Source organism: Urocitellus parryii, chromosome 1, assembly GCF_045843805.1.
Source record: "Urocitellus parryii isolate mUroPar1 chromosome 1, mUroPar1.hap1, whole genome shotgun sequence".
NCBI lineage: Eukaryota > Metazoa > Chordata > Mammalia > Rodentia > Sciuridae > Urocitellus > Urocitellus parryii.
Genome location: NC_135531.1, coordinates 188,971,671 through 189,115,849, shown reverse-complemented (window position 1 = coordinate 189,115,849; position 144,179 = coordinate 188,971,671). Strand labels below are relative to the sequence as shown.

The following is a 144,179-nucleotide window of genomic DNA, read 5'->3' as shown; positions in this document are numbered from 1 at the left end:
TTTTTATATACTATTATTGTTAAACTAGCAAAAATCCAAATTGCAGTATTACAACTTTAGGATGACCTGTGTAAGCCCCATGGTAGTTACAAACAATAAAGCTATAGAATACTCAAAAGAAAATGAGAAGGTGACCCCCCTGCCCCACACCACAGCAGCCCAGAGTTCCAGGGCAGAGCCACCCTGCACCCAAGGGATAGCCAACCTGAACCAAAGCCTGGCTCCACAGCCCAACATCAGGAAACTTGCAGGCTTGAGGCTACCACCACCATGAAACTGGGATATCAACGCTTCTATCAAGAGACAACAATAAGGTCCCGGTAAGATGTCACCAAGGTCCCTGTGGTCTGGCTGCACCAGAGGTTTGTCTACCAGGGATGCTAACAGCTATCCCGTTGCTGAGGTGACAGGGAATCTTGCATAAGGTTGCTTATCTCTCGTTTCTCCTAATGGTCAACTTCCTATGATTACCATCTCACTAGTCATATAATCTAATACCTCCATATTCTCACAGCCTACCTCATAAACACCTCACCCAACCTCCAGGTCCCCTTCCACCATCAGAAACTGTAAACCATTATGCAAACTTATTGATTATATGGTTGAAGATAACCAAACTCATTATTTCTGTGTATAGTGACAAAACTGTAAATGTAAAAATAGAAGCTAACTGATATATGGCTGCAGATTGGGTATATTGAGTGCTATAATATTGATTTCTCCCTTAAAAGTGAAGTTTTGGTAACCTGTAAGCACACTATAAGACAATAGGGCAGAAGTGTAATACATCAGATCTAGTCTGCAAGAGAGGAAGACATATAGTCATCATGAAAAAACAAGGGAGGAAAGTGCCCCAAACAAACTAAAACAATAAAACAATAAAATCCATGGATAGTGAAGTAGGTGAAATATCAGAGAAGGAGTTCAGAATATACATGACTAAAATGATTTGGGAATTTAAAAAATGACCTAAGTGAGCAGATACAGGCAAAAATCTATCACTCCAACAAAGAGATAAGAGAGAAGATTCAGGACACCATCCATCACACCAACAAAGAGATAAAAGAGTAAATACAGGTTTTAAGAGATTACTTCAAGATATTGAAATCTTTGGGACACTATAAAGGCAGTGCTAAGAGAAAAGTTCATTGCATGGAGTTCATTCCTTCAAAGAAGAGAAAGTTAACAAATAATGACCTAATATTACATCTCAAAGCCCTAGAAAGAAAAGAACAAATCAACCCCTAAAGACAGAAAATAATTAAAATTAATTAAAATTTAAATTTAATTAAAATTAATTAAAATTTAAATTAAGTTAAAATTAGAACTGAAATCAATGAAATTGAAACAATTGAAAACACAAAAAGTTGGTTCTTTGAAAAAATAAATAAAATTGATAAACCATTAGCCATGCTAATAAAGAGGAGATAAAATTCAAATTACTAACATCCATGATAAAAAATGAAATATTGGGGCTGGGAATGTGGCTCAAGCAGTATCGAGCTCACCTGGCATGCGTGCGGCCCAGGTTCGATCCTCAGCACCACATACACACAAAGATGTTGTGTCCGCCGGTAACTAAAAAAATAAAATTAAAATTCTCTCTCTCTCTTAAAAAAAAAAAAAAGAAAAATGAAATATTACAACAGACACTATAGAAACACAGAAGATAATTCGAAATTATTTTGAAAATTTGAACTTCAAAATAGAAAATATCAAAGACATCAACAAATTTCTAGGGGCATATGATATGCATAAACTAAATCAGGATGATATAGACAATTTAAGTAAATCAATTTCAAGTAAGAAAATAGAGGTCTCCATCAGAAGTTTACCAATCAAGAAAATCCCAGGACCAGATGTGTCACGACCCCTCGCCGGCAAGGGAAAAAACGACACAGGATTCTTCTTTCAGCAGTTTACTCAGGACCTTTGAATCATGATGAGAAAACAGGAACAAGAGAAGAAAGCTCTCGAGCGCGCGAGCGGTCGGTCTGCCCTAGCTTAAGTACCCAGCCTCGCCAATGAACCAGCACTACGTGGAAGAGTCTAATAGGTGCAGCGCAGGGGAAGCAGGCCAGAGCCCAGCCCACAGCCTTACAAGTAGTTGTTTACTTCTAACTCCAACCACTAAGTCATCAGAAGCAGGAAGCCAGCGCCATTTTCAGGGTGCAGTCGCCGGCTCCCAACACAGATGGATATACAACTGAGTTCTAAAAGACCTTTAAAGAAGAACTGACACCAATACTTCTAAAACAATTTCATGAAATAGAAAAAGAGGGGACACTTCCAAACACATTCTATGAGGCCAATGTCACCCTGATTCCAAAACCAGACAAAGACACGTCAAAGAAAGAAAACTTCAGACTAATATCTCTAATGAATATAGGTGCAAAAATTCTCAATAAAATTTTCATAAATCAAATATAAAAACTTATCAAAAAGATAGTGCACCACGATCAAGTAGGGGTCATCCCAGGAATGGTTGGTTCAACATACAAATATCAATAAATGTAATTCATCACATCAATAGACTCAAAGGTAAAAATAATATGATCATCTCAATAGAGGCTGAGAAAACATTTGATAAAATGCAGCACCCCTTCATGTTCAAAATGCTTGAAAAACTAGGAATAACAGGAACATACCTCAACATTGTAAAGGCTACCTATGCTAAGCCCCAGGCCAACATCATTCTAAATGGAGAAAAATTGAAAGCATTCTCTCTAAAAACTGGAAGAAGACAAGGATGTCTTCTGTCACCACTTCTACTTAACATAGTTCTTGAAACTCTAGCCAGAGCAATCAGACAGACGAAAGAAATTAAAGGGATATTGATGGAAAAGAAGAACTCAAATTACCACTATTTGCAGATGATATGAAGACCCAAAACTTTCCATCAGAAATCTCCTAGAACTAATAAATGATTTCAGCAAAATATCTGAATATAAAATCAACACCCGTAAATCAAAGGCATTTCTGTACATCAGTGACAAATCTGCTGAAAGTAAAATTAGAAAAACCACCCCATTTATAATAGCCTCAAAAGATAAAATAAAATACTAGGGAATCAACTCAACAAAACAGGTGAAAGACCTCTACAATGAAAACTACAACACACTAAAGAAAGAAATTAAAGAAGACCTTAGAAGATGAAAAGATTTACCTAGTTCTTTGATAGGCAGAATTAATATTGTCAAAATGACCATACTACCAAGAGCACTATACAGATTCAATGCAATCTCAATCAAAATCCCAGTGGCATTCCTTGTAGAAATAGAGAAAGCAATCATGAAATTCATCTGGAAAAATAAGAGACCCAGAATAGCCAAAGCAATCCTTATCAAGAAGAATGAAACTGCTGGCTTTACTATTCCAGACCTACAACTATACTACAGAGCAATAGTAACTAAAACAGCATGGTATTGCCACCAAAATAGACCTGTAGACCAATGGTACAGAATAGAGGACACAGAGTCTACCCCACATAACTTCAGTTATCTTAAATTAGACAAAGGCACCAAAAACATACTTTTGGAGAAAACATAGCCTCTTCAACAAATGGTGCTGGGAAAACTGGAAATCCACATGTAACAAAATGAAATTAAACCTCTATCTCTCACCATACACAAAACTGAAAGTGGATCAAGGACGTAGGAATTAAACCAGAAACCTCACGCCTAATGGAGGAAAAAGTAGGCCAAAATCACCATCACGTCAGTTTAGGGCCCATCTTTCTTAGTAAAACTTCTGTAGTGCAAGAATTAAAACCAAGAATTAATAAATGGGATGGATTCAAACTAAAAAGCTTCTTCCCAGCAAAAGAAACAATCAATAAAGAGAATAGAGAGCCTACAGAATGGGAGCAAATCTTTACCACAAGCACATCAGATAGAGCACTAATCTCTAGGATATATAAAACACTCAAAAACCTTAACACCAAAAAAAGCAAATAACCCAATCAATAAATGGGCCAAGGAACCGAACAGACACTTCTCAGAAGATGATGTACAATCAATCAACAAACATATGAAAAAGTGTTCAACATCTCTAGCAATTAGAAAAATGCAAATCAAAACTACTCTTAAGATTTCATCTCTGGGGCTGGGGATGTGGCTCAAGCGGTAGCGCGCTCGCCTGGCATGCGTGCGGCCCGGGTTCGATCCTCAGCACCACATACCAACAAAGATGTTGTGTCCGCCGAGACTAAAAAATAAATATTAAAAATTCTCAAAAAAAAAAAAAAAAAAAAAGATTTCATCTCACTCCAGTCAGAATGACAGCTATCAAGAATACAGACAAAAATAAGTGTTGGCAAGGATATGGGGGAAAAGGCATACTTAAACATTGCTGATAAAAGACAAATAAATAAATAGGGGATGTGAACAACACAATAAGCAACAAATATACATATACTGAACACTCTACACAACAACATACACTTTTGTTGTTGTTGTTTTGTTTTGGTTTTGTGGGGTTTGTTTTTTTGTTTGTTTTTTGGTATCAAGGATTTTGAACCCAGGGACCCAGGGATGCTTAACAACTGAGCCACATCCCCTGCTCTTTTTATTTTTTATTTTGAAACATGATCTCACTAAGTTGCTCAGGGCCTTGCTAAGTTACTGAGGCTTTTGTTTGTTTGTTTGTTTATTTGTAGATAGACAGTATGACTTCATTTTATTTGTTTATTTTTATGTGGTGCCAAGGATCAAACCCAGTGCTTCACATGTGCTAGGCAAGTACTCTGCCACAGCCCCAATCCCTGAGGATGGCTTTGAACTCAAGATCCTCCTGTGTCAGCCTCCTGAGCCACTGGGATTACAGGCGTGCACCACTGAACCCAGCACAACATACACATTCTTAAGTGCACTCTGAACATTCTCAAGGATAGACCATAAGTTATCCCACAGATCAATTCTTAGCAAACTATGACAGTGATCATAGATACATTTCTCCAAACACAAGGGAATGAAGCTCAAGTTATTCTTAGCAATTCTCCTTTCTTCCTTTATTACTTTTTTCTTTCACTATCTATCACGCTACACCTGTGAATTATTTTGTTTCTTTTCTGTCTCCACTCATTTATTCTAAGAATTTAAACTTCTGAGCCTAAGGATTTTGTTTATTTTGTTTATACTTGCATTCCCTATGCCTGGAACACCCCTTGGCTTAAAGTAGACAGAATAAAATAGTTGTTGAATAAATAAACTATTTTAAATATACTTCACTAGAAAGGTTTCTAGCAAAGCAATTGCTTCATTTGAAGCAATAATATGGTTCTTGTCTTTATTCCTCTTGTATTTGTTTTAGAAGTTCTCTTTTCTTCTTTCTCTGAAATTTGATAATGTAATTAATGTCTTTATTGAGTTCATCTTTCCCCTCCTCTGTTCTTTTCTGATCAGATTAACTTGTCAATTGAACCTTTGTCTTTTACCGTGCACAGTAATAATTATTTAGTTCAATTGAATTTCCCTGACTTTTATTTTTCTCTCTCCGGGAGTCTTAAGTTTGTGGTATATTTTATTGTACTCTAATGCAATAAGAGTCATTACCTATTAAAATTTTGTTTCCTACATAAAAAATATACATGTACCAGGCCTGATCAGTGGTTCCCTACCATTGCACAATAGAAGATAGTAGAGACATACTTCAGGGTTTTGTTTGTTTGTTTGTTTGTTTTTGTTTTTTTAGCTGTAGATGGACACAATACCTTTATTTAATTAATTTATTTTTTATGTGGTGCTGAGGATCAAACCCAGTGCTTCACACATGCTAGGCAAATGCTCTGCCACTGAGCCACAACCTCAGCCCACTTCAGGGTGTTTTTAATGGTAAGAAGTTTCATTAACATCAGATACCATCAACTTTCTATTTCAGTGGTGGTTATGTGAGGTTGTCAGACTGGCCCTGAGCATCCCATCTCTTTGCTGCTCTTCCAGAGCAATGGGGCTGAAGCTGCAGGAGCATCCCACAAGTCACCATGTCCTTTGTGGGTGGCTCTGCTGGCATGTATTCTCTTGTCCCTCTGGTCCCATGGGAACCCACAGCTGTGTTAGTTATTATTCAACCTAGCCATGTGCTGGCTTCTCAGACCTGCAACCATGAGACCTCAAGCAGAACTTCAGCAGTTTTCATCAAGAATAAAAAAGACCTTTGTCTCTTCCTTTGTAGTCGCTACCTCTTCTCAATTTTTTTCCCATTAGGTGCTATGCCTCTACCTCATTCGTGTGGTTTATATGGTTGTTAGAAAATACACTGGGATATACATAGTGTGGACATCCAGCCTCCCTTGCAAGATGTCAATAACTCACAAATCCTTACATAAGAAGACTTAGGAGAAGAGTTCCTCTCATTCACACTCTGCTCAGGGGTGTGTGTTGAAACTGGCCCCAGGGAAGGCCTGGGTCAAATCCTATAACACCACTTGAAGTTGAAGAATGTCAAGGTAGGGTAGTTGCAGTACAGGGCTTAAATTCAAGCAGCCTGGTCTGCTGTGGAAGGCTATTTGGGTGCATAATACAGAAGCCACAAGGTTTTACAATAGCCACAGTTTCGACTAGGCCAGAGAGTGAATTCCTAGTTCACAGAAGGGATACAGCTGCACCCTGACAGGGTGGCTGGGTCAATCAGAATTCCACCAGGAAAGCAGAAGCCATCTAAATAGTCCACAAAAAAAGTTAAGTCAAGTAGAGTAGGCACAGTAATATGGCCCCAGAAATGCCCATCTCCAGGTGTTCACATCACATGCAACCCCCTTTTCATGAATGTGGACCACCCTAGCAATTTGCTTCTAACCAACAGAATATAACAAAGACATGTCATTTTCTAGTGACATTAAAAAAAATGTTACCTTGATGAGTAGGTTATAAAAGATTGAGACTCCTTTCTTGTTAGCAAACTCCCTCTATTGTCTTCTTTCTTTGCATATGTGGATTAAACAAGTGGCCATATTGGAAAGATTTACAAGGCACAGAACAGAGAGTGGCCCTCCAGCCCAGCACCAGCTGGAACTTGGGGCCCTAAGTCAATAGACCACAAGGACCTAAATTATGACAATAACTTAACACTGAAAATAGGTCCTTTCCCAATCAAAGCTTCAGAAGAAACTGAAGCCCTGACCAACTACTTAATTGCAGTCTGGTGACAGACTGTAAACAGAGGTCCAGCCAAGCCATGACCAGACTCCTGACCCATAGAAACTGTGAGATAATTTAAGCTATACGTTTGTGGTCCTTTTTTTTTTTTTTAAGAATTAGAAAACTAATACAACAATTATTCGAAGGCTCAAAGAGTGAATGTCTAGGAGGCTGTTACTGACTATCTTAGCCATTTGCAGTACCACAGTGGTTAAGAACTTACTATCTCCCCTTTATCTGCCAGAAATTGCTACTGTAGATTCACTTCTGCCTTCAATACTTTTTCATGTGTGTGCTGCTAGGGATCAAAACCAGGCCTCAGTCATGGTAAGCAAAGGCTCCACTACTGAGCACCCATCTTCCACCTTCAAAATATTATGCAAGGCCAGGCACTGTGGTATATGCCCGTAATCCCAGTCACTTCAGAGGCTGAGGCAGGAGGATCGCGAGTTCAGTGCTAGCATCAGCAAAAGCGAGATGCCAATCAACAGTGAGACCCTGTGTCTAAATAAAATACAAAATAGGGTTGGGGATGTGCCCCTGAGTTCAATCTCTGGTACTCAAAAAAAAAAAATTATGCAAGGGAAATACAAGATGAGTGTGAAATATCTTGTGATATCATAAAATACAGACATGCTTAAATAAATACAGGGGAATATCAAAAAGAACCAGAGCCAATCAGAGAAGTTCTTAACATCCAAAGCTGGAACAATTTGAAAAACAAAGGAATAGGGGTATAACTCAGTGGTAGAGCACTTGCTTAGCATGCATAAGGCCCTGGGTTCAATCCCCAGCACAGCAAATAAAGAAAAAAAAAAAAGTAAAAGAAAGTAAAAAATGTTAGTAGTAAATAATAGCTCATAGAATAAAAACAAGTATCCATATTGATATAAATAAATAACTGAAAACATAACTAATCACAGAGAGGGAACATTTCTTCCTTAATGTATTATATCAATTATAAATGAAGAAGAGGGCTGGGGATGTGGCTCAAGCGGTAGCACGCTCGCCTGGCATGCGTGCGGCCCAGGTTCGATTCTCAGCACCACATACAAACAAAGATGTTGTGTCCGCCAATAACTAAAAAATAAATATTAAAAAAATAAATAAATAAAAAATAAAAAAAATAAATGAAGAAGAAATAAGAGAAGTGTACAATAACAACTAGGCAAACATCATGGCAAAATTCACCAAGGGATACCAAAATAAGTGGGCAAAACAGAATATTACTATAAATTCTCTCACAAGATAGGTTACCAATTGTGAAAAAGAAAAATAGTAATTTTACATTGGAGGCCTTCAGGTAATACTATCCACTGTATTTTATATCTGGAATATTCTGGAAAGGCCGGTGTCTTAGGGCTGGTCTCCAGCTTGGTGCTATTGGGATATGGTGGAAACTTTAAGAAGTGGAATTTTGTGAGAGGTCTTCAGGTCCATTGGGGGTGCCCTCCTTGAAGGGGATGATGGAAACTTAGGCCCTCCCTATCCTCTTTTGTTATGTCCTGGACCGCAAATATGCTTTTTTTTTTTTTTTTGGTTGTTGTTATAGATAGACACAATATCTTTTTTAAATATACTTTTAATTTTGTTTATTTGGTTTAGTTTTTTGTTTTGTTTTGTTTTAATGTGGTGCTTGGGATTGAACCTGTGCCTCACACATGTTAGGCAAGCACTCTACTATTGAGCCACAACCCCAGCCCCTAAGCAAATTTGCTTTGCCATATACTCCCCACTATGATGACCTGTCCCCCGCTGCCACACACACACATACACACACACATAAAAGGCAATGGAGCTGGGCTGGGGATGTGGCTCAAGCGGTAGCGCGCTCGCCTGGCATGCGTGCAGCCCGGGTTCAATCCTCAGCACCACATACAAACAAAGATGTTGTGTCCGCAGAGAACTAAAATAAATAAATAAATTCTCTCTCTCTCTCTCTCTCTCTCTCTCTCTCTCTCTCTCTCTCTCTCTCTCTCCCCCCCCCCTTCTCAAAAAAAAAAAAAGGCAATGGAGCTAACCAACTGGGGACTAAAATGTGCAAAACTGTGAAATACAATAAACCTTTTTTTCTATATAAGTTGATTATCTCAGATATTTGTTATAGTAACATGAAACTGACTAACACACCATTTTAACCAAGTGGTGATGAAATGCACTGAGAAGAAAAAAAAATGCATGCATGACTTCAATCTAATAAAAAGGAAACATCAGACAAAACCAAATAGGAGAGAGACTCTCCCAAATACCTGACTGTCTTACAATGGCCACTATACAATAATGTTGATCACTCTGGAGTGTGGACAGTAGGTGGGTCAGTCCATTTAATTAAATGGTACAACCACCCACTGGGATGATGCATCCCATGTATATAACTAACTAACTCCGAATCCATGGACTCTGCCCTGAGGCATGTGGTCAAAATGACCTTGCTGAGGTCAGGTCCAAGGTTGATGTGTGGTATCAAGAGATGAAAAATCCAATAATAGGCCAGGAAGGACCAGCAGAGCAGTCATACTTATAGCACCATTAGTGCATGTATTTAAACCCTGGGTTCCTTCTCACCCACCCATCCAGGGTTAAATTCTTCAGAACAGCAGGTCTCAGCCATTATATCCCAACATGTTTATTTGTCCTAATCTATATATTTCTTGCTCAGTTACTATAAAAAAACACAAATTTGCAAATAATTTGTTTAAAAATTTAATATGAAGTAAAAAAAAAAAACAGCCTCAGCAATTTAGGGAGACCCTAAGCAACTTAGCAATACCGTGTCTTGGAATAAAAAATAAAATGGGCTTAGTGGTTAAATGCCCCTGGGTTCAATCTCCAGTAACATAAAACAAAACAAAACGAAACCAAACCTGACCATTACTCATCAAAAGTCAAGGTCATGAAAGATAAGGAAATAAATAATAAATTAAAATAGAATCAAGAAACACAAGTTAGAGAACAAGGACATACAAAAACTAAACCCAATGTGGGATTCTGGATTGGATCCTGGAACATTCAAAGGACATCAAGGAAAAACCTTGAGCAATGTTTAGGTCTGTGGTTTAATTAATAGCATTGTGCCAGAATTAATTCCTGAGTTTGAGTATTATGTTATAATTATATTTAATCTTAGGGAAAGTTGGGCAAAGAGTATATGTGAGCTCTTTACTATATTCACAATTTTTTTAAGTCTAAACTTTTTAAAATAAAAAGTTTTTTGAGGGCTGGAGATGTGGCTCAAGCAGTAGCGCGCTCGCCTGGCATGTGTGCAGCCTGGGTTCGATCCTCAGCACCACATACCAACAAAGATGTTGTGTCCGCCGAAAACTAAAAAATAAATATTAAAACTAACTCTCTCTCTCTCTCTCTCTCTCTCTCTCTCTCTCTCTCTCTTTAAAAAAAAAAGTTTTTTGAAACAATGTACACTGGCAGAGTCTAACGTGGAACAATATGGGGAAAGGGATGCTGGTCACATAATTCCAGACTTTTCCTCTGTGATTGAGAGGGTACTGTAGGAGGGGGCAATAGTGATGACAAGCTTACAACAGACCATCTAGCACGTTCCCCGCTTTGAAAACTCAGCATGCACACCTACACTTCCACTCACATTTAGAAATGCCAACAATCAACAGCAATTCCATCATACAGGTTCTGCCTAACATCATGCTACTAGCCCTACCCATCAAAGATGCTCCCAGGTTCCCTAAAAAGGTAAGAGCCCCCCAGGTCTCATAAATCACTCTAAATCTAGGTTCCTTTCCTAGTTCACATACATTCATTTATTTATTCATCTTTTGGGGGTTGCCAGGGATTGAAACCTGGACATCAAGCATGCTAAGCACATATTCTACCACCAAACTACACCCTCACCCTACTTCTGATATATAGTCATCTAAAGCCCAAATTATAAGTTAATAATTAACAAATTTGATTTAAGGTAAGTAATAGCTTCTCATGCAGAACCATCTATAAACTAGGCCTGAGAAAGAGACAAGTATTTTTCAGCCAATTAGTCTATAGGCAGTTTTCCATGAAGCTATATATGGGTTGAGAGGAGTATTCATACAGCAGGAGTAGCAACCATGGAAGGCTATTTGTTCCTTCAACTCACCTGTGCCATCAGGACATGTTCAGGCATAATTTCATATATACTGTTTCTACCTGATGTTGAATTACTGGTATGCATGATCAACTTTATAGCTTCATGGATCCAAAAACACTCAATTAATTATCACTGGGTGATAATTAAACTCGGGAGATCTATTTCAAAAATAAAGAATAGCTCATTTCAAAAGTTGGTTTGACTTTGCTCCAAAATCCTACAAGTTTGAACTGCCTTTCTATGTGTAAAGAGCGTGTCAGTACTATAATGCTTAGGAATATGTTTGGAACTAGACGGGATTGTCTTTCACATTAAACAGGGTTTGATTTCTGTCAACAGTGCTTGACAGGACTCTCTTGTGGAATCCCCTTTGTAAGAAATGAAACTCCCTGGGCAAACAAATGCCATCTTCTGTGACCAATAGACGGTCTACAGTAGTAGAAACCTCTCACCTTTGGATATAATGCTAGCTGTGGAAGCTTGATTAAGTTTCACAACAGAGCAATTTGGAAGTCAAATACCAGAGTGTGTTTGTCTTTTAGTTATAAATTTTAAGATTGGCTTCCACCAGGCATAATGGCACATACCTGTAATCTCAGTGTCTCTCGAGGCTGGGGCAGGAGGATTGCATGTTCAAAGCCAGCCCCAGCAACTTGGCAAGGCCCTAAGCAACTTAGCAAGAACTTGTCTTAAAATAAAAAATAAAATGGGCTGGGGATGTGGCTCAGTGGTTAAGCATCCCTGGATTCAACCCCTGGTACAAAACAAAACAAAACAAAACAAAAAAAACTGGTTTCCTCCAGGGAGGGGAACTGAGGAGTTGAGAGATGGGAGCTACGGGACTTTGCCTGTATGTACCTTTATAGTGGGTTATTTATGCCTGGACAATCAAGACCCCAAATACCTGGCCTCTTAATCAGAATCAGGATAAGGCCCAGCTAAACCATTATAAGAGAGGCCCAGTGCCTGACCCTTGCTAGACTGCTAGACACAACAATTTGGCACCTAGTACTTGGGAAGGCTACTCCAACTTCTGAGAAGAGGCCTGGGTGACTGCATAATGACCCAGGTACTTTGGAGACCCTGGCATTCATCATAGCAACTTAATGGTATTAAACCTTTGTGTGGTTCCTCCTTAAACTGTGTGTCCTATTAATAGGTACTGTACTGTGCTCCATGTAAGTATCCTTGGGGTAAGGATCTATATTTTAATACTGTTACTGACACTTCATTTTACTAGCAAGAAATCTTTGATTTCATTTTATTCTTTGTAATTCTAGGCATTAGATTGTAATTATCCACATTTTAAAAAAGAGATTGTTAGATTTGCATCACTGTGACAAAACACCTGAGACAATCAACATAAGAAGAAAGGTTTATTTTGGCTCACAGTTCCAGAGGTCTCAGTACATGGTTGTTTGGATTGGTTGTCTATGGGCTCATATCAGTTCAGTACATCATGGTGTGACACAACGTGGTCTCCTCAGGGTGGTTGGCAAGCAGAGAGTCAGAAAGCGGTCAGGGCCCCAATATCCCCTTCATTGGGCCCCACTGAACTAATTTCTTTCATTAATCCCCATTTTCTAAAGGCCCCACCAACTCCCAACAGGGTAGAGACCAAGCCTTCAACACATGGACCTGTGTAGAACATTCCAGATCCAAATTATAAGATGGGTGCAGTGGTGCACCCTTGTAGTCCCAGCTAATCTGGAGACTGAGGCAAAAGAATCAATTGATTTCAGGAGTTTGAGGCCAGCCTGGCAACATAATAAGACTCTGTTTGGAAAAATAAAAAATATATAGCAAGGATATATTTTCTTGCACAATTTTCAAAAACAGAGACAAGTTTCAGTCCCAATGCTACCCATTCTTTTACAGCTGTAAGTTTTCTATTGCAGAGACTAAAAAACTATAGACTATTCTTGCCAGGCATGGTAGCACACTCTCCTAATCTCAGCAACTTGGGAGACCTAGAAGGAGGATCACAAGTTCAAAGCCAGCCAGCAATTTAGCAAGGTCTTAAGCAACTTAGTGAGACTGTTGGGAGGAACAGATGAGGCAAGGCATCAAAGATAGCAGGAAACAGTTTTATTTGGCTGCAGTCAGGATTAGAGGGTACAGTTTTCTCTGTAATCAATTAATCACCTGAACCCCAAGTTCAGGTAGTTTCAAAACTTCATACCCAGTGTAAGGGGAGGAGCTCAGAAGTTCACAGTCTGCAGAAGTTCACATAAAAGCAGCTTTTTCTTTCACTGTTCTGGGCAAGTCAACCCTTCAAGGATAACACCTGAAAAGGTGAGAGCTTCTTCTCCCCTTTCTTCCCTCCCCCTGCCAGCTGGTACCATGGAGCCCAATTAGTAACTTCTTCTATCTCGGAAATGTAGACATCTTTGTGAAGCTTCTTCAGCTTAAGGCCACAGGCCTTGCTAAAGGATATGTCTATTTTTTTTTAATATTTATTTTTCAGTTATTGGCGGGCACAACATCTTTGTTGGTATGTGGTGCTGAGGATCGAACCCGGGCCGCACGCATGCCAGGTGAGCGCGCTACCGCTTGAGCCACATCCCTAGCCCTGAGGATTTGTCTTTTTAAAAATTTTTTAATCACATTTGGTATTTGCAAACACACTTCTACTATACTGAATACTATGTGTGTGTGTGTGTGTGTGTGTGTATGTGTATATATATATATATATATATATATATATATATATATATATATATATATATATACACATACACACACATACATACACACTGGATACTATGTATATACTATTCTATACTGTATAAACATTTGTGAAAAACTACTAAAGGGGTGTTCAGCACCTGGAGCTGTGATTTCTTCCAGGCCAGGGGCCAAGCAAGATAGAGAAACGGGAAAACAGGAAGTTTAAGCACATTGTAGAGACTCTTTTGCTGATAGTCCTAAAATCAATTATGGTGGAGATTTCTAGAGAAGTTTAATTAAGATTTTCTGTGGAGGAGGGGGTGCTACTACAAGACCCTGTCTCAAAACAAAAAATAAAAAGGATCAGAGATGAGGCTTAGTGTTTAGATGTTCCTGGGTTCAATCCCTGGTACCAAAAGAAAAAACCTTTCACGCATCTCCACACTTAAAAAAAAAAATTAAAAACTGTCGACTATTATTGAACATTCCTTGAATACCTCTGCATCAGGGAATCTTTTTTTTTGTACTAGATTTTAAACCCAGGAGTGTTCTATCTTGGAATCATATCCCCATTTCTTTTTATTTTGAGACAGGGTCCTGCTAAATTGCTAAGGCTGGCTTTGAACTTGTGATCCTCCTGCCTCAGCCTCCCAAGTAACTGGGATTACAGGCGTGTATCACTGGCTCTGGGACTATTTTTCTAAATTGAAGACAGAATTGGATTGTGACTGGTATAGATGTGACAGACTGGGATGCTCTATGTTGCTTTAGAAAATGTTACTTTATAGCAAAAGTCAAACAGATTAAAGTACTAAAGAGTACAACAAATCAAGGTCAATTTTTTGTAAATAAATTTTGTAGGATAAAATTCTCATTCTTAGGGAATGGCTAATGCAGTATTTTGTTCTATTTATTTATTTATTGGGAATACTGAAGATTGAGACCAGGGACTCTCTACTACTCAGTGGCACCCCCAGCCCTTTTTATTTTTTTATTTTGAGACAGTGTCCTGCTAAGTTGCTTAGTGCCTTGCTAAATTGCTGATGTTAACCTTGAACTTGTGATCCTCCAGCCTCAGCCTCCTGAGCCACTGGGATTACATAGAATAGTATGTTAGAATGAAACAACTTTATGCTGCACTTACTTTCCAATGCTCCAGAAAAAAAGAGGGGGGAGGAATCTAATAGCACACACAAGCACACACAATCACACATACACATATTGAGGAACAGGTGAGGGCACAAGGAAAGCAGATGTGCAAAATGTTAAAAATTATTGAATCTAAGAGGAGGAGATATAGCTGTTCATTATATGATACCTTCAATTTTTGTGATGTTTGAAATTTTTCAAAAAAAGTTGGGAAAAAATAATGCAAGTGCTTCTTATAGTCAGTTTAAAGCGGAAAATTAAAACTAAGCCACACAGAGCATTGTTTCTTTCTAGACAGGAGACTTGATGAAACTGAAGGTATGTCTTTGCCCCCAACTGGTCGCTCTTTGTACGTGTGGTCGCACTCAGGGCCTCCTGCATGCTAGGTTAGTACTGTATCACTAAGCCACTTTTTTTTTTTAAAGAGAGAGAATTTTAATATTTATTTATTTATTTTTAGTTTTCGGCAGACACAACATCTTTTGTTTGTATGTGGTGCTGAGGATTGAACCCCGGGCCACACGCATGCCAGGTGAGCGCGCTACCGCTTGAGCCACATCCCCAGCCCACTAAGCCACTTCTTACCCTTTAGTTTGAGACAGGGATGGGTTTGAACTTGCAATCCTCTGCCTCAGCTTCCCAAATAGCTGGGATTACCCCAGCCAATTGATTGCTTTCTAGATACACCCCCCTGCTCTGTTTGCCAAAATATGGAGCTTCCATTAAGGGGGCACTTACTGATAGGCCAGGCTCAGCCTCTGCAATCAAGAATCTATCTGCATTGTCACCATCAGAAAGATTAAAGTGTGTGGGGCGGGGTTGTGGCTCAGTGGTAAAGCCTAGCACGTGTGAGGCCCTGGGTTTAATCCTCAGAACCACGTTAAAAAAAAATGAATAAATAAAATAAAGATGAGGGGCTGGGGATGTGGCTCAAGCAGTAGCGCGCTCGCCCGGGTTCCATCCTCAGCACCACATACCAACAAAGATGTTGTGTCCGCCAAGAACTAAAAAGAAATATTAAAAATTCTCTCTCTCTCTCTCTCTCTCTCTCTCTCTCTCTCTCTCTCTCCTCTCTCACTCTCTCAAAAAAATAAAAAAATAAAATAAATAAAATAAAGATGAGAGAAAGAAAGAGAGAGAGAGAGAGAAAGAGAGAGAGAGAAAGATTGATTAAAGTGGTGCTAAGTGAAGACTGGTGAGAAAACAGAGCAGACAGGGCACATCACAGTGGGCATTCCTGCCCAAAAAATAGCAAAGGATATCAGTACATTTAGGGTGAGTGGCCAAGAGCTGAGCTCTATTCTCAAGAATAGCTGGTGATTCAAGTTTCTGGACCCCATTCAGTCCCTCAGGCTGCTGGGCCGCTCTTCTCCTCTTCCCCATTCCTGGGGATCCCTCTAGAGGCCAATGTGAGCCACTGACTCATGGGTGGTGCAGGGGCCGCTGCTGCACATGGCTCTCTTCCATGTGACCTCTCCCACTTGGGGAGTTGGTTGGAGATTTAGTAGGGTCCTTACCCATGACAGAAAGGAATATTCTATTCTGTGGAAGCGTGAAATGCCTTCAAATGTTTGCCTGGTGCCAGGATGGGAGTTCTGTGTACATGAGGACACTAAGGGAGTGACAATCCTAACCACTCTGGGCTGGCAAAGGTGGTATGCATGGACATACTGGGAGTAGTAGAGATATTCTATTTGACCATTGGTGGGGCAAAGTGGGCAATGGAAAGGATGCCTTTGGTGGGTAGGACCTTGTGTAATGCTACAAATTCAGATTATGAACTGGGGGGGGGGGCAGTCAGGGACGCCAAAAAAAGCCAACACTTTTCCATAGGACCTAGAACGGAAGGAGTACCCATTTCATACTGCTGATGACATTAGCTGGTTTTCTAAGGGTCATCAGTTACTTAGGTGGCCCAGAGTGGCTAACATACTTTCTTTTGGATGGTCTTCGACTGTCCTGAACTCAGACCCTGAGGGTAATTTCCTGGACCTACCAGCACAGGGCCTCTATCCTTGGGCTACACTGCCAGCGCAGAGGTGGTAAACGGAGATGTCAAAATTAAGACCAAAGAAGTCCTCAGTTAGAAGAGACTGATCAAAAGAGTAGTTAAAAGGACAGAAGCTAGAAAAAGTAGATAAGAAAAGATTGAGCTTCAAATACAAAGGAGGCAAGGCCTGAGTCTATAAGAAGTTAGCAATAGGGAAGATGTTCTCAAATTTTTATCTGCCACAGACTACCTTTGACACTCTCATGAAGCTATTGGAGCCTTCTCAAAAAAAAAATGCTGTTTTTCCTTTTCCTTCCTTTTTTTTTTCTTTTTTTTTTCCCTTCAGGATTGAACCCAGGGCCTCATGCATGCTAGGTAAGGGCACTACTGCTGAGTTTCATCCCTAGACCCCCAAAAATGTTTTTGAGTGCATAAGATAATATACCTAGGGCTCCAAATGGAACAATTTGAATACCTATGTGGTTTTATCAAAATATATTTTAAAAATAACTCAGTGCATAGTATACCTATGTTTCTTTATTAACTCATTGAATACCAACCCTTATCAGTAAATTTAATAACCAATATAACTTTGATCCAGTGGTGCTCTTTATATTTGAGGTACAGTTTCTGTAATGTGACTTGAAAACATGTGATTTCTATTGAGACAAAGTTGCAGATACTGCTAATATGACTGAAATCTGTTGCTTCCATTTGTCATTTACAGAAATGGCAATTTCAGGGCTGGGGATGCGGCACAAGCCGTAGCGCGCTTGCCTGGCATGTGTGCAGCCTGGGTTCGATCCTCAGCACCACATACAAACAAAAATGTTGTGTCTGCCGAAAACTAAAAAATAATATTAAAAAATTATCTCTCTCTCTTAAAAAAAAAAAGAAAACAAGTAGCAATTTCATACAGATATTAATGAAAGTTTCTAATTTCTTCCCATCCAAGATCACAATCCCCCTGAATTCTAAAAGATGATTTTCTCTAAATTCTATACCCAAAGTCCACTTTAGAACACTGCTGTAGGGCTGGGGCTATAGCTCAGTGGTAGAGCACTTGCCTCGCATGTGTAAAGCACTGGGTTCAATCCTCAGCACCATGTCAAAATAAATATATCGTGTCCATCTACAACTAAAAAAAATATTTTAAAAAATAACACTGTTCTAAAGTCTTTTTCATATAGAATCCAAGTCATACAGGCCATATCTTTTCCTTCATTCCTCCCCCAGATAATGTGTGCCCAGAATATCTCTAGGTTTACCTTGTGAAAGCTTCTCGTCAATTGACTTATTTCAGAGTGAAAGGCAAAATCCTTCATTTCTTCTACTCAGTGTTTTTCACATATTTTAACCTGTGGTCCATAATAGGAAATTCATCTTACATTGAGACCCATGTTTTAATATACGTACATATAACTGAAACCACAAATTCTTAAGGTGAAACTCTACTCCATATCATATATTAATTTGCCAGGACTGCCATAACCAAATACACAGCCTATACATCTTAAATAACAGAAATTTATTCTCATGGTCCAAAGTTCAAGATCTGAGCAGAACTGGTTTCTCCCAAGGGGCCTTTCCTTGGCTTGCAGGTGGCTACCTCCTTCATGTGTCCTAATGCATTCTATCCTCTGTGACCAGCATGCCAATGGAGTCTGTGTATTCAAGTTTCCTCTTCTAAGAAGGGTGCTAGAGGGCTGGGGATGTGGCTCAAGCGGTAGCGCGTTTGTCTGGCATGCGTGCGGCCCGGGTTCGATCCTCAGCACCACATACAAACAAAGATGTTGTGTCCGCCGATAACTAAAAAAAAATAAATATCAAAAATTTTTTTAAAAAAGAAGGATGCTAGATATTTGGAGCAGTGGTGTCTGCTTGTAATTCCAGTGATTCAAGAGGCTGAGGCAGGAGGATCCCAAGTTCAAAGCCAGCCTCAGCAAAGGATATCAATTAATAGGATTAGGGTGTGCCCTGGAAGTTTCATTTTATCACCAAATATAGTTACATTCTGAAGTACTAGAATTCTGTAATTAGGACTTCAACATGCAAATTTAAGAAGAAAACAATCCATCCCATAACATAAAATAAAAGCAATGACACATAAAATATGATTTACTAGAGTAAATACAACAGTGTCGGCTGGGGAAGTAGGCATGCCTGTAATATTAGTGACTCGGGAGGTTGAGGCAGAAGGATCACTAATTCAAGGCCAGCCTCAGAAATCTAACTACACTGTCTCAAAAAATACTTAATACATACATACATACATACATACATACATACATACATACATACATAAAAGGGCTGGGGATGTAGTTCAATGGTACAGCACCCCTGGGTTCAATCTTCAGTGCCACAACTATAATAATAACAATTAATGAATGTATACCTTCTACATACAAAGTGTCCCCATTTGGGCTGCTGTAACAGTCACCTTAGGGTGACTTAAACAAGACATTTATTCTAGTAACTGGAAGACTGAGATTAGAGGCCCTGATAGCTCTAGTGTCTGGCAAAGTTCCTCTTCCTGTTTTAACCAATTTTCATTGGATCCTCAGATAGGAGGGAGAGGGGGAGGGGGAGGTGGGGGAGAATGAGCATGAACCATTTCTCCTGTGTCTGTTTTTATGATGGCACAAATACGATTATGAGAGCCTCTCCCTCATAACCTAAGTATGTCCCAAAGTTTCCACATCCTAACACCATCATGCTGGGGAGTCAGGCTTCAACATAGAAATTTGGATAGCAGTACACAAATATTCAGTGCTGGAGATGTGGCTCAGGGACAAAGTAGCCCTAGGTTCAACCCTCAGTATGGTGAAATAACAACAGTCATACTAGACAGTTGATATTTTTTCATTTTGCTTAATGTTTTATAACCATCCTTAAATGTAAATAAAAAATCACCTTCCGTATAATGCCATGATCAACATATAAATATTTTATCTAAATATGTTTCTTTAGCTGGGTATGGTGGTATATGCCTATAATGCCAGTGATTTGGGAGGCTGAGGCAGGAGGATTGCAGGTTTGAGACCCTCAGCAAAACCCTGTCTCAAAATAAAAAATAAAAAGGACAGGAGATGTGGCTCAATGGTAAAGCACCTCTAAGTTCAATCCCCAGTACCAAATAAATAAATAAACATGTTTCTTTAATGTTGCAAATATTCTTATGGAAGTTTATTAGCAAATGTTTCAGACAGATGTACGATGCAACAATATTTCTAATTTTGTTTGTTCAAACTACCTTTATTGTAATATTTTTTTATATTGTAGCTGGGGCAATATTTTTTTTAACTTGCTGTAATAGTAATGTCTTTTGAGCCCTTATATAGCCTGACTGTGTTGAAATTATGCTTCCCCTGTGACTGCAAGTTTAGTTTAAAAATGTCTGAAAATTTTTTATTTAAAGAGGCCAATTTTGTTGCACAAATATAATCTTTAAAATATTTGCCAGATGAGATTGCTTTCCAACTGGAAAAATGTGACGCTCATCCTTACATTCATATCTACATTTAGGGATATTCCTAGCACGAACATCAGTAGGATACAGAAAGTGGATCTGATTTGCCCTAGCCATTGAACAGTACATGTCTAGAATGTGGCTATTTGGCAAATTAACTTTACCAAAATAGAACGAACAACTTTCATTAAATTTTTCAGTAACTTTCATGAGAATTAGCAAAATTTCTCTGGACATCATAATTTCAAGACGAATAAAAAGTAATGATTCTAATCAGGACTGCTATTGGCAGCATGCATATATTAATGCTCTGTGCTATTTTCTGGTCAGATTTACTACTTTGTCTCTTCGAATTCTTCACTTACATATTAGACTTACATTGTTGAACATTGTATTTTTCCAATTCTATAAATGTCTATTTGTATTGGAGTCTAATTTTAGAGCCACCAATGATAAGTGCCACAAATAGAGGTCAGTTTTGTTCATCTTATGTTTCTACCACTGTTATAATGCCTAGTCCATATTAGGCACTAAATAAATATGTGATAAGTAAAAGAACAAATACTGTATCTGATAGTGTTAGTATACATATCAGAATTAAAGGGTTGCAAGACTTACACCATTCAAGGTGAACAGCAAATTCTATAAATATTCCTGTCAGTGTTTGTTTTTTTTTTTTTTAAGAGAGAGTGAGAGAGGAAGAGAGAGAGAGAGAGAGAGAGAGAGAGAGAGAGAGAGAGAGAGAGAGAATTTTTAATATTTATTTTCTAGTTCTCGGCGGACACAACATCTTTGTTGGTATGTGGTGCTGAGGATCGAACCCAGGCTGCACGCTTGCCAGGCAAGCACGCTACCGCCTGAGCCATATCCCCAGCCCCCTGTCAATGTTTGTTAATGGCATAGATTAGATCAAATATATTGTCACTTGAAAGTAATTTTTAAAAATCTTTATAATTTATTTATTTATTTTTATGTGATGCTGGGAATCGAACCCAGTGCCTCACACGGGTAGGCAAGTGCTCTACCACTGAGCTACTAATGCAGCCCACTTGAAAGTATTTTAAATTTATCACTTATCAAAAGTCAAATGCATGATAGAAGACATTTTTTAAAATTTATTTACATAGTTTTATTTTGGAAAAATCATTTTTTTTTTCAGTACTGGGAATTGAATCCAGGGTGACTTTATCCATGAGCTACATGCCCAGCCTTGTTTATTTTATTTATTTATTTTTTAAATTTTGAGGCAGGGTCTCACTAAGTTGCTGAGGCTGGCTTCTAACTCATGATCCTCTTGCCTCCAAGCCTCCTGAGTCACTAGGACTACAGGTGTACAACAGCACACCTGGCTGGAGCTATATGCCATACTTTATGTCATCATATATGACACTTATAAGGTATTTTGTTAATTTTGGGAAGTACTTGAGATTGAACCCAGGTGCTTTACTATGGAGATACATCCCCTGCCTTTTTAATTTTTTGAGACAGGGTCTCTTCATGTTGGTTAGGGTCTTGCTAAGTTGTTGAGGTTGGTCTCTAACTGTTATCCTCCTGCCTCAGCCTCCTGAGTTTCTTGGATTTCAGGCATGCACCAGCAGTATTTTGTTAATATTCACACAACAAGATATTGGAAAGACAAATTTCTCTTTCCTTGAACATATTTGAAGGGTTTATCCACAAATTCAGCATGAGTTAATTTCTGCAAATAATTTGAGGTAGAGGTCAAGGTTTTTGTTTTTCTCTCCACACAAATGCTTAGTTGTTCCAGCAACAGTTATCAAAAAGATGGTTATATCTTCATTAAATTATCTTTGTGCCACTTTGAAAATCAACCATATATATGGAGGGGTGCATTTTTAAGTTCTCTATTCCATGGATCAATATGCCTAATTTTGTTTGTTGTGGTGCTGAGTTTGGAACCCAGAGCCTCATGCATGCTAGGTAAGGGCTCTACCATTGAGCTACACTACTAACCCAACATCTTTTTTTAAAGAGGTTTTTTTAAATATCTTCACTTTTATTTTTATGTGGTGCTGAGGATGGAACCCAGGGCCTCACACATGCGAGGCAAGCGCTCTACCGCTGAGCCACAACCCCAGCCCTAGCCCAACATCTTTACTGCAAGAATATCACACTGGGGCTGGGGATGTGGCTCAAGCGGTAGCACGCTCGCCTGGCATGCGTGCGGCCCAGGTTCGATCCCCAGCACCACATACAAAACAAAGATGTTGTGTCGGCCGATAACTAAAAAATAAATATTAAAAATTCTCTCTCCCTCTCTCACTCTCTCTTTAAAAAAAAAAAAGAATATCACACTGTTGTGATTATTGTAGCTCTGAAGTAAGTCTTAAAGACTTGAAATCAGATAGTGTGTGTCCTCAGATTTTATTCTCCTTTATGAAGATGTTTTGGCTCTTTTAAGTATATTACATTTACATGTACATTTTAGAACTTTTTTTTTGAGACAGGGTCATTGTTCTCTGGTTCTCCAGCTCTCCAGCACATAGGCCCAGTTGGTTTTCCAAACATATTTGAAGGAGGCAGCTTCTTTCATCCCATGTGAACTAATTTTGCAAACCTGCAGTGACCAAGTGAGTGCAATGGTGGAATAGAGGTCAAGTCCTGTATTGTCATTTTAACTAAAGACAGGAGCACCAGAGCTAGAAATGGCATTGTATTTTGAGTGTACAGAATTCCTAAGATGAGAAAATAAATTGTTTCAAATACAAACATTTGTAAATATTACAAAATGTTTCCCTGGTCTTTCCACACTTTGATGCTTCCTTTACCTTCTATTCCTCCACCCAAGAGACTCCTGGGAGTGCTACTTCTGGTGTCCTGGGTGGCTTCTCCTCCACCTTTTTGCTATATAGTGCTTCCCCCAGTGCAGGGTTTTGAAGCACTATCTCTGGGCAGCAAGTCCAGTCTAGTTGGGACTATACTGCAATCATTTCCCTTTCTCTCTCACCAAGCTGGGACATAGTCCGGCTTTTGAAATATTCTGGCAACACCCCTTCCCCCAGAGGACTCCTCTGTTGGGTCCCTATTTAGGACCCTGTTTTTTTTTTTTTTTATGAATAATAGTGGAGGTGGTGGTGGGTTCCAGGGAGGAGGCTGGGAAATTGTCAAAGTTGGAGGACACCAAGGAAGTAGAAGAGCATTAGGGATGATTAGGTGAGTGGCAGAGAGATTGGAGACTGAGTTAAGAGATAAAAAAGAGGCTGACCAATGTCTAAATTAATGACATTACACTCACAAAAACATGTGTCTCGGGGTAGATAAAAGTTTCATTGATTTTAAAAAGGAAATGTCAAAGTATACCTTTTGAGAGAAGTTGTTGCGTGACTTGGAGGTATGTGGATCAAAGCAGGGGCAAACAGCCTGGACTTGTCTAACCAGCCATCTATACTTTTCCTATCTCGGGTCCTGAGACTATTAGGTCTATTTTTGAACTGTTTTTCTCCTGAAGAGGTGGAATTTGTGGCATTCCTTACCAAAGGTATGATCAGTAGATGTGGCTAGCCATCAGGGAGCCCCAGGGAGTTTGCCAAGCAATGGCTTATAGGAAAGGAGACAGACCAGAAGCATCCACTGGGGTTTTATAGGGACAAATGGTCTGCATGTCCAGGAATCGATCACATCCAACTGTTCTGAGGGCCTGAGTCCATGAGATAACTACAAATCAAAAGGGGCCAGCCTGGGTACCTCAAAAGACTCCTAGAGTTTGCAGGGGAATCAGGGCCCAGAGTGTGAGCGTGAGACTCTGTCCTGCTGACTGAGTTGTCACTCACAGTGTGGTTGCCTCAACATGGTGAGCTCTGATAGCCCAGCTTCTTTTGGCCTTTGTGGAAATCCCCCAGCTCCAGTGCTCCTACTCTACCTCTTTAGGCTTAGCCCTACCATATAATAGTGATGTAGTTTGGATCTAGAAATGTCCCCCCAAAATCTCACGATAATTAATGTAGGAATATTCAGAGTGAGACAATTAGAGTGCTATAACCTCATCAGTGGAATAATCCATTTCAATAAATGGATTATTTGAATAAATTACTGGGTGGTAACTGTAAGCAGGTAAGACATGGCTGGTAAAAGTAGGTCACTAGGGGTATGTCCTTGGTGGTTATATATTATCTCTGGCCCCTTGAATATATATACTCTCTTTCTCTCTCCTTTTCCCCTACTTCCATGAGTTAAGAAGCTTTCCTCCATCATTCCCTTCCACAATGATATTCTGTCTCATCTCAGGCTCAGAGCAATGAAGTCAGCCAACCATGAACTGAACCTCTGAAACCATGAGCCCAAGATAAACTTTTCCTTCTCTAAGTTGTTCTTGTCAGGTATTTGGGTCACAGTATTAAAAAAGTTAGCTAACATAAACAGCTAATAGGCTTCTCCAGTTTGCCCTATGGTTCCCTTTACAGGAACAACTTGGCTTTCATACTCCGGCTCAACCTATCCTGATCCCTCTAGGTAGCTGACCTATTCCATCTACCCTGGACCCATAAGTCCTATCTCACTATCAATCTGTATTGCAGGCAGTGTCAACGTGGCTTCCCAGGACATGAACTCCTTTTGTGACCTACTAGCATAAAGATAGAAGTATTTGACAAGTGTCAGAAAGCTAACTAGTAGCAGAGTTGAAAGAGAAATCAGGTCCCATGAATCCCAGGAATGAATCAGACATACAGTGTGACAGAATAATACCCTCTCCCCAAAATGCATATATCCCAATCCTGTAAACTGTTATTGAATCACCTTCCATGGAAAACGAGAGTCTATAGATTGATGAAGAGAATGGTAGTTGAGATAAATTAGGGAGATGATCCTAATTTATATAGGTGGGTCCAGTTTAATCACATGAGTCCTTAAAATCAGAGAACCTTTCCTGGGTGGGTCAGAGATGAGACAGAAAATATGGCTGTCTGGAATGAAAGTTTGACCCAAAGTGGGAGAAATGTAATTAGCTAAGCTTCTCGACTTTTCCCCAAATTTGAAAATGATGTGGAGAGACTTGAAGGAACCGATCTGAGAAGCCTGAACTCCATGAAAGCCATAAGAAAGCTGAAACCTTAAAAGAGAAAAGGGCAGCATGGAGTTTTCAGAGACAACTGTCAGTCAAAGGCAGTTTCTAAAAGCAGAAACAGGGGCTGGGGATGTGGCTCAGCGGTAGCGCGCTCGCCTGGCGTGCGTGCGGCCCGGGTTCCATCCTCAGCACCACATACCAACAAAGATGTTGTGTCCGCCGAGAACTAAAAAATAAATATTAAAAATTCTCTCTCTCTCTCTCTCTCTCTCTCTCTCCTCTCTCACTCTCTCTTTAAAAAAAAATAAAAATAAAAGCAGAAACAGAGAGAGGTCAAGTCACAGGCAGTAGGTAGGAGATGATAAAATACCCATTAGTAAGCCAGAAGGACCCCCTCATCACATGGGAGCCTTGTGGGTCTTGAGGATCAGATGTGATTCTATACTTGCTGTATTAGCCATATTTTGTGGAGCAAAGTACCACAAATTTGGCTTAAAACAACATTTATTATGGCATAGCTCCTGTGGGTCAGGAATCCAGGTGTGCTAGATGTCTGCTCAGGATCCCATGAAGTTGCAAGGTATCCACTGGGTTGTGTTGTCATCTGCAGGGTTGACTAAGGAAGAAACAACTTTGAATCTCACTTGACTGTTGGCGGAATTCATTTCCTTGTTGTAGAACTGAGAGTCCTAGTTTCTTGCAGGTATTTGGTGGGAGGATGCTCTGACTCCTACATGTTGCTGCACTTCCTACAGGCCACTTGCCATGTGGGCTTTATCACTGCTTCATCAAGCTAGTAAGGAGAGTCTCTATAATGATCTGGGTAGCAAGACAGAGCTTTCAGTAAACAAGGGAAAGAAAGGACATCTCAGCATCTCTGTCATATGCTATTAGGTAGAAGAAAGTCACAGGCCTTACCCTCACTCAAGGGAAAGGAATGATTCAAGGATATGAATACCAGAAAGGGATCTTGAGAGACCATTCTAGAGTTTTCCCATCACATCTAGCAAAGCTGCACTTGGGGTGGGGATAGTGTTAGAATGTGGTACTTGTTCTGGGGATGTAGCTCAGTAGTAGAGTACTTGCCTATCATCCACAGGCGCTGGGATTGCCTCTCCCCCACATTACAAAAACAACAGGAGATCTAAGCAAGGACCACTGGATTCGAAGCTAAGTAGGGACTGGAATTTGGGGGGAACAGTTTGAGAAGGGTGGTGAGAGTGGAATTCAACAAGGAGTAGAGACTGCCAAACAGGTTAAAATATATTAAGGTCAGTAACTTGTAGAAGTTTGAGAATGAAGGGATAAAGTGAGGAAGGAAAGTGGCTTGAGAGAGGAGAAACGGTATTTGAGACTCATTGTTGTAGTCCTGAGATACTCTTTTCTTTCCAAGCTATTGACTTATACCACTGTGCAAGACAGAAAGGATTTTGAGCCCCATTTCTTTCTTTTTTTTTTTTTAAGTTGTTAATGAACCTTTATTTTATTTATTTGTATGTGGTGCTGAGAATTGAATCCAGTGCCTCAAGCATGCTTGGCAAGCGCTCTACCACTGAGCCACAATCCTAGCCCCTGCATTTATTTCTTAACTAATCACAAAACTCCAGGCCTAAAAGACCATCTGGGAAGGGAAGAGGAGATCGTAATCTCTCATCAGACCCAAATTTCGTCTCAGTAGCTTTGGTTAAGGCTTCTACAGGTGCATAAACTCTCAACTCTCCACCCCAAACCAAACACATCACCCCTCTTGAGCAGGTGCATAACTGCCTTCCCGAGTTGTGTGCCCTGAGTCCCTCTCCGGATGGCCAGCTTTAACACCCAGAGCGCTCCAGTGCTGCGCGCCCGATCTTCTCACGATGCCTAGGCTTCACAGGCCACGGCTTTCGGTGCTGACTTTAAGACCTGCACGGCGGAGGGAAAAGGGAAACCCGCAGTCTGGACACCCTCGACCCCGCCTGCGGCCCCTCCGGCCGCCGGAATCGTCCTCCATTGCCCTTCCCACGTCGCAGCTCCCCACCTCGGAAAAATGAAACCCAACAGAGTCAGGCTTAGACCAAGGGGTAGGATCCACTGTCTTCTCACTCCGCAAAGAGAAAAGGCAGAACCGACTTCACACAGCAAAGGGGTGTGTTGCCCCACAGGGTCGCAGGAGGCTCCGCCCCGGCTAACCACCTCCTTTTCGGCCCCGCCCTCCTGGAGCCGGGGACTACAGTTCCCGGAGGTCTCCTCGGCCCTGGGGGGCAGGACCGTCCGCTCTCCCGCTCACGCAGAGCGGTGACTGGCTTTCCGTGAGTGGGGCGGGGCCTACCTCAGCCAATAGATGGAAAGCTCGTTACGGCGGCGGAAGCAGCGGCGCTGGAGTGAGGGGTGGGGGGCAGAGTGCTAGCGCCCCGGCGGCGGCTGCGGGTCCGGAGCCCGAGGACGTCGGCTCCACAGTCGGAGAGCGCACGGGAGCGAGCTCGAGGCGGCGCGGCGGCCACTCTTCGCAGCACTCAGGTAATGGCGGGACGGGTGCCCGAGAGGGCAGGGGAGGAGGCGAGGGGGCGGGGCGGCTGAGCCGGGCTGCAGCGTCCGTCCCGCTGCGCGTCCCCGGGGAAGGGCAGAGGTACCCCAGCTTCTGTGTCTCGGACTTCAGCTCTTTCGCGAGCTAGGCACGGCGGTTGAGCCGGCGGCAAGGGCTGGATGTCTAGTGGCGGGGAAGGGAGAAGAACCGGGAGGGTGGGCCAACCTGGGAGTGGGGGCGTGGCAGACGTGAGCCTTGGCGGGGGAGCGGGGTGGCCGGGGGAACGCGGGCGGGCGGGCGGGCGGCCCAGGGAGTTTGGCTCCTGAAGCAGTTTAAAGTGACTCTCCACATCCGGGCCCTGCGCCCGCCGCTTTCAGACCCCGACTGAGGCGGGGCCTCCCCACTCCCCGCCCCCCTCTCCGGGAGTGCCTGTCTTCCTCTGCCATTGGCCCAGCCTCGAGGGGTTTGGGCTGCCCCGGCGAGGTTCGCTTTTGATTGGCTGTCGGTCGGCGGGAGGGTGGGGCGGGCTCAGAGCGTGCAGGCCTCTGTAGATTGGTGCCGGGCCTCCAGTGACGCGTCGGGCATGGGGCCAATGGGCGGGCGGGGGAGGTAGGGGCAGGTTCGGGGGAAGAGGACTGGGAGCCGACCGGCGGCCGGGTGGCGGGGGTGAGTGGGGTTGGCGGGGCTGGACAGCGGCGGGCTCGGGCGCGCTTCGGCACGAGTCCTCTTGTTGTCCCTTGAGCCCAGCGCTGCCGCCAAGACGGGCCCTCCGCGGCACCCCCAGGCCGGAGAGGTGGAAGCGGGAGGTGCGGGCGGCGGGCGGCGGCTACAGGTAAAGAGGCACACTGCTTGTCTTGTTGAGGTACTCCCCAGAACGTTTGGTTCCTTCCCCTGGGAGACGGAGTCTTGGACACCCGAAGTATCTGGAAACAAATCTGTCCTCTGATCTCAGGGAGGGGGGGTTCGGGATGGGGTGGGGTTAGGGTCGAATCAGGGGAGCTTGACCCCTGAGGGAAAAGTAGGGGACGATTTGAGAAGGTGCAGAAGGTGTCTGCCGGATCCTTCTGGCTCAATGGGATGTCTTTGAAAGAGAAAAAAAGGAAATCTGTAAATGGAGGCCTTTGCAGAAAAGCGTTTGAGAATTCCTTGTACTTCAAGTCTTAATGTAAGATTTCTAATGCTTTCTTGGGGCTGGGCATTTCCCCTCTTGCATCTTTTTATGACATACTAATTACTGTTCTTTTTACTTTGGCGTGAGGTTTGTCTTTCAAAGAGACATGCTATTTTCCATAAAACTTTACACAAAAGGTAGATATGCCTTGTGGTATTACCTGTCATGTGGCTGTTGTACAGGATTTAATGTCCTTTTTTTTTTTTTTTCCACATCGCAATCCACAAGTATTTATGGAGGGTCATGGTATCCCCCAGTGATGTATAAATGATGTTATTTAAATTTAACCTATGTGCATTAAAAAACTTTCATAATTTAGCTAATGTCTGCATTCATATTATCATTGATTATTGTTCTAGATAAATGATTCTGCATTTGCTTTTCCAAGGAAACATTAAGGATACCAAAGATTAAAGCCATTATTAACTTTAATCTCAGAATCTTGTAACAACTTATATGACTATGTACTTGCAGGTGGAAATGAGTTCTCAACAGTTTCCTCGGTTGGGAACCCCCTCCACTGGACTGAGCCAGGCACCTTCACAGATTGCAAACAGTGGTTCTGCAGGATTGATAAACCCAGCGGCTACAGGTGAGATGTGTACTATTCTTCTATATGGCTTCCTATTTCAAGACTAATGCCAGTTTTGTAACTTAAAAATTAGCAGATTCCTTCTAGGATTTAAATACTAGGTTATTGAATTTAAAGAAAGGGTATGTTACTGTAGTGATTGAAATACGAAATTTTTTATTACTCTTTTAGCCATTTCATTCACACGTACTGAGTATTCATGTGACTTATAGTAAAGCATGCCTATAAGAACTATTTTTTAATGCATGGATATAGTCTCATCTTATTAACACCCATATGTATAGTAGTGCATAAAGGGAGCACAACAGTGTGTAAAGATAGGCCACCTCTTAGGAACTAGCTAAATAGAAAAAAGAAGAATATATATAATATATATATACACACACACAAATATAAGCAATATGGTTAGTTAGTGTATTCTTTGAGTGGTATAGATGAGTGGTTGTCAGTGGGGGTTGATTTTGTCATGAGGAGAATATTTGGCTGGAGACATTTTTGGTCATCACAACTAGGTGGTGCTTTCAGCATTTGTTAGGTTAGAGGCCAGGGATGTTGCTGAATATATTAAAATGCACTGGACAATCTCTTCCCCACTCAAAGAATTATCCAGTCCAGTCAACATTGCTGAAGTTAAGGAATTCCTTCAAGTACCATTTTTTTCTGTATATTAAGGAAAAACATGATATTGCAAAGTGAAATATATTACTTTTTCTACTATTTTCTTCTTTACCACCCAGTGGTTCTATTCCTTATGGTAAATTGTACCATTGTTGACTCATTGCTCAAATGAGGATCTGAGGCATCTTTAATTGCTCTGTCATTGTCTCTTACCTGTGAGCCTTGACCCTTGTCTAATGTTCAGTCTCATTTCAAATTGCTTTACCGCCATCCTGCCAACTCCATCTTTTGTTACAAATTTATTTTAGTTCTTTTTAGTCTCAAAATTACTTTAAGCTGTGTTCTGCCTCCTGCTGGATGGGATCTACTCATGTTTTCTCAGTGAATAATTTCAGGTTCTTAGTTTTCATGACCTTGGAACTTTGCACATTCTTTTCCTAAGCCACAAACCTAAAACCTTTCTTTCCATACACAGTTATTTGGTTAATCCTTGTTCTTCCTTAAGGTTTCATCTTAGATGTCATTTAGATGTCATATCTTCCACAGCAATCAGGTTGTGACCTCCCCTAGAGTGAAGCTCAAAGGAGAGCCAAGGCCATCTGTTTCTCTTACATCTTTGCATATGCTGTACTTGCTATAGTGGAGGGCACAAAGTTATGGTCAATGACTTCTCATAAACCCTCCTAAAGTTTTTTATTCCTTAACAAATATTTTTGATAATATTTTGTCTGTGGCATAAATTCACAATAGGATAATTGAAAGGAGCACAGTTAAGCAGAACATTTTTTAACGTCTTTTCCTTGCAAGGAATTATACTGCTCACTTAAAAAGGTGTTACTTAGCGATTATTGTCCTCAAGTTTTGCTGACAAACAAATTATTAGAACAAAAGTGTCTGAAATTTTACTTCTCAAGGGTGCTTATATGTATATTCTTTCAATAGTTTTAAAGAAATAAAATAGAAATTTTCTCTTAGTAGTTAGATGTCTCTGTTTCCTATGGCTGTGTCACAAGAGACGATTTGAAGTTCTGAGCATGTCAGGATCTGAATGAAGTACATATTCAAAGTTAAGAAATATACATAACTAATGCTTCAAGATTTTTTTCCTAATAGAAATAAACTGAAATAAATCCAAATATCTGGAAGGAAATGATAAATGAACCTCAAAAGAGTCTAATAGGAAATGATCAATGCATTCTATTTTAATGAAGTTGTTAAAAATTGGTCTTCTTGGACAAACAGATTATGGGAAATGGTGTGGAATTGTTCTTTTTCTTAATTTTATTTAGGGACAATTTGGGAAAAAAGGGAAAGAATAGACATTATGATTGCTGTATGTATATAGGCGACTATGACCAGTGTGATTCTGCAATCTGTACAATCAGAAAAATGAGAATTTATACCCTAATTGATTCAAATGTATGAATTGCCAAAATCATTGTAATGTCATGTGTAGCTAATAAAAAAAACTGAAAAAAATAAAACAAACAAAATATGATTTAAAAAATCAGTAGAGGGCTGGAGATGTGGCTCAGCGGTAGCGCGCTCGCCTGGCATGCGTGCGGCCCGGGTTCGATCCTCAGCACCACATACCAACAAAGATGTTGTGTCTGCCGAGAACTAAAAAATAAATATTAAAAAAAAAAAAAATCAGTAGAAAATGGAGAGAAGTAAAACTGTCCTTATTAATAAACAACATGATACTATATGCAGAAATCCAAAAGAATCTTTTGAAAGTGTTTCAACTAATAAGTGAAATAGATAAAGTTGTAGAATACAAGATCAGTGCACAAAAATGAATTATGTCTGGACATTGCAATAGAAAAGAAACTTTTAAAACATCATTTACAGTGGCATGTGAAAAAAAATTACGGAGGAATAAATTTAACAAAATTAAGACCTAGTCTTCCAGGGTTAGGAGACTAAAGCTTTACTGAGAGAAATTAAAGAACTAGGTAAATGAAAAAAAAAATCTATCATATTCTTGAGTGGAAAACCCCAATATTTTAGGATATTGGTCCATTCAAAGACATCCTAATTAAAATCTCATCAGGCTTTTTTTGTAAAATTTAACAACATAATTTTAAAATTATGTGGAAATCCAAAGAACTTAGAATAGCTAAAGCAGTTTTGACCCCCCCCCCAAAAAAAAAAAGTTGGAGGACACTGTTGCCTTATTTCAAAACTTGCTACAAAACTACACTAATCAATATAATGAAGTCTGGCCCAATCATGCACATCTTTAATCCCAGCTACTCTGGAGGCTGAGGAAGGAGGATCACAGGTTAAAGGCCAATCTGGGCTACTTTGTGTGACCCTATTTGAAAACAAAAATTTTTAAAGGAGTGGGGATGTAAATCAGTGGGACAGTGCTTGCCTAGTATGCAGAAAGCTCTGGGTTCAATCCTCAGTACCACCCCCAGAGAAGAAAATAATGTGGTATTGGCATAAAGAGACAAATTATAGATTTGTAAAATAAAGTGGAGGATCTAGAAATGGACCTAGACGTGTGATAATTGATTTTTTAAAATTTTTATTTATTTATTTATTTAGGTACTGGGGATTGAACTACATTCGACCACTGAGCCACATCCCTAGCCCTGTTTTGTATTTTATTTAGAGGCAGGGTCTCACTGAGTTGCTTAGTGCCTCACTTTTGCTGAGCTTGGCTTTGAACGTGCAATCCTCCTGCCTCAGCCTCTCTAGCTGCTGGGATTACAGGCATGCACCACAGCACCTGGGTTGATCAATTGATTTTTGCAAAGGTTTCTAAGTAATTTGATAGGAAAATGATAGACTCTTCAAAGTATTGTGGAAATTCTGGAATATCCATTTGGGCGGTAAAAATGAATCTGGATCCATACTTTCTTCACATACAAAAATTAACTCAAAATACATCATTGATCTAAATGTAGAATTTTGAAAATAGAGGAGAAACTGTTTACAACTTCAGGGTAAACAAAACTTGCTCAGGTCACATGCAAAGAGAAGCAGTTCATACAAATTTAAAAATGATTGCTCTTCAAAAGATACCATTAAGAAAACCAGAAGGGGGCTGGGGATGTGGCTCAAGCGGTAGCGAACTCGCCTGGCCCGGGTTCGATCCTCAGCACCACATACCAACAAAGATGTTGTGTCTGCCCAGAACTAAAAAATAAATATTAAAAATTCTCTCTCTCTCTCTCTCTCTCTCTCTCTCTCTCTCTCTCTCTCTCTCTTTCTTTAAAAAGAAAAGAAAAGAAAACCAGAAGGTGTGCCACAGAGAGGATATTTTCAAAAGATACATCTATAATGGTTCTTTTTTTTTTTTTTTTAAGAGCTGGAGAACAATTCATTCTTTACTTTTGTACTTGTTCATATGCTTTTTTTTTTGTTGTTCTTATTTTTTTTAATAGAATGTATTTTGACATAGTATACCTATGTATAACTTATTCTTTTGGAGTGTAACTTATTCTTCTGGTTGTACATGATGTAGAATTGCATTGGTTGTGTAATCATATATGCACATAAGATGATAATATCCGATTCATTCTACTATCTTTCCTATTCCCATTCCCCCTCTTTTTCTTTAATTCCTTTTGTCCAATCCAAAGTACTTCTATTCTTTTTTTTTAATATTTAGTTTTTAGTTGTAGTTGGACTGAATACCTTTATTTTATTTATTTATTTTATGTGGTGCTGAGGATTGAACCCAGGGCCTCGCATGCTCTAGTCGAGTGCTCTGCTGCTCTTCTATTCTTAACCCCCCGCCCCCAATTGTGAGTTAGCATCCATATATCAGAGAAAACATTCAGCCTTTGGTTTTGGGGATTGGCTTATTTCACTTAGCATGATATTCTCCAATTCCATCCATTTACTGGCAAATGCCATAATTTTTATTACTTTTTCTATAAAGGATTTTTATTCTGAATATATAAAGAACTCCTGTAACTCAATATTAAAAAGATAGCCATAATTTTTTTTTAAGGGAGCAGATTATTTGAATAGACACTTCACTAAAAAATATCTATGAATGGGGCTGGGGTTGTAGCTCAGTGGTATAGAGTGCTCATCTCTCATGTGAAAGAAACTGGGTTTACTCCTCACATTTAAAAAAAATAACAATAAAGGTATTCATCTACAACTAAAAAAATATTTTTTTAAAAAAAATCTATAAATGTTGAAGAAGCATGTGAATAACTGCTCAAATTATTCATCCTTAGGGCAATGCAAATTAAACCCACATTGAGAAACTACTACACATCCAATAGTATGACTAAAGCTAAAAAAAACAATAATACCAAATATTGGTATGGATGTGGAACAAAAGGAACTCATATATTGACAGGAATGCAAAATGGTCTAGCCACTTTGGAAAACAACTTAGCAGTGTCTTATCAAATTAAACATATATTTTATAAACAACCAAACAATCGTACTTACTATGTGTTTACCTAAGGTAAATGAAAAGTATGTTTATACTTTATACACTTTTATTTGTACCAAGAAACTTTTATTTGTACCAAGCAGTCACTTGGGAAAACCCAATGTTTCTCAACGACTGACTGGATAACCATATAATGGAATACTCTTCAGCAATAAAAAAGATCAGGCAGGCTACCTGTACACTCACCAACATAGAGGGACCTCCCTGTTGTAGTACAAAACATTGTACTAAGGAAAAGAAGCTAGACTCAAAAGAACCACAGATTGTCTGTTTGTAGAAAAATCTAGAAAAGACAAAGTTGTAATGACAAAGGAGATCACTGTTTGATGGGAGGGGCGGGAAATGAGAACAAAGAGGCATCATTGAACTTGTCAGAGTAATGAAAAATGTTGCATATCTTGATTGTGTTGTGGTTACATCACTGTATGCTTTTGAAAAAATTTAAACACAATTAGTGAAGTTTATATGTAAGTAAATTTGATTGACTAAAAATGATGACTAAAAAATTGACTAAAAGATGAGCACATACTTCACAAAAGAAGATATATCTGAGGCTGGGTATGTGGCACTTGCCTGTAATCCCAGCATTGAGAGGGGCTGAGCAGGAGGATCATGAGTTCAAAGCCAGCCTCAGCAACTTATCGAAGCTGTAAGCAACAACAACAACACTAAAAGATACATCTGAATGTCCTGTGATCATATAAAAAGATGTGCAGCATTGCCAGTCATCGTGGAAATACTAAGGCTGAATGGATAATTTGTGCCTTGTTCACACATTGGCATACTATGCAGCATTGAGATGGCTATATATCAAGCATTGGTGAGGATAAGAAGCAACTGAAACTCTACATAAAACGATGCAGCTGCTTTCAAAAGTATTTTGGCAGTTTCTTAGAAAGCTAAACAAGTACTTAACATTTGTCCCTACCTTTCTTCTAGGAGTTGCTGAGGCTATTTCTTTAAAAATCATTGAAGAGTTGGGTGTGATGCTTATGCCTCCCAGCCACGGTGGAGGCTAGAGCCAAAGTATGGCAAGTTCAGGGCCAACTGGACTACTTAGCAAGACCGTCTCAAGATAAAATTTTTTAAAGGGTTGGGAATATAAGTCAGTAGTAGAATGCCTGCCTAAGCATGCACACAAAGGCCCTGTGTTTATTCCCTAGTATCATAGGAGATGGGGAAATCATTCTGTAGAGTAGCCATTTTATTGTATGTAAATTAGAATTCAGTCAAGTGGTTTTATAAATCAGAATTCTAAGAATTCTGAATGACCTGAGAGAAAAGTCAGTATATAGCAATCTAGAAATATGCATCAGTTTTTTCACCCATCACTTCTTGTGAACAAAGTTCTTTTTTTTTTTTTTTTAATATTTATTTATTAGTTCTCGGTGGACACAACATCTTTGTTTGTATGTGGTGCTGAGGATCGAACCCGGGCCGCACGCATGCCAGGCGATCGCGCTACCTCTTGAGCCACATCCCCAGCCCTTCACCCATCACTTCTATAATTTTTTTTCCTAAAGAAACCACTTGACGAGCAAAATTTAGAAATAACCTAAAGTAACATAATGGTTTTATTTATTTATTTATTTATTATTTATTTATTTTTTTTTTTTTTTAAAGAGAGAGTGAGAGAGGAGAGAGAGAGAGAGAGAGAGAGAGAGAGAGAGAGAGAGAGAATTTTAATATTTATTTTTTAGTTCTCGGCGGACACAACATCTTTGTTGGTATGTGGTGCTGAGGATCGAACCCGGGTCGCACGTATGCCAGGCGAGCGCGCCACCGCTTGAGCCACATCCCCAGCCCATCAACAACATAGTGGTTTTAAAAAACTGTTTTTTTATTATCCGGGTGGTAGAATTCCAGAGAACCTTTAAATGCAATATGTACATATTGTATATTACTCAGCATTTCAACTTTCAGGTATTTATCCAATAGAAATGATATTTATGTTCACCAAAAGACATAACTAGCACTAACAGCCACACACAGTGGCACACATCTATAATCCCAACTACTGGGGAGCTTGAGGCAGGAGGATCATAAGTTCAAGGTCAGGTATTTTACTTAAAGTAAAATAAAAGGGTTGGAGATGTAGCTCAGTGGCTTAACACTTCTGGATTCAATTCCCAGTTCTGGCAGGAGAAAAGAATATTAGTAGTTATTCATAATATTTTGATAAAAAAACAGAAAACTATTTAAATGCCTCTTAACAGTAAAATGGATAATTTGTGCTTTGTTCACACATTGGTATACTACACAGGTTTGAGAATGAAAAATCTACAGCTCTGTATAGTAATGTGGATCATCATATTTACAAGTGAAAGAAGCATGACACAACAGGGCATATTTGTTAACAACCTGGTGTTAAATGTTTAGGAGAGTGGGTATCTTTGGGAGGGATAGGACTGCAGTGGAGCAGAATGGATAGGAGGATATCCAGGGGCCAGAAATGTTTTGTTTCTTGAGCTGCGAACTGGTGATTCAGGTGTATTCTTGTTTGTGAAAGTCCATTGAGCTGCACAGTTAACATTTGTGCACTTATCTTTAAGACAGTTACACATCAATGGAAAATGGTTAAATAAAACCTACTCCAAATTAAAAACTGGTGAGAAGTGTCTGAAAGTTTTAACTGTTGGTGCCTTTGGGTTATAGATTTTGGGGCACCTTTACTTTCTTTATAGATTTCCAAATAATTTAAACTTTCCACATAAGTAAATATTTTCTCTGTGTTCAGAAAAATAAAGCTATTAGTATTATTTTAGAAAAAATGATAAACAAATGTAAGTTAGTATTTCTACAAACTTTCTCCTTTATTACCCTAGTATTCCTTGATTATCTTAATTTTTAAATAGGTCATGTGTTCTGGTAATCTAAAATTCCAGAAGTTACAGAAGTTTCAGTGAAAAGTATCTCCAGCATCCCTGATCCCTGTCCTCCAATCTTGAAAAATCATGTTCTTAGAGTTAGGAATTGTATTAATATCTCTCTCTCTCTCTCTCTCTCTCTCTCTCTCTCTCTCTCTCTCTCTCGTCCTGGGGATTGAACCCAGAGCCTTGTGCTTGTAAGACAAACACTCTATCAACTGAGCTATACCCCCAGCCCCTCTTTTTTTTTTTTTTAATATATATTCTTTGTTTTATTTATTTAGCTTTTAATGTGATATGTTGGGGATTAAACCCCAGTGCCTCACACATGCCAGGCAAGCTCTCTATCACTGAACTACAACTCCAGCCCCTAAACATATCTTTTTAACATAAGGGTTTTTTGTTTGTTTGTTTTGTTTTGCTTTGTTTTTTTGAGGCATTTTAAATGAAATTGTCTTATATCTTGTAATGCACTTTCAACTATTTGAGCTTATTTTAAATGGTTGTCAAACCCTTTGTAAGTTTGAGAAAACCATAATATCCAGAATAAATGTTATGTTTCACACTTGTGACTCTTGGGTCTCATGTCTATCAAGACAATCCAACACCCAAATCCTTCTTTTTAAGGAAGCCCCCAAGAATGTGATCACTTTGTTAACCCTGAAATTTAACTGCAGGTGCCACTGTATCCATTCTGCTGTGTTAGTTAATGTTGAAAAATTGTGACGTACTTTCTCGCCTTCATGTCTTTCCTAGTCAATGATGAATCAGGTCGAGATGCTGAAGTCAGTGCCAGGGAACACATGGGTTCCAGCAGCTCCCTCCAGTCCCGGGAAGAAAAGCAAGAGCCTGTTGTGGTAAGGCCATATCCACAGGTGCAGATGTTGTCTACACACCATGCTGTCGCATCAGCCACACCTGTTGCAGTGACAGCCCCGCCAGCACACCTGACGCCAGCAGTGCCACTCCCTTTTTCGGAGGGACTTATGAAGGTAATGGAGAGCTTTAATATTTCACATTGAACCACATCTAATGGTGGCAAATATTTTTAACAAAATCTTGGGCTGTTTTGTAGAATCATGCTTTGGTGTTTTTTCCATTGTCCTACCATTTCAGCTCTTCTGTGTAACTCAGAGTCACTGCCTGCAGTACCTAGGCATGGGCAGTTGGAATCACAGGATCTTTTCTGTTTTTCATTTTGACATTGATGTTAATTTATGGGCTTGCTAGTTAGTTTTTATCTTGGGGTAGTACTCTTCTCCAAGATTTATTTTAATAGCTGGCTAATTTGGAGGTATTTTAGCATATTGCCTTGTATATTTCCTTGAGATTATGTTTTAGTTACTGAGAGTTTTGTTTACTTGTGCCCAAACTTGGGAGGCAGTGCTGTGTAGAAGAAAGGGCATGGGCTGTGTGCCATATAGATCTGGCTTTATTCCCAGTTCTACTTTTTACTGTCTGTGTGATGCTGAGCAAGTCACTTAGCCTTGCTTTGTACATTTCCTCCTCTCTGAAATGAAAGTGCTAGCACTTCAGTGGAACAGCTGTGATGCTGACAGATAAAGCATATAAGGCTTATGGCATCTTTCCTGGCACTCGCTGGGTTTGATTTGTGTACTTTTAACTATAGAGTAAAATGCATCACTAGAACAAGGCTATTGATATATTTCGTGTGGTTTTCTGTTTGCAGCCGCCCCCGAAGCCCACCATGCCTAGCCGTCCCATTGCTCCTGCTCCACCTTCTACCTTGTCACTTCCCCCCAAGGTTCCAGGGCAGGTTACCGTTACCATGGAGAGTAGCATCCCTCAAGCTTCAGCCATTCCTGTGGCAACAATCAGTGGACAACAGGTTTTTTTCCTCTTAATTTGCTGATTTTCAAACTAAGATTCCAAACTGTTGATCATTATATATTGAATGCCAGCAGTACATTAGGCACTATCCTAAATAAAAAAGTAAATAGTCACTGATATCTACAAATGGGAAGATAGTAGATTTGAGAGAAGGGATAGGAGTAGAGGCCAGGGTGTGTAGTGGTGGTGTAACCCATATTTATTGAGCATCTGCTGCTATATGCTAGGCACTGCCCCAGTGAGATACAAATCCAATTTGGATGGTCCATGTCCTTGAGGGTCAGAGTCCAGTTGTCCTTGCTTATAGAGAGATAGCTCTGAAGGATTGGAAACCACCTTACAGCAGCAGTGTTGGGCAGTGCTTCTCTAGGTTTTTCTCAGGAGCGCAAATATGTATCTCTTGGGATACTGGTAGGTTTGCTCAGGTAGCCCTCCAGCTATGAACATTTATATTGAAGTTACCTGGTTTTTCTTCAAATTATTGAAAAGTTACAGTCTTATCCCTTTATATATATTTGACTTATTAAATATTTTAAATTATCTACCTATGAAAAAAACTAATTCCCAGGATTCTTCCCTTTCATAGTTTCAAGAAAAATTAATACTCCAAAACAATTCCCTGTGATGCTGTACTTTTGTCATATTGCTAAGTATTCCCAGAAGTCTTAAGAATTGCCATTTGAGAAGCACTGATATCAGAAGTTGGGACATTTGAGGGGTGAGCCAAAAATGGGTAGAGGAGTACCTGTTGGGTACTAACTGACATTTACTTGGAAATTCCCAATAGCATAAGGAATGAGGGAAAGAGAATCATGCAAACAGTGAGAATACACAAAGTAAACCTTTGGCCAAGAAAGAGTAAGCAAGTATGAAAGGCTAATATTGCAGATGAAAAGGAGACAGTAGAATATGTCATGTGTTACTGGGGTCTAGCAACTAGCTGGCCTGAAACAATTGAAGGTGCCTCAGAGTCACTTGTGGCATGACTGTTGGCATAGATCATTATGCAGTACAGTGCTTAAAACAGATAAAGCTAAATGTCCTCAGCCCTCCCTCGGGGTACCCACTATCTAAAAGAACAACCTGACCCACATTTGGAGGCAACTGACTTCTAGAGACAATAGGTAAGACCAAGTACATGAAAATGATATTATATCCCATTTCTTTCAGGGACATCCCAGTAATCTGCATCACATCATGACCACAAATGTACAGATGTCCATTATCCGCAGCAACGCTCCTGGCCCCCCTCTTCACATTGGCGCTTCTCATTTACCTCGAGGTAAAGACTGCATGTTTTGTTCAAACTCTGGAAATGCACATACACATTTGGTTGAAGATATATTTACAAAAAATGTATTCATAATCAGCATATTAAGTTGCAGGACAGTAGAGGTAAACTTAAGGCAATATACATTTTTAATGAGGTCTAAGATGTGCTTCTTAGAGTTGGGTTAGAACAACTGTATGTGTAAAATTAGTGTGAATTTTTAATTGTCTAAAAATTGTTCTTTACTCTGAGGAACTCAGAAGGCTATGGTAGTCTGAACATGATATTCATTTTTCATAAATAAGTCACTAGTATTAATATTAAATTTCTTTCTTTTTTTTTCTCCTCTTTTTGTTGTGTGTGTATATTGAGCTAGAAATCAAACTCAGGTCCTTGCCCATGCTAGGCAAACACTGTACCACTGAGTTACATTCTAGGCCAATACTGAATTCTTTCAAAGTATACTGTTAATGGTCACTCAATTTTTTTTTCTTTCTTTTTTGGGTACCATGGATTGAACTCAGGGGGTACTCAACCACTGAGCCACATCCCTAGCCCTAGCCCTTTTTTGTATTTTATTTAGAGACAGGGTCTCAAGTGAGTTGCTTAGCACCTTGATGTTGCTGGCTTTGAACTTGTAATCAGACTAATAAATTAAAAACCAGGTTTGCTTAGTCATAGAACTCAAGTGATTGCCAACATGTGATATTCACAGGCCCTTTTAAGAGGCTATAGGGTCAGAACTATTTTCATGAACGCATTAAGATATTCTGCCTTTTTCACAGTGTTTGCACTAATGGAACAAAGGCAGTGGTGGGTAAGTGAAGTGTCACTGTCTGATGGTTAAAGTGTTCCAGTGCTAGCCAGAAAGTATACAGCAGCACCACACTGTGCTATTCATTTTGTTTTGTACTTGGAATTAACAAGACACTAGCCAGTTTCATTTAAGAATATCCTTGAAGTAACAATATGTGTTATCTTATTAAATCTTATTTTAGTCTGCTTTTTCATTGCTGTAACCAAAAGACCTGACAACAATTTTAGAGGAGGAAGTTTATTTGGCTATCAAGCTTTCAGAGGTATCAGCCCATAGACAGCCAGCTCCATTGCTCTGGGCCCTTAGTGAGGCAGTGAAAGAATGTGGTTGGGGAAAGCAGTTGAGGACATGGCACAAGGAAGCAGAGAGACAAAGCAGACCAGGGTCAAAATACGTACCCTGAAGGCATGCCCCCAGTGTCCCACATCCTCCAGCCACACCCTATCTGCCTATAATTACCACCAAAACAAATCTCAACCCTTGAGTACAGCTTTTCTTAATTTTCTTTCTTTCTTTCTTTCTTTCTTTCTTTCTTTCTTTCTTTCTTTCTTTCTTTCTTTCTTTCTTTTTAAATACCTTTATTTTGTTTTTATATGATCCTGGGGATCAAACCCAGTGTGTCACACATGCTAGGTGAGCGCTCTTCCTCTGAGCCACAACCGCTTAATTTTCTTTCGTTATTTTTGAAACTATATGTCTTGCTGTGTTGCCCAGGCCAGCCTGGAACTCCTGGGCTCAAATGATCCTCTTGCCTCAGGTTCCTGAGTAGCTGGGACCATAGGCACTGTGCCTGGCCTTTTCTTAATTTTCTTTAAGATGAATGGGAAGTATGTAGAGCATACTTCATCTAAATACCAACATTATTTGAGTTTTAGAAGTCATTTTCCTAGGGGATATAATTAGATCTATTTAAATACTAATAAATTTTTTTTTTCAGGTGCAGCTGCTGCAGCTGTAATGTCCAGTTCTAAAGTAACCACAGTCCTGAGGCCGACTTCACAGTTGCCAAATGCTGCTGCAGCCCAGCCAGCAGTACAGCACATCATTCACCAACCAATCCAGGTACGTCAGGACCAGGGCTTCTTATCCTGCAAGATTAAGATTTAAGTGCCTAAGTTAGTCACTGCCAGACACTGATAGAATCCTTGACTTCATTGACTTTTTTTTTTTTTTTAATAGAGAGAGAGAGAGAATTTTAATATTTATTCATTTTTTTTTAGTTTTCGGTGGACACAACATCTTTGTTTGTATGTGGTGCTGAGGATCGAACCCGGGCCGCACGCATGCCAGGCGAGCGCGCTACCACTTGAGCCACATCCCCAGCCCCAACTTCATTGACTTTTAACCTACTTTTTTAAAAATTAGTGCTACCTTGTCACTTCCCAAACTTAGGGAAGTTTGAAGGATATACAGTGTCATGTGAGTTGTTGGAATATAGAACAGAGGTAATAAAGGAAGGCCTTTTGTTGGGATGAAAGTAGTAGGGAGGATTCAGAGAAATGAAGAGGGAAATGAAACAATGTCAAGAAAGAGAATAATGGTGATAGTGTGTGATGAAGGATAGCTAGACCTTAAAAGGGATTTTAATTTTGCTAGAGGTCAGTGAACCTCTAAAGGCTTTATGCACATTTTTATACATTAAACATGGTTTTCCGAGAAGATAGCCTGTGCCTTTCAACTTCTTTTCAAGGAAATCTATGGCCTTGGAACTACCAAAGTATAGTGTAGATGATAAATCTGTAAATTGGGAATGCTAAGGGAATATAACATTGATTTTTGTGTAGAAAGCCACTTGCGCGGGGGGTGAGGGGGGTAACCAGAGATTGAACTCAGGGGCACTCAACCACTGAACTATATCTCTAGCTCTATTTTGTATTTTCTTTAGAGACAGGGTCTCACTGTGTTGCTTAGCACTTCACTTTTGCTGAATCTGGCTTTGAATTTGTGCTCCTCCTGCCTCAGCCTCCCAAGCTACTGGAATTACAGGCATACACTGCTGCACCCAGTGAGAGCCACTTTTTTTGTAACCAGTTATATCCAATCCAAAAAAAAAAAAAAATTCAGGCTGGGATTGTGGCTTAGTGGTAGAGTGCTTGCTTATTACTAGTGAGTTACTGGGTTTGATCCTCAGCACCACATAAAAATAAATAAATAAAAATATTATGTCCATGTACAACTTTAAAAAAAAAAGTCTTTGAAAGATTAATTTTTTTCTTTAGTTTTTTTTTAAGACAATACCTTTTTTTAAATATTTATTTTCTTAGTTTTTACTTAGGTGGACATAATATCTTTATTTCATTTTTATGTGGTGCTGAAAATCGAACCCAGTGCCTCCCACATGCTAGGCAAGCGCGCTACCACTTGAGCCACATCCCCAGCCCATAATGCCTTTTTTAAAGAAATTTATTTTTATACAGTGTTAAGGATTGAACCCAGTGCCTCACACAAGTGAGGCAAGAGCTCTACCACTGAGCTACAACCCCAGCCCAGAAAGATTAATCTTAACTGAATTACACAGAGGAGATGGAAATTCTAATGCTTTTAGAAATCATTGAGGTAATGTGTGTGAAACAGTTGTGTTTATATAATAGAGCAGAGTCCCGATTAGGACAGTGAGTAGTATATGTTTTACCTAAAGCTTTCAAACTACGTATTTCATTGTATATAATCATCACAGATTTTATGCCAATTTTTTTAAAAGTGGGGTGTGACCATTATGTAAAGCTTCTTTTTTTTTTAAATAGTGCTGGTATTACTTAAAAAATAATTTATTACTTTACTGTCTTTGGTGCAAGATTAAGGGGCATGGAATACTCATGAATATATATTAATGTGGTGGCAGTGATTATGTGCTGAAATACAGTGAAACAAAAGACCTTCCCAGCAAAACACAGTTGGAGGGCATTCAGGAGTACCTATAGAATATATGAAAAGTTAGAGAAGTATGAGAGCCAAGACTAGGAACTCACTAGTGAGGCAGTGGAGCAGTAGCCCTAGTGTGAGATATGCAGCTGTACACAGTAGGAGCAGCAGATAAAAGACTGAGGTTTTTGAAAAGCAAGGATAAAGAATGGGCAGAGTGTTGGCACCTTGGAGCACATCTGTACTCCCAGCTGTTCAGGAGGCTGAGGCAGGGGATTACAAGTTCAGAGCCAGCCTCAGCAACTTAGCAAGGCCTTAAGCAACTCAGCAAGACCCTGTCTCTTTATAAAACATAACAAAAGGCTGTGGCTCTGGCTCAGTGCTTATACACCCCTGGGTTCAATCTTTGATACCAAAAAGAATGGGCAAAGTTTGGGGATTTGACATCAGGATCAAGATGTTGAGGGCTGAATCAGAAGACAGGTGAGTAGAAGAATGACTGTGAATCACAGTGTGAGGCTCTTTTATCAGATGAAGATTTTATACATTGATGGTGGTAGGTTAGAGGGCTGTGTACCTGTATGAAAACATCCAAGAAACATCTAAGCATCAAGACTTTTTTGTTTCTTTGAGCACCTGACTTGCCAGCACAGAATACTGTTACCCTGTGTTTATGTTTTTTTGTTGTTGCTATTTGGTTTTTTTGTTTTTGTTTTTGTAATGCTAGGGTGAAACTCAAGGCCTCCTGCATGCTAGGCAAGCACTCTGCCACTGAGCCACGTCTCTGGCCCTGTTTACTGTTGTTTTGCAGTGCTGGAGCTCTAACCTGAGTTTGCCTTTTGAATGCTAACTTCACCTGAAAGCTAACAGTAGCTGAGAAGGGCATTTGGTTTAGCAGTGGTAAAAAATGTCTATACCAGGACTCTTAGTAGACTGTAGGAACTCCAGGTATGAAGGTTTAAATTCTAGTTTGTACGGAGTCAGGCAGTATTTTGACTCTAGTCATATTTGGAAAGGAGGGACTTATGTGCTGTCCAACCAAAATAAGACTCTTGTTCTTATAATAATCTATCTGGAAAAAGAATTCTTTAGTTGGTCTGTAAGAATTTACTGTCATTTGGGCATAGGTGCACAGGCTAATACCAGCATAATCTCCTCTTCTCACACACACCGCCCCCCCATGTAATTCTTTAGAAATTCTTTTGACTTCCTCTTCCAGTATCAGACCATGTCATTCTACCTCCATAATCAACTCTACCAGATTCTGCCTATATACCCTCCTGTATGATCTCTGCTTCCCAGCTGTGCTATCTAACAGCCACGTTTCAAATTATATTTTTATACTTTTAATGTTTGACTTAATATGTTTTATTTTGCCTTTTGTTTTAAATAAAGTATTTTTTTCTTCTTTTAATAGTCTCGTCCACCTGTTACCACCTCCAATACTATCCCTCCCGCTGTGGTTGCGACTGTTTCAGCCACCAGAGCTCAGTCTCCTGTCATCACTACAACAGCAGCACATGCAACTGATTCAGCACTGAGGTATACTTGGGGGGTGTGAAGATGGGGCCATCCTGGTATCCTCCCTGCTTCCTTTCTTTTTCCTTTATTCAGTAAATGTTTCAGATGCTTTTTTTTTTTTTTTTTGAGGGGTGGAATATGGGGGATTGAACTCAGGGTCACTCAACTACTGAGCCACATCCCCAGCCCTGTTTTGTATTCTGTTTAGAGACAGGGTCTCACTGTGTTACTTAACACTTCACTTTTGCTAAGGCTGGCTTTAAATTTGCAATCCTCCATCTTTAGCCTCCTGAGCAACTGGAATTACAGGCATGTGCCACTGTGCCTGGCTTAAATGCTTTTTATATAGTGTTCTAGACACTACATAAAACAATTAACAGGTGAAGAAATTTGTCCTTGTAGAGATTCTATTCCTAGAGGTACAACAAATAATTTTTTTTTCAGCAATTAAAAGAGGTGAGAGCATTTGGAGTGGGAGGGAGGTGGCATAGGAGGCTTATTATTTCATACAAGGTGGTCAAGGAGGACTTTGTTGATAAGAATATATTTGAGCAGAAAAGCTGTAATGGAAAGAGCTATATAGTTAAAGCTATATGAAATAGTATTCTAGGCAGCAGGAATTGTTAGTGCAAAGGACCCTAAGATATAAATGTTTGCCACATATGAAGAGTAGTCAAGGAGACCTCTGTCAGGAAGAGGGAAAGAGATTAGTTTAGCAGGTAGCATGAATTCTAAATCACAGAGGACCTTATGAACACTCCAGGAATCTGGGCTTTGCTGGGTGTGATAGGAATCCTTAGCAGAGCCATGTCATGATATGAAGTTTTAATTGGATCACCTTGGCTGTTAGGTGGCACAGTTGGGAAGCAGAGATCATACAGGAGGGTATATAGGCAGAATCTACTGGAGTTGATTATGGAGGTAGATATGGTTTGATACTAGAAGAGGAAGTGAAAAGAATTTCTGAGGAATTACATGGCGGGGGGGTGCAAGAAGAGGAGATTATGTTGGTATTAGTTGGTCTCTGCACCTGAGAAAGTAGAAGTGCATTAATTTGAGATGGAGAACAGTGAGGAAGAATGGTTTTGGAGATGAATTCCAGACTTTAGTTGGTGTCATTTTAAGGTTGTGATGACTTCCAAATACCCAAGTGGAGATATTGACAGATGAGTTTGGAGTTCAGGGAAAGATCTCAAAGAGATGATCCAGGGAGATGGTCTAGATGGGAAGCAGGGATATGAGAGAAACAGCTCCTTCTGGAGAGGGCTGAAAGGCAGGAGTAGTCTTGGGGGAGAACCAAGGTTCCTTCAGGCAGAAAGGAAAGGGTATATTCAGAGAAAGGTTGAGGACATAGGATGTAACTTTTTTGCTAAAGATGACTTATAAGTCCAGATGGTACAGGTTGGGTATTTGAAAGGGGAAGGTAGTGCTATTAAGAGATTTATAGAGCCATTCAGAGATAAAATCTGGTTGATGAGAGATGGTCACAGAAGCTTTTCGTTCTACTGGGAATATTGAGTTTGTGGAACAATCAAGTGGCTTTTGTCAACAGGTACTTAAAGAAATGTCTGTGCTGGACATAAAGAGTTTAGAAGGAGTCAGCATGTGGGCCAAAATTAAAGCTTTGGGTTACTTGAATCTGCCCACAGAGGATCTGAAGAAAGTTAACATTTAAATGAAGAATAATGCCTAGGGTTTATCTTTAATCCTTAACACTCTCACCTGCTAGCTGTTTGACATTAAGCAAGTTTCTCAACTTCCCTCATCATTAGTTCCCTCCAAAAAAAAATAGGGATACTTTATTTTGTGGTTCATAAAAATGCAGTTTTAGTTATAAAGACACACAACCGCCCAACATAAAATAGACTACTTGTTCATTTTAGTTTTATATTCACATATACTTTTTTAAAAGTTACTATGTTCAGATGATGTCATGAAATTCAAAATATATGAGTAGATAAATCAATAAAAACTAGTTTTAGGGCTGGAGTTACAGCTCAGTGGTAGAGTACATGCTTAGCACATGTGAAACACTGGGTTCAACCCGCAGCACCACAAAAAGAGTTAAAAAAATTAAATAAAATAAAGGTATTGTGTCCATCTACCAAAAAAAAGTGTATTTAAAAATAGTTTTAGGGGATTATTTATTTTGAACTGGGGTTTCACTTTGTTGCCCAGGCTGGTCTGAAATTTGGGCTCAGGTGATCCTCTGGCCTTAGACTCCTGAGTAGTTTGGGACTGTAGGCCAGAGGTACCATTGCCCAGTTAGGGTTGGGTTTTTTTTTGTTTTTGTTTTTAAACGAGTTATCAAAATATCTTCTCCCATGTATTGAGTGCTTCAATAAAAAGTGGACCTTGAATTTTGCCAAATGAGTGTTCAGTATTCCCTTAGACAACAAATACTATAGGAACTCTGTGTGCACAGGAGATGTGTTAGTAAATTACACAGACAAACCCTAGTGATTATTTGATTTTTTTCTACTTATATCTGTAATTATCATAAGTTTCTAATATCTAGTTCTCTGAATTCTGTAGATAGCAAGTTTAAACAGACCAATTTTTATGGAAGAAATAGAACAAAGAATTCAAAGTATTGTCTCCCAGAAAAGCAATAGGCCCAGGTGGTTGAGTAAAATTCTACCAATTCTCAAAGGCCAAATAAACCAATGTAATGACATTGGTTCCAGGTATACAAAAAGAAGTAGTTTATTTTACTTCTAAAAGAAGTAAAATTCCAGAAAAATTTAAGGTAAGTTTTATTGAATGTTAAGTAATTCAATCCTGCATGCCAGTTCTTTGGCTTTTCCTTTCTATTCATTTGTCACTTGGTTAAATAATATATGTTCTTTATTATTTTCTTCAAAAAGCAGTCATCTTTTTGTGTGTGTGTGTATGTGTGTTTCCTAGGAATCAAATTCATGGTCTCGTACATGCGAAGCATGCACTCTACCACAGAACTACACATACCCCAGTCCCTAAACGACCTTATCTTAAAGGACTGATAGTTTAAATTTTCACATGCTCAGAATCATTTCCCAGATGTCTTTACACTTAACTGGTAGTTGACTAGTATAATTTTTTTGTTGTTTCTATGTACTTTCCTTGAGTACTTTACAGGTATTTTTTCCCAACCCCTAGAGCAGGGTAATGCTGTTGAGAAGTCTGCAGCCAACCTGATCTATTTTCTAACCCCAAAAAAGACCTTGATCTTTCTGTTTGCTTGCCCAAGAGTCCTTATCTTTGAGTTTCAGCAACTTAATTAAGATATGTTTTGTGGTGACCATTGTGTATGGTTTGTTTTGAAATATGGTGTGCCTTTTTAATCTGTAACATAAAACTGTACAGAAAATTTCCTTGAATTATTGTTTTATGTATTCATTCTGTTCTGACCTATTGGAGAGGAACAATTATGGTATGTGGAATCTTTTTGTATGCCTTTCTTATCTAATCCTTTTAGACTACTTTTTCTCTTTAAATTGTGCCAGTGATTCCCTTTCTGCATTTTCAGCCTGCTCTCTTATATTTTACTCTTAATTTTGCCTTCATTCTTTAAGTGGCTGAACAATCGTCTTGTTTCTTTTGAACTCATTTATTTTGTCTCTTTTTGTTGTCTTGTCATCACTTCCAGTGTGCTTTTATATCTTTGTATTTTCATTTCATAGGAACAGTTATTTCATTAAGTTTTAAAATTCCTGGCACAATTTTCATCTGCCTAGTAAAATCCTTTCTAGTATGTTTCCCATTTCTTTCCACCTTTTTTTTTTTTCCTTAGAGCACTTATTTAAAAGTTACTATCCTGGTTCCCTTTTGAGTTCTCGTCTTTGATTAGATTTTTTGTATTTTGAATCAGTTATTTGTCATTGGTTCCTGTAGCCTGGGCTATATACTGGGTTAGGAGAAATGTTCCTGACTGACTTAATGTCCTGTGTTTGTGTTTTTGAGAGCACCTCTCCTGCCAGTGAAGATAGACCACTCAAAACAGAAAAGCTTCTCTCCTGGGTTTCATTGCACACTGTCTGTCTTACTCATCTATCTATGCAATTCCTGGCTCAACCTTATATTCTTTGCTTCTTAACCCTTGGAATTGGTCCATGTTCTACTTCACTACCAGCTCTGTTCCCAGCGGTACAAACAAAAGAATTTGTTTTCCTGTGTCAGAGTATGTTCCTTACTTCAAAGAATTATACTTTGATGGATTTTAATCCCTGAAATTATAACTCTAGAAATTCTCTGTTCCTTTGCTCCTGTATTCCTGTTTAGTTTTCACTTCCTTTGCCAGTTCTGCTGTCCATTCTGAGGTTTAAGATTTCAGGTGTCTCCTAATTTTGTCAAAATGGAAACTCAATTCTTTTTCTGTGAGAGGAGAAAATACCAAACTAGTAGTCTCTGCCTATAGTCCTCTTGTCCTTACTCTAAAGTCAGATAAGGACTCAGCTGAACATCAGAAGATGATCATAAGTCCACTTGTTGGAAATCAAGTTGGAAATTTTCTGTAAATGTCAGGTGACGAAATTGGGTTGCCTTTCAGGGTGCTTTAAAAAAAATTGATTACTAGAAGAAATATAAGATTAAGCCAACAGATTAAGGAGCATTTTGTAGCTGTGTAACCTTATTTTGTGGTATTTGAGGTTGTCACACCATGAACTCATGGATGTTACATTTATTCAGTGTGTCTTAAGAGTCTCTTTCTTTTTCTCACAGTTCCTTGAATTTGGCTGTGGTAACCCTTCTGAGCTGGCCTGAATGTCCTTTTTGATTACTCAGTAGTTTTTGAGTACTTCTTTTGTCTTGAAATCAGCCATTTCTACAAGCTCTTGGTTCCTTTGGGTGAAGAATAGTAGTTGGAACCCAAGTTCTGGGTGCTAGGAGTACTCATTACTTCTTGGGTGTCATTGCTTTGAGGCTCTTTCTTTGGAGTAGCATTTTCAATTGAAACTTAATATCACATTTTTTTCTTGCTTTTTTAGAATTTATATTTGTGTATCTTTTTCCTTGCACTAAAACACCAACAACAACAACAAAAAAACCCTTATTTCCTTAAAGACATTAATGTAACTATTTGCTTTTTTCATCTTATATACAAAAATCTTACCATATAGCAGTACATTCTGGAGTTGACTCCAAATCAGTATATAGGATTCCTAACTTATTCTTTCATATTTGCATATGCTGTTGAATGTTTGTAATGATATGGTCATGCATTGCTTAATAATGAAGAAATGCTCTCAGAAACTCATTGTTAAACAATTTCATCATTGTACGAATATCAGAGTATATTGACATAAACCTAGATGATTGGTCACTCACTCAGCATCACTTCTTGATACAGTTAAGAAACAGTAAACATTAGATGTATGAGACTGCTATCCATGTAAAATGACAACTTTTACGGTAAACAGTTTTAATTAGTAGGAGTGTCCTCTAACAATAAAAAGTATAGCAAACACATAAATCTTTAATAGTTGTTGTTTTCAAGTATCATGTATTGTACATAATTGTATGTGCCTTATTTCTTTTATTTTGTTTTATTTTATATTTTGGTGTGCTACTGGAGATTGAATCCAGGGGTGCCAGCCCTTTTGTTTTGTTTTGAGACAGAGTCTCACTAAGTTGCTGAGGCTAGCTTCAAACCTGCTCTCTTCCTACCCAGTCTCCCACATCTCTGGAATTACAGGTGTGCTTCATCACAAATGATGTGTGCTATGCTTTTGCACAACTGGATATAACCCAGGTCTTGTGCCTGTTAGGCGAGTGTTCTACTGCTGAGTCACATATTACTACCGCTTCCCCCCACCCCAAGCCCCTTCGCTCATTTACATGGTTCCAAAATATAAAAGCATAAAAAGGCATGTAGTAAGGAGTTACTCTCTCCTCTGTCCTCCATCTATCAAGAACCTGTTTCTTTGCCTTTTTCCTTCTTTTAGTATAATTTCCATTTTATTTTTTTTACCCAGAGGACAGTTTTTTCTTTAGTCCTTAAGGACTCTGCTTCTTCCATGGACTTCAGTAGTCTTAAGCAACACTAGCAAGTATAAATTGGGGTAAGGGTGTCTGAGCTTCTAGACTTTACAAGAATGATTTCTAATTACCTTGTTGTGAAGACTTTGTCCTTGAGTACACATTGGGTGCATCCACACATAGGCTCTGTGTGGATGTGGCCCTTTGGGCACAACCATTGTTCCATTTTTCTTTTTTTCATCTTGGAAGCAAAGATCTGAGAGAGCCTTTTACCTTTCTAAGGCAACCTGTTAATAGCTTTTTGAATATCCTCTTAGTATCTCTTTATGCAAATCTATTCAGATTCAAATGCGGTCTTATTTTTATCTTATTTACCCAGAAGAATGTTTAATTCATATATTCCTTTTTACTTTTTTCCATATAACATATCGGAAGGGTGCCATCACTTTTTTAGTAGCAATATAGTGATCCCTTGTATAAATGGATTTGAGGTTGTCTCCAGTTCTTTACTATCATAGATAATATCACAGTGAATAACCTTATAGTTGTTTCATTATGCATGTGAACAGAGGGTATATGCAATTGTAATTTTGATATCTACCATCTGATTGCCTTTCTTAGGGTTTATACCAGTGTACCCTTCTTCTACATTCTTAAAAAATCCAATAGGTGAGCAGTGAGCAATGCTATCTCAGTGTATTTTACCTTGAATTTCTCTCTTTAAGAATGAGAGTGAGTTAGGCACAGTGGCACACACTTGTAGTGCCAGCTACGAGAGGTTGAGGCTGAAGGATTGCTTGAGCTCAGGAGTTCAAGGCCAGCCTGGGCAAATAGTGAGACCTTGTCTCAACAAAAAGAGAGAATGAAGATTTTTTCTTAAGGAACGCTTTCTTTCTTTCTTTCTTTCTTGAACTGGCTGTTCATACTTTTGCTTCTCTTTTCCTTTTTTTCTTGTTGATTTCTAGGACCTTATAGTTTATTAGGAAGATTACTCTTTTGTCTTTGCTTAATAGTGTGTTTTGCCATGTATAGGAGGTTTGCTTGTTTGTTCACATAGTCAGATTTATTAATATTTTCTTTTGTAGCTTTTGGACTTTGTAAGTTTTTGTGTTTGTTTTCTTCCCAGTGTTAAAGATTGAATCCAGGACCTCATGCATGCTAGGCAAGATCTCTACCACTGAGCCACATCCTCAACTCCGAAAGCTTTTAACATAAAGAAAGCTTCCCTCTCTCCGGGATTTTAAAGAAGTCTCCCATCATTTCTTCATATACATTTCTTAGTTGTCTTAAATCTTTAATTCTTTTAGTAATCATCCTAGCATACTTGTGAGGTAGGGATACAAATTTATCATTTCCAAATGGCTTCATAGTCTTCCCAACACCATTTATTAAATAGTCCATTTTTCCCTCTGATTTGAGACGACAGTGTTGTTATATTGTCAAGTTTTCTTGCCATTGTTGCAATTTCTGTTCCTTACTATCAACCAATTGGCATGCTGTCTGTGTTGTTATCCCTTTCAATCATTAGTCAATTGTAACTGGAACTTCATGTCATTTTAAGAATGTCCTTCCATCTGGTAAAGTATGATACAAGTTTAAGGGGAAGGACAATGCTTCAGGAGTCAGGTTTAAATGTTGTTAATTGTGATTGCCTGTAATCTTTCTTGGAACACTTGTCAGAAATTCATGTGAGAATCTTATTGTATGTCTTTAGATTTTTCCAGAGTAAAGTGTAATCATTATAATAATGCTTACTTAAGTTTGTTATATAAGGCTGGGGTGTAACTCAGTGATAGATTCCTTGTCTACCAAGGCTCTGGGTTTGATTCCCCTGTACCACACTCATAAAATAGTATGGAGTGTTGATTAACTACTTCATAACTATGGCTTAATTTACTCAATTTGTGGTATATATTAATATCTTTCAAAATAGGTCTATGGCAGTTTGAGGAGAGAAACTCAGTGGACCATTTACTTCACTGGTATGACTTAAAAGCCAAATATTGGTTTAACTGTGGACTTCATAGACCTATGAAAAGATACAATTTGTGACTGTAATCTGTATGAGATAGTAAATGACCTTGACTGCCTGCACTGTGTCTGTGCACTAGTTATAAATCACATAATATCTTTTCTGTCTTTTCAGTCGGCCCACTTTGTCTATCCAGCATCCACCATCTGCAGCAATTAGTATTCAGCGTCCTGCTCAGTCACGGGATGTGACAACAAGAATCACACTACCATCTCACCCTGCATTAGGGACGCCAAAACAGCAGCTTCATACGATGGCTCAGGTAAAACCAGAGGTGAAGAATCACCTGTGTACTTTGTGGGATAAACCCAGAGTCATGCACAGCTTTCTGAGGACCTGTCAGTATGAGAGCAATGATTACTTTTGGACTGAATGGAATGGGAAATGTTCTTGTTTATAACTGTGTTGCGGGGTTCCCCCCACAGAAAACCATCTTCAGTACTGGCACACCGGTGGCCGCAGCAACAGTAGCACCTATTTTGGCAACCAACACCCTTCCTTCAGCAACCACGGCCGGTAAGTCAGTTGCCCTGCTCTCCTTCCTGCCAGGGATAAAAGGGACATAAGGGGTGATTGAATTTTTCATTTGTCACCTTCAGAGGAAAACAACAGGCTAGAAAAATTCTCACAACTTTTCAAGACCTTTTCCAAGGTTTTTAAGAATCTCTAATATGTGCAGAGAGGCCATTGTTAAAGAGTTTCCTTTTTTCCCTCATTTTAGGATCTGTGTCACACACACAAGCTCCCACAAGTACAATTGTTACCATGACAATGCCCTCCCATTCATCCCACGCGACTGCTGTGACCACCTCAAACATCCCAGTCGGTAAGTGCTGTGTGACCTTCACACAGAAGCCTATGAGGAAATTTTCAGCCCCTTTGTCCAGGCCTTCATGTCCAAGGCTAGTATTATTTTTGGTTATTGTTTTTAATTTCTGATCTTAAAAGCAACACTGAATTTGACTTAGAATATTATTTGTCATACAGATCTGGCATTGATGGTAGGAGAAAAAAAGAGGATAGTGATCTTCAAGTACTGAAAGTTTTAACTTTAACTGGTTTTGAATGCCTTTCTTATCAAACTGTACCTCTTATATGTACTTCATATAGAAATAAGTCAACTTTGACATAGTCAGAAAAGAAAAATAGGAAAAGCAAGATCTGAATTTAAAAACCTGTACACTTCCATAGACTGTTCAGGAAAAAAAAATCTTTGGGTGATGCAACTATGGGAAGAGCATTAAGCCTCAAATTGATCACTCTCAGTTGTCATCTGAGTACTAACCCATGATATTTCATGATCATCCTATAATTTATTTTAGACCATGTTTATTCCTTGTTTTAAATATGAGAATACTATGAATATTTTAAAAGTCTTTGAAACATTCTGGCAACTAAATTTGAGTCATCAAGAGCAGGAATTATCAAACCTTTTCTAAGACCAGATGGTAAATATTCTAGGCTTTGTAGGCTATGTAGGTCTGTGTCACAGCAGCCATGGACGACCATATAAAAACAAATGAGTGTTTGACTGTATTCCAGTAAGACTTTACTCATGGACAGAGAAATTTGAATTTCATATTACTTTCACATGTCATGAAATATCCTCCCCCTCAACTGTTTAAAAATCTAAACCCATTCTTAGCTCACAGACCATATAGAAACAGCAAGCTGGATTGGCTCACAGACCACACTTTGCCAATGTCTGTCGCCTGTCATACAGGCTGATATGTCTCTACTACCATATCCAAAGCAGAGGCTGTGGCCTAGCAGGCAGAAAATGTAGCTGTCTCTCTGACTCATGTTGCCAGAGTTTTCTCTGTTTTGGTTCAGTAATAGTGAGTGTGTTCCAAAGATATGAGACATCTTCCCTATTTTTAATATAATATGATTTTAGAAGACTTGCTTTTAGTGAAGAGGACACACTGACATACTGAACTGTCAGAAGTCTGGTAATCTGACATAGAGGTATGACTTCCCCTCTTGCTAGGTCTTTCTTACTATATAAATGAGATAGGCAACAGCTTCCTGGTCTCCTTGGTAACTTAGAAGACACTTTCCTGGAATAATGATAGGGACCCAGAGATTTCCACTCCTCTTTATGTAGGCAGGCCATGCCAGCCCTAAAATATGTGCTGAACACCACGTCAGGCCTTTAGCAGAGATAATGCTGCACTGCTGGTCTTTCTCACATTGTATCTTTCTTTACTGGTCTGGGTAAAGTAAAATTGGAGGTGTCCGGCTTCCTCTTGACACCCACAATGTGAAGAATTGTTTTTAAGAAGTTGGTTCTTACTAGTGTCCCTGTGCTTTCCTAAGAGATTATGCTGGAAATAAACTCACCTAAAGTACCAGAGGACGTGAATATGTACTTTCTTAAGTTTCATCAGTTTTATGTTCTAGTTTTGCGCTCTTATATAGTAATTCAAATATTTGTTACATCATAATAGAATTCCTCTAAAAAGATTTCTCATTTGAGAGGGGAAACCTGATATAACCACAAAGCATTAATTTCCAGGTTAGGGTTCTACAGAATATATTAAAATCACGTAAGTGGAGTTTTCCACATTTTACTTGTTTTCGCCAGATGAGATTAATTCTTGAATTTAACCATTGTTACTAAAGGAATGTGTTGGGTCATAGGAGAAAAAAAGACTGATTCCAAAGTAGAATTTTAAGTTCTTTGCCATTTTTGTGTTCAATATTTCATTGATTTTCTTTTTTAAAGAGTTTACTTCTTTAAAAACTTTTTGCAAAAAAAAAGTGGGGTCTCCAAGAAGCCAGTTGGTTGCACACCTGTAATCCCACCAGCTCAGGTGACTGAGGCAGGAGGATCACAGGTTCCAAATCAGCCTCAGCAACTTGAGCAAGACTGTAAGCAATGTAGTGAGACCCTGTCTCAAAATTAAAATTTTTTAAAAAGAGCTGGGCATGTGGCTCAGTTGTTAAGTACCCTTGAATTCAATCCCTGGTACCAATTTTTTTTTTAAAAAGAAGCCAGGTTGAGAGAAGAAGACCTGGTTGCTAATTTTTTAAATTATTAACCCTTTTTAACAGATAGTAGTATGAATATATTAGTGAATTATTAAAATAATTCACTTGACTCTCTTGTAGTCATCTTTAATTTTTATTTTGATTAAAACTAAACATCCCACCTTATAACTGCATTATAAGTTTGCTGCTAGCAAAAATATTTTGGCATACCAGTAAGAGTATATGAGTAGTAATATAATTGACTTTTACTATTTGTAGCTAAGGTGGTACCTCAGCAGATCACACACACTTCTCCTCGAATCCAGCCTGATTACCCTGCAGAAAGGAGTAGCCTAATACCCATTTCAGGACATCGGGCCTCTCCAAATCCTGTGGCTATGGAAACCCGAAGTGACAACAGGTAGGAGGCAGTGGGCCAGTTAGCTTGCCCCATTGTGTCATTAATTGTTTTTGATATTTCACTAAAATGTCCCAGAAAATAAGGCATATGTTCATATTTTCAAATTTTTCCCCTGAAAATAACACATGGTATAATTTCTTTTTTAGTGTTCACAGGAAAATGTGTTATTTTTATTAAGCCATTCTTTGTTTGATGGGTGTGTGTGTGTGTGTGTGTGTGTGTGTGTGTATTTAGAGTCATTCTGAGAGTAAGGGTTGCAGGATTGTGACCCTTTATCCAAGGTGCCTCCATTTGTAACTCCTAAAACAACACAGTCTCTTTTTTAACGATAGTTACAGATTTCTGGAATAATTCTTTAGCTTTCTGTTCTCCTTCCTACATTGACATTTTTTTAAAACTATACATAAGCCAGTTGTTTTGTTAAAATATCCTTCAGTTTGGTTTTGTTACATTGTTTCTTCATGGTTAGATTCAGGTTATACCTGTTTTGGAGGAATTATCACTTAAGAGATGTGTTCTCACCATTATTACATCATTCGAGAGTTTAGGCTGTTTGTCCCATTATTGATTATATTAACTCAATGAAGATGACTTACCATTGTTTTTTCCTACTGTAAGCAAATAATCTGTATGAAAATACTTTGAGACCATAAATATTCCTGTTCTCCAGGAAATTTTCACCCAATAATTTTAGGCTTGATAATTCCTGCTCAAATTAATTATCAATATGATAGTTGCAAAATATACTTATTCAAAGTATCATTTCCTCCATATTTATTAGTTGGCATTTTCATATTAAGAAAGTTTCTATCTACTATATTTATTTGAGTATTTTATTTTTTAAAATCAATGTGGGCTTATGGATTTGTTTTATTCATTAGTATAATCCATTGCCATCATCAATATTGGTGCTCAAATGATCTCCAGTTTGGCCCTTGAGATCCCTTTAGACTTCTTAGGTAGGTTTCACCATGTCTCCAGTCTAGCTCTTCTTCATTTTCTACTACAAGTTATTCCAAGTCTTACTGAGTCCTGGAATCTGCTGTTTTTTCAAAGGAGCCCTTTATCATTTTGAAACCAACATCCAGGCATCATCTTTGCTTTTGCCTAAGGGTTGATATTTCTTCTAGGCCCTATTGTTAGGCAAAAGTAGGAAGTAACATTTTTTTAACCATTTGAATGTATGCTGATACCTCCAGTTTAACTACATTCCTTCCCACATTCTGTATTTGTTGTTTCCTTCTCCTACGGTGAGTGTACATAGTCATTTCAGAACTGGGTGATTTTTACATCTTGTTATTTTATTTTTAGTGTTTATAGGATTACATATAAGTTTTAATACATTGATCTTGTGTTCATCCACCTTGCTACATACTCCTTTTAGCTCTAAAAGTTTATAGATTCTTTTAGATCCTCTAAGTAGATATTTATTTCATTTACAAGTAAGAGCAGTTTTTTGTGGGTACCCAAGACAATCTGTTTCCAGTTTTCTATAAAGATGTTTTTTTTAATCTTGTTACATTGGTTAGAAGCATCCAGTACAATGAACTTTAATATAGCCTTGATACTAAAATTTGACAAGGAGAGTATGAGAAAAATTTTATAAACTGAGAAGGTAAGATGGTGAGCCTTGTTGTCTTATTTTTAACTTGAATGGAAATTCTCCTGAAAATTCACTATAGATTTTGTTAGATACCATTTTTAATTTGAAAAAAAATCCTATTTTCTTTGGCATTTCTGTTATGAATTTGTATAGCTGCTATCATATATTTTTTGTAAATATTTTGCAACTATTTCAAATGATTGTTCTCTTTGGACTTTTTAAGATTGAAAGCATGAATAAAAACCCAAATGTCTAATTCCAATTTTCTGTGATAAACCTAATTTAACCACAGTGTATTTGATTTTATATAGTACTTAATTCCGTTTAATTTAAGAGTTTTTGCATCATTGTAAGGAGTGAAATTGATTTATAATATTTTTTGTACTCTCCCTGTCAAATTTTAGTGTCAAGGCTATATTAAGTTCAAAAAAAAAAGTTAGAACTGGGTGTGATGGCATTGCCTATATTCTCAGCTCTCAGGAAACTGCGGCAGAAGTATTGCCAAGTTGGAGGCTAGTCTGGGCAACTTAGTGAGACCCTGTCTCAAAATAAAATTAAAAAACGCTGGAAATGGAGTTCTGTGGTAAAGCACTTGCATAGCATGTGGAAGGCCCTGACATTAATCCCCAGGACCAAGTGGTAGCAGGGGAGGTTAAATCTCATTTCTTTTTTTCTGGTCTCTGGGTCAGTTTGTATGAGGTTAAGATTATCTGTTTCATGTATATGTGTTAAATTTTACCAGAAGGGCTGGGGATGTGGCTCAAGTGGTGGCATGCTCGCCTAGCATGTGTGAGGCAATGGGTTCAATTCTCAGCACCACATAAAAATAAAATAAAGATGTTGTGTCCACCTAAAACTAAAAAATAAATATTCAAAAAAAAAACAAACATCAAAAAAAAAAAAAAAACAACCCTGAGCTTAGTATCTTTCAAGTGGCATTGAACAGGGAAGAATTGTGATTACTGAGTTTTTGTGAGGCAGTTTTGGTAATTGTTATCCTCAAGAATCATTCATAAAATATTATCTGTGTTTTTACATTTAATTGATGTAGGTCTTTACAGTAACTACGTATTTTATAAAAGCTTACACTATCTTAGTATATATCCCTTGATCTTGGAGTTTGGAACCACAATTTGGGAGAAGCTGGTTAGGAAGGAAGAGGGTCAGCAGGATTGGGAGGGATAGGATAATTTAAAGGTAAAGAAGAAAATAACAGTTTTGTTTAATATGGTCTGTACTGTATCTCTAGACCATCAGTTCCTGTTCAGTTCCAGTACTTTTTGCCAACTTATCCACCCTCTGCATACCCACTGGCTGCACATACCTACACACCAATCACCAGTTCTGTGTCCACTATCCGACAGTACCCAGGTATGAGCCCTACTTTTAAGATGACTTTTCACATTTTTATTTTTTCCAGCAGTGAGAGAGAAATTGGTTAGGGGGTATTTCTAGATGGAATTTGTATTCTAGCTTGTATTTCCAGATTCAGAGAAGTCTAAAATATGAAGTTGCATAGATCACCACCTTTGTGATCTATGAAAGGGTTGTTTCACTTATTAGTGATATCTGCATAGTTTTATCCCACCCTGAAAGTAATCACTTTAACAACTTTTGCTACACCTTAAAATAGAGTACAGTTATAATGTATAAAAGCTGTATTTTGGGAGGTTTTCTCTTGTTTTGTGAAATACCTGTTGTGTTTTAAATTTTAGTCCAACCTGATTTGTAAATAGTGGGGTATTTTTCTAATTTAAGAAAAATAATCCTTAAATTTGGGTTTATATAATATTTTCCTGTGAGATAGCTTACATTGGTCCTCAAAAACCTTGTTGTCCAGATTATAGATATGCCCCATGGTTCAATATAACAACCAAAGCCACATATGGCCGTGAGAACTTAAAAGAAGCTAATATAAATAAAAAACTAAAATTTTTAAATTTAATTACAATTAAAGGAGTTTCAAATATGTTTGTAACAACTTAGCAAGGTGAAACTACTTTTTTGATCATATACTTTATAAAATAGAAATATAGATTAAGTATTTTGATAAATACTTAGTGTCTGAATTGAGATGTGCTTTAAGAATAAAATATACCCTGGATTTCAATACATATTTAGATTACACATATATATATATGTATATATATAAAAATATGAATGACTTTATGGTAATTACATTTGAAATGACAATATTTTGGATACATTGGATTAAATAAATTTATCTTTATTAAAATTTGATCTGTTTTTACCTTTTAATGTAGTACTGGAAAATTTTAAAATTACATGACTATATTTCCATTGGATGATGCTGATCAAAAATTTCAAACATTGTATGGTATTGAATGTATTCAGAAATCTCTCAGTTGTTCTGATGACTGAAAAGAGTTGTCATTTTGTAGTTGTTTCTCTCCTTGAATAGTGTGAAATCTCTTCTTTTTTGCTTTCAGGGATGTTTTTGTTCTGTTTTAATATACATAGTAGATGAGATTTGCATTGTAGGAAAATGACACTTGCTTGTTTTCTCTCCATAAGCTATTTGAAATTCTAAATATTGTATTTCAGAAATGTCTGTGATCTTAATATTTGAAGCAAAAGTTCTTCACCTTGGACCCATGGGTTTATTTTAAAAGTTTTATATTATTTAGCACAGTTACCTAGCTAATATTTGGAATTGAATGGCTGATTTTTTGCGGGGTCAGGGGGTTATCAGGGATTGAACCTAGGGGTGCTTAACCACTGAACCGCATCCCCAGCCCTTTTTTAAAAAATGGTTTATTTTGAAACAGGGTCTCACTAAGTTGCTGAGGCTGGCTTTGAACTTGTGATCCTCCTGCCTCAGCCTCCCAAGTCGCTGGAATTACTACTGCACTTTGATGTTGTTTACAACCTATTTCTTATAATTCACAGAAAGATCATAATAGATTATAGAAAGTTTTAAAAAAATGAAAGTTGCCAGAACCTAGTTTTATGTATTATACATAGAAAATTACATAGTTTTGTGTAAAAAATAGTATTATTTTTATAAACCAATCACTTATATCTATAGTAAAAAAATTCTTATTTTAGTGTTTTTCAACCTTTATGGACTGTGTCTGATCAAAGCTAACCTTCTGCTGGGCATGGTGGCATATACCTATAATTTCAGAAACCAGAGAGGCTAAGGCAGGAGGATTGCAAGTTTGAGCCCAGCCTCAGCAACTTAGGGAGACCCTATCTCAACATAAAAAAATAAAAAAGGACTGAAGATGTAGCTCAATGGTAAAAGTGCCCCTGGTTCAATCCTAACCTTCTTGTAGTCACCTTTTGCATCATTTTTAGTTTCAGCTCAGGCTCCAAACTCTGCCATCACAGCTCAGACTGGAGTTGGTGTAGCATCTACTGTCCACTTAAACCCCATGCAGTTGATGACAGTGGATGCATCACATGCTCGACATCTCCAAGGGATCCAGCCAGCACCCATCAGTACACAGGGTATCCAGCCAGCCCCCATTGGGACACCAGGGATACAGCCAGCACCAATTGGCACCCAGGGAATCCACTCAGCAGCCCCAATCAACACTCAAGGGCTTCAGCCTGCACCAATGGGTACTCAGCAGCCACAGCCTGAAGGGAAAACTTCAGGTAAATCTTAACTTTTTGCATCAGAGTTGATATGGAAAAGAGAAGTACATTTGGGTTTTACTCCTAGTTTTTCCACTTGATGACTTTGTGGTCTCAGGTAATTTTTCTACACTTTAATTTCTTTATAACATGAGTTGCTTAGAACTTGACTTTCAGGGTCGTTGTAAACATTAGAAATGACATGCACAGTATGCATTTGTACATAGCAGGAAGCTTTCTCTAAAAAGCTTAGTTGAGGAAGCAACTTTTACCTTGTAAGTTGTGTTCTCATTCAGTTTAAGATATTCCTCAGAGCTGTATATAAAGCTGTAAAATCTCATACTAGTGTCAGCTAATATTGTCAGTACTTAAAAGGAAATGTTAAAGGAGTGGGTTTTTTTTTTTTTTAAGTTGTTTGGTATGCAGTGTTAATTAGCAGTTGCTCTTACGTAGTTAGAGTATTTCTTAGGCTAGATATTGATCATAAAGATTATTTTTTATGTTAACTATAACATGAGAAGATTAGCTTGAAACTAAGAATTTCAGTTGCCCATAGATCTCAAATGTAACTATTTAATCAAAGTCTTATATTCTTAATCATTAACATATTGTCATAGGGATGAAATTTGTCCATAGTGGCCCATCTGAAAGAATAATGTGTCTACATCTTTTATAGCTCCTGCTAAGAAACTTGTATTAGGATGGCTTCTATGAAATTGCCATTTTTGTATGTTTAAAAACTGTCAAACATGCATAGTTTCTGATGATGGTCTCATGGTAACCAGTATTTTGGTGCCAACTTAAAGTATGTAGTTAAAGTATCTGTTGGTCAAGTGTCTTCCAAAAAGATAGACTGGAAGATGGTACCATTTTTAAGAGTCAAAGGGAGTCATATTTTTCAAAAACTGTATCCATGCATTTCTTGAAGGGTACTTTGAGGCATACTATCAAGCCAGCAGATCATGTTTTCTATTTATGGATCTTTTTTTAATTGGCTTTTCTTGACTCTCAGTTCTCCCATTTTTTTAATGGGAATAATGATGACAAGGATTATGTAAATAAAAATGTGAACTGAGATAGTAGAGTGAGATACTCTGTGTACTTAGTTAACTGATTATAGAGCAAAGGAAAATAATGATATTAATCTGCATGAGTAAGCTTCCTAGCCTCCCCAACTGTGCTCTCTGCTCTTAGGCAGATGGACATTGTACATTATCCCTTGTTCTTCTATTTTATATTTTATTTTTGATGTTTCTAAGGATCAACCCAAGGCCCCATGCATGCTAGGTGAAAGCTCTACCACAGAGCTACACCCCCAGACCCTCTCATCTTCTCAAAGTGGAACAATTATGACATGGATACCTAATGCCTGTAGTCTTATTGTTTTCATTGATGTCTTATGTGATATTTTAGTAATGTTTTTTGTTTCCCTCTTTGTTTTCTACCACCTCCCTTTCCTCCAGCAGTGGTATTGGCAGATGGGGCCACAATTGTAGCCAACCCTATTAGCAGTCCATTCAGTGCTGCTCCAGCAGCAACAACAGTGGTGCAGACCCACAGCCAGGGTGCTAGCACCAATGCTCCAGCCCAGGGCTCCTCCCCTCGGCCAAGCATCCTCCGGAAAAAACCTGCCACAGATGGGTGAGTAGACCCAGAAGTGCCAAGTGATGCCTTGAGTTCTAAATCTATTAATATCTAGCCTCTCATATTCAGTGCTGCTAGCAACCTAATGTCTCTTCTCTATGGCGTTTTTAATTTTCCTTCAAAACAACTTGACCATAGAATTATTCGGTAGAACCTTATCTAACTCAGACTATATGGTATTAAGAATCTTTAAGTCAGTGGGGTATCAGTTTCTACCTATCTGTTGCATAATGTTATGGGAGTTCTCTCTTATACTGGAAGTTTAATCCTAGAAACTTTAAAGTAGCTTTTAATTAACTCTCCAGACCTGTCTGGGTATTAAATTAATGCATACTGTATACTTTTTTCCTCCCCATTCAACAAGAGTTGTTGCAAAGGGCAAGCAGTTTTCACAGTGTATTCAGACTCATTTTTAGTAGCAGGTCATGTTTTGTATTGTGTAAGCCTCTCAGTTGGTGGGATAGGCAGGAAGATATGTGCTGTGCTATTAAACATTCTGGTGATGGGAGATGAGCAACCACATTTCAGAGTTTCTGTGGCTTAGCTGAACTGATAGCATCGGCATCAAAAGATTAAAGCTTAGCACAAACTTAAATTGCTGGAACTAGGGTCATCCAAGGTTTTCAGATGCACAGAGCTTTGTATGACCAAAGTTTCTATCTTTACCTATTATGAATACTTTGTAAAGAAGGTCCTTTTTAAAGCATAAATCAGGCCCAATGAAATAACCCTATTAATGAAGCAAAGCTTGTAGTTAAGATACCTAATTGATCGTGCACATCTAAACTTCTTTTCCTCTCAAAATCTGTAGAACTTGGGGTTTTTTAATTCTTATTAATTATACATAACAGTAGAATGTACTTTGACACATCATATATAAATGTATAATTTCTCATTCTTCTGGTTGTACATGATATAGAATCACACCCATCATGTGTGTATGTATATATGTGTGTGTGTGTGTGTATATATGTATATATTTAGAGAGAGAGAGAAATAATGTCTGATTGAACTTGGGTATTTTTTTATATGTTTTAGTTGTTGATAGACCTTTATTTATTTATGTATATGTAGTGCTGAGAATCGAACCCAGGGCCTCACCTCACAGATGCTAGGCAGGCACTCTACCACTGAGCTACAGCCCCAGCCCTGAACTTGGGTATTTTCTAAAGAAAGATTACAGGCGTGGAAGGATGAGGAAAACAACAGCAATAAAACATTAAAGCTAGAAAGCAGCTAGGCAAGTAATCTCAACCTTAGCTGTGAGAAAGCTAAATTGTAAGCCTACTTGGGGGAAGATAAGAACATCTTTGTTTAAAATCTGTTTTTGAGAAATACTTAGAGCCCAGAATACTGTTCTGTATCCACACTGTGGGGCACATTGTCCCTTCTTCATCCTACCAGAAATCTAGAGGTGCAAACTGCAGATGGTTCACTAGGATCAACCAGCACAGTGGAGCCACAGATATTTTACTAGAAGTCAATTAAATAACTACCCACCCATGGGTGGAATGCATACACTTCCCAGTCCAGTTTCCCCTTTTAGCCTTGGCAGTTGAACTTGACTTGGTAGAGAGAAAATGAGAGAGAACTCCGCTTTCCTCTGGAGAATCTACCTGGCCCAAGCAGGAAGCTTTAATCATACGAACATTAGGGGTTGCCTAAGTACAGTGGCTAGACCACCTTCCAGTGAACCTCATAGTAGACAAGCCCTTTCATCCAGCTTCTTTGTCCCCACCACTGCTAGTCATGATTATGCCACCAAGCATAACCAGGTATCTGAGGGCTCCTCTAACATTAGAAGACAGAAACCCTGATAAATGTGCCCATAAAAGTAACTGGAAAGATGCTAAGGCTAGACAAGGAGAATAAAACTATAATGAACAAAAAGCTATCAATGATATCTTCAAAAAGATAAAAGGAAAAATTGTACAAACATGATCTTATAGAAAAGGACCACTCAGAGAACAAGAAAAGCTTGTCATGAAATTTAAAATATGATAATAGAAATTGAAAACTCAAAAAAGAGTTTGCAGATAAGAAATCTGAAAAGTGGAGTAAAAAGGCAGGAAAAGAACCAGTTGAGGAGATCCAGCCTCCAAATAATTGGATTTCAACAGGAGAGATTAGAGAAATGGAAGAGAATCATTTACAAAGTAATGCAAAGAATATTAACAAAACTGAAGGGCAGGAGTTTCCTGATTTAAAGAAGTGCTTAACACGGATAGATGGATACAATAAATCCACACCAGTAACTTGAAATTTTATAACACTGAACACAAAAAAAAATCTGTTCCTTCTTTCATACTTTGTCACCTTCCAAAGACCTTTCTGCTGTGTTCTCTGTCACATCTGTCATCAGCAGAATACCCTCCTCTTTATTCATGCGTTCTTGCTTTAAACATGGCTCTTCCTCAGAGACTGTACTTCCCCTGCAGCTTTCGGAAATGGTGATTATATATCTTCTTATCCCATCACTTGGTGGCATTTGGTAGACTCTCATCATGCCCCGCTGCCGTTTTCTAGCCATTTCACCTCAAAAGCACTTAATCTGTATTTAGATTTCATATTTGTATTGGAAAAAATACTTTTGTGTAGCCAAACTATTCCAGGCACAGTGAAAAGTGTGCCAATAACTGAAATAGAATATCTGATTTAAAGTTCAGAGTACTTAAAGTGAAAAAAATAGTACAGGTCTGAGGGCATAGTTAAGTGATAGAGTGCTTGCCTAGCATGTGAGAGACCCTGGGTTTGATCCCTAGCACTGTAAAGCTAAAAAATACAAATAATAACACATTTTATTCTCAGTTGTACTTGCCAAATTTCATGTGCTCAGTAGTGCCATATGGCTCCTTTTTTGGACAGGGCAGACCATAGGACTCGATTGGATTCAAGTTTAGTTTTGCAGGTATGTCTCTGTGCCCTTCAGAACCACATTCCTTGCTGGCAATTGTGATGGTAGCCTTCCTGTCTTTCCCTTCAATATAAGCAGAAATGAGCTGGATGTGGAGGTGCACACCTGTAATATCAGTGAATCAGAGGCTAAGGCAAGAGGCTTGCAAGTTTGAGGTCAGCCCAGCAACTTAATGAGACCCTGTCTTAACATTTAAAAAAAATAAATAAATAAACGAATTCTTGGAATAATTAAAAAAAAAAAAAAGAACAGAGGATATAGCTTAGTGGTAAAGTACCCCTAGGTTCAATTCCCAATTAAAAAAAAAAAAATTCCAACTCTTTGGCTGCTTGGATGTTTGAGTGCTTCTCCTCTGCTCTCTCTGAGCAGTACGTGTACACATTTTTGTTTTGTGTGTGTAGTGCTGGGGATTGAACCCAGGGCCTCATGCATGTGAGGCAAGCACTCTGCTAACTGAGCTGTATCCCCAGCCACCTGTGTACACATTGTTAGCATCATCAACACTTCACTGACCTTGTTTTCTATTGACCCTATGTCCCATAGCTCACAACCTTTTTCTACCTCCCTCCGAGCAGTTCTCCAGCAAGCCTCACATGAGTCTTCTGTCCACTTGGCCTAACCACCTTTTCAGTCTCCATCACTGGCCTCTTTCTCTTCTTCCAAATCAGTTGGTGGTCACTTGCAGTCATTTCCTTATATATTCCTCAACTTCTTTGCCTTCCCCTTGCCTTTTCTCATCCTCACAGATCTCAAGTAGGATCTTAAGCTGGCCAACGAATATCCTCCTCTCTTGCATATTCAAGAACAGTGCTGTAGAGGGAGCTCTTCTTCCTCTCTCTGGCACATTAGCAGGTTTTTCTACTTTTTTTTTTTTTTTTTTTTAGGTACCAGGGATTGAACCCAGGGGTATTTTACCACTGAGCCAAATCCCAGCCCTTCTTTATATGTTATTTAGAGACAAGATCTCGCTGAGTTGCTAAGTTGCTGAGGCTGACTTTGAACTCGCAGTCCTCCTGCCTCACCCTCCCTAGCCACTGGGATTAATAGGCATGTGCCACCATGCCCAGCAGGTTTTTCTTCTTAGAATCAATCACATCAAAAAATAAACATGCTGTCATTTCTTTTTCTTTTTTCATTTTCAGTGCTGGGGATCAAACATAGGGCCTTCTACATGCTAACCAATGCATGCTGTCATTTCTTCTGTCTTAAAAAATATTCTGTTGAGGGCTGGGGTTATGGCTCAGTGGTAGAGCATTCACCTAGCACACTTGGGGCACTGGGTTCGATCCTCAGCACCACATAAAACTAAAATAAAGGTATTTTGTTCACCTACAACTAAAAAATGTACATTAAAAAATACATATATTCTGTTGAGCCCATGTTGTTTCATCTTCTACCACCAACATCCCCTGCCTTTTTTTGTTGTTGTTGTTGTTCCTCTTTGCAAAGAAAATAAAGGAGTTATCTGTCTTTGCTCTCTCCAATTCTTCTGCTAGTCTTCCAGCATTTTCATTGTATTCTGCCCAATTAATGCATGTATAAAATGAATTGACACAAAATGAATACAGTGTCTAACCACAACAGTATTTAAGTAGCATCTTCTCACAAAAATAATTAACAAGTTTTTCTAAGGTGTGACCTCATAAATAGAATCATACCCAGTATTATGCATTTTTATGCATCTTTTTGTGTAAGTCTGAATTCTTTCGCTTAGTTTTTGTATGATCCATTTATATTACTGCATGTGATTGTAATTTTTTATTGCTATATACAGTAACCATTACTTAATAACCCCATAGTTTATTCATGGATATTTGAGTTATTTCTAGGTTTTGCTTAGAATGTTATCCTGAACATTTCTGTGCATGAGTTTTGATGCCACATGGATATATCTCTTACATATACTGAGGAGGAATTTGCAGGTCATGGGGTTTGCTTATTTTCACCTCTAGTAGATAATGCCTATGGCTTTTATAAGTAGTTACACCCATATACACTCTCACCAATTAGCACTTGCTACTGTCACTCTTACTTTGGTCATTTGAGGGTTTATATACAAAATGGCAATTTGGAAAATCCTCCATATTCACATGTTTGTGTGTCAAATATTCCTTTCCTCTCCTGTTTTAAGAGTACTAGTAATTGGATTTAGGGAGTGCCTGTAATGATCTTAATTTGATATTTGTAACTTGCAAAAAACCCCATTTTCAGGTAAGGTCACATTCATATAGGTATAAGGATTAGGACTTGAATATACAGTATCTTTACAGGGAATTCAACCGATTACACCTACAGAGTAGTTCTGTTTGTATTTCTGTAAGTTGTTAGTTTAACTAAAGGTTTGATGAAATTTTAGAGCTACTTTTTAAAAAAATATTTATTTATTTGTTTATTGCTTCTTGTGTGAAGACTACTTCATAGTTCTTTTACCTAGAGACCTGAGCTGTCTGGTAGTTGATCATGCTTTTTGAGATATTAGTGGAGTAAGCATTGAAAAAATGGCATGTTCTAGTTCTAGCCATTTCTTCTTACACCAACTCTTCTCTGGCATCAGTTCCCACCATTCTACTCAAGCTAAATATGTGAAGATCACTTGTGATGTCCACATTGCTAAAGTCAGTGGGAAATTCTCAATCAGAGCAATACAGTTGATCTCAAACTCTTCCTTGATAAGTTTTTTCACATAGCTTCTGAGGACCTGCTCAGGTCTAAATCAATACATAGGCATAATAAAGATCATAAACATTTCATATTAATAACATTAAGTAGAAAGGAGGTATGGCATGCTAGAAGCAGCAGATAAAAGAGTCACCATGGTTACTTCCTGGATGGAGATGGCAGCAAGTGAGTAGGAATGGGGAAAAGGACCAGACTTGCATTTTGTTAAAAGCCTTTAGTAGTATTTGGCTTTTTAAATAGTATTTCTGTGTTATGTGATATACTAAAAATCCATTTTAAAGATACATAATCAATGTAGTGCTTTTATTTTCCAATGGATATACATGACAAATGTGTGTCTTGTATTTCATGTCCTTTAATATCCTCAGACTGCTTTTTTCCCCGGTTTGTCTCATCTCTTTCAGAATGGCAGTTCGGAAAACCCTCATTCCTCCTCAGCCTCCTGAAGTGGCTAGTCCTCGAGTAGAGAGCTCCATGCGGAGTACATCTGGGTCACCCAGGCCTGCAGGGTGAGCACGTAAATTTTCTTACCTCTGTTACTTTTAATTATATGTCTTTGTGAAGGGAAGAATCTAATAAGTGTGACCAATTTCACATAATTTCCTCTTGTGCATCTTTTATATGCCCTTTCTGGCTGCATGACCTCGACAGGTTTCTCAACTTCTCAGATCTCTTTTTGCTTCATTTATAAAATAAGCATGCTTATAAAATTACCTCATAGGATTCTTGTGCATTTAAATGAAACGATGCACTTAAAGCACTGGCGTAAAGTCTGCCTTGTAGTTGTTACTTCTGACAAAAATGGAATTAGGGGCTGGGCAATATAGCTCAGTTGGTAAGAGTGCTCACTTCATATGCACAAGGCCCTGTGCTCAATCCCCAGTCCCCCTCCCAAAAAAAAGAATCACAATAATAGTCAGTGTTTGCTTTTTCTGTATTCCTTTTCTTCTTAATTATAAAAGTAATATTATTTTGGAAAAAAGATAACCAGACAATATAAAAATATTCGAGTGTGAAAAGCCAGGCATGGTAGTGCACACCTCTAGTCCCAGCTAACTGGAACTGAGGCAAAAGGATTGCTTAAACCTAGGAATTTAAGAGTAGCCTGACCAACATAGTGAGACCCATTTCAAAAAAATCTTCCATTGGACTTGAGGTGTAGCTCAGTGCTAAAGAGTACTTGCCTGGTATTCATGAAGCCCTGGGTTTGATCCCAAGGACTAAAAAAGAAAAAAATTAATAAAACTTTCTAAAATGAAAGATGTTGAGGCTGGGGTTGTAGTTCAGTTGGTGGAGTGCTTGCCTAGCACGTGTGAGACATTGCACTATATAAAAATAAATGTAATGAAAGGTGATGTGTGTGTGTGTGTGTGTGTGTGTGTGTGTGTGTTTATTTGATGCATAAAGTAAAAATCGTTGTCCTGTTCCCCGCCCTCATTACCAGTCTCACTGCCCAGAATAATATTTATTGATAACATTTTTTGAAATTCCTTTCCATGTCTTTTTCTACGTATAACTGTAGATAAATATATTCATTTTTGTTTTTGATATGGCGTATCATTCATTATATTTCCCAAGTGGTGTTGAATTCATGGGCCAGGAGCTGAAACTAGAACTATATGTGTGTCACCATGTGTAACAATTCAATAGATTGTGTTTTTTTTCCTTTATTTTTATTCATTCATTTTTTACTACTGGGGTTTGAACTGAGGGCCTTGCACATGCTAGGCAAGTACTCTGTTGCTGAACTACATCATCCCCAGCCAAGTTTTTTTTGTTTTTGTTTTGTTTTGTTTTGTTTTTTAAAGACAGGCTTTTGCTAAGTAGCTCAGGCTGGCCTGAAACTTCCTCAGCCTCCCAGTAGCTGGAATTATAGGTGTGTGCCACTGTGCCTAGCTTTAATGGATTCTTTAAAGTGAAGTCTTATTGGCACTGTGGCATATGCTTATAACACAGCTACTTAGGAGGCTAAGGCAGGATCAAGGCCAGAACAGGCAAATTACTGAGACCTTGTCTCAGAAATAAAATGGACTGTGGATGGCTTAACTTAGTGGCTTAGTGGTACAGTACTCCTGGGTTCAATCCCCTAGTACCACAAATACAAAAGTAGATTTAATTTTAAAAGAGTTGGGGTGTGCCTAGCACACGTGAGGCCCTAGGTTCAATCCCCAGTACTAGAGGGGGAGAAAAAAAAGGAGTTTTGCTGATAAGATTCTTTTACATCTCTACTTTTTTCTTAGTATAAATAATAACTTAATCATCTTAGATCTCCTGTTCATAAAGCTTTATTTAAAAAGAAAAATTATTAATTACCCTTATTTTTTCTGAGTGTCATTTGGGGTTCTAGAGACAGGTTGCGGTGACACAAAACATCCATTCCCTTTAACATTACTTCCTATAAGTGTAGAGAAATAAAAAATGTATTAGGAAAAAGAAACAGTATAAAGGGAATAAAAAGTAATGGGAGAAAGAGCTAATGATTTACAGAGGTAAATCTTTTTGCAGAGGTAAAAAGCGTGAAGGAAACACCATGTGCTCTCTGGTGTCAGAATGTGTCTGGCAGAGAAAAGAGCAGGGACCAAGACTTTGATGTAGAAGGTACTTGCAGTTGTCATTTTGCACATTAGTGCAGGAGCATAAAAAATATTGCTGGAAGCTGAAACTGCAATGTAATCTTATTGTGTGTGTGTGTGTGTGTGTGTGTGTGTGTTGCTGGGGATTGAACCCAGGGCCTTGTGCATGCTAGGCAGCACTCTACCAACTGAGCTATGTCCCCAGCCTTGCAATATCTTAAGATAAAATTATATTATCTTAATCATTTGGAAAGTTACAATTGTTCTGTGACCTGTTAAATCTTCTGTGAAAATGCTAAAAAAAAACTTACTGTTGATTATAATATGTAAGAAAATTGGGAAAAAATAGTGAAACTATTTGCTTAGTACAGTATAATTTAAAATGCTAGAAACACAAGAGTGGTTGCAACCATTCTTGCCTCCTTTTCATTTTATAACTTAAGATACAAAGCAAAACAGCTTCTAAGCCTTTGCAAATTTTAATACTTGTGTGTGTGTGTGTGTGTGTGTGTGTGTGTGTGTATCTTTAGGATGAAACCCAAGGGTGCTCTACTACTAAGTGACATTCCCAGCCCTTTTCAAAATTTTGTATTTTGAAGCAGGGTCTTGCTAGGTTGCCAAGGCAGGCCTGAAACTTCTGATCTTCCTGCCTCAGCCTTCCAGGCTACTGGGATTACAGTCAAGTGCCACTGCACCCAGTTTGTTACACTTCTTAACAAGATAGGACCCATTTCTAAGATTTTATCCTTTACATATTCAGTGTTGTGAAATCTCTCACAGTTCCTATAATGTGAAGATATTTCAGGTACTTTTTTCCCCCTTAAATAGAAGAATTTTTACTTTTTCCCTTTTTTTTTTCTTTTTCTTTTTTTTATTTTTTATTTTGAGACAGGGTGTCACTAATTTGCTTAGGGCCTCACTAAGTTGCTGAGACTGGCCTCAAACTTGGCAATCCTCCTGCCTTAGCCTCGCAAGTACTGGGATTATAGGCATGCACCACCACACCTGGTAGTACTTGTATTTGGTTTTGTTTTGTTTTGTTTTCATCAAAACCACTTGCCTTTGCTGCTGCTTAGATTCTGGGTATATATTTCACAGCAGCATCTTTTTCTGTGCTAGCAGCTTCACTAGTGTTTAAAATCAGTCATATTCATGCTGACTTCTGAAATGATGAAACCAGCTTTATCCACAGTAAAAGGTTTTCATTTTTCTGGTAACTACTATTTTCTGTTAGTGTAGCAAATATCTTCAACACTTTGGCCCTCTCTCTCTCTCTCTCTCTCTCAAAAAAAAACAAAGATTCAAAGGCTATTTAAAATATATGGGAAAAATTCCATAATTCAGGAGACCAATGCTTTTATTTACTATGCTTATTAATTCCTTTCTGATTAAAATTGTTCTCAAGTTTGTTTTTCACTCTTGTCATTAAAATTTTTTTCATCAAAACCACTTGCCTTTGCTGCTGCTTAGATTCTGGGTATATATTTCACAGCAGCATCTTTTTCTGTGCTAGCAGCTTCACTAGTGTTTAAAATCAGTCATATTCATGCTGACTTCTGAAATGATGAAACCAGCTTTATCCACAGTAAAAGGTTTTCATTTTTCTGGTAACTACTATTTTCTGTTAGTGTAGCAAATATCTTCAACACTTTGGCCTTGAATGATTGTGATTTAAAAAAAAAAATTACTCTTTTTTAGTTCACCTCAATAAATTGTCCATCCACCAGAGCTTTCTGTTCCTAGTGCAATTTAAACTAAAAGACAAAATTAAAGCAACTTTACCTTTTTTAAAAAATATTCATTAGACTTTTTCAGTGTGGTCTATATCATAGTTTCATATAAGCCTAGGTCTTGTTCTTCTCTTTGCTGGGCCATTTTTATATTTAGTCATAGCCAGTTTCCCTTCTACAGCAGCATCACTTTTTGAAGTTGGTGGGGGGTGTTTGTTGTTGTTGTTTCTGTTCTTATTTCAGGAATTTTTTCCCTGCATTTTTCATCTTTGTTGTCCAGTTTTCTCTCAGTCCTCCATTTTTGTAAAAATTTCACTTGGATTTATTGCTGGGGAAGCAGAGGAGCGCACTTACACACTTAATTGCTTTCATGAACTATGAAATAACTGGTTCAGATGTGTAATAACCGATCACCACCAGACTTGTAATGAAGTGATACTACTCAGTGATCATGATCCCCATCTGACAGTTGGAAGAGTATAAATAGAGACTAAAAGTAAAATAAGGACCATGCCTTAGGGGACCTATCATTGTCAGAGGTTAGGAAAATGGAAAACCACCAAAGGAAACTGTGTATTACATGATGTTCCTGCCATTGTTGGTACCATTATTAAACCTTGGCTACTGAATGCTTCAGTTATTTACATTTTTTACTGAGTAATATTGTCATGAATCGCTTTGTTCTTCTGTCATTGGCTCTTTTTCATACATTTCTTTGATGTGTTACAAGTAGCATTGCTGGGTCAAAGTAAATGTGTAGCTTAATTCTGGTTTCCAGTCATTGTACTCATTTACAACTACATGAAATGTTGTGTTTCCATTTTCTCCACATTCTTGCCAACATTTGATACTACATTTTTGTTTGATTTGGTTTTATTGGCATAACTGGAGATTGAACCCACAGCCTCACATGTGCAAGTGCTCTAGAAGTGAGATATACCCCTAACCCTAGTTATTAACAGTTTTAAATTAATACATTTGTTTTTATTGTTTGAAATGGATTTATTTTTTTCTTTTCTGAAACTGGGGATCAGTCTTTACCAACTATATCTCAACCCTAAAATGTATTTTTTAAAAATCCAAATAAAATATGGACTTAGTTTTAAAATGCTAAAAAATGTGTCTAGTTCCTGAAGATTAAGAACATACCAAGTCTTCCTATTTTTATTTTATTTATTTTTATTTTTTTAGTTTTCAGCGGACACAACATCTTTCTTTGTATGTGGTGCTGAGGATCGAACCCGGTACGCACGCATGCCAGGCTAGCGCACTACCGCTTGAGCCACATCCCCAGCCCCAAGTCTTCCTATTTGTAATAGCAGATGCAGAAATTAGGGTTGGGGAAGGACTATTTTGTAGAATCATTTTTGGAGTTAGTGTGATTCAGAGACATTGTGGAGATGGGGTCCTACACATGCACCCAAAGTGGCCTTATATGAAGTAGTTATTCTGTTTCTGTGTCACCCAAAATGAGTTTGTTTGAATTATGAAAAAATAACTTGCTGGAAAAACAACCTCCTCATACTACCACATCCAAGGAGAAGGATTCTCATGTAAATGACGGGTTTTAGACATAGCCTAACTCATTCTCTGATGAGGAATAATAACTGATAGGAAGATAAAACAGAGAAGAGCAACAAAATATTACTAATTTGCTCACTAAAACACTCACCAGGGAATATGAGATTTATAACAAAACATTCTATCATGGCCGGGTATGGTAGTACATGCCCATAATCCCAACAATTTCGCAAGGCCCTAATAAGTAACTTAGTAAGACCTTCTCTCAAAATAGAAAATAAAAAAAGTGCTGGGCATATAGCTTAGTGCTAAAGCACATCTGGATTCAGTCCCTAGCACACACAAAACAAACATTCCATCGTGAAATATGACAGCTTAATGAAATAACTATCTCTATGAAGGGAGACACAAAGATGAAATGCTCAGATTCCCAGAATAAATAGCAAAATATACAGAGATGACCCAAGTTGACAAGACTCAGCAAAGCACTAGGTGATGCCACAGAATGAAGGCAAAATTAAAACTGTAGAAAACAGTATAAAACAGAGGATGAAAATGAAAAGAAAATCCATACAGATCATGCTGAGGTAAAAGATCAAGCATATGTCATATTACAGAACATGGAAATGACTTTATAATGAGTTGAATTATGTTCCCCCAAAATTCCCATGTTGGATTCTTTATCCTCAATACTTTAGAATGTGACCTTGTTGGGAAGAGAGTCATTGAAGATGTAACTAGTTAAAGTGAGGATATACTGTAATAAGTTGGCTCTCTGATCTAATATGCCAGTATTCTTTAAAAACGGGAAATTAGGACAGAAAAACAAACCCAGGGAAAACACTATTAATATCATTGAGCTGCTTCTAAAGTAGAAGTTAGAGGAAAATTCATAGCCTTAAAATACTTACGGCAGGGCTGTGGTTGTAGCTTAGTCATAGAGCACTTGCCTACCACATGCAAGACAATTGGGTTTGATCCTAAGCACCACATTAAAAATAAATAAAGGTATTGTGTCCATCTACAACTTAAAAAAAATACTTATGTCAATGAAAACATTGGAAATTATCAACCTACAATGACAGAAAACAAAACGGAAAAAAAGGAAATAATATATAGAGAGGCAGAAATCAGTGATTTAGAAAACAGACTAGCACTAACCAAGAAAAACAAAAAACAAAACAAAAGCACAAGTGAAATAAGAAATGTATCTCAATGATAGATTGCTTGCCTTGCATGCTCAAAGTCCTAAGTTTGATCCCCAGCACTGCAAAAAGAAAAAGAAATAGGGAAAATAACTGGAAAGCTGAAAAAAGTTTAAAACAACAACAACAAAAAAAAAACCCTCAAAAGACAGATCCATGCAAATAACAAAAGAAGAAAATGAGTAAATTTATTTATAATCTTTTTTATAATCTAAAAATCTAGAAGCTATTTTTTAAAAGGAAGCATTAAGAAATTTGACTCAGTTTAATAAATCTTTTTTTAACTTGTCAAGAAAAAACTTAGTGCTGGAAATGTAGCTTTGTGATAAGTACTTGCCTAACATGCTGCTCAAGGTCCTGGGTTCAATCCCCAGGACCAAAAAAGAAAAAAAAAATTTTTTTAAGCAGAGGACAAATTAGGGAGAAATATTTGTAAATAACTGCAAGAAATGAAGAATAATAAGTTCTGCAAAATGGACCATAAGTTCTAATAGTTTATAGGTGATCTTTAACATGTGGAATGGTGCTTGGCTCCTTTATATGAAGAAAAGAGCAAATTAAAAATATTCTGAGATACCATTGTATGCATATATTGAAAAAACTGTGGAAAGTGAAAAATGTCAAAACCCTTATGAGAAAGGGCTTATCAAAATTAGAGGCTTTATCCTCTGGGAATTTAGGGTCAAGGTACAAATTGTTGGAACTAAAGCTCTGGAATTAGAAGGGTTCCATAAGGAAATCAACTGGTTTGCTATACCCCGAATCAGTGCAGCTCTCCTGAGCAGGTAGCACCAGTACTAGACAACATCACCATCCCTACCTTCCCTTCATTGCTATGTTGTTCTGCAGGTCCTTAGGTCCCTAGCTAGTGTGTCTTCCCTTTAGACTACAGTTAGTTGCTTGTTATACATTGCACTCAGATGTTTGGCTATATTTAGTACTAGAAATAGGAAAGAGTATGTCTCTTTATCTTCCCAACCTAAAAACAGAACTACTTTTCTCCCTCTTAAATGATAGAAGGGCTTGAAGAATTTTAGATTGGACACTATTATTCCTTAGAAATATTCAAGTGTTACTGTTGTCTTGTGTATTTTGCTGTTATTCTTCAAAGGCCTAATGCTATCTTGAACCCCAACCTTTATATCAATTTTTGTGTGTGTGGGGGGGTGCTGGGGATTGAACCCAGGGCCTTGTGCATGCAAGGCAAGCAATCTACAAACTGAGCTATATCCCCAGACCCATATTGTTGTATTTGTTTCTTTCTGAAACTTTTAATGAATTCACTTCCCAATGTTTAGAAGTTCCACAGTAAAATTTGGGTTAGTCCTTTGTGTGAATGTGCATGCATGCTAGGTATTCCATGACCTTTTGATCTCTGTTTCTTTCATAGTCTTTTTCTTACTAATCAATTTCCAACCCCTATACTTTTGGGGGGAGTTGGGGGAGAATCTCCAATTTGTCAGAATTTGTCAAATGCACTTCTGGAATGGCCTAATTTTTAAATATTGCCTCCCATTTACCATCTCTTTGTACCACCTCTTTTTTTATTTTAGGTAATATTGTCATTTTTTTTTCTTAAAGTCTTAAAATCTGTGGGAAAATACAAAAAAAAATGCTTGATTTAATTTTGCCACATTTAGTGTTTTTTTATGTAGCCAAATTACAGAATTTCACTTTTAAATACCTTCTTCAACAGTTTGGCAGATAAACTATGAGGTGTCCAGGTATGGATTTAAGTTGATCCTTCATTGAGTTTATTAAACATGGATATACATATTAGTTTCTCACATTATATTTTCAAATAGTATTGCTGTCCCTTTCTGCTTCAACTTTCATTATGTGAATGTTGATACAGTTGAGAGTATCCTAAATGTCCCCAAGGCTTGGTTTATTTTTCCTCACAATTTTGTTTTTGTTTTTCACAATGGAAACTCAGCTGACACTATTTTTTTTTAATGAAACAAAGAACAGAATATTTTTTTATTTTTATCTATGAATAATATAAAAAGCAGAAATACAATTTTGTACTGAATATTTGGCAAGGGAGGCATAATATCCTTAAATTGTGCTAACATTTAAGCAAAACAGGATGTTTTATGTACCATATTACTTATTTTTACAAAGAGCTTATTGATTGTTTGTTTTTCCCTTTTTATTGGCACACTGAAATTATATACAACAGTGGGATTTGCTATATTCATACATGCACACAATAAAACAGTATAATTTCATCAATTCCATTCCCTAATACCTCCCCTTTTCCTCTCCTCCCTCCCTCAATCCCCTTCAATATTTTTTTAATTTGTTATGTATGACAGTAGAATACATTTTGACACATTATACACAAATGGAGCACAACTTATCATTTCTCTTGCTATACATGGTGCAGAGTCACACCAGTAGTGTAATCATACATACATATTGGGTAGCCAGGTGCGGTGGCACACGCATATTATCCCAGCAGCTGGGGAGGCTGAGGCAGGAGGATCTAAAGTTCAAAGCCAGCCTCAGCAACAACAAGGTGCTAAGCAACTCTTTCTCTAAATAAAATACAAAATAGGTCTGGGGATATGGCTCAGTTCAATTCCCTGTACCCCCATCCCCCAAAAAAGTATACTATGTATATAGGGTAAAATGTCTGTCTCCTTCTACTGTTGTCCTTCCCATCCCCACAGTCCCACCCCTTCCCCTCACTCCCCTCTGCACAAACCAGAGTTCCTTCATTCTTTCCTACCCTGCCCCCAACTATGGATCAGCATTCGCTTATCAGAGAAAACATTCAACCTTTGGTTTGGGGGATTGGCTTATTCTCCAACTTCACCCATTTACTGACAAATGCCATAATTTCAATTTTTTTTAATATTTTATTTTTTAGTTTTTAGGTGGACACAATATCTTTATTTTTATGTGGTGCTGAGAATCGAACCCAGTGCCTCAAGCATACCAGGCAAGCGTGCTTCCAAGCCACATCCCCAGCCCTTGCCTGTATTCTTGATGATTGCCATTCTGACTGGAGTGAGGTGAAATCTTAAAGTGATTTTGATTTGCATTTCTCTAATTGTTAGAGATGAAGAACAATTTTCCATGTGTTTCTTGATTAGTTGTATTTCTTCTGTGAAGTGTCTGGTCACTTAGCCCATTTATTAATTGGGTTATTTGAGGGGGGGTTTTGGTGTTAAGTTTTTTTGAATTCTTTATGTATCCTGGAGATTACTGCTCTATCTTAGATGTTTATGGTGAAGATTTTTTCCCATTCTGTAGGTGCTCTCTTCAGGTTATTGATTGTTTCCTTTGCTGAGAAGAAACTTTTTAGTTTGAATCCATCTCACTTATTGATTCTTGATTTTACTTTTTGGGCCTTAGGAGTCTTGTTAAGGAAGTCATGTCCTAAGCCAACATGATGAAGATTTGGGCCTATGTTTTCTTCTAGTAGACATAAGGCCTCTGTACTAGTGCCTAAGTCTTTGATTTTTGTGCAGGGTGAGAGATATACTTTCATTTTGCCACACATGTGAATTTCCAGTTTTCCCAGCACCGTTTGTTGAATAGGCTATCTTTTCTCCGATGTATGTTTTTGGTGCCTTTATTTAACATGAGATATCTGTATTTATATGGGTTTGTTTCTGTGTCTTCTATTTTGTACCATTGGTCTACATATCTATTTTGGTGCTAATACCATGCTGTTTTTGTTACCGTTGCTCTGTAGTATAGTTTGAGGTCTGGTATTGTGATGCCTCCTGCTTCACTCTTCTTGCCAAGGATTGCTTTGGCTATTCTGGGTCTCTTTTTTTTTTTTTTTTTTTTTTCCAAATGAATCCCATGATTGCTTTTTTTTTTTTTTTCCTATGAAGAATGTCATTGGGATTTTACTAGGAATTGCATTGAATCCATATAACAGTTTTGGTATGACAATTTTGACAATATTAATTCTGCCTATCCAATAGCATAGGAGATCTTTCCATCTTCTAAGGTCTTCTGTAATTTCTTTCTTCAGTGTTCTATAGTTTTCATTATAGAGGTCTTTCACCTCTCAGTAGATTGATTCCCAAGTTTTGTTAGGCTATTATGAGTGGGGTAGTTTTCCTCATTTCTCTTGCAGTAGATTCATCGCTTATGTATAGAAATTTATTTGATTTATGGGTATTGATTTTATATCCTGCTACTTTGCTGAGCTCATTTATTAGTTCTAGAAGTTTTCTGGTGGAATCTTTTAGATCTTCTAAATATAGAATCATGTGGTCCAAAAATAGCGAGAGTTTAGGGCTGGGGTTGTGGCTCAGTGGTAGAGTGTACACCTAGCACATGTGAGCCACTGGGTTCAAACCTTAACACCACATAAAAATGAAATAAAGATATTGTGTCTATCTACAAATAAAAATATATATATATATATAAAAAAAATAGGGGGCTGGGGTTGTAGCTCAGCGGTAAAGCGCTTACCTAGCACGTGCGAGGCCCTGGGTTCGATCCTCAGCACCACCTAAAAATAAATAAATAAAATAAAGGCATTGTATCCAACTACACCTAAAAAAAATCAATATTAAAAAAAAGAGTTTGAGTTATTCTTTTCCTATTTGTAACCTTTTAATTTATTTTCACCTTCTGATTGTTTCAGCTAGAGTTTCAAGGACTGTGTTGATTAGAAGTAGTGAAAGACATCCCTGTCTTGTTCCAGTTTTTAGAGGGAATGTTTTCAGTTTTTCTCCGTTTAGAATGATGTTGACCTTGAGTTTAGCATAGATAACTTTTACAATGTTGAGGTATTTTCCCACTATTTCTAGTTTTTCTAGTGTTTTGAACATGAAGAGGTGATGTATTTTGTCAAATGCTTTTTCTGCATCTGTTGAGATGATCATCATGTGATCCTTATCTTTAAGTCTATATATGTGATGTAGTACGTTTATTGATTTCTATATGTTGAACCATCCTTGCATCCCTGGGATGAACCCCACTTGAGCGTGGTACATGATCTTTTTAATATTTTTTATGCGATTTGCCAGAATTTTATTGAGAATTTTTGCATCTGTGTTCATCAGGGATATTTGTCTGAAGTTTTCTTTCCTTGAGGTATCTTAGTTTGGTTTTCATATCTCAGCTGACACTGTTTAGATTCACTCATCTCATTTCCTTTCTTCCCTTTTTATTTTTTCTTTAAAGTACTGGAGATTGAATTCATGGGTGCTTTACCCTCATTCCCAGCCCTTTTTATTTTTTATTTTGAAGCAGAGTCTCATCAAGTTGCCCAGGCTGGCCTTGAACTTGCAATCTTCCTTCTTGAGCTGCCTGAGTAATTGGGATTACCAGCCTGCACCACCACTCTCAGTTTCTTACAGTACTCTAGATTTACCCAGAACCTTATGCATGTTAGGCAAGTGCAGGATTACTGTGTATGCCACCATAACCATCTTCATTGATTCTCTCTTGTGCCTGCTCAAATATACAGTTGAGCTTTCCCCCCCGCCCTCGGCCTTTAGGCCTTTCAGCTCCAGACTTCCTACTTGATCCTGTTTATCATTTCTGTCTATTAATATTCTCATTTCGCTAAGAATATAATTTTCATTTTTTCCTTTAGTTCTTTTAACTTGGTTTCAAGTAGTTCTTTGAATATATTTAAAATAGCTGATTTAAATTCTTTGTCTAACATCTCTGATTCTGTAGTGACACTTATTGATTACTTTTCCTCCTTCTGTATGAGTTATAGTTCCTTGTTTCTTTATATATTTTGTAAGTTTTTATTGAAAACTTGGGCATTATATACTATATAGTGTGACAGCTCTAAAAATCAGATTCTTTCCCTAGAATGTGTTGTTATTGCTGTTTATTGTAGTTTTGTGTAGTGCCGTTTCTGAACTTAATCCTGTATATTTTGTATCTTCATCTTGTTTGACCCCTGAATTCTCTCAACAGAAATTTCCTTGAATGCATAAAACCAATACATCTCCATGCATTTACCAAGAGGCCCTGTGTATGTCTTGAGGTTACCCATTTTTTGCCCTGACAAGCAATTTAAAACTCTGCCTTAACCAAGCAGGGTGGTGAATGCCTGTAGTCCCAGATACTCAGGAGGTTGAGATATGAGGATCAGTTGAGCAGCTTGGGTAAAATCGTGAGACCCCTATCTCAGAAAAACCAAACTAATAAAACTGCCTTACCCATTACTTCCTTTTTATACTAGTTTCAAGGTCAGTTAAAGGAAACAGGAAAGCTTAAAGTCCTCTCATCTGTTCCTGGCCATGTACACAGCTCTGGTATGCACACATCCTACACATACATGTTGCTTCTTAGATTGCCAGAAAATATATGTGGATATTTTCTTCCTTACCTTTTCCTTTAAGCGCTTTGGACCCTCAGACCACTGTGAAGTCAGTCAGTTGCCTTTTTTTTTTTTTTTAAGATACTGGGATTAGGGGCTGGGGTTGTGGCTCAGCGATAGAGTGTTCGCCTACCACATGCGAGGCCCTGGGTTCGATCCTCAGCACCACATATAAATAAATAAAGGAATTGTGTCCAACTACAACTAAAAAATAAATATTTTTTAAAAAAGATACTGGGTATTAAACCCAGAGGCATTTAACTACTGAGCCACATCCTCAGCCTTTTTGATTTTTTATTTTAAGACAGAATCACCCTAAGTTGCCTTGGGTCTTGGTAAGTTGTCAAGGCTGGCCTTAAACTTTTCATGAAGTTACAGTGTGCACCAACATGTCTGGCCTTCTTTTTTTTATTTAACAAATGTCTCTTGGGAGAAAGGTGCTTTCAGTAGATACATTCCAAGTCAGATCAGATATGGTTTTGCATGTGGGGTCTGTGGGTCATAACCAGCCCAGTCCCACAGTGACAATGTTCTGAAAATGAGAATTTAAAGGTGCTCCAACCTCTTGTACAGCTAGGCTGCTGGTTTTCACTGAGTGTGGACTGGCTGTGCAAACCTACTGAAGAGCTAAAAGAGTGGAAATAGGGCAAGTTAAAACAGAATCAAGCTTGCTATTCCCATTAGATTCAGCCAGTTTTCTTTATTATTATTATTATTATTATTATTATTTGAATGTTTTTAAAAATTTTTTTGAGATGTAGATGGACAGAATGCCTTTATTTTATTTGTATATGGTGCTGAGGATTGAACCCAGCGCCTTGCACATGCTGGGCAAGTGCTCTGCCACTGACTACAGCCCCAGCCATGTGTGTGTGTGTGTGTACACATATATATACACACACATATTTTTTTTACTTGTTCTAATTAGTTATAAATGACAGTAGAATATATTTTGACATATATAAATGGTATATAGCTTCTCATTTGTCTTGTTGTACATGATGAGGAGTTACAGAGGTCCTATAATATATACACATAGGGCAATAATGTCCAATTCATTCTACTAGTATTCTTACCCCTATACCTCCTTCCCTTCCTTCACTCCCCTCTGTCTAGTCCAAAATACCTCTATTCTCTTCCTACCCATTGTGAATTAGCATCTGCATATCAGAGAAAACATTCAGCCTTTGGTTCTTTGGAATTGGCTTACTTTGCTTAGCATAATAATTCTCTGGTTCCATCCATTTGCTAACAAATGTCATCATTTCATTCTTTAAGGCTGCGTAATATTCCATTGTGTGTGTGTGTGTGTGTGTGTGTGTGTGTGTGTCTATACCACATTTTCTTTACCCATTCATCCATAGAAGGACACTTGGGTTGATTTCATAGTTTAGCTATTATAAATTGAGCTGTTATAAACATTTCCTTTTATATTTTTTATTTTTGGTACCAGGAATTGACCTCAGGGGTACTTAGCCACTGAGCCACATCCCCATCCCTATTTGATATTTTATTTTGAGACAGGGTCTCACTGAGTTGCTTAGCAACTTGCTGTTGCTGAGACTGGCTTTGAACTCGCAATCCACTGCCTCGTCATCCTGGGAGTACAGATATGCGCTGCCACGCCCAGCCTCCCATTTTAGATATATTTATTTTGAAATAATTTAACAAGAGCTGGACTTGGTGGTGCGTGCCTATAATCCCAGCAGCTTGGGAGACTAAAGCAGGAGAAATGCAAGTTCAAGGCTAACCTCACCAACTTAGTTAAACTGTCTCAAAAAGGACTGGGGATAGCATTCCTGGGTTCAATCCCCAATTACCCCCCGTCCAAAAAAAAAGACCAAGAAGATATTGCAAAAATAATAACTTTCTCATGTACCCTTTACCAATGGTTACATCTTACATAACACTGGTACATTTTCAAAATAATTGACATTAGTTTAATACTGTTGACTTAACCACCAGCCTTATTAAGATGTCACCAATTTGTGAGGGGAAACAGAGATGTACAGTACTTTGAAATTTTATCACATTCATAGGTTTGTGTATCTGTTACCATAATATGAATAGAGAACTGTTTTACTGCCATGTTGACACTCTCATTTGCAAACCACACCCTTTGCCACTAGTTGTTCTCCATCACTGTAATTTATTTCATCATTTTAGAGTTTGATATAAATAGAATTATAAATATTTGTTTGATATACAATAACCTTATGATATTGGCTCAACCTAGTGTTTTCAAGGTCCATTCAAGCTGTAGCATGTATCAGTGATTTATTCTTTTTCGGGTGGCTAGTACTGCATTATTATATGTGTGTACCAGAACTTATCCATTTGTTTATTAAAGTTATTAAGGTTGTTTCAATTTGGGGCCTTAGCAATATATTTGGTATGAGCACTCATCTACAGCTTTCTTTGTAGACATACATTTTCAGTTCTCTGGTATAAAGATCCCAAGGGTATAGTTGCTAGGTTATATGGTACATGTATTTTGGTTTTAGAAGACATTCCCAAATTTGTCCATAGTGGCTATACCATAGATCGGCACCTGGTATGTACTTTTAAAATTTTATTTTAAAACTTTAATAAGCATTTGGTAAAGTATCATGGAGACTTCAATTTGTGTTTCTCTAATGGCTAAAAATGATGTGTGTCTTTTTATGTGCTTATTTGCTACTGGAATATCCTCTTTAGTGCAATATCTGTTCATTTTTTATGTCTTTTGCCCATTTTCTAATGGTATCACATGCTTTCTTAGTGTTGTTCTTTATATATTCTGAGTATAATTCCCTTGTTTCGTGTTTCTTTTAAACCATCTGAGTCATTTTTTGAGTGTGCAGTTCAGGAGTGTTGAGTGTACTTGTGTTGTTGTAAATAGAGATCCAGATCTTTTTCATCTTCCCAAACTGAAACTCTCTACCCATTAAACACTAACTCCCATTCTCCCTTTGCCCCTTACCCTGGCAGCCACTATTTTCTGTTCATTTCTGTGAATTTGACTACTTGAAAACCTCATATAATTGGAATCATGCATACGGTTTTTAACTTTTTGTTCATTAATTCATTCATTCTACAGTGCTGGGGGTGGAACCCAGGGCCTTGAGTGTGCTGGACAAGTACTCTACCACTGAACTACATTCCCAGTCCCAATGTTTGTCTTTTTTATGTGATTGGCTTATTTCACTCAAGCATCATGTCTTTGAGGTTCATCTTGTGAGATAATGTTCATTGCAAATATTTTCTTTCTCTATGCCTTGTTTTTTGCCAACCTCCTTTAATGGTTTTTAGCAAAACAAGTTTTTCATTTTGATAAAGCCCACGCTATTTTTTCCTGTGCTTTTGGAGTTGTATCTAAAAACTCCCCACCTAATGCTAGGTTTTATTTTGTATCTTATCTAAAAATTTTATATTTTTATATTTCAAATTTAGAACTATGATTCATTTTGAGTACAGTTTTTTTACATATCATATGAGGTTTAAGTCTACATTCATTTCTTGGCCTATGGCAGTCCAGTTGTTTTTGGTATTATGTTGGGTTTCATTATCTGAATTTTCTGTGGTAGTAGTTAAGTAGGTAAACCATTACATCTATTTGGTGAAATATTTACCACTTATTAAATTGACAAACTAGGATGTACTTTTTGAACAGTGTTTGTGGCTATGTTAGGTGCCTGAAGTATCTCTGGAAGTTGTGCAGAGTGGTGCCATTGGGTAGAGGTGTGGGTGTACAAAGCAGAACTTAACTTTCAATTTGTATTCTTTTTTTTTTTAATATTTATTTTTTAGTTTTTGGCAGACACAACATCTTTGTTTGTATGTGGTGCTGAGGCTCGAACCCGGGCCGCACGCATGGCAGGCGAGCGCACTACCGCTTGAGCCACATCCCTAGCCCCTCAATTTGTATTCTTTTGTTCCTTTTGGAACTTTGCCACTTCCATGAGTTTCCTCTTTTATAAGAAACTATGTGTAGGGCTGGGGATGTGGCTCAAGCGGTAGCGCGCTCGCCTGGCATGCGTGCGGCCCGGGTTCGATCCTCAGTACCACATACAAACAAAGATGTTGTGTCTGCCGAAAACTAAAAAATAAATATTAAAAAAAGAAACTATGTGTAATATGAGTGTATCTATAGTTTAAAAGGAAAAAAAAGAAACTCTAAAGACAACATATATATTCAGGAATTCTAGAGTTCAATTCTCAGCACCACATATAAATAAATGAATAAAATAAAGGTCCATCAACATCTGAAATAGTTTAAAACAATGAGTAGTCTGTGTATAATGAAGTGACTGATTTATTTAAAATGTTCTTTTTTCTGAATTAATTGATTACTGTTTTTAAAAAATTTGGAAGGGGTGGGGCACACAAGATATTTTTAAAACCTAAGCCAGATGTGGTGGCAACCCCTTGTAATCCTGGTGACTTGGGAAGCTAAGGTAAGAAGATCACAAATTCAAGGTCCTCCTCAGCAACTTATCATGGCCAGAAGCAATTTAGTGAGACCGTGTCTGGAAAAATTAAAAGAGCTGGGGATGTAGCTCAATGGTAAAGCACCCTGGGTTCAATCCCCAGAACCCAAAAAAACGAACCACAAACCTGAATGTCAGGCAGGGGGTATAGCTTGGTGATAGGACACATGCCTAGCATGGGGTGTAGCTTAGTGATAGGACACGTGCCTAGCATGCCTAGGCCCTGAGTTCAGTGTCCAGCTTCATAAGTACATACTTACCTGAGTTCCTTTTAAAAGTTACCTTAAAGTTGAACTTTTATTTATATTTATTTATTTAGAGAGAGAGAGAGAGAATTTTTTAATATTTATTTTTTAGTTTTCGGCGGATGCATCTTTATTTGTATGTGGTGCTGAGGTTCGAACCCAGGCCACATGCATGCCAGGCGAGCGCGCTACTGCTTGAGCCACATCCCCAGCCCCAAAGTTGAACTTTTAAAATCAAAGAATAGAGAGTTACTTGTGCTGTATGCTGTACAGAAATAATTAGACAAATACCAGCATCTGAGATGTTGCAGGTTAAGGCAATTTACTCTTATCTGCTATGTGTGCTTTGCTTTTGTGTTTCAGTGTGAAACCTAAATCTGAAATCCACGTGTCTATGGCCACTCCAGTCACTGTGTCCATGGAGACGGTATCCAATCAAAATAATGATCAGCCTACCATCGCAGTCCCTCCCACTGCCCAGCAGCCTCCACCAACCATTCCAACCATGATTGCAGCAGCCAGTCCCCCATCACAGCCAGCTGTCGCCCTTTCAACCATTCCTGGAGCAGTCCCCATCACTCCACCCATCACTACCATTGCAGCTGCACCACCACCAACAGCCACTGTGGGTGGCAGTCTTTCCTCTGTTTTGGGCCCTCCTGTACCTGAGATCAAAGTGAAAGAAGAAGTAGAACCAATGGACATCATGAGGCCAGTTTCTGGTAAGTTTATTTACAGAATTCTCACTTTTGACAGTTGTTCCTTTCCCTTTTCCTAACTCTCCTCTCTAGAGTTCCATCTCTGTGAGACCATCAGCAAGGAAACCCAGGTAACTCCCTGATGCCCCTTTTTGTTTTGTTTGTTTGTTTTGTACTTAGGGCCTCAGTATGTTAGGCAAGCAGTCTACCAATGAACTATATCCTCAGCCCCATGAAGCCCATTTTAAATGTTGCATTTCATTCCTGGAGTGGTGGCCCAAGCCTGTAATCCCAGCACCTTGGGGGTCTGAGCCAAGAGAATTGCAAGTATAAGGCCAGTCTCAGCAATTTAGTGAGGCCCTAAGCAACTTAGTGAGACCCTGTCTCAAGATAAAAATAGAAACGGCTAGGGATGTAGCTCAGTGGTAAAGTGCTCCTGGGTCAATCCGCAGTACCAAAAAACCAAAGTTGCATTCCATTCATTTTTATTAAATGAAAGAAATTATTTTTGAAAACTTAAGCCAATCTTGTTTCCCTTTTGTAATTAATTTTAATTTCAACCAAAATTGTGAAAAGATATTAATATTTCCCTATGGAATTCTTCAGTATAAATTCCTAGCATTCAAAGTAAGATGTTTAGTTTTGAAAATACTCTTTTGGGGGGTGAAGGGGGGTACCAGGAATTGAACTCAGGGGCCCTCAACCACTGAGCCACGTCCCAGTCCTATTTTGTATTTTATTTAGAGACAGGGTCTCTCTGAGTTACTTAGTACCTCACCATTGCTGTGGCTGGCTTGCAACTTGAAGTCCTCCTGCCTCAACCTCCTAAGCTCCTGGGATTACAGGCGTGTGCCATTGTGCCCAAATTGAAAATACTCTCTTGATAAATGTGATTAGTAAAATCTTAAAGCTTTTCACTACCTCTTTCCTCTCAACTCTAAACTTCCAGTTTATGAAAGTCAAATCATTTTGGAAGGTTTTTGTTGTTTTTTGTTTTGTTTCTTAATAAAAGTACCATAATCAATGTACAAAATTTATGAAATAGAGACAAATGCAAAGTGAAAATTAAGATTTTTGTTCCAGGGCTGGGGATATAGCTCAGTTGATAGAGTGCTTGCCTCGCATGCACAAAACCCTGGGTTCAGTCCCCAGCATGGATATCTAATCATATATACCTAAACACACACACATACATACACAAAAGATTTGTGCTCCGTCTTCAGAAAACTTGGAATGGAACCATCATTTGACCTACTTATCCCACTCCTTGATATATACTCAAAGGACTTAAAATTAGCATACTACAGTGACACAGGCACATCAATGTTTATAGCATTCAGTTCATGACAGTAAAACTATGGAACCAACATAAAACTATGGAATCAACAGATGAATATAGTAAATGTGGTATCTATACACAGTGGAATATTACTGAGTCATAAAGAAGAATTAAATTATGGCATTTGCCAGTAAATGGATGGAACTGGAGACTATCATGCTAAGTGAAATAAGCCAATCCCAAAAAACCAAACGCCAAGCGTTCTCTCTGATATGTGAATGCTAACACACAATAAAGAGCTGGGCGGGAATAGAAATTCATTGGATTAGACAAAGGAGGATGAAGGGAAGGGAGGAGGACAGAATTTTCCTATATTCGTATATAAATACACAACCAGTGAAACTCCACATCATATACAAGAACAGGATTGTAATTAAGATAAGTTATACTCCATTTATACATCAAAATACTGTCATATATATCTAATAAGAACAAAGAAAAAAAAAAGATTTGTGCTCATTTACCTAGTACTACCCACCATTTCATTGAGAAGGCTTTATTCCTTATGTTGTTTTTTTCAGTAAGAGGTGTGGTTATATTGTATTTATAGTTTTTTTGTTGTTGTTGTTTTGTTTTGTTTTGTTTTTCAGTTTTAGTACTGGAGATTGAACCCAAGGGCACTCTACCACTGAGTTACATCCCTAGTTCTTTTTATTTTGAGACAGGGTCTTGCTAAGTTTCTGAGACTGGCCTTAAACTTGAGACCCTCTTGCCTCCGCCTCCCAAGCAGCTAGGATTACAGGTGTGTGCCAGTGCACCTGGCTATGTCTGGAGGTTTTTAAACCTGCTATTTATTTACTTTTTATTGTAATGTATTATGCCATAGTATATACTTCCATGGGTTTATTTTGCCTTGATAGAACTTCTGCAGCCTGTGTAGGGACTTTAGCCTTGCCAAGGTCAGTGGAAAACTGTTAGAGGGGCTTGAAAAGAGGAATGTGAGGAGCTGCTTAGATTTTAAGCAGAACACAGTGGTTCCTGTGTGGAGAAAAGACTGTGGGGGCAGGGATGAATGAGGAGATTTTGGAGAGACTGTTGCATTACTTTCAGGGAGGAGTGCAGAATCAGCTAGGGTAGTAGCCATGGAAGTAACGTGAGGTGGTTGAATTCTGGATGTGTTTCTATGAGGATTTCTTTAAAGATTGAATGTTGAATGAGAGAGAACAGGGTCTGGGGCAACCCCAAGGTTTTTAGTCTTAGTAACAGGAGGCCATGGAGTTGCCCTTGGCTGAAATTGGGAAAACCACAGGAGGATCATATTTAGTATGAAGAGTTTAGTTTTTAATATGATAAGTTTAAGTTGTGTGTTTGTTAGACATGCAAATCCAGACATGAAGTAGGTAGTGGGATCTATTAGTCTGATACTTTGGAATAGAAAGTGAAGTTGCAGATATAAATTGAGGTGGTATCTGTATACATATTAATTGTTCTTAAAGCTGGAGCCTCAGTAAGTGGATGAGGTCATCTGGGGAATAAATGCCAATAAAATCAGTTTGTAGACCGAACCCAATGGTGATAGATTGGGAGCAAGTTCAAGAAAAAGTTGGGGGAGAAATACAAACATTGTATACAAATAACTTCTGAGCAATTTGTTATGAAGGGATAGAAAAAAAGAAGGGTAGTAACTGAAGGGAAATGATGTCAAGGTGAAGTTCTTGTTTGGGTCTGTTTTGATTTTGGGTTCTGAGGTTGAACCCAGGACTGTGTATGCTTGCCTGGTATGCACTCTACCACAAGCTCCACTCCCAGCCCTAAGAGGGTTGCTTTTTACTGTTGTCGTTGTTGTCGTCGTCATTTTAAGAAAAACATTCACTGGAGAAAAGATAGCCTAGGCGTTCAACAAATGGTGCTGGGAAAATGGAAAGCCACATGTAACAAAATTAAATTGAACCTCTCTCTCTCACCCTGCACAAAAATCAACTCCAAGTGGATCAAAGAGACAGACTAAAACAGAGATCCTGCGTCTACTAGAAGAAGAAGAAGGCCCAAATCTTCACCATGTCAGCCTAGGATCTAACTTCCTTAATAAGACCCTACAGTGCAAGAAGTAAATCAAGAATCAATAAATGGGGGATGATCAAATGGTATCAAACTAAAAAGCTTCTTCTCAGCAAAAGAAACAATAATGTGAAGAGAGAGCCTACAGATTGGAAGAAAATCTTTACCACATACACCTCAGAGAAAACACTAATCTCTAGAATATATAAAGAACTCAAAAAACTTAACACCAAAGAAACAAATATCCCAATCAACAAATGGGCTAAGGAACTGAACAGACACTTCACAGAAGAATGAATACAGTTGATCAAGAAACATATGGAGGGCTGGGGCTGTAACTCAGTGGTAGAGCACTTGCCTAGCATGTGTGAGGCACTGGGTTCAATCCTCAGCACCACATATAAATAAGTAAAATAAAGGTCCATTGACAACTAGAAAAAAATATTAAAAAAAGAAAAGAAACATGGAAAAATGTTCATCTCTAACAATTAGAGAAATGCAAATCAAAATCACTTTAAGATTTCATCTCAACTCCAGTCAGAATGGCAATCATCAAGAATACAGGCAACAACAAATGTTGGCAGGGATTGGAGAAAAAGTTACATTCATACAATGCTTGTGGGATGCAAATTGGTCCAGTCATTTTGGAAAGCAGTATTGAGATTCCTCAGAAAACTGGGAATAGATCCACCATTTGACCCAGATATCCCACTCCTCAGTCTATACCCAAAGGACTTAAAATCAGCCTACTACACTGATGTGGCAGCATTAAAATTTATAGCAGCTTAATTCGAAATAGCTGAACTATGGAACCAGCCAAAGTGCCCTTCAGTAGAAGAATGGATAAAAATAATATTTGATGGAATATTATTCAGCTTTAAAGAAGAATGAAATTATGGCATTTTCCAGTAAATGAGTGGAGTTGGAGAATATCATCCCAAGTGAAATAAGCCAATCCCAAAAAAACAAAGGCTGAATGTTTTCTCTGATATGCAGATGCTAATTCACAATGAGGAGGGGGTGCTAGGGAAGAACAGAGATACTTTAGGTAGAAGGGAGGAGAGGGGGGGATATGGTGATAGGAAGGCAAATAGAATGAAACAGACATTATTACCTTTGTACATATACGACAGCATGACCAATGGGATTCTACAACATGTACAATCAGAAAATTGAGAAATTATACCCCATTTATATATATCAAAGGGCATAAATGCATTCTTATTGTCATGTATAACTAATTAGAACAAAAAATTTTTAAAAAAAAGGTGAAACAAGTTTTGTATGTTAATTGGAGTAATCCACCAAGAAAAGAAGAATTGATGATGCAAGAGAGAGCTATGAAAATTCCTAGAGCAGCATCTCAGGGAGTGGGAGGAGGTGGGGTCCAGTGTGTTTCTGAAAGAGTTGGTCTTTCCTGGGATAACCCAAAGGTGGAAGAGAATATATGATCCCAGTCCATGTGGAGAGGTAGAAATGGCATTTATGGACATTTCCTTCTGATTGCTTCTTTTTCAATAAATAGTAGAAGCAAAAGGCTCTACTTAGAGTAAAGATAGAGGAAGAATAGTCAAAAGCTTGAGGCAAGGGAAAATATTAAATAATCATCCAGAAAAGGAATGGACTTATCGAACACAATAGAATTGTCCAAATGAGGCCAGTCATCATTGCTGTGTGTCTCTAGCTACAGTTGGAGAATTAAATTAAACCTCTTTTGCATTTGCTAAATGAGAATAGTAAAGCAAGAAAAGGGACAGTTAGGAATAAAATGAGTAAAATATAGAATTTAAATCTGGCAATGGAAGAGAATGGACATGAATGTTGTAAGTGATAGCAGAAAAGTGGTAAGATGGATGGCGAGTATCTTCTCATGAGTTCTAAAGTTTGTTGGAGGCTATTTTTGAAGGGGACTGACCTGGAAAGAGAGTTTGGACTTGAGTTGGAGGCCGAGATGGCTGTCAAGCGTATTGGGATTATTAGTGATGGCAGTGTAGGGTATGGCTGTTGGCATGGGTAGCTGAGGTTGAAGAGGGTAGGGCAAGTAGGTAGTAGACTGAAAGTAAGAGTCCAGTGAATCTTTAGAGTATGTTTAAGTCCCTAAATATGTGAGCCTACAAACTCTAACTAGTGTTTGCTCCCTTTCTTTTACCTGGACACAGCATCCCATGGTAGATAACAGTGCAGACTCCGAAGCCATCCTGCTTCTATTAACTTCCAACTTTGCTACTTGGTACTTATGTGGCTTGTGTCATAGTTTCTCATCTGTGAATTCAGGGATGATAATAATAATTCCTATATTTAGATTGTTTCTAAGATTATGTGTTAATAAGTTACCTGGTAGGAATTTATATTTAAAGGCCAGAACAACAGTGACTTCAACATGTAAGGATTTATCTCCCTTGAAGCATACCCTAGGCAGACAGTCCAGCAATGGTATGTGGACTCCATCTGTAGGGATCTAGGCCCTTTCCACCTTTCACTCAGCAATTCCTAGGATGTGATGTTCATGCTTTTGATTCAAGGTAGCTACTGAAGCTCCAAACATACATCTGGGCTCTAAGGCACAGAAAGAAGACAAGGAATAGAGAGTCACATCTTTCTTTTAAGGAAACTTCCTTAAAAGTACTACAGAGCTCTCTGCTTTCATCTTATCTGACCACACCTACAACAGAGGATAAGAAATACCTTCTTTTAGCTTAGTGGCATTGTGCCTCTGTTAAAGCAAGAGTCCTAGAATGACAGAAGGTGAAGATGGCATTACAAAACATCTGACAGAGTGCTTGGCACAGTGAGAAGCCCAGAGAAAGGCTCAAGGAATACTAGGTGTCTGTACTGTCTTCTGAATTATTGTTGTTGCTGGAAATCAAGTGAAGCATTCCTTGATATTTGGGTTCTCATAGATGTCTATGCTCCATTTCCTCTGACAGCAGTTCCTCCACTGGCTACCAACACTGTGTCTCCATCTCTTTCTTTGCTGGCAAACAACCTGTCTATGCCTACAAGTGACCTGCCACCTGGTGCCTCCCCAAGAAAAAAGCCTCGAAAACAGCAGCACGTGATCTCAACAGAAGAGGGGGATATGATGGAGACAAACAGCACTGACGATGAGAAGTCCACTGCCAAAAGTCTTCTGGTGAAGGCTGAGAAGCGAAAGTCTCCTCCCAAGGAGTATATTGGTAATGGTCACTTAGGCTAATTCTTGTCTCCTGATACTTCTCACTACTCAAGTGTACTTCCCAGAGGGTGTCCCCATTGTCAGTTTTCCTGATTGGAATTAAACTTGGAGAATGTTAAAAATATGTAATTAGCTCTTTAATGTCTTTTTTCTTTCCTTTTGAATAGATGAGGAAGGTGTGAGGTATGTCCCAGTGCGTCCAAGACCTCCCATCACTTTGCTTCGTCACTATCGAAACCCATGGAAAGCTGCTTACCACCATTTTCAGAGGTACAGTGACGTCCGAGTCAAAGGTCAGTCTTCCTAGAAACATCAAATATTAAAGCATGAAACTGGTATAACACTGTCTGTATTTTTTTAGTTGTTTATTAATTACACAGAACAGTAGGTTTCATTGAGACATATTCATATGTGCATATAACAGTTTGATCAATTTCATTCCCCAGTGCCTCCCCTTACCTCCCCTTTCCCTTCCCTAGTATAATTGGTATAACACTAATGAGTGTCTCCCTCCTACATTTATGATGACTCATTTTCCCCTTTATTGGCTATATTATTATAATCATAAAAGAAAAACAGGCCAGGCACGATGGCGCATGCCTGTAATCCCAGTGGCTCAGGAGGCTAAAGCAGGAAGATCATGAGTTCAAAGCCAACCTTATCAATTAGTGAAGCCCAAAGCAACTAAGTGAGAGCTAAATAAAATACAAAAAAAGGGCTGGGAATGTGTTTCAGTGGTTAAGAGTCCCTGGGTTCAATCCCTGGTACCCAAAAAAAGGAAGAGAAAAATAGATCTAGGGGTGTAACTCAGTAGTAGAGCACTTTGCCTAACGTGTTAGACTCAAGTTTTGAACCTGAGAACATTTTAATAAACCTACATGTAAATGAAAATGGTTAAATTATACTTTGCACAGCAATGTCAGTAGATGTTTCTTCTGATGGACTTTTAAGGGTCATTCATCTGAGATTAACTGAATGCACCAAGAAGTATGAGCTTCCAGAGAATTTATCACATTTCCCATTCTCCTACACAAATTCAATGTGGAAACTTGGAATTTGGGGGAGTGGAACATTTTATTTTTTTTGAGACAGGGTCTTGCTAAGTTGCCCAGTTTGGCCTCAGTCTTGCAGTCCTCCTGGGAGTGTAGGAGTGCATCACCATGCACAGCTGTTGGTTTTCCTGAGGCCTCAATGGGGTATTCATAAATGTCAGTGATTAGGGACAGATGTGCTGACAGCTCAGTCTCAGTGGAAGTACGAAGATGACTATGCTTCCCAGCTATGTCTATTCTTCCTCACAATTAAACAGGTATCCCTTGGTATAAATGAGGAATTGATTCCAGGACCATTCTCAGATACTAGAATCCATGGATGCTCAAGTTCCTTTATATAAAATGGTGTAGTTTTTGCATGTAAAGTATCTGCATCTTTCTGTGTATTTTGTCATTCGTAGATTACTTATATAATACAATGTAAATGCAAGTCTATACATGTTCAGTACAGACGCAGGTTTTCAAGTATTGACAATCCACAATTGTTTGAATCCACAGATGCAGAAAGCCAACTGTACTCTAAAATTTTAAAAGAAGGTGATATTTCCAGAGGTCAGAGAGTTTTAACCTTCAGGAGCCAGGACATAGATCACTAAACATCAGTTAATGCCATGAGAATTCTGTAGCAGAATTTTTTTGTAATTGTAGATGAACAGAATGCCTTTATTTCATTTGTTTATTTTTATCTGGTGCTGAGGATTAAACCCAGTGTTTCACGCATGCTAGGCAAGCGCTCTGCCACTGAGCTACAGCCCCAACCCAAACTGATAGTATTTTAGCCCAAAAAGATTCTTATTGTTTTTGAGACTCACTTTTCAATAATTATCTTTAGAAAGCTAGCTTGACAGCTGAAAGATTTATGATTCCTAGATAACTAATTGGCTATGTTTATAGTAACATTTCATTTTCACCAGGCCTCTTGACTATTATTGAAGTACAGTACCTAAACTTTGTTGTCATATTCATATAAATAAATCAAGTTGGTATATTGAAAAAATTTTTGCAAGAAGGAATGAAAAAGACAAACAGGGAAAAAGCACAAGAAGCAAACAGAAAACAAATCATAATATGATGGCCACAAGCCTTAACATTCAGTTAAATAAAAATATAGTCTTAACATACCAGTTAAAACAGATTGGCAGAGAGTAAATGAAAAAGTACAATTTAACTATATGCTAAATGTAAGAAACTTATTTTGAATGGAAGTGACAGATTGACAGTAAAAAGATAAGAAAATAAAAACAAAAATTTCAAAAAAGGCAAGGATAGCTAGATTAATATTAGATAAAGTAGAAAATAAAATTACTAAAGACAAAGAGAAACATACTTTTAGAAAAATCAGTTGACCAGGAAATGGTCCTAAATGTATAGGCAACCAAAAACAAGAGCTTTTAGAATATATGAACTAAAAGCAAAACTGAAAGAAAAAAATAGACAAATGCACAGTTATAATTAGAACCTTCACACCTTATTCACAACAGTTAGCAGAATGAATTCTCAGGTAACAAGAATGTAGAATAAACACAATGAACCAACAACATCTAATAGACATTGATAGAATACAATTCTTTCAAATGCTACAGAATATGTAAAGATAAATCCTATCCTGGATATAAAACAAGCAGCTAATTTAAAGGAATTGAAGTCATATGGGGTGTCTGCATTAATCATCATGGAATCAAACTAGAAGACAATGAGAGAGATAAGAGAAGAAATTCCAAACCATGGAAATTTAAATAACACATGTCTAAGTAATCCACGGTCACAAAGAAAGTCTCAAGGAAACTTTTAAAAAATATAAAACTCAAAGGCACTGGGAATGTAACTTTTTGGTGGAATGCTTGCCTAATATTCAGAAGGTCTTGGGTTTCCTCCCCAGAAAAAAAGAGCAAAGTTAAAGCAAGTACAAGGAAGAAAATAGTAAGGATAAGAGGAGGAATCAGAGAAATTGAAAACAGGAAAACAGTAGGGGAAAAGGGAAACAAAAAACTAGTTTTTTGAAAAAAAATAAAACTCATGAATCTTTAGCAAGATTGAAATAAAAGAGGATATGAATCACAAATATTTGTGTTGCATATTAGGAACTGTTATAATGTTATTTTTTCAATCTTCTGCTCAGTTTTTGCTTTCCCACCAACTGTTCCTATGGGATCTACTTTTTCTACATCCTCACAACACTAATTATTGTCCATCTTTTTTTTTTTTTTTTTTTAATTTTTTATTTATTTTTTAGTTCTCGGCGGACACAACATCTTTGTTGGTATGTGGTGCTGAGGATCGAACCCGGGCCGCACGCATGCCAGGCGAGCGCGCTACCGCTTGAGCCACATCCCCAGCCCCCCATCTTTTTTTATTATTATAACTAATCCTAGTGGGTATCTCATTGTGGTTTTGGTTTACGTTTTCCTAATAACTGATGATGATCAACTTTTCATGTGTTTATTGGTAATTTTTGTTTTGTTTGGGATACTAGGGATTGAACCAAGGGACAGTTTACCACTGAGTTACATCCTCACCTCTTTTATTTTTTCATTTTGAGACAGGGTCTCATTAAAGCCATCCTCAAACTTGTGATCCTGCTGCCTCAGCCTCCCAGTTGCTGGGATTATAGGTACACACCACCATGCCCTACTCTCTGTTATGTCCTGTAACAGAGTGTCCTGTAATGTGTGACTCTATAATTATTGTAAAAAGCTAAGAGATTCTTTAAATCATATTTATGCTAATAAACTGCTTTGGCACATCATTATCACTCAAAGTCCATAGCTTACTTTAGGTTCATTCTTATTATATATTATATGAGTTTGAATAATATATAGATTAAGTTTTTTTTTTTTTTTAAAGAGAGAGTGAGAGAGGAGAGAGAGAGAGAGAGAGAGAGTTTTTAATATTTTTTTTATTTTTTCGTTCTCGGCAGACACAACATCTTTGTTGGTATGTGGTGCTGAGGATCGAACCTGGGCCGCAAGCACGCCAGGCGAGCGCGCTACCGCTTGAGCCACATCCCCAGCCCAATTAAGTTTTTCAAAATTAGTTTGTAAAACAATTTTCAGTTATTCATGTTTTACATTTGATTATCTTAAGTCCTAAAGAGTAATTAAGACCATGCTGAGGTCTAGGCACAGTTGTAGCTCAGTGCTACCACTTGCCTACCACGTGTGAGGCAGTGGTTCCATCCTCAGCACCACATAAAAATAAATAAATAAAGGTATTGTGTCCAGCTACAGCTAAAAATATATTAAAAAAAAAAAAAAAAAAAAGACTGCCAATACAGCTAAAGTCAACTTTAAAAGCATCCCTCAATACTAGTATGATTTTCCCCAGTCTTGTTGATAAATTTTATATTTACTTTATTCCAATTTTGGTTACTGGACTTTGCTTCCAAATTTGAAATATAATTCACACTTGATTCATGTGATTCCCCAAGAACTGAATAATACCAAGAAACTTCCCAGACTTAATGACTAGCCCTCAATGTGCTTGTAAACATCACATTGAGTAAGGCTTCTACTCACTAAAGACCATTTCCCCCTATTTTAAAAAAAATTAGAGCTGGGCTGAGCACAGTGGTACACACTTGTTGCTTGGACTATAAGGCTAAGGCAGGAGGATTTCAGTTTTGAGGCCAGCTTTAACAATTTAGCGAGGCCCTAAGCAACCTAGGAAGACCACATCTCAAAACTTAAAAAAATAAAATAAAGGGAGCTGGGAATGTAACTCAGCGGTAGTGCCCCTGGGTTCAATCCCCAATACCACACAAAAAAAGAAAAATTAGAGCCAGGTGTGGTAGTGCAGGCCTATAGTCCAAGCAACTCGGTAGACTGAGGCTAAGACTGAGATTACAAGTCTGAGACCAGACCAGCCTTGAAAATTTAGACCCTGTCTCAAAATAAAAAGAGGTAGGGATATATATAACTTAGTGGTAAAGAACCTCCCCTGGGTTCAATTCCCAGCCCCAAAATAAAAAGAGATTAGAACATTAATTTGTTCTTTTTAACTCACCAGATTAGCAGAGTATAGTCTTCAAAACTTTCTTCTGGAGTAAACAAAAAGGAAGCCTTTATTCATCTTATTGACCTTATTCCTAATGACTTAAATGCCGAGGACTTATTTTTAAATATTTAAGTAAAAAAATTTTGATGAAATACTGGCACTTAGCCAGCTTAAATGCAAATAGCTGAACTTTATAAAAATTGAAACATACTTGTTTTTATATGGTTCCAGAGGAGAAGAAAGCTATGCTGCAAGAAATAGCTAATCAGAAAGGAGTATCCTGTCGTGCCCAAGGCTGGAAAGTCCATCTCTGTGCTGCCCAATTATTACAGCTGGTAGGTGCAGCTCAACAGTTGTTGTGGTAAAAAGGAACAGAGGCTGGAGATGTCTAAGTGCATATAACATTTTCTTTTGAGTAATTTGGAAGCATTCTAGACTAAAAGAGGTTATGGTAGGATTTTTATGTGTTGCTGTTTTTTGTAAGCACTATGTCAGTTACATATGATTATAGTCTAAATCTTAGTTTATTTGGAACAACTATGGCATAAGACCTAAAATTAAAATTCAACATTATGTCTTGTGGTGACATAGAAAATAGCAGTAACCTTAAATAGTATACACATGAGCCCCACCTCCCCACTCAACTCCCTCAGAGAAGGTCCTCTAACCAAATAATTCCCCTCACTCTGTGGACTGAGAATAGTTCCTGATTCTCATTGAGTAGTGGGCTTCAGTGATCTACCAGTTTTCATTATTACTCAAACCAGTCACATCTATCTTTGGGGAACAGAAGTGATCCCCTCCCTCTTAATATACTATAAACCCTGCCTTCCATATAGCCCCTGCTTGTTCACTCTGTTTTTTGAGTGCAACCCCTTTGTGTCACTGAGTGACATGCCCTGTCCTCCTTTCCTAGGCCATAAGTATATGTAACTAATCAACTGACATTTATCTCCCCTATCCATTTGTGGATCTTATATGATAGTTCAGCCTTTTCTGTAACCTTAGGATAGGAATTTCTCCTTTACCAACTAAGTAAACAGGGGTCAATTAGCCAGGCACAGTGATACATACATGTAATCTCAGCTACTCAGAAGGCTGAGGCAAAGAGGAGAACAAATTCAATGCTGGGGGAACTTAACATAAGTTCCTGTCTTAAAATAAAAATTAAAAAGGGCTACAATGTAACTCAGTGATAGAGTACTTGCCTAGCATACATGAGGCCCTGGGTTTGCTCCCCAGCACCAAAGAAAAACAAAAACAAAAAACAAAACCACCTCATAAAGTTTTCCCATCTTTGGAATAGCAGTGTTCTCAAGAATATTGTCTGCTATGAAGATCTAAAAAACATATTACTGAGCCAGGCACAGTGGCATATGCCTATAATCCCAGTAGCTTGGGAGGCTTAGGCAGGAGGATTGCGAGTTCAAAGCCAGCCTCAACCACTTATTGAGGTACTAAGCAACTCAGCAAGATGCTGTCTCTAAATAAAATATTAAAAAGGACTTAACCACTGAGTTATATTCTAGCCCTTTTTAATTATGGGTTCAATCGCTGGTGCCAAAAAAAATTTTTTTAATTAAAAATTATTTAAAAACCTTTGGCTAGTTTTCACTTAGCAGAAAATCATATTTATGTGAGAAGAGTGAAGTTGTTTTTCAGAGAAAAAAGTTCTCCTTGAGGACAGACTCTAAACTGTGGCATGTTATATTACAAACCATTGTTGACCAGTTTCTTTCACTGTTTGGTAACCTTTCTATACCTTAGTCCTTTCGAGAAAGGACTTTATCACTCAAATAGCCCTTATACCACTGTTCAAAGTTGATTGGAGATGGGTTCATTACCTGAGGTTAACATAGAAAAATTTCTCTGAGGTCACGAACTTCTCTTTCTTCTGTGTTGTAGACAAATCTAGAACATGATGTTTATGAAAGACTTACCAACCTACAGGAAGGGATTATCCCAAAGAAAAAAGCAGCAACTGATGATGATCTACACCGAATAAACGAACTAATTCAGGTTTGAATGAGCCCTTTCCCTTATAATCACCCACTTTATGAGATTATTTACTGTAAAGTCTTACTTTTCCCATTTCCTTGCCTCATACTCCAGCATCCTTAGTAAAAATGTATTATTTATTTCAGCCTACATTGCCAAGAAATACTGGGTCATTTTCTCTATGTGAAAGTTTCAAAATGACCTCTGCCCAAAGGGCACCATTTCTCAAAAAGCCATGTCATCCTCGTGGCCACTGACTGATGATGTGCCATCTTCTGTTCCAGGGAAACATGCAGAGGTGTAAACTTGTGATGGATCAAATCAGTGAGGCCAGAGACTCCATGCTTAAGGTTTTAGATCATAAAGATCGTGTTCTGAAGCTTCTAAACAAGAATGGGACTGTCAAGAAAGTGTCAAAATTGAAGCGAAAGGAAAAAGTCTAGACCCAGAAGAATCAGAGTTTGGAAACAGAATTTATGAAGAATGATGATGGTGGGGGTGGGGGGGAGGGGTTTGACTATTTTCAAAATGGAACATTGAAATAAAGGAAGTGTTCCTTAATTCACACATGAAAGCAGAGGGACCCATGGCATCCAGTGGCACAAAAGGATCAGAGTTGACCTGACACAGTGAGCCCCATTCTTTCTTTCAGGCACATCCCTGTTAAACCTGCTCTGTGTCATAAGTGACTCCTGATGCACAGTGACACAGATGGCTGACAGGCGTTTTTCAGCCTACCAGTTTATGGACTGTATTTATCCGGTGGATTCCTGCAGGACCCATACTGAGCCTGGACTGAAAGTATCCACTCGGACCATCTGTTCTCTCTCTACACTGAAAATAAAGCCTCTTCTCACCCCAGTCAGTTCTTCTATCTGACCTTCAGATGCCCAAGTTGGCCTTTTTCAGTAGTGCCACAGCACCAAGAGAGCTGCCACATCTCACATTTAAAGGGTTCAAAGTACCAGTTCTTGTTACTTTTTTAAAGAACCATTTCCAAGTGAAGTTGTTATATTGTCTGTCCTGTGTGTCCAAATTGGGTTTTTGTGGAGGTTCAGAGCAGGTGACACCTTAAGTTGCTCTGAGATCCTGTTCTGAAGTACATTCTTGGTTACCTGTACTTCCGTAGCTGGTGTGATGCTGTTAATTGTATGTACCACACATCTCCAAACCTTAATAAAGGACTCAAAGAGGTTTTTGTACATGAGCGGTTTGCATCTTTTCTAAAGTGCATCAGTATTGTACTGCACATCACGTACATCTTTACCCTGCAGTTGTTTCTCACGCGGTGTTGATCCCACTCTTAAGGTTTTGTCATTCCCTGTAGGAGTTCTGTTCATCCCAGTAATTGGAAGGTGTTACAGTGGTGTAGTCTGTTGGCTTTTGGTTGTCTTAAATACAAACCTGATGATTAAATTGTAGGACTCTGAAGACTACAGTACTGGGGGCAGAACTTGCAGGTAGTTGGATTCATTTCACAGAAGATTGCTCGTACCTCTAATCTGCGTGTTAAGGCCCAGTCCTGCTTCCTTTGGACACACGACTGGCCATCTCCCTTCTATCTGGCCTTCATGAGACAGGCAGGAAAGATTGTCTCAGAGCCTCTTCCTCAGGACAAGACCTGCCCTCCTTCCTTGGAAACGTGTCTTAAGGAAGGAGGGATTCCTTGGACCTGGAGTTCGTCCCTTTGCCCTGTCCTGCACAGGGTTGAAATGGGGTATATGCTGTTTCTGCCTGGGCGGGTGGGACCAACACTTCAGCTTGCCCAAGACAGCCTCCCTGCTATTGACATGGGAAGTTTTCACCTATTGTGTGATTAGGTTGAAAGACAAAGCCAACAAGGCAGCCTTGCTTGACTTTCATTGGGACATGGAGCCAACCTAAATGACTGGTTGTTTATTCAGGCATAAGCAGGGTGTGACTGATGGAATAGTGCTCCTTTACCTGAGTCTGTCTATGCCCTTATTGCCAGGTGATCACACGTCTGCAAGCTAGGATAGGATAGGATTAGATGTTTGGAGTCCTAGGTTACAGAGGTGTTCTCCTAAGGTATTGTCGCCATTTAGACAAAATTTAACCCTTTCAAAGGAAGCTTGTTATCTTGCCAGTACAAGCCCTGAAAGTCAGTGCAGGTTAGAACAGTGTTTTCCCTCATCTTGTGAGGAGGACAACATAATCAGAAGTTGGGAGAGGGCTGGGGTGTAGTTCGTTGGTAGAGTATCGATATAGAATGTGAGCCCGTTTTCTGGTCCCAGCACTGTAAAAAGAAGTTGGGCGAAATGGGTGAATGAATCTTGCCTATGAACACAACTGGGTTTTTTGTTGTTGTTACTGTTTTTTCTGGTGCTGAAGACTGAACCCAGGAGCAGTTTACAAATGAGCTACATCTCCATCTCTTTATTTATTGTTTTGCTAGCTCTGAGATAGCATTCTGTTAGATTGCCAAGGCTGGCCTTGAACCTTTGGTCCTCCTGCCTCAGCCTCCCAAGTAAATGGAATTACAGGTATATACCACTGCCTCAGCTAAACATAAGGTTTTTGTAAACTGTTTTCCAAGTAAATGATCTGGTAAGCTTGGACTATGTACACCTGTGAGACCATCACCATAATCACGATAGTGACTCTGTCAGCCCCCAAGGTTTCCATTTGACTCAGTCTTGCCTCCTTCCCTTGTCTCATCCCTAGGCAAATATTAGCTGCTTTTTGTCACTCTATACTAGCTTGTATTTTCTAGAATTTTAACAGAATACAGTCATACAGCATGTACTTCTTGTGGAGAAGGAGTCAGGCTTTATTAATATAATAGAAATTAATGCTGAGATTTATTTGTGTTGCTGCTTTTCAGAAGTTCATTGCTGAATATTTTGTCTGTCTTCCCTAAGCTATTTATTCACCTGTAGAAAGACATTTGGGTTATTAGCAAGTTTTTTTTTGTTTTTTTGTTTTTTAAAATATTTATTTATTTATTTATTTTAGTTCTCGGCAGACACAACATCTTTGTTTGTATGTGGTGCTGAGGATCGAACCCGGGCCGCACGCATGCCAGGCGAGCGCGCTACCGCTTGAGCCACATCCCCAGCCCGGTTATTAGCAAGTTTTGAATATCACAAATATAGGTTGCGATCCTCATATTATTTGTACAGACATCTGCTTGTATACAGAGTTAATGATTTTATGTTGTGCTTACTCCAGTGTCATGTGACCAGGAGAATAGTGCTGAGAAGCCCAGAATCCATTGGCCTTTTTTGTTGTTATTGTTTCCTGTACTGGAAATTGAACCCAAGGGAGCCCTACCACTGAGAGACATCCCCAGCCCTTTTTATTTTAGTTTTTTTTTTTTTTTTAAGAGAGAGGAGAGGGAGGGAGAGAGAGAATTTATTTATTTATTTTAGTTTTTTTCGGCGGACACAACATCTCTGTTTGTACGTGGTGCTGAGGATCGAACCCAGGCCTCACTCATGCCAGGCGAGCACGCTACCGCTAGAGCCACATCCCCAGCCCTTTTATTTTAGTTTGAGACAGAGCCTCTCTGAGTTGCTGAGTCTAATCTTGAACTTGTAACTATCCTGCTACATCCTTCTGAGTCGCTGGGATTAAAAACATGAGACCCCACACCCAGCTCCAAGTAACTCCAGAAAAATGCATACTAAAAAATTAGAAGTAATTGGCAAGGGCGCGGTAGCATACATCTGTAATCCCAGCGGCTTGGGAGGCTGAGAATCGTGAGCCAACCTCAGCAACTTCCAGGCGCTAAGCAACTCAGTGAGTCCCTGTCTCTAAATAAAATACCAAATAGAGCTGGGGACATGGCTCAGTGGTCGAGTGCCCCTGAGTTCAATCTCCGGTACCAAAAAAAAAAAAAAGAAGAAATTGGAATATATTTGAGATAACACTTCTGTCTTTACAGTGGAAAAATCAAACTGATCTGGGGGAAAAAAAAGTCTAATCCATCTGCCTAGTCTAGAAAATCATACTATTTTTAAAGCCTGGATATTTTGAAAAATCATTAAGTAGAAAAACCATATAATATTTTCATTTCCAACAACTTTATCATAGTAGTAACAGTTACACAGTTTCAGGGGTTGAAAAATTATTTGGAGGCTATTAAAAAGCATATGTTTTTACTTTTTTATTACAGAACACCACACAGATGTAGAAAACTATACAGAGCAAATGTATAGCTTCATTCACTTTTAACTTTTTTTTGTTGTTGTTGTACCAGGGATTGAACTTGGGCACTTGACCACTGAGCCACATCCCCAGCCCTATTTGGTGTTTTATTTAGAGACAGGGTCTCACTGAGTTGTGCTTCACGTTACTGAAGCTGGCTTTGAACTTGCGACCCTCCTGTCTCGGCCTCCCTAGCCTCTGGGATTACAAGTGTGCACCACTGCGCCCGGCCACTTTTTTTTTTTTTTTTTTAAGAGAGAGAGAGGAGAGAGAGAGAATTTTTAATATTTTTTTTTTTTTAGTTCTCGGCAGACACAACATCTTTGTTGGTATGTGGTGCTGAGGATCGAACCCGGGCCGCACGCATGCCAGGCGAGCGCGCTACCGCTTGAGCCACATCCCCAGCCCCCCCCCCCCCCCCCCCCCCCGGCCACTTTTAACAATTTTGAAATAACCTCCCCAGGTGAAAAATAGAATTTTGCCAGTCACCTCAGAAGTTCCACAACTGTTACGTCCGGATCACAATCCTCTGCTTCCCCCACAAGAAAACCATCTTAACTTTTTTTTTTTCAAATAAGCATTTTTTGTTATGCTATATAATACTCTGGTTTTTCCTTAGATTACATAAGTCTTTCTCCTTTTATTATGGTATATGTAAAATGTCAAATGCCCTAATCTTTTTTTTAATATTTTTTAATATTTATTTTTCAGTTTTCGGTGGACACAAAATCTTTATTTTATGTGGTGCTGAGGATCGAACCCAGCGCCCCGCACATGCAGGCAAGCACGTTACCGCTTGAGCCACATCTCCAGCCCCAAATGCCCTAATCTTAAAGGTATAATTTTGTGTTTTGTCAAGTGTGTACCTCTACAGCCAACAATCAAAGACACCAGCATTTTTGCATCCCAGAGGAGTGCCTCTCTGATGAATGTACTTCACCCATCCCAGGAAGTAGACACTGTTCTACCATCTGTTAACATAGATGGCACACAGTGGTGCACACCAGGAACCCCAGCTACTTCAGAGGCTGAGGCAGGAGCATTGCAAGTTCGAGGCCAGTCTGGGCAGGAAGAGCCAAAAACCTATACACACAAAAAAAATGGATTTTTACTGTGAAAGTTTTTAACTTCAAATAAACTGATTCATAGAATACATACTTAATTGTGTCTGGATTTTTTGCTCAACATAAGTCAAGATTTATCCATTTGTTGTATCAGTAAGGTTTTTGTAAATTACCAAAGGGGTATTCTATGTAAATTCTATTCCATGGAACTGTTTGCCCATTTCCCTATTGAAGGTTATGTTTCCCTATTATGAACAAAGCTGTATAAATGTGTAGAAATATCTTCAAATAAATAGGTAAAAACCTGTTGGATCTTGAGGTAAAGCTAAATTTTCTAAGAAACTGCAAAACGGTTTTCCACAGTGGCTGTAAGAGTTCCCATTCCCCGCCAGCAATGAATCAGAGTTTCTGTTGTTCCCCATCCTTGCCAGCAAGGTGGGGCCAGTGTTACTGAATTTTAGTCATGTGGTATATCATCATTAATTTCATTGCAGTTCTCTAATGGGGTAGGACATTGAGTATCTTTCATAGCTGATTTGCCATCTTTAATATGATGTTTGGTGAAGTATCTGTTAAGGTCTTCGCTCATTTTAGACTGGATTTTTGTTTTGTTTTTTACTGAATTTAAAAGTTATTTGTATATTTTGTTCTCTCAATTTTTTTCTATTCTGAGTTGGGATCTCACAATGCTTCCCAGGCTGACCTTGAACTTATGGGCTCAAATGACCCTCCTTCCTCAGCCTTCCAAGTAGCTAGCTAACACTATAGGCCAGCTCCACCAAATCCGGTGACTTTTTTTTTTCTTTGTATATTTTGAATACAAGTCCTTTATTAGATATGTGTTTTGCAAATATTTTCTTACAGTCATTATCTTTCCATTCTCTTAATAATTCCTTTTGAAAGCAGATGTTTTCAGTAAAGTTCAGCTTACCAATTTTTTCCCTTAAATCATGTATGTAGCATTATAAGGACTGGGACTATAGCTCCATGATAAAGGACTTGTCTAGCATGTATGAGTCCTTGAGTTCAATCCTCAGCACAGCAAAAAAAAAAATAAATTTTAAAAAGACATTACCAAATCAAAGGGCACCTAGATATTCTTGTTCTATAAATTTTATAATTTTATGTTCTACATTTAAGTTTATGGCCCATTTTGAGTTAATTTTTATGAAAGATGTATGTTCTGTCAAGATTTTTTTTTTTTTGGTATTGTATTCTAGCACCATTTGTTGGAAAAACTGTCTTTTCTCCATATAATTGTGCTCCATTGTCAAAGATTAGTTAACTATATTTGGAAGGGATGTTAATCTGTTTCATTGGCCTACTTGTTTATACTTGTTTATGCTTTCAAATACCATTTGTATTTGAATATCATAATTTTATAATAAGTCTGGAATTTGGAAATATTAGTCCTCCACCTCTTCTTTTCACTATCAAGATGGCTTTCCTGGGTATCATCTTTTCATACAAATTTTAGAATCTATGAATATCTATCAGATACTCTCCTGGTACTTTGCTTAGGATTTCATAGAACCTATATTAGGAGAAACTGACAACTCGACAACATTAAATGTTGTAATCCATGAGTGTGAACTATTCCTCCTTTTATTTAGATCTTTGATTTATCAGTTTTGTGCTTTTTTTCATATATATCCTTATTAGTTTTGTACCTGCTTCAGTTTTCTATTACTATAATGAAATGCCTGAGACAATTAGTTTTATAAAAAGAAAATTTTTATTTAGTTCATGGTTCTGGTGGCTCCAGTCCAAGATCAGGCAGCCCCACTGCTTTAGGCCTCTGGGTAGGGCAGAGCAAACTACTTGCATCATGAGCCAGGAAGCCAAGAGACCATTTTCTTCAAAGGTATGCCCCCTAGTTACTAAGGACCTTTCACTAGGCCCCATCTCTTTAAAAAAAAAAAAAAAATATATATATATATATATATATATATATATATATATATATATATATATATATACAAAATAACTTTAATAATTTTTATGTGGTGCTGAGGATCGAACCCAGTGCCTCACCCCTGCTAGGCTAGGCAAGCGCTCTACCTCTGAGCTACAGCCCCAGCCCAGGCCCCATCTCTTAATGGTTCTACCACCTGCCATTAGTGCCATCCTGGGGACCAAGGCTTTCACACAGTAATCTTTGGGGAACACTTACCTTAACCATCACAGTACTTAAATAGTTTATTGTTTTGGTACTGTTGTAAATGCTACTGTGTTTTTAATTCTGATTATCAGTTTTTCTCAGGGGGTTATATAGAAAAGCAATTGCCACTTATATGTTAATATTGAATATCACAATATTGCTATATTGGAATTTTTTTAATGTGTTGATTCAGAATCAATCAGAACATCATGAACAAGTACTTTTATTTGTTCTTTTCCCATCTGTAAACCATCTATTTCCTTTCCCTGTTTTATTAGCATCAGATAGGAGTTCCAGTAGGATATTGAATAAGAGTGGACAGTGTGGATTGCCTTGTTCCCAGTCTTGTGAAGAAAATGCCCAGTTTCTCACCACTATGATATTAGCTATATGGGTTTTTGTCAATGTTCTTTGTCAGGTTGAGGAAATGGCCTGTTTTTTTTTGTTTGGTTGGTTTTTTGTTTGTTTGTTTTGTTTGTTTGTTTTTTGGGTACTAGGGATTGAACTCAGTGGCACTCAACCACTGAGCCACATCTCCAGCACTATTTTGTATTTTACTTAGAGACAGGGTCTCACTGAGTTGCTTAGTGCCTCGCCATTGCTGAGGCTGGCTTTGAACTCACATTCCTCCTGTCTCATCCTCCTGAGCTGCTGAGATTACAGGTATGCACCACTATGCCTGGTGGAAATGGCTTTTTTTATTCCTATTGGGTTAGTGTCTTTAATCCTTGAATGAATGGTGGGTTTTGGCAAATGCTTTTGCTGCATTAGCCTACTGATATGATGGTTTACATTATTTCTTTTATTGTTGAAATAGCCTATCAAACCAGGATGCCTGGACTAAATCCCACTAAATTGTAGTATATATTTCTTTTTATACATTGTTAGATCCAACCTCCCAATATTTCTTTGCATCTGTGTTCATATGAGATAGTGGTCTGTGGTTTCCTTTTATGTACTATCTTTGGTTTTGGTATCAGTGTAATGCTGGCCTCATAGAATGAAATAGGACGTGTTCTTTCTGCACATGTTTTTCTAGAGAAGATTAGAGAATTAGTATTTTCCTCAAATGTTTAGCAAAATGTATTAGGGAAAATAAATGAACATGATGCTTTCCTTTTGGGGAAATTATTCATTATTAATTCAGCTTTTAAATAGGTATGTGCCTATTCGGATTATCTATTTCTCTTTGTGTGAGTTCCATTGTTAGTTTTTGTCTTCAAGGATTTGGGCCATTTCACCTAAGTGATTTGTAGACATAGAATTGTTCATAGTATTCCTTTATCATCCTTATCACATCTATGGGATCAGTATTGGTAACCCTTTTTCACCTATTGTGTTTATTCATTCATTCATTATACAGGGACTTGCTATGAACTCCTGGGCTCAAGCAATACTCCTACCTCAGCCCCCTGAGTAACTGGGTCTATAGGCATGCCACTTTACTGGACTTTGATTTCATGTTTGGAAGCAATTTATTGAGATATACTTCATATACTATACAACTCACCTTCTTGAAGTATACAATTCAGTGGCTTTATTGTGTTTACAGAGTTGTGCATCCATCACCAGAGTCAATTTTAGAACATTTTCATCGTCCCCAAAATAAACTCTTTCACTTCAAACTATTATCCCACTTGAGTGTTTAATCTGTTTTAAGTTAATGTTTGCATATAGTGTGAGGTGGGAGTTCAATTTCAATTTTTTGCATGTGGCTGACCAATTGTCCTGGGACCATTTATAGGCAAAAGTCTTCTTTCCCCATTGGATTTTTTTGGTAATTTGTTAAAAACAATTACTTGTATATGTAAAGGTTTGTTTCTGGACTCTCAATTCTATTCCATTGGTCTATATGTATATCCTTTTGTTTTGATTTAGGGTTTTTTTTTGTATAGGGGGTTGAACCCAGGGGTACTCTGCCACACAACTACATCCTCAGCTCCATTTTAATTGTATTTTGAGAAAAGGTCTTGCTAAATTGCCCAGACTGGCCTTAACCTTGTGTTCTTCTTGCCTCAGCCTCCTCAGTATCTGGGATTGCAAGCCTGCTCCACTGTACTCAACATAGGATTTCTCCATTCTTTATTCTTTTAAGATTGATCTAGCTGTTCTGAGTCCTGTGAACTTCAGGATCAGCCTGTCAATTTTTGAAAAGAAGGCACCTGAGATTTAATATGGATCATGTTGAATCTATAGAACAATTTGGGAAATTTTGCCATCTTAATATTAAGTATTCTGATCTGTGAGCCTGGGATGTTTTTCCATTTAATTAGTACTAATTAAATTTCTTTCAACAATGTTTTATACTAATACAAGTATAAGTTTTTCACTTTATTTGCTAAGTTCATTTCTAAGTACTTTTTTGATCTTTTGTTTTTGTTTGCTTTGTTTTGCAGGGATGGAGATCAATCCAAGGGCCTCATGATCCTAGGTAATTGCTCTATCACTGAGCTATATCCCAGCCCACTTCTTTTTCTCTTCAGTGTGTTGAAGGTCTTCTATTTGTTTTTTATGTGGTTGTAAATGCAAATGTTTCCTTAATTTTATATTCAGTTTGCTTGTTTTTACAGCGTAGAAATATAATTAATTTTTATATTTTTTAAAAATTTTAAACAGCTTTATTGAGATGTAATTCACACAAATATAATTCACCCATTTAAAGTATATAAAGTTTTTCAATATATTATATTTTTTAAATTGTAGTGCAATATATAAAACAAAATTTGTTATTTCAAATGTACAATTCAGTGGCATTCATTATACTCATGATGTTTTGCAACTATCACCACTATTTCTGAAACTTTCCCATTTCCCCTTTGTAACTCCCCCTCTTACTTCCCCTTACCCTGACTCTTGGATACACTCTAGTCTACTTTCTATGTATTTACCAATTTGAAGCACCTCATAGAAGTGGAATTGTACGATATTTGTTCTTTATCTGTCTTGTTTTACTTAGCACAGGCTTTAAGTTTCATTTACAGTGTAGCATTTATCATAATGTCATTCCTTTTTATGTCTGAATAATATTCCATTGTATGTATATGTCACTGATTTATCCATTTATCTGGGTGGATACTTGGGTTGTTTCTACCTTTTGGCTCATGTAAATCATGCTGAAATGAGCACTGGTGTGCATGTATCTATTGTAAGTAGAATCTGTTGTTGTTGTTGTTAATTATTTTTGTTGTAGCTGGACAGCATACCTTTATTGTATTTGTTTATTTTTATGTGGTGCTAAGGATTGAACCCAGTGCCTCACACATGCTAGACAAGTACTCTGCCACTGGGCTACAGCCCCAGCCTGTAAATAGAATTTTAAAAATTGCTTTCTGATAATTTGTTGTAAGAGTATAAATATGCAACTGATTTTTTGCATGTTACTTTGTATCCTGCAGATATGCTGAATTTATCTAATAAATTGTTTTATGGAATTGTTAGAGTTTTTCTAGATATAAAATCATGTTACTTGCATACACAGATAATTTTACTTCTTCTTCAATTTGGATATGTTTTATTTCTTTGTCTTGCCTATTTTTTTCCCAACATCCATAACCATGTTGAACAGGAGTGATAAGCTGGGCACTACTTGTTGCCTTGATCCTGAGCTTATAGGAAGAGCTTTCAGTCTTTGGCCATTGACTGTCATGTTAATTGTAGTTCCTTATTTTTGAAAGGCTGCTTGCCATTTTTTTATCTACTCATTCCATTGCTTGAAGATTTCCATGGGTTTTAGCAAACTCACATTGTCCTCATGACTGTTCCAGAGTGACTACAGGTATGTCAGCAGGTTTATCATCAATCTACCTCACTAAGCTGGGCATAGTGTTGCACACCTGTAATCCCAGCACCTCAAAGGCTGAGGCACTAGGATCACAGATTCAAGGCCAACCTAGGCAACTTAGTGAGACCATAAAAATTAAAAAGGGCTGAGGATGTAGTTCAGGGGTATTATGCCCCTGGATTCAGTCCCTGGTACCACTAAATAAATAAGAATCCATCTCACCAGCACTTTATTTCTTTTTGCAGTGTTGAAGCCAGAGCACACTGCAACTTAGATAAATAGATGGGGAAACATTTAGACGGAGACAACCTCTTCCAAGTAGAAGGAGCTCTGCACTAGGCATGTGGGCCCATGATGCAGTTGCAGTTCCAATGTGTTCAGTTTCATGGGTTAAAGTCTTAATTGAAGCAGAAAATACTAGTCACTTCAAGAATATAATAGTTGTCAAAAATTAACAGTCACAGGGATGGGGTTGTGGCTTAGCAGTGGAGCACTCACCTGGCACATGCGAGGCACTGGGTTCGATCCTCAGCACCATATAGAAATACATAAATAAGCTGGGGATATAGCTCAATCAGTAGAGTGCTTTCCTTGCACGCAGAAGGCCCGGGGTTCCATCCCCAGCACCAGAATAAATAAATAAATAAAGGTATTGTGTTCAACTACAACTAAAAAAATAAATATATATATTAAAAAATTTTTTGAGGGGCTGGGGATGTGGCTCAAGCGGTAGCGCACTTGCCTGGCATGCGTGCGGCCCGGGTTCGATCCTCAGCACCACATACCAACAAAGATGTTGTGTCCGCCGAGAACGAGAAAATAAATAAATAAATATTAAAAATTCTCTCTCTCTCTCTCTCCCCCTCCCTCCCTCCCTCCTTCCCCCCCCCCTCACTCTCTCTTTAAAAAAAAAAAAAAATTTTTGACAGTCACAAACCAGGCCCAGTAGGGTTCACCTATAATCTCAGTACCTTGGAAGGCTGAGACAGGAGGATCACAGGTTCAAGGCCAGCCTCAGCATTTTAGCAAGACCCTGTCTTAAAATAAAAAAGTGAAAAGGGCTGGGAATATATAGCTCAATGGTAGAGTGCTCCTGGATTCAATCTCCAGTACCAAAAAAAAAAAAAAAAAAATTTATAAGTCACTTGAAGATGTTTTCTGGAGTATCTTTGCCTTTTTTTTTTTTTTTTTTTTTTTGTATCATGAGCTATAGAAATCAACTGCTATCCCTGGCAAGGATGAATACCATCTGTCAAAGAAGCCTGTCCAAATACAAAATTCCAGGAATCTCTTGGGTAAACATCAATCATTGTAATACCCACAACACAGAATGCATCTTCAGTTTCTTTTCTAAAATCTTCAGGACATACCCTGCACAAATGTGTAAGTTTTGTGCACTATCATTGACTCTAAAGGAACACCTCATTGCAGATATACAATCCAGTTCTGAGAATTTTACTGTCAGATCATAGAATAGTAATGCTTCATTGTAATGCTATTTAATATACTCTTTACTGATAATTCTAGTCCTCCCTAGAGATTCAATATATACCAATGGGCTGTATATAAATATTGCATATCTCTGAGGAGTGTGCCCTTCTATAAGATCATTAAAAATTGTTCAAGATCTTCAGAAGCCTTTCCAAGTCTAATTGCAAATGCAAGGAAATGGGTCCAAAGAGATCATCACATGGTTGGAAGTCTGCTTTTATCAAACACTGTTCTCCAGCATCTGAGTTCTCATACTGTGACCCTCATGCTGGGTTCTTTGAGATGAGAACTGATTTAGCGTCTGTTCAGAATACTGTATGCTTTGTATCTTTATAGAGGAAGGCTTCCATTGAAGGCTTTTCCCTACAAGGACAGGGATGTCTGGGCTTGGCCTTAAAAATGTCGTCTGGGATGCTTTACCCCAGCAGCCCTCAACACTGCTAACTTGCCTCCAAAGCAGCCCCTACTTTTCTTTATTTCTGTCTGAGTCACTTTTGGTAGATTGACTGTTTTTAGAAATTTGTTCATTTCTTCTGATAAAATTAGTCTAAGTTTTTGATAGATTAGGTTATCTAATTTGTGGGTATCCAACTATTCACAGTATTCTTGTACAATCCTTTTCGATAACATTGGTAATAATATCTACAGTCTCATTTTCGGATTTTTTTTTCTTTTGTCAATCTAAAGATTCATCAATTTTAATCTTTCCAAAGAACCAATTTTTAGTTTCATAAAATTTCTCTCTGATTTTTCTCATCTCTATTTTATGTACTCTACCATTATTATGTCCTTCCTTGTGTTGGCTTTTTCTAGTTCCTTAGTATATAATTAGGTTATTGATTTAACATATTTCTTGTGTATGTGTATGTGTGGTACTAGGGATTGAACCCAGTGGTGCTCTACCTCTGGGCTACACATCCAACACTTTTTTTCTTTCTTTCTTTTGAGACAGGGTCTCACTTAATTGTCCAGGTTAGCCTCAAACTTGTGATCCTCCTGCCTCAGCCTCCCAAGTCAATAGGATTTACTCATGTGCCCCACTGTACCCAGCATTTTAGTGTTCTTGTTTAAAGAATCAGATTTTTGAGACCCACTTATGCCTACTAATATGAATAGATTCCTCATTTGGCTCTTTCTTTGACCTACTTGGTTTTAGTTGGTTTAAATCATGAGGACCTTGGTTACGGAATGCCCCAATCCCTTGATATTATCCTTCTCATAGTCTTAATAGTCCTGGTGTCCTAAATTTTCTCAAAAGTTTTAAATGCTTGTGTGCATCCCTATCCTGAATACCAGATAGTCTGTTTCCAGCTAGAATAACAGAAACCGAAAGAAACCCGTGATGACAAGGACATGCTGCGATCCTAAGACTTGTCACACTCTCACCTTTGTGACAGCCCAACCAAAGGGTGTTCAGGACCAACCTAGGCAGCAGAGCAAGAACCCATCTCAAAAAAATTAAAAAGAAAGCTGGGCATGGTTGTACACACCTACGATCCCAGTTCTTGGAGGCTGAGGCTAGAGCAATGCAAGTTTGAGGCCTGCCCTGGCAACTTGGCAGAGGACCCTGTCTGAAAATGAAGTAAAATGGGCTGGGGCGTAGCTTAGGGGTGGAGCACTTGGTTAGCACGCCTGAGGCTTGGATTCAGTCTCCAGCACCACAAAAAAAGATTTTTAAAAGAAAATTAGAGAGCAAGAGACAGAACCAAATGTCCACACAGGCTAGTTTTAGCTGACCTAAGTTGCTCAGGCTAGCCTCAAACATGTGATCCTCCTGCCTCAGTCTCCTGAAAGGAAAGGAACCTGAAGTAACCAGATGTTAACCAATCCCCACTGGGTCCTACATCTGTCAACACAGATTTATAATTATTAGTTTACACATTTTTCCTTTTAAGACATATGGAAAAAAGAAAGAGGTTACAAACCAAAAGTGCAATAATACTGGCTTTTATATTTACCAATGAAATTAGGTTCATTAGTATTCCTTAATTTTTTTTTCTTATATCTGACTTACTGGCTAGTGTTCTTTCATTTTAACCCAAAGAACTGCCCTTAGCATTTTTTATATTGTAGGTCTACCAGTAATGTTTTCATTTCTCCTTTGTTCTTGTTTTTTGTTGCTTTTGCTCTTGTTGGTTTGCTTTTGTTTTTATAGTGCTAGGATACAACCCAGGTAAGTGCTGTACCACTGAGTTATACTCCCAGCCCCTCCTTCATTTTTGAAGGGTAGTTTTGTCAGGTACAAAATTTGTGAGTGATAGATTCTTCCTTCAGCACTTTAAAAAAGTCATTTCACTAGCCAGTTGTGGTGGCACATGTCTATAATCCCAGCAACTTGGGAGACTGAGACAGGAGGATTGTAAGTTTGAGGCCAGCCTCAGCAACCTTGTGAGACCATATCTCAAAAAGGGCTGGGGTGTAGCTCAGTGGTAGAGTACCCCTGGGTTTAAATACCCAGACCACAGAGTAGTAGGAGGAGGAGGGAGAGGAAAAGGAGGAGTAATAATCATTTCACTGTCTTCTGGCCTTCATAGTTTATGATGTTAAATCAGTTTTACATTCCTGAAATATATCCCATTTGTTCATGATATGTTCTCCATTTTATCTATTTGCTAGTATTTTTTATCAGTTTGCTAGTATTATTTGAGAACTTTTTTTGTCTGCTGTTCTATTGGGGGTATATTGGTCTGTACTTTTCTTTGTATGATTTTTTTTTTTTTGGCGGGGGCGTAATACTGGGGATTGAACTTGGGACCACTCAACCACTGAACCACATCCCCAGCCCTATTTTGCATTTTATTTAGAGACAGGGTCTCATTGAATCATTTAGGACCTTCCTGTTTATGAGGCTGGCTTTGAACTTGCAATCCTCCTGTCTCAGCCTCCTGAGCCACTGGCATTACAGGCATGTGCCACCATGCCCCACTGTATGATGTATTGATATCAAGGTGACACTGGTATCAAAGAAAGTTAAGAGGGGCTGGAGATGTGGCTCAGCGGTAGCGCGCTCGCCTGGCATGCGTGCGGCCCGGGTTCGATCCTCAGCACCACATACCAACAAAGATGTTGTGTCCGCCGAGAACTAAAAAATAAATATTAAAAATTCTCTCTCTCTCTCTCTCTCTCTCTCTCTCTCTCTCTCTCTCTCCTCTCTCACTCTCTCTTTAAAAAAAATAAAAAATAAAAAAAAAAAAAATAAAAAAAAAAAAAGAAAGTTAAGAATTGTTCTCACTTTCCTAGTTTTTGGAAAAGTTTCTAAAGGATTTATATTACTCCTTTACACATTTGTTAAGAGTTCACCAGTGAAGCTATCTGGTTCTGGGAATATCTTTGTGGGAAGTTCTTGTGTGTTACATATTATACATCTATTCATATTTTCAGTTTTTGAATAAATATTAGTAGTTTGTGTCCTTCTATGTATTTGTTCATTTCATCTAAATTACATATAATTTGTTGGCATACATTGTTTCAAGTATTACCTTATAATTCTTTTTTTTTCTACACTGCTGGGGATCAAACCCAGGACCTCATGTGTGTTAGGCAATCTACTAAGCTACACCCTGAACTGTGCATTTTTTATTTTTTATCTTGAGACAGACAGGGTCTTACTAAGATGCCTTTGAACTTGCGATCCCCCTGCCTCAGCCTTCTGAGTAGCTGAGATTGCAGGCATGAGCCACCACTCCTGGCTCCTCTTCTCTTTCTTTCTTTTGAGAGGTTTCTTTGTTGTTATTTCTTTGATACTAGGGACGTTATCATAGAGTCACATCCCAAACCCTTTTTATTTTTTGAGACAGGGTCTCCCTAAGTTGCTGAGGGCCTCACTGAGTTGCTGCCCTTGGCCTCGATCATCTGATCCTCCTGTCTCTACCTCCCAGGTAGCTGAAGTTACAGGTATGTGCCACCACACTGGACTCCTCTTCTGTTTCCGATAATAATACTTTGTTATGCCTTCTTTTTCCTTGGTTATCCTGACCAGAAGTTCATCAATATTCTTGCTCTTGTCAGAGAACCAACTTTGTTCTTGTTGATCATTCCTCCTGTGGTTAATTTCATGACTTCCCCTGTGTGTTTTATAATTTCTAATCCTTTTTTAAGGGTTAAATTATTCTTCCTTCTCTGGTTTCCTGACATGGAAACTTAGACTATTGATTTTGTATCTTCATGTCTACTGTATATATTTAGATATATGAATTTCTACCTAAACACCACTTTCATGCATTCCACAAATTTTGATAATTTATATTTTCATTTAGTTCACAATATTTCCTTTCTCTTGACCCATGTTATTTAGAATATATTATTATTAGAATATATGGCTTAATGTGAAGATACTTTGGAATTTTCTGGTTTTCTGTTACTGACTTCTAGTTTAATTCAGGATATGACAATATACTTTCCATACCTTCTATTCTTTTAAAATATTTAAGGTGTGTATTATGGTCCAGAATGTGATCTTAATACATCTTAACTTTTTAATAATTACGTTTTAAAACTTCTTTGTGGTTTTACTAGCCAAATATATACCTCTAAACTATAATTTGTCTTGCCTCTTGTTTTGTTTCCCCCTTCCCCACGGTGGTGCATGTGAGGCAAGCACTTTACTAACTGAGCTATATTCCCAGCCCCCTTGGCATTTTTGCTATGCCTTTTTTGTTTTTCTTGAGATGGGTGTCGCAGGGTTGCCCAGGCCAGCCTCAAACTTTAAAGGGTTCACCTGAGTAGGCTAGGACCACCCACCATGATCTCCCTTTTAATTAACTTAAAGTCAACTGATTGGGAATATTAATAATACCTGAAAAATCTCTCCATATCTTTTGTAAGATAAAACTTATTCATGCAAGTGAAATCCCATCATGTTCACAAATTTTATCCATACTCAAGGGTAAGAGATTATAAAAAAGGCTCTGAACACAGAGAGCAGGAATCCTGGGGTAACTTACATGTCTGCCTACCATAAATGGATTGAAGTGAGTCTTGTTGTTTCTTTGTTTTCTTCCTATTTTTCCTGGTACCAGGAGTGGAACCCAAGACCCTGCACATGCAAGACAAGCACTCTACCACATAGCTACATCCCTGGTCCTTGTTTAGTGTTTTCTAAGTATATAAAACAATTGCATGTCTTGATCTTGGTTTCCTTTTTCCTTTTTCTTTTTTTTTTTTTTCTTTTTTGACACCCTAACCCAGGGGCACTTTACCACTAAGCTATATCCCCAGCCTCTCCCACCTTTTTTTTTTTTTTTTTTTTTTTTTTTTTTTTAAACAGGGTCTCACTAAGTTGCTGAAGGGCTCACTCAGTTGCTGAGGCTGGCCTTGAACTTGTGTTCCTCCTACCTCAGCCTCCCATATCACTGGGCCTGAGATGTCTTGTGTTGATGTGAGCAAGCACTTAGGCTAAGTTTGAAAACAAAAAGAGCAAAACATGATTGATACTTTCCTGCCCATGTTATTATAGACTGCATATGGTAAAAAAAAAAAAAAAAAAAGAAAAGAAAGAAAGAAAAAGAAATCAACAATAAATAGCAGCATGTACTAAATGCTAAATCAGAAGTATAAAATAAAAATGCTTTCAGGGCTTGGAAAGGAAAAGATCAGCAAGGGCAGGAATAGCAGAGAAGATTTTGTATGGTAACAACTGAGTTGGATCTCAAAACTGAATTAAAGAAATATTTATTGAACCCTGTAGGATACTGTGCGGGTAGAAAGATGAATCAGTCTCTGCCTTCCAGGAATGTATAGTCTGGTGGGAGAGAAAAACTTTGAACAAAATGAATGTGGGCAGATTAAAATGCTGGACAATTGGAGATAGAACACATAGGAAAGGGATTCCATCGATCTAAAAGGATAAGTAGGAGTCCTCCAGATGGTAGAGGTTTAAAATACCATTGCAGAGAAAGGAATAGCAGGAAATGGCCCTGCTGAAGGGCAGGGTGCAAGGGAAGGACGACTTCAGGGATATTTCAGCAAACACGGGCAGAGATAAGTCTTCCAGCTATTCCCTCCCACTACAAGATCGAACCCATGCACATTTTACCACGGAGCTACATCTCCAGCCCTTTTACTTTAAAAAATATATATATATTTTGGTTGTAACTGAACACAATATCTTTATTTTATTTATTTATTTATATGTGGTGCTGAGGATCGAACCTGGGGCCTCCCAAATGCTAGGCCAGCGCTCTACCGCTGAGCCACAACCCCAGCCCCCCTTTTTACTTTTTATTTTGAAACAGAATTTAAGTTTTTGAGTCTGGTCTCAAACTTGTGATCCTCCTGCCTTACCCTCCCAAGTAGTTTGGTCTCCAGGCAAGTGTGCCACCACACCCAGCTAAATCTTGCAACTTTGTATACCCTGCTGTACAATTTTGATTTGACCACAGAGCCACATGTTAAAAGGCATAGAGAGCCAAGAGTGATAGCCCGCGCCTGTAATCCCAGAGACTGAGGAGGCTGAAGCAGAAAAATTGCAAGTTTGAAAAGGCCAACCTCAGCAACTGAGATCTCATCTCAAAATAAAAAAATAAAAAGGGATGGGGATGTGAATCAGTGGTAGAGTGGTCCTGAACTCAATGCCCAGCATTAAAAAAAAAAAAAAAAACTGGTGTAGAGAAGGGCACCAAAGGACAATTTTTCTCTTGGACTTATTTTAGTGACCATTGGTCAGCTAATTGACATCTCTAAGCCTCTGTCCCCACATTTGTTAAACTGGGATGATAACACCATTTCTGAGGTGTTGATATAATGAAAAGGGTATACTCTCTGCAAAACTTTTAAGATGGGGCCAAGGAGCCATTGTTTGGCAGTGATGAATATTTAGCTAGTTTGATAAGAGACAAAGAATCTTAGGCCAAAATGTGTGAAGTATAACACTGCAACAGTGGTAAGAAATGAAATAATTTTGAAACATGTTTAAAGGTATTTGAAAAACTCTAATTGGAATGGGGATGTAGCTTGATGGTAGAACATTTGTCTGACGTGTGCAAGGCCCTGGTTCCCCAGCTTTGCAAACCAAACAACAAATTGAAAATGGTGGGGGTTGCCAGGCGTGGTGGTGCATACCTGTAATCCCGAGGCTTGGGAGGCTGAGTCAGGAGGATCTCAAGTTCAAAGCTTGCCTCAGCAAAAGCAAGGCTCTAAGAAACTCAGTGAGACCCTGTCTCTAAATAAAATACAAAACATGGCTGGGGATGTGGCTCAGTGGTTGAGTGACCCTGAGTTCAATCTCTGGTACCCCCCAAAACAAAAGAAAAAAAACAGTGGGATTTTTGTTGTTTTGTTCTATTTTGTTACTAGAGATTGAACCCAATAGCACTTTACCATTCGCAGCCCTTCTTTAGTGTTTATTTTGAGACAGAGTCTCTCACTAAATTGCCAAGCTGGCTTCAAACTTGTGATCCTCCTGCCTCAGCCTCTCAGTGGCTGGGGTTACAGGTTGCACCACTGTGCCCAACAGTAGTGATGTTTTTAGTCATAACTCTATTTTTATACAAAAATTATATATTTTCATTATTTAAAAAACTTAATCCACTCAGAAAAAGTCAAAGTGGATACCAATGATAGATAGCAGGCAGATATGAGTGGTGGAAACATGGAGATTAAGGGGTTATTTATATAGACTTAACCTATGTACTATTCCTCTACTTCTTTTTTTTTTTTAATTTTTAAAAAAAATTTTTGTAGTTGTAGATGGACAGAATGACTTTTTTATTTGTTTAGTTTTATGTGGTGCTAAAGATTGAACCCAGTGTCTCACACATGTGAGGCAAGAGCTCTACCCCTGAGATACAGCCCCAGCCCCTCAACATGTTTTTAAAGAAACAATTTACAAGGTCACCCTGGCCCTGCTGTGACTTAAAATAGCGGCCCTATAACAACATATTATTCACATGCCCAAGTTTTGTCATTTAACAAGAGGATGACAGATTACCCTGATACAGAGGCTGGAGAGCTCAATGGCCTCAAGGTCTGAGAAATCAAGTTCCATATAAAATCAATTGGCTCATGCTACAAAGACCAAAAGTTGTCTTTAGGTCCTTGGCATATTATTTAATCTTATTGTGATTGTAAATTTTCACTTAGATATTCATGAGTAAGACATGTGGCATTAGGGATTTAGAAATCTGATACAATACAGCTGTCAATCAGAGTAGGAGGTGGTGCTCCAGAAACTGCCCCTGAACCCCAAGAAAAACTGGGACCCAAAAAAGGGAGTCCTCACTCTCCTAAGACAACCCACTCTCTCTCTCTCAGGGGTGATTTCCCCTCCTTCTCTCCTTTGTCTTCTAATAAACTTTGCTATACTTGTACCATGTTTCATGTCTTACTTGAAGTCATCTCTTATAAAAACACGAGTCAAGAACACAATGAAACTACTGATTAATACTAGTAAATATCCCAAAGTTCTGCTTGAAAAAAAATCAATTTTGGGGGGGATGGGAGTACCAGGAATTGAACCCAAAAAGCACTTGTCCCCTGAGCCACATCCCCAGGCCTATTTTGTATTTTATTTAGAGAGAGGGTCTCACTGAGTTTTATTTAGAGACAGTGCCTCACTTTGCTGAAACTGGCTTTAAACTCGGGATCCTCCTGCTTCAACCTTCCAAACTGGGATTTCAGCCATGCATGCACCACCACGCCTGACTCAGTTTAAACTTTTGATGACTAGAATTCTAGACATCATTCTACAATGAGGAGAAGATAACTGAGATGTCAGGTAGAAATCATTCTGCCATACAAGATTAATCAATCTGGGGCTGGGGTTGTGGCTCAGCGATAGAGCACTCACCTAGTGTGTTCGAGGTCCTGGGTTCTATCCTCAGCACCACTTAAAAATAAGTAAATAAAACAAAGGTATTGTGTCCAACTACAATTAAAAAATAAATTAAAAAAAAAAAAAGATATCCAGAGCTGGGGATATAGCTCAGTTGGTAGAGTGCTTGCTTTGCATGCACAAAGCCCTGGGTTCAGTCCCCAGAATCCAAAAAAACAAAACAAAAAGATCAATCAAGGGCTGGGGATGGGGCTCAAGCGGTAGCGCGCTCGCCTGGCGTGCGTGCGGCCGGGGTTCAATCCTCAGCACCACATACAAACAAAGATGCTGTGTCCGCGGAAAACTAAAAAATAAAAAATATTAAAAAATTTCTCTCTCTCTCTTTAAAAAAAAAAAATCTATCTATCTACACACACATATACATACTTAGGGGTGCTTTGTCCCTGAATCATATTCCAAGCCCTTTTTTAAATTTTTGTGATGGTCTAAATTGCCCAGGCTGGCCTTGAACTTGTGATCTTCCTATCTCTGCCTCCCAAGCCACTGGTATAACATGGGATAACAGGTGTGTACACCACACTATAGACATTAATTATTTTTAAAAAATCTCTCTTCATCCAGGAATAGTGGTAACATGCCTGTAAACTCAGCTACATGGGAGGTTGAGATAACCTGGGCAATTTATCAAAGCCCCTCGCCCCCCCCCAAAAAAAAAAAAAAAAAAAAAAAAAAAACTTCTAGAACATAGAAGTGAAAATACAAGTGGTGTGGTGGTGTGCACCTGTATTTCTGGCTACTTGGAAGGCTGAAGCAGGAAGATCACGTGAGCCCAGGAGTTCAAAGCCAGCTTGAGCAACCTAGTCAGACCCCCATATTTGGAAAAAAAAAAAAAGTGAATATGCTTGTCAATTTTTTTTACAATGACCAAAGTATCCAACAAGAACAACTTAGAGAAGGAAAAGTTCATTTTGGAATCCTGGTCCAAATGAGGTTCAGTCTGTGCTTGGCTGACTCCTTAGCTCTGGATCTGATATGAGGCATAGGAAAGCTACTCAGTTCATGGCAGCCCTGAAGCCAAGAGAGAGAGAAGAAGCTCTGGGGATAAGATAAAATCCCCAAGAACAGGGGCTGGGGATGTAGCTCAAGCGGTAGCGCACTCGCCTGGCATGCGTGCGACCCGGGTTCGATCCTCAGCACCACATACCAACAAAGATGTTGTGTCTGCCGAGAACTAAATAATAAAAAATAAAAAAATTCTCTCTCTCTCTCTCACTCTCTCTTAAATAAAGAAGAAAGAAAGAAAAGAAATTAAAAAAAAAAAATCCCCAAGAACATTCCCTGAGTTACCTACTTCATCCAGCTATACCTCACCTGTCCAGTCACCCTCCCAGTATAGTAGACTTTCAAATTATTAATCCATTAAATGGATTAATCTACTCATTACATTATAAACTCTCACATTTAACCTCTGAACATTCCTGCATGAACACAAGAGCTTTTGAGGACACCTCAGCTGCATAACAAATGGAAAGAAGGAAAAGATGAAAAAAAAAAAAACAGTGATTAAGAACAATTGCTGTAAGACTCTGTCTGGTTAAGTTTCTGAATATCAAGGATTAAGGGTTCTTCAGACATCTAAGCAAAAGGTGCAAGCCCATATTGCCAAGGAAGTTTGATGGGAAAAGACTAGTTATAGTGGGGAAAGTGGATGTTCACATGAAATGGAATGATTCTGGATCCTTACCTAAACTATATGCAAAAGTTGGATTGAAAGGGATCACAAAGCCTGGCACAGTGGAACACACCTATAATCCCAGCAGCTTGGAAATTTGCAGCAGGAGGATGGAGTTGGAGACCAGCCCCAGTAAATTAGCAAAGCCCTAATTACTTAGCAAGACCCTGCCTCAAAAAATAAAAAGGGCTGGGGATGTAGCTCAGTAATTAAATGTCCCCTGGGTTCAATCCCCAATATCAAAAAAAAAAAAAAAAGAAAAAGAAAAAAAGAAAGAAAAAAGAAATGTATCAAAAATGTCTGTGTGAGAGCTAAAATTACAGAACTCTTAGAAGAAACCATAGTATATTAAGTTGAGCAATATTTTCCTAGATAATACACACCAAATGCAAAAATGATAAAATAAAAATTAATAAACTGGACTTTATCAAAATTTAAAACTTTAATGCTTCAAACAAGACTATCAAGAAAGTGAAGGGGTCTGGGGATGTAGCTCAGTGGCAGAGTGCTTGCCCAGCATGCACGAGGGCCTGGGTTCAATCCTCAGTGTCACACACAAAGAACAAAGAAAGTGAAAAGAATGGGAGAATATAATACAAATCTTTATTTACTAAGAAACTTGTATGTAGAATTTTTTTAACAGAACTGCATATTGAACCCACTCTCTCACTGAGCTATATCACTAGTCCTTTTATGTTTTGAGGTTCTCTCTAAATTGCCCAGAGTGGCCTTGAACTTGCTTCAGCCTCCAGAGTAAAGATTACAGGCATGTGCCACAGTACTTGTATCCAGAATATTTGAAGACTTCTTACAATTCAATAATAAGATTACCCAATTTCTTTAATGAACAAAGAATTTGAATAAACATTATTCAAAGCAGATATATGAATGGCCAGTAAGTGCATGAAAAGATGCTCTGATAATTAGTTATATGTAAATTGGCACCACAATAAGATACCAATTCACACCTTTTAGGATGACCTTAATATAAAATATGACAGTAAATGTTGACCACACTGAAGAAAGTGGAATCCTCATACTTGCAGATGGGAATGTAAAATGGTGCAGTCACTCTGGAGAACAGTCTGGTAATATGCTCCAGCAATTTGACTCCTAAATATATTTGGTTTAATGATGTAAATCGTTTGCATTGGTTGTTGTCATTATTTGTCTTTCCCTAAACAGTGAGGTGCTATAAACCTTCAAGGACACTATAAATCCATAGGACAGAAACTCTACTACCTCATATCCATACTGTTAGATGGGTAGATACACAAACAACATGAAAAAGCAAGGGAACAAATCTCCCCAAACAAACCAAGATACTCCAAGAACAGAATCCACAATGGAATAAATGTCAGAGAAGGAATTTAGAATGTACACAGTTAAACTGATCTGCGAAGTAAAAGATAGTATAGGAAATGAAATCAGAGAGAAAATACAGGAGGTGAAAGATCACTTCAATAAAAAAGCAGAGATTCTGGAAAAAAAAAAGCAGAAATCCTCAAAATGAAGGAAACAATAAACTAAATTAAAATTTAATAGAAAGCATCACCAACAGATTAGACCACTTGGAAAACAGAACCTCAGGCAATGAAGACAAAATACATACTCTTAAAAATAGAGTTGACCGCAGAGAGAAGATGTTAATAAACCATGAACAGAACTTCCAAGAATTATGGAATAACATGAAAAGACTAAATTCAATATTTATCAGGATGGATGAAGGCATGGAGATACAAACCAAAGGAATGCATAATCTTTTCAATGAAATAATATCAGAAAAATTTCCAAACCTAAAGAATGAAATGAAAAATCAATATAATAAGCTTATAGGACCCCAAATGTACAAAATTACAACAGGCCCACACCAAAGCATATTATAATGAAAATGCCTAACATACAGAATAAGGATAGAATTTTAAAGGCTGCAAGAGAAAAATATCAGATCACATAAAGGGGGAAACCACTTCAGATCTCAGCTGATTTCTCAACCCAGACCCTCAAAGCTAGGAGGTCCTGGAATAACATATCAAGCTCTGAAAGAAAATGTATGCCAACCAAGAATCCTATAGCCAGCAAAATTAAGCTTCAGATTTGAAGATTAAATAAAAACCTTCCATGATAAACAAAAATTAAAAGAATTTGCAACTAGAAAGCCTGCACTACAAAACATTCTCAACAAAATATTCCATGAAGATGAAATGGAAAAAAAAAAAGTGAAAGCCAGTCTAAAGGGAGGAACCATACTAAAGGAATAGTCAGTCAAAAGAGAAACTAATTCAAATTAAAAACTAGAATTAAGGGCTGAGGATGTGGCTCAAGCGGTAGCGCGCTCGCCTGGCATGCGTGCGGCCCGGGTTCGATCCTCAGCACCACATACCAACAAAGATGTTGTGTCCGATGAGAACTAAAAAATAAATATTAAAAAAAAAACTAGAATTAAACCCAAATGATGGGGAATACAAATCATATCTCAATAATATCCTTGAGCTGGGTATGGTGGCATGTGCCTGTAATCCCAGCAGCTCAGGAAGCTGAGATAGGAGGATCATGAGTTCAAAGCCAGCCTCAGCAACTTAGCGAGCCCCTAAGCAACTCAGTGAGACCCTGTGTCTAAATAAAATACAAAAATAGGGCTGGGGATGTGGCCCAGTGGCCAAGTGACCCTGAGTTCAATCCCCCGTACCAAAAAAATAAAAAATAACCTTGAACATTAATGGCCTAAACTCATCAACCAAAAGACAGCCTGGCAGATTGGATTAAAGAAACAAGACCCAACAATATGCTATCTCCAAGAAAGTCACCTCATAGGCAAAGACATCCATAAACTGAAGGCAAAAGGGTGGGGGAAAAACCTATCACTCACGTGGATCGTATAAACAAGCCAAGGTTTCTATCCTCATATCAAATAAAGTGAACTTTAAGCCAAAGTTAATCAGAAGGGACAAAGAAGGCCATTTCATTCTGCTTTAGGGAATTATACATCAACAAGACATAACAATCATAAATATTTATGCCCCAAACAATGAAGCATCCACATACATCAAACAAACCCTGCTCAATTTCAAGAAACAAATAGACCGCAACACAATAATATTGGGTAACTTTAACATGCCTCCCTCACCACTGGATAGATCCTCCAAACAAAAACTAAATAAAGAAGCTATAGAAGTAAAAATAGGGCTGCTATTTTGTTGTAACTCAGTGGTAGAGCACTTGCCTCCCAAATGTGATGCACCGAGTTCAATCCTGACATCACATAAAAACAAATAAAAGTATTGAGTCCATATTACAACTAAAAAAATGTTTTTTGGGTTGTAGATGAACATAATACCTTTATTTTATTTTTATATGCTAGGCAAGTGCTCTACCACTGAGCTACAGCCCCAGCCTCAAAAAAAAAAAAAAAGTTTTTAAGTAAAAAATACAATTGATAATTTAGACTTAACAGATACGTATAGATGGGCTGGGGATGTGGCTCAAGCGGTAGTGTGCTCGCCTGGCATGCATGCGGCCTGGGTTCGATCCTCAGCACCACATACCAACAAAGATGTTGTGTCTGCCAAGAACTAAAAAATAAATATTAAAAAAATTCTCTCGGGGCTGGGGATGTGGCTCAAGCGGTAGCTCGCTCGCCTGGCATGCATGCGGCCTGGGTTCGATCCTCAGCACCACATACCAACAAAGATGTTGTGTCCGCCGATAACTAAAAATAAATATTAAAAATTCTCTCTCTCTCTCCCTCACTCTTTAAAAAAAAAAAATTCTCTCTCTCTCTCTCTCCTCTCTCCCTCTCTCTTTAAAAAAAAAAAACAGATACATATAGAATATTTCATCAATCAATGACTGAATACACTTCTCAGCAGAGCATGGATCTTTCTCTAATATAGACCAGTAAGCTATCACATATGCTGGCTTACAATCATAATATTACCTTAATATATTTTTAACATCTGTAGGCTTATTTTGCTAATTCTCTTTCCACTGATATTAATTTTCATATTCTTGCTTTTTTTCTTTTTTCTTTTTTTAAATACCTTTATTTTATTTATTTGTTTTTATGTGGTACTAAGGATTGAACCCAGTGCCCTACACATGTGAGGCAAGCGCTCCACCACTGAGCGAAAACCCCAGCCCCTTCTTGCTTTTTTCTTGATTAGACTTGTTTTATTTTTATCAACTTTAGCTATATTATTTCTTACCTATTTCATATATTTCTGCTCATACTCTTATTTTTTTCTTCCTCCTACATGATTTGAAAGTAATTTGATTGTTATTCTTTCTGATACAAGTACTTTTAAGTTATAAATGTTCATCTGAGTACTGTTTTATCCCAGATATCCTGATATTTTAAGCTTTTATTATCACTTAGTTCAAAGTGCCTTTTATTTACTTTTCTTGTGGTTCTTTCCTTGACCTCTGAGATATTTATAAGTGTGCCATTTAATTTTGAAATAGTTGACATGTGGGGATAGGGTTCTATATATCATAAAGTGATTGATTTCTAATGTAATAAGTCATGCAGGAAACATAGTCTGCATGATTTCAAAATTTTTAAAAAGTAATGGAAATTTTTTTATATTGATTATTCTGGTTACATACATTTTGAAACTGATCAAATTGCATACTTCAAATATGTGCATTTTATTGTACTTCAATTTTACCTCAATAAAGCTATGGGAAAAAAATATAGCCAAAAAAATAAATAAATAGAAATACCCCAAAAAAAAATTCTAAGGGAAAGATTGACCTAAGAATTTCACACAGAGTCCAGATGTTCATTCAGACAAAAAGCAGCTGGCGGGTGGGCTGTTAAAAGGCTCCTCAAGAGCAAAATCTAGCCAGGCAAGAAAGATTCAAAATAAAGAACTCACCAGTAGAGAATTCAAGGTAAAAGGATGGGAGGTAAAATCTGAATCCATTCAAACATAAAACCAAGAATAGACCATGGAGGAAATATGGTTGGACCCAGAATACAAATATGAGCAAAGGAAAATAAAATGAAGATTCCCTCATTTTAGAGACAAGGAAGACCTTAAACTTTCTTCCTTTTGGCCTCCCCCAGCCTATCGTTTTTTGTTATTTTTATTTCCTTATGTTGTTAGGATAAACTAAAGGCTGTACTGTTCTGCAGGAACAAAAAAACTAAAAAACCTCAGTGGCTCAATCACACAAGCCTCCTCCTTACTCATGTATCTAACATAGGTTGTCCCAAGCTCTGCTTCAATGACCTTGAGACCCAGACTGACAGACAGAAACCATCCTGAAGCTACCAAACTGACTCTCATTGTCCACGCACAGGGGCACAAGTTGCTGGAGGGAGTTCACTCACTGAAACAATTTAGCCCAGAAATGAGACTTGTCACTTTGACTCATAGCTCACTGTTCCATCTTAACTCCAAGGGGGCAAAAAGCATAATCTTCTAATGTCCCTGGCAGAAGGGAAGGCCTGGATATAGGAGAGCTCTAGAAGTTTCCACCACAGCAAGTAGCTGAGATCAAACTAATCCAGTCTATCCTCCTGGATCTGCAGTATATTACAGTTCATTACAAGGTGCAAATAGTCAGGAATGGTCAAGAACTGCCTGCCTCTAATGGTGGTAAAAACCTTCCAGTCTCCTGGGGCACAAGAGCCAGCAGCACTTGTGATGGTGAGATGATCTTTAGGGTCTAGTCAATGGCAGCCTTGCTGTCCTTGAAGGACCTGTGGTGCTTTCCCCACAGCCTTGTAGCCAAATCACTTCAACAGCTCTCCAAAGAAATCCATGTCTTTCCATGAATGTTTTGTCTCCTTAAAGCAACCAGAGAGGATTTTTGTCATGTGTTATCAACAACCCTTACTGACAGCAGCAGTTAGGACAATCAAACAAACGGGAAGTCTGCCCACTCTCATTAGCTTCTTGTGTGGATTTGGATAAGACGTATGATAGAAAAACCAAATCTCTAGCTGGTCATAAAAGATTCTACTCCTAGGGGCTGGGGTTGGGGCTCAGCGGTAGAGTGCTCACCTCGCATGTGTGAGGCCCTGGGTTCAATCCTCAGCCCCACATAAAAGTAAACAAATAAAATGAAGGTATTGTGTCCAACTATTACTAAAAAAACAAATTTTTTTTTTTTAAAGAGAGATTCTACCCCTGTCCCCTAATGGGCCACTACCAGAATTAACAGTGTTAACATTGGCTCTTACACACCTTTATTTCCTTTAAGAATAAAAAGAAACAAAAACAATGTAGCTTATCAACCAGGCAAGAATGCACTTACATAAGTCCCATTTCCTTTTTCATCAGGAATTGAATGAGTAAAGTACCCACAACTCTACCTGCCCTTCAGGGTAAGAGATAGAAATAGCTTCTCAAATTCTAAACTGCAGCTAATTCCATTTTGCAGAAAAAAGTGATGTGCCAAACCATTTCCAGCTAAAAAAAGAACATATACAATGCACAGAATAGGTGAAAATATTTGCAAGTCATCTGACTTGTATCCAGAATATATAAAGAATACTTAAGGATGACATTAAAAGATCTGACATTTTTGTGGGGGAAAAAAAGAAAATTTATAAACATAATAAAAAGGTTTATTTAAAAGGTTTGAATAGAGGGCTGGAGATGTGGCTCAAGCGGTAGCGCTCGCCTGGCATGCGTGCGGCCAGGGTTCGATCCTCAGCACCACATACAAACAAAGATGTTGTGTCCGCCGAAAACTAAAAAAAAAAATAAATATTTAAAAATTCTCTCTCTCTCTCTCTCTCTCTCTCTCAAAAAGAATTTTTAAAAAAAGGTTTGAATAGACATTTCTCCAAGAAGATATACATATGGCACATTAAAATATCTTACGGAAAGGCAAATCAGATCCACAACAAGGTACCACTTCATGCTCAGTAAGATTGCTGTAATAAAAAAGATGGACAATAACAAGTGTTGTTGAGGATGTGGAACAATTGGAACCCTTAATGCTCTTGCTGGGGATGTAAAATGGTGAGACAACTCTGGAAAACAGTCTGGCAGGTCTTCAAAATGCTTTACTTAAAGTTACCATATGACCCAGCAATTCCATTCCTAGATATGTGGCCAAGAGAAATGAAATATCCCACACTTTTCATGTCCCTGAATATAGTTGCGCATAAATGTTTATAGCAGCATTATTCATAATGGCCCAAATGTAAAAATAATGCTGTCTGTCAATTGATGGATAGAGAAATTTAATGTAGTGTGTTCATACAATGGATCAGCCATGAAAAGGAATGAAGTACCCAGGCACCGTGGCACACGCCTGTAATACCAGCGGCTTGGGAGGCTGAGACAGGAGGATTTCGAGTTCAAAGCCAGCCTCAGCAAAAGCCAGGCTCTAAACAACCCTGTCTCTTAAATAAAATACAAAATAGGGCTGGGAATGTAGCTCAGTGATAGAGCACCCCTGAGTTCAATCCCCCAGTGCCAAAAAAAAAAAAATGGAATGAAGTATAAAAGATCACATATTGTATGATTCCATTTAGATGAACTATCCAGAAAAGACAAATCCATTCATATAGAAAGTTGCCAGGGCCTATGGGAAGGAAGGATAAGCGCCAAAGGACATGAAGTTCCTTTTGGGGGTGATAAAAAATATCTAAAACCAATTGGTAGATGCACAACTTAACATATGAAAACCACTGAATTGCACAATTTGAAAGAAAGAGAATTGGTGGTGAAGATCAGTGGGAGAGCTCTTGCCTAACCTGTGTAAGCCCCTGGTTTGATTCCCTAGTACTGCAAAAATAAATAAAAAATTTAAATAAAAGGGTGAATTTTATGCTATACAATTTATATTGACAAAACTAATTTTTTAAAAGTCACAAAACAAATAGTTATTTTTCTCAGATTTTATTTAATGGTTTACTCTATTTTTAGCTTTCAGAACTATTTGTGAAGGTAGAAAAGAGAACAGTCTCTTGCTAGTGAAAGGTCATAAAATTTTACTCTGGGAATAGCAGGGTACTTTGAGGCTAAATCATTTTTGACCCAGGGTGCTTTATCACTGAGTTACATCCCCAGCCCCTTTTCATTTTATTTTATTTTATTTTTATTTTGAGATTGGAGCTTGCTAAGTTGCCCAGGTTGGCCTCAAAATTGTGATCCTCTTGCCTTAGCCTCCAGGAGTACCTGGGATTACAGGTGTGTGCCACTGTACTGGGCCTAAATCCTATTAAATTTATGCTGTGCTTATCTTCCCATCCTCCTCATCCCCTATTTTTTTCAAAGAAGCAATTTCCAAAAACTGACAGTAGAGCTTAAGCATCTTGTCCTGGACATGGGTATAGGAATGACCTCAAAAGCTCTTTCCACCAATGCCCTAGGACCTGGGATTTTACAGATAATGGAGAAGAAAATGAAATCCTTCTAGATTTTTAAAAGGAACATCTGGATTTCCTTCCTAGTGTTACAATCGTGCCTGTGGGATCTAATTACAATGTGGGAAATCTCTAATCACAACATTCAAAATAGTTACCTCTCTCTCTCTCTCTCTCTCTCTCTCTCTCTCTCTCTCTCTCTCTCTCTTGTTTTGTTTCAGAGACATAAACAGACAAGGGAGGCTTATTTAGGAAAGCAGAGGCACATTCAAAAGAGAACGTGGGCCATCTCCAGAGGAGGAGACAGCCAGGATGGTTAGTATTTGGATAGAAGATGCTGCTTCTTTGGAAAGATAGCTTCCAACACATTAGAATAAGTGCTGGTCTGGTGTCCCAAGACCTGGATGGTGTTCCTGACCTGGCTGGTCATGCTTTTGTGGCATGGGCTGGTCATGATGATAAATTTGAACTGGATAAGTTTTAACTCTTGTGCTACATTTTCTTTATATAATAGATATAGGTATACATGATTATGACAAATAAAGCCAATATCCAAACTTGTGGCTTCCTTCTGTCCTTTTATAAATATTTCTATTTCTTTTATTATTTATTTGGTAAATTGGGAATTGAACCCAGGGTGCTCTACCATTGAGCTACATCTTCAGTCCTTTTTTTTTTTTTTAATTTTTTTTGTAGTTGTATAGGGACAGCATGCCTTTATTTGTTTATTTTTATGTGGTGCTAATAATCAAACCCCGTGTCGCACATGTGCTAGGCAAGCTCTCTGCCACTGAGCTACAGCCCCAGCAACCCTTCAGCCCTTTTTACCTTTTTTTGAGGCAGGGTCTTATTAAATTGCGATTCTCCTGGGGCTGGGGTTGTGGCTCAGTGGTAGAGCGCTCGCCTGGCATGTGCGAAGCCCTGGGTTCGATCCTCAGCACGACATAAAAATAAACAAATAAAATAAAGGTATATTTTTAAAAGTGTATAGTTTTAAAAAAATAAACTGCAATTCTCCTGCCTCAGCCTTCCAAGTCACTGTAATTATAGGCATTTGCCAGCACACCTGCCTCTGTTACCTTTAAGGAAAAAAAAAAAAAAAAGTAGTGCTAGGGACAGAATCCAAAGTCTCCTGTGATGCTCTACCAGTGAGCTACATCCCCATCCCTCATTTATTTAAACTTTTAACTGACACACAAAGAACATAAAAATCATATATTAAGGGGAATACCGTGCTATGGTGTTTTCATACACATATACATTGCACAATTCTGGGTTTTCTTTTTCTTTTTTGATGGTATGGGGCATTGAACCTGCCTACCACTGAGCTACATCGCCAGCCATTTTTTGGTTTCAAAAACAAATTTATTCATGACACATACATATATTTTTTTAAATTCCCGCCCCCTGGAAATGAGCTTAAAAAATAAACAAACTCCACCTCCCCGTTCCCATTTCCTCCCATTCCCTCCAAATAAAGTGGGGGAAAGGTAAAGGAAAACAAAAACAAAAACCACCCCCAAACAAGGCATGCATTTCCTTAGAGAGGGGATTCACCCTGGAGTTCCTGGAAGCAGAACAGAGATTTTCAGGCCTACAAAGAAAGACACTCAAAACAGAAAAAGAAACACAAAAGGAAACAAAATAGATCACAGGCAATCTGGAGCGGCAGGGAGCCAGAAAGAGGGTAGGGTGGGTGTTGGACCCAGCAGGACAGGAGCAGGCAGGAGGACTGCGAAGGAGAAGAAGATCAGGGAAGGTAACAAGCAAAACAGCTTGGTGTCCTAGAGCCCTGAGTCAAAGAAACCCCCCTACCACCCGTGGCCACCTACCCTTGAGCAGCCCCCAAGGGAATGAAGTGGGGAGCAGCTTGCACCGTTGAGAAGTGTCCATGGTGAATCCCAAAGTGGGCAGCTCCCTGCCCCACTTCCTGGGCCTTCCCCTACTCCCCAAAGTAGGTGCCTCCTCAGAATCATGGGATTCCCACCCTTTTCACAGTATTCATTTTATTTTATGTATTTATTTAATCATTTATTTATTTTTTAGTTGCAGGTGGGAACAATGCCTTTATTTTATTTTTAGGTGGTGCTGAGGATATAACCCAGTGCCTCATGTGTGCTAGGTGAGTACTCTGCTACTGAGCCCCAACCTCAGCCCCAATCATTATTATTATTATTATTATTAATATTATTATTATTATTATTATTATTATTTATTGGCCTGCTTCTCTACCTCGTGTTGCTCCTGTACCTGCTCCACTTCTTCCTCCATCTCCCTGAGTAGAGCTTTTTGACAGCCTCCAGCTCCCAGCCCCCACTGCTGCATCTCCAGGTAGGCCACCATGCGCCCCTGCACTTGTCCTCCCAGTGGCTCCATCTCTTGGTTGATATTCTCAGCACACAGGGCAGCCCCAAAGACAAAGAAGATCACAAGACAGTCCCAGTTGGAACTCCCTTGGAAAAGTTTGTCAGAAACCTGGGTGAGACTTGGCTGAGCTGAACCCGGGGTCCCATGCAGCTGAGCTCACAGATCCGAGAAGTCAAAAGGGTCTGGAACTCATCTCCAGCTGCTTGCATGGTGTGGTGCAATGGGTGAACTGCTGGACCCTCCCAGGGACCAGCTCCACAGACATAACCCTTCTGCCTCAGCATGTCTGGAGTTAAAACTGGGGTCACCATCAGGGTGGCCAGCCTGGGTGGCAGCTGTTAGGATCCAGTGCTGGGACATTTTGTCCTTTCATCCAGAGAGCAGGGTCAGGCTGCTGCTGGGATCCAGGCTTTTTTTTTTTCCCCTCTGATCCTGATTTGTTATTGTTATTGTTTGTTTGTTTGTTTGTTTGAGGCAGAGTGTCTCTAAATTGCTAAGGCTGGCCTCACATTTACCATCCTCCTGTCTCAGCCTCCTGAGTAGTTGAAACTACAAGTATGCACCACTGCCCGAAGTTCTTTTCTCGGTCTCCTCCTCCTCTTTCTCTTCCTCTACTTCCTTCTCCTCCTCTTTCTCCTTCTCCTCCTTCTTCTTCTTCTTCCTGGGGATTGAACCCAGGGGTGCTTAATCATTGAGCTACATCGCCAGACCTTTTTATTTTGAGACAAAGTTGTAGAGAGTGGTGACAGTGATTGGGAGACCAGTGTCTGAGACTGGGGTCCCTGATGACTTCATAGCTGTGACGTACTTGGTGACTGGGAAAGTTTCTGTACAAAGGCATAGGATGCCCAGTTGCTATGGAGATGTCCTCCATGCTAGAGTCTTATCAGCTTTGACCTTATTCTCAAGCACACAGCTCCTGGGAATGAAGGAACTTCCTTGCTGAGATAACCACAATGTTTCCCCAGTTCCCCTGCTCATGCATCTGACTGGGAATTAGTAACTTTAAACAACGGACTTTCTTGAGAGCTGCACAATGCTCCTAACATTGCACATTGCAACTGTAGAATGTAACTGAGGAAATAGCTGCATGCTGTTGCTAGCTCTGTAACTTTCATGAATACAAAGAATAATGCTTGCATAGTCTTTAATCTGATTTAGAGACATATATAATAAAGTTTGCTGGTGTAACTCTTTAGACCTGCTTCTCCATCAGAGAGCAGCGCTCCACCCAGTCTCAGCTGTTTTATCTTCAAGATTTGCGTATGTTGATCTTTATTTTTTCTAACTTCCCATCACCCGTCGCCAGAACCTGCTAGTTTGGCTGCACTGGTGGAGGCAAAAGTCTAGCTAAATTGCTTAGTGCCTCACCAGGTTGCTGAGGCTGACTAAATTAGCGATCCTTCTGCCTCGGTCTCCTGAGTTGCTGGGATTATAGACATGCACCACTGCACTGGGCTCTTCTATCTTTTCAAAATGAATTTTTGGTACGTTATTACTATATATAGTCACCCTACCAGAACTTCTTGCTCCTATTTTTAAAACTGTATCTTAGTATCTACAGAGCCACATTTCTCCATCCCTCCCTCTTCCTACTCTCCCCAGCCTCTGCTAACCACCATTCTACTCTCAACTTTTGTGAGATCAACTTTTTCAAATTCCACATTATGAATAAGATCAGGCAGTACTTGCCTTTCTGTACCTGACTTATTGCACTTAACGTAGTGATTGCAATTTCATCCATGCTTTTGCAAATGATAGTTTTTCATTGCTTTATTCATTCATCAGTTGATGGACACTTAGGTTGTCTTCATTTCTTGCCTATTGTGAACAGTGTTACAATAAATATAGGAATGCCAATGTCTCTTCGACATACTGATTTCATTTTCTTTGGATAGATAGCCAGTAGAGAGCTTGCTGGATCATATGGTAGTTCTAATTTTAATTTTTTGAGGAACTTCCAAATGCTTTTCCATAATAGCTCAACTAATTTACCTTCCCACTGATGGTGTGCAAGGAAGAAGGGTTTCCTTTTCTCCAAATCCTTGTCAACATTTAGTATCCTTAGGGGCTGGGGATGTGGCTCAAGTGGTAGTGCGCTCACCTGGCATGCGTGTGGCCCGGGTTCGATCCTCAGCACCACATACAAACAAAGATGTTGTGTCTGCCGATAACTAAAAAATAAATATTAAAATTCTCTCTCTCTCCCTCTCTTACTCTCTCTTAAAAAAAAAACACATTTAGTATCCTTAGTATTTTTGATAATAGTCATTCTTACTGAGGTGAGATGTTATCTCATTGTGTTTTGAGGGAGATTTAGATTTTGTTTCTTTGTATTTTCAGATTGTTGTTCAACCAGTGATTGAACTCGGGAGCACTCGACCATGGAGCCATATCCCAGCCCTATTTTGTATTTTAGTTAGAGACAGGATCTCACTGAGTTGCTTAGTGCCTTGCTAAGTTGCTGAGGCTGGCTTTGAACTTTCAATCCTCCTGTCTCAGCCTCCCTAGCCTCTGGGATTATAGGCATGCACCACCACTCCTGGCTTGTTTCTTTGTATTTTGTTTTGTTTGGTATGGTAATGCTGTGAACCAAACCCAGGTTCACAGCATTACTATACCAAACCCTGTGTGCATGTTAGGCAAGTATTCTACCATTTAGCTATACCCCTAGTCCTCACTGTGTGTGTGTGTGTGTGTGTGTGTGTTTAAATAGTATAGATGGACACAATATCTTTGTTTTACTGATTTATTTTTATGGGGTGCTGAGGATTGAACCCAGTGGCCTACATGGGCTAGGCATGCACTCCACCACTGAGCTACAACCCCAGCCCCTCACTATGGTTTTGATTTGCCTTTCCCTGATGTTCGTGATTTTGAACATTTTTTTTTTCAAGTACCTGTTGGCCATTTGTGTGTCTTCTTTTAAGAAACGTCTCTTTAGATCTATTGCCCAGTTTTTAATTGAGTTATTGGTACTTTGCTATTGAGTTTTTGGAGTTCTGTATATATTCTGGGTACCAATCCCTTGTCAGATATATAGTTTGTGAATATTTTCTCTTGTTCTCTAGATTTGTCTTTCACTCTTTTTTTTTTTTTGACAGAGAATTTTTAATATTTATTTTTTAGTTATCGACGGACACAACATCTTTGTTTGTATGTGGTGCTGAGGATTGAACCTGGGCCGCACGCATGCCAGGCAAGCGCGCTACCGCTTGAGCCACATCCCCAGCCCTACTCTTTCATTCTTTTGATTGCTTCCTTTTCTGTGCCAAAGACTTTAGTTTCACATGATCCTATTTATCTATTTGTGCTTTGGTTTCCTTTGTTTTTTTGGGGTCTTGTCCAAAAACTCCTTACAAATTCCAACACCCCTAAGTATTTCCCCTATGTTTGCTTTTAGTGGTTTTATAGTTTCAGGCATTATGTTTCAGTCTCTAGTCCATTTTGAATTGATTTTAATAACCAGCAAGAGATAGGAATATAGTTCCATTCTTCTGCATATGGATACCCAATTTTCCCAGCATCATGTATTAATAAGATTATCCTACCCAGGCACAGTGGTATACTCCCAGCAGCTTGGGAGGCTGAAGCAGCAGGATCGCAAGTTGAAAGACAGCCTCAACCATTTACCAAGGCCCTAAACAACTCAGCAAGATTCTTTCTCTAAATAAAAATACACAAAAGGGCTGGGGATGTGGCTTAGTGTTTAAATGCCCCTGGATTCAATCCCTGGTACCAAAAAACTATAAATAAAAAAAAATTTAAAAATAAAAAGACTGTCCTTTCTCCAGTGTGTGTTCATTTGTACATGTATCTGGTTTTAATGCCAGTACCATGCTGGTTTGATTACTATTGCTTTGGGGTTTTTTTTTTTTTTTTTTAAGAATTTTTTTTTAATATTTATTTTTTAGTTCTCGGTGGACACAACATCTTTGTTGGTATGTGGTGCTGAGGATCGAACCTGGGCCACATGCATGCCAGGCGAGCGCGCTACCGCTTGAGCCACATCCCCAGCCCTGATTACTATTGCTTTGTAGCATGTTTTGAAGTCAGGACCTGCTTTGCTCTTTTTAGTCAAGACTGCTTTGACTATTAGGGTTTTTTGTGGTAAGTTTTAGCATTGTCTTTTTTCTAGTTCTGGTGAAGTTTTTGTTTGTTTTGTTTTGGGGTTTTGTTGTTGTTGTTTATTTATTTGTTTTGCAGTACTGGGGATTGAACCCAGAAGTGTTTAACCACTGAGCTACATTCCTCAGCCTTTTTTATTTTATTTTGAGATGGGATCTCACAAGTTTACCCTAGTAGGCCTCAAACTTGCAATCTTCCTGCCTCAGCCTGCTGTGTAGCTGGGATTATAGGTGTGCATCACCACACCCAGCTCTGGAGTTTTTTCCCAAAATAATTTCAGAAGTATTTATTCTCAAGGGAGTGAGAAGGGAAATTGCATGGAAATGGAAGGCGATCCTCAGGGTTATACAAAATGTCATATAAGAGGTAAGGAGGGGTAAGTCAAGAGAATACAAATGGAAGACATGATTTACAGTAGAAGGGGTAGAGAGAGAAAAGGGGAGGGGAGGGGAGGGGAGGGGAGGGGGGATAGTAGACAATAGGACAGACAGCAGAATACATCAGACACTAGAAAGGCAATATGTCAATCAATGGAAGGGTAACTGATGTGATACAGCAATTTGTATACGGGGTAAAAGCGGGAGTTCATAATCCACTTGAATCAAACCGTGTAATATGATGTATTAAGAACTATGTAATGTTATGAACGACCAATAAAAAAAAAAAATTAAAAAAAAAAAAAAAGAAGTATTTATTCTCAAACTCCTTGGACAACAACATAAGACCACTTTTAGCACCATACTTTGCTGCTTTATACTTAGAAAGCTCAGCTTTCTTCAGGTCACTCACCTATCAAGAGGCCTTCCTACTTGCAAAGAACCTGTCTGCTAGGACTGAATGTGGCATGTGACTTGCATCCCACTTAAATAATACTTCCTCCACAACCTGTTTGTCTAGCTCACGACCTTTGAACACTTTTACTCATTCTTGGTCTTTGATCTATGTATTCTGAGTGTATTATTTGGGCCTTATACACACAATAAACTAGGGTCTTGCAGGTACAAAGTGACATGAGAGGTACTCAGAGTATCAAAGAGGTTGTTCCTCCTCCCCTCTAGTACTAAGTGTTAGAAATTGTTGTTGAAGTAACAACCTGCCATTATGTCTGTCTTCTAGCAGGGCATGAGTAAGTGGTGAGCAGACACATTAATGTACACTAAAAGTATGTTTCCACCAGAACTTGGTTATGCAGCTAGCTTCTAAATGAACAACAGTACAGCTAAGAGGCATCTCTTCATCGATATAATTTCCTGAAATGTCCAGGTTGGATGGAGGCAGAAGAGGCTGGGATCAGCTCCTGTTGGCAGGTCATACACAGGAACAGTTTCCATGAGACATAAAATTGCCATTAGCATAATTTTTTAAGGTCACTTAGGAAGAGTGTATTTGGCATACTGTTTTGGCACCGTTGTTACCAGCAATAAGCTTAATGGGAGAACATGGCTGCTGGAACTGCAAATGATTTCCTTGAAGGTAAATTGTGAGCAGCGTTTCTTGGAAAGTTAACTTTCTAGAGCAAAATTGGAAGTGTCAATCAACAAATGTTTAGAGGTTAACATCTGCAGAGAATTTGGTTTTTGTTTTTGTTGTACTAGGGTTTGAACCCAGGGGCCTTATGCCTATTAGACAAATACCCTACTACTGAGCTACACCCTTTTATTTTATTTTATTTTGAGACAGACTCTCACCAAATTGCCCAGGCCTCAAGATTCTCATCCTCCTGCTTTAGCCTCCCAAGTTGCTGGAATTACAGTTGTGCGTACAGCACCCAGAGAAGATCTGTCTTTAAACTGCCTGTTGACGATGTGTACCTGTCACAGGCAAGACTCATGAATGGGTCAAGTGCATGAGGCTTCCGACTACAAGAATATGGGGCCTCCACATCATCATCATCTAACTGACTGCTGAGGTCTGCTGGGTGAGGGTGGGTCAGGTGCCCAGAGAGGGTCTGTACGTGAGTCACTTCATGGTGACAACCACCTGTTGGGTGGTTATTCATCAGAGGACAAAGTTGAGGCTCAGGGAGGTGTGTTGTTCATAAATGGAGGATCCTAAAAGTAAACCCCAATCTGGGCTCTTTCTCCTCGGTCCATTCCACTCTTCACTGTATGCTGATTATTCTTTCCCTATCCAGTTTGCTCATTTGCATATTCATTCAGCCTTTTATCTAAGGACCAGAGGAGACCCCACAAATAACCTTATGCTAAAACCTGTCAAGTGCTTCACATATGTTATCTCCAAATCCTCACAGTTCAAACTTGTTTTTTTATTTGTAGATAAACACAGTACCTTTATTTTATTTATTTTTCAGTGGTGCTGAGGATTAAATCTAGTGTCTCACATGTACTAGGCAAGTGTTCTATCACTGAGCCACAACCCAGCCCCATAGTTTGAACTTTTAATTTGAATTTTTAATTTGATAGATCCTCAGCACCACATAAAAATAAAATAAAGATGTTGTTTCCACTGAGACTTAAAAAAATAAATATTAAAAAATTCTCTCTCTCTGAATTTTTAATTTGAATGTTTTATGACTAATATTGTTTTTTCCATTAATATTTTTGGTTATTTATTATTGTTATTATTATTACTGTATTGGGGATTGTCCCCAGGGGAGCTTTTAACACCAGCCCTTTTTTTTTTTAATTTTTATTTTATTTATTTATTTGGTCCTGGGGCTCTCAACCACTGAGCCATCTCCCCAGTCCTTTTTTGTATTTTATTAGAGACAGGGTCTCACTGAGTTGCTCAGTGCCTCACCATTGCTGAGGTTGGTTTTTAACTCACAATCCACCTGTCTCAGCCTCCTGAGCCACTGGGATTACAGTTGTGCGCTACCATGCCTGACTTTATCTTTCATTTTGAAATAGGGTCTAAGTTGCATATGGCCTAGACAATTGCAATCCTCCTCTGGGGCTGGGGCTGTAGCTCAGTGGCAGAGTGCTTGCCTAGCATGTGGGAAGCACTGGGTTTGATTCTTAGCACCACATAAAAATAAACAAATAAAATAAAGGCATGCTGACCATACACAACTACCAAAAAAAAAAAATTTTTTTTTAAATTGCAATCCTCCTGCCTCAGCCTCCCAAATCACTGGGATTACAGGCATGCACACTATGGTGTGGTGGTCACTTATTTTTGAAGTAGTAAGTACATACAGAAAAATGTACAAACCCTGAGTATAACACCTGTGGATTTTCACCAAGTGAACACTCCTATTTTCATTCATACCCAGATCTAGAAATAAAACATTATCAACATTGCAGAAGCTCCCCTTGTGCTCCCACCCAGCCAGGAATCCCAGTTGTCACCCCAAGGATGACCACATCTGAATATCTGAATCTTAACACCCATACATCTGATGTGCCTGGTTTTTAAAATTGATTATATATATATCAGGTGTGGTGGCTCCCATGCCTATATTTCCAATGACTTGGGAAGCTGAGGCAGGAGGATGGCAAGTTTGAGGCCAGCCTCAGCAACTTATCCAGGCCCCTAAGCAACTTAGTGAGAGCCTGTCTCAAAATAAAAATTTAAAAAGGGCTAGGAATGTGGTTCAGTGGTAAAGCCTCTAGGCTCAATCCCCAGTATCAAAATAATAATAATAATAATTATTATTATTTTTATTATAGTATACACACACACACATATATAAAATACACACACACAGAGGTGTCTTCCACTTATGTTCACTATTATGAGAGATTTGTTCGTAGTGTGCATGTTTATTCATTTATTTATTTCCTTAGTTTTGCAATGTTGCAGATGGACCCAGGGATGAGGCATGCCACACAAGCACTCTACCCTTCAGTTATACTCCTAGCCCGGGGCATGCTGGGGTTTTTTTTTTGTTGTTTGTTTGTTTGTTTGTTTTTAATTTCTGCTTCTTTAATATAAAGAGATTAAAATGTATTTTATTTTTCTGGGTTAATATAATTCAAGCACAGTGGTACTAAGGATAGCATATTGCTCCCCCAGAACTAGGGATGGAATCCAGGGCCTCACATATGCTAGGCAAG

At 38.4% G+C, this 144,179-nt stretch overlaps 1 protein-coding gene and 1 pseudogene across 5 annotated transcripts; one reads left to right on the top strand and one right to left on the bottom strand.

Annotated features, from left to right (window-relative positions):
• The first annotated feature begins 27,870 nt into the window (after positions 1 to 27,870).
• On the top strand, positions 27,871 to 103,344 carry Sap130 (Sin3A associated protein 130). 5 transcript variants are annotated; one of them, XM_026389022.2, is made up of 21 exons: positions 27,871 to 28,029; positions 29,682 to 29,799; positions 38,467 to 38,702; positions 39,401 to 39,559; positions 40,732 to 40,843; positions 42,586 to 42,710; positions 45,928 to 46,052; positions 54,136 to 54,283; positions 54,447 to 54,537; positions 54,743 to 54,847; positions 57,274 to 57,415; positions 60,268 to 60,389; positions 62,340 to 62,642; positions 64,088 to 64,262; positions 70,263 to 70,367; positions 88,278 to 88,636; positions 94,877 to 95,125; positions 95,292 to 95,417; positions 100,401 to 100,504; positions 102,075 to 102,188; positions 102,452 to 103,344. In XM_026389022.2, the coding sequence occupies exons 2-21, from the start codon at positions 29,688 to 29,690 to the stop codon at positions 102,608 to 102,610; spliced, it is 3,171 nt and encodes a 1,056-aa protein (XP_026244807.1). In that variant the 5' UTR covers positions 27,871 to 28,029; positions 29,682 to 29,687; the 3' UTR covers positions 102,611 to 103,344. The 5 variants fall into 5 exon arrangements, with proteins under 5 accessions (XP_026244807.1, XP_026244806.1, XP_077654394.1 ...); XM_026389021.2 differs by having other exon boundaries at positions 64,085 to 64,262; XM_026389020.2 differs by lacking the exon at positions 27,871 to 28,029 and adding an exon at positions 28,798 to 28,868 and having other exon boundaries at positions 64,085 to 64,262.
• Positions 103,345 to 114,566: 11,222 nt separating this feature from the next.
• Positions 114,567 to 136,008, bottom strand: LOC113183343 (archaemetzincin-2 pseudogene; annotated as a pseudogene).
• Positions 136,009 to 144,179: the final 8,171 nt, after the last annotated feature.

Bases quoted from the DNA above. Each gene is read 5' to 3' on its own strand.
- Sap130 (XM_026389021.2), top strand. From the start codon at position 29,688: ATGAGTTCTCAACAGTTTCCTCGGTTGGGAACCCCCTCCACTGGACTG. The intron at 38,703-39,400 runs GTAATGGAGAGC...TTCTGTTTGCAG, and splicing joins TTTCGGAGGGACTTATGAAG to CCGCCCCCGAAGCCCACCAT. The intron at 62,643-64,084 runs GTAAATCTTAAC...CCTTTCCTCCAG, and splicing joins GCCTGAAGGGAAAACTTCAG to CAGTGGTATTGGCAGATGGG.